The 144,179-nt window shown below is 34.8% G+C and overlaps 2 protein-coding genes and 1 long non-coding RNA gene across 3 annotated transcripts in view; 1 reads left to right on the top strand and 2 right to left on the bottom strand.

Moving 5' to 3' along the window:
• LOC140438846 (uncharacterized) overlaps window positions 1-14,389 on the top strand; it is a 14,579-nt gene extending 190 nt beyond the window's left edge. Inside the window, exons 1-2 of the long non-coding RNA XR_011950581.1 lie at window positions 1-136; window positions 14,179-14,389. The exon at window positions 1-136 is cut by the window's left edge and continues 190 nt beyond it. This is a non-coding gene — a long non-coding RNA (uncharacterized lncRNA). The remainder of the gene's footprint in view (window positions 137-14,178) is intronic.
• Window positions 14,390-39,864: 25,475 nt separating this feature from the next.
• LOC140438842 (venom carboxylesterase-6-like) lies at window positions 39,865-69,004 on the bottom strand. The gene is made up of 9 exons (XM_072528486.1): window positions 68,947-69,004; window positions 66,050-66,195; window positions 60,758-60,854; window positions 55,929-56,120; window positions 55,327-55,869; window positions 52,781-52,959; window positions 47,100-47,253; window positions 41,549-41,672; window positions 39,865-40,108 (listed from the first exon to the last, which is right to left on the bottom strand). Exons 1-9 carry the CDS (start codon window positions 68,996-68,998, stop codon window positions 39,946-39,948), a joined length of 1,650 nt encoding a protein of 549 aa, XP_072384587.1. The 5' UTR covers window positions 68,999-69,004; the 3' UTR covers window positions 39,865-39,945.
• Window positions 69,005-77,670: 8,666 nt separating this feature from the next.
• On the bottom strand, window positions 77,671-113,884 carry LOC140442939 (venom carboxylesterase-6-like). Its single transcript, XM_072533941.1, has 6 exons — window positions 113,754-113,884; window positions 113,153-113,695; window positions 108,019-108,197; window positions 99,633-99,786; window positions 84,341-84,464; window positions 77,671-77,869 (listed from the first exon to the last, which is right to left on the bottom strand). Exons 1-6 carry the CDS (start codon window positions 113,845-113,847, stop codon window positions 77,707-77,709), a joined length of 1,257 nt encoding a protein of 418 aa, XP_072390042.1. The 5' UTR covers window positions 113,848-113,884; the 3' UTR covers window positions 77,671-77,706.
• Window positions 113,885-144,179: the final 30,295 nt, after the last annotated feature.

Below are 144,179 nucleotides of genomic sequence, written 5' to 3'. Positions count from 1 at the left end.
GCAGGTGCAGATGATTGTCCTCCAGGAAATCCTCCTTGTGATCCGTTATTGTGCGCAATACCTGCTTGTTCACCCGACACCGTTCTGAAAAAGAGAGATCCCTGCGATTGTTGCGAAAGTTGCTATACGCCTAAAAGTAAGTTTTGTTGTTTTTTAATGCTATATTTTTTATGAAATCTCATTAAGGTTTTGGTTTTTATTTTGCTTACCATCATTATCATAATCTTCGTCATTAGTATCATTAGTGGTATCAAAGCCATAAATACGCGTCGACCTTTTCTAATCTGATTAGATAGTCGTTACCAATTTGCCGCACCGATATTTTTGCATTTTCTGCACCATTTTTCCAGCTTAGTATTGGACTTCCTATATTTCATTTTCTCGTAGTTATTGATAATAAATTTTATCTGAGAGGGTAGTTTTTATTCGCTCTTGACCAGTGACTGCCGCCTAATCTAACCTAATCTATATTATTTATTGCAAATGATATATCATTCCTTCTATACAGATATTTTACTATTATTTCTTATAAAGCTCGTAAAGTTTATTGCGTTTTCATATAACGCTTTCAAAGATTGCATCAAATATTCTTATCATTTTTCATTCGAAGATAAGTAAATGATTTTCATCTGCTTTAGAAATAGTCATTGTTTTTTAATCGTATATATATATATATATATATATATATATATATATATATATATGTGTGTGTGTGTGTGTGTTTTGGATGGGTTGGGGTCGATAAAAGGGGCTATTGGCTAACTATTTTTTATTTCGAGCCTTCAATTGTGTTATTTTCAAGAGCTGCTAAAAAATAAAAAATATCTTACAAAGTAGAACTAGAAAAAAAAATAATATTAACTCACCAAATTAAATTAGTTTTGTTAATAAATTGCTGCTAAACATATTAAAAAAAACTATTCTAAAAATTTTCTTATCTAATAAATTAATGTTTCTTAAATTTTGTAATATAATTTGGAAAAAAATTTTTTAACATAAAAATAATTGGATTTATAAATAAGTTAGAATACCGACCAATTACAAATAAGCCTCAATATCATAAATGCCAACTTAAAATTTTTATTCTTGACAATTATATTGCCAAAAACTAAAATTTTGTTTAAAAATTCTTAAGTCAATTAAATGATTATGGTCACTGAACAAATTCCCTTCGTTGGCTCAGTGAAGATGTTCGTTCAGTTGTAATGGAAACACCAAATAATAGTAGCAGAGTTTATTGTAGAGACGTACACTATGGGTGTAGACCCGGGATTACTTTGAGTAGAGACTGATGAAGTTGATCGTTGAAGACTATCAAGTTCGTTGAGTGAATATTGATTGAATACCTCTCTAGGCAAGAGATCTTAGTTTTATATAAACTTTAATTGGGTCAATATTTTCGCGGACCTCGCGTGACATGTGTATTTAATTTATGTAAATAGTTTAACTTTGTCAGCACTTTCGATTGATGTCCAAATTATATTATTGATAATTGACCAAATGTGTATGTAACCTAATTAACTACGTGTGTGTATTTAATAACAAATAGATTCATTCGGTCTACTGGGTGATAAAATTATACTGTCCAATTTCGGATATGAATTCTAAAGATTTGATATTGGACATACTGCGGAATCGGGCAATCTGGCCCAAGTGTCAATACTCAAAGTTTACATATAAGTATTACATAACATAGTAAAATTCAAACATGATAAATTATAAATAGTTTAAGAATAATCAACAATCTTCCAACCGTACCCTAGCTATCAATGTCCGACTCTATCTCTAGATTAAAATTAGGGCAATTGGATGAAAATGTGGAAAGTGGGATGTCAACTTGGGAAGTCGACGGTACATTGTTGTGCCGATTACTAACTAATACAGGTACTTCCTGTTCGTTAGTCTGAGTTTGTGGATTCCCTGAACGACATAGTCGTGCAACAGGACGGTACTTCCATAACGTGAGTATCCCAATTATTACCATTATAGTAATGATCCCGGTGGCCACAAAATAATGCCAATTAGATTCGTGAATCGATCGCCACTGCGTATGCGTCATTTCTTGTTCCAGACTCTCCTCCTCAAGTAACACATGACGTAGCTCTCCTCCTGGTATGTCAAGGTAGGTGTTTAGAGGCGTGTTAAACTTGCGGGGTGTCCTCGCCACCAGTTGGGCTACGGGAGTGATTGGCGACTTCAGGTAACTCGTCACTGCTCTGTCCACCCCACTGCTAGTGGGGAGTAATGTAATATTTTTCGTTTGGGCGATACATTTGGGTGAAAGCTTCAGGAATGTGACTCGTTCCAGTACTCTTTCGTTCCGATTTCCATCGCAAATAATGGATATGTGTATCGTGACTGGCGTGCTAACTAGCCAGAGGTTGGGAGTACCCATCTTACTCCATTGAGCTGTCTGTATTGTCCTGGCTACCACTGGACATGTGCTATTCTTAGATCGCTCATAAATTTCTTCAAGTATGCAGTTTGGTTGGGTATCCATGTTTCTTATAGCCGTTGGTGAGCACGCTATCTGCGCCTTTGTCAACAGTAAGCATCTTTCTCTATCTTCCGCGGTCAATTCGAAGTAGTGCTCAACACCGACCCCTCAACGTTAAGTGGTATGGCCGTGACTTTGAGCATGCTGTACTTATTTTTCCCTGTCACTATGAAGTAGCCGATGACTGTTATATATCTGTCGTCATGACTGATTTCTGTTTCTATAATGGGTTGTCGTCGTATTTCGACCCCTTGAGGCAGTATCTGCCCTGCTTTCCCTATTAATTTGGTTATTTCACCCGGTTTCACTATATCAATGAAGTGTCCGTGGTTATAGTGAAGGTTTAATATTCCCTCGTAAAATTGAGTATATTCGTTTATGAAGTCCATAACTTGTAATGCTATCGTTTGTATTCGTAACGTGCTATATTCGGTTTCTAATTTTTGTGCTTTGTCTTCTACTTCGTTAAGTCCTTTAGATATTTCTTGTAGACCTGTGATTAGTGCTTTGTTAAACTTGTTCATTTGCTTGTTTATCCTGTTCTCTGTGTGATTGATTGATGTTATTGTTTCTAACATTATCTTCGCCTGGTGCTGTGATCCCTTTATTAGCTCCTTTTGGTTATTATCTAATGCTTCAATGTTACTGTAGGCTTCGTCATTGACTCCAAATACTGAGGTTAATATTGTTCCTAATATTCCTCTTCTTTCCCTTCCTTTTATTTCTACTGTCAACCCCTCGCTTACTGACTCCGCCTTTCTTTGTCCTTCCTCTAACTTCTCTATTATATCCTTACAATTCACGATTTTTATCTCATGACACAGTTCTCGTACGCCTTGTATCATATTTCCTATTAGTTGGTGCTCTGTTCGAATTCTTCCTTTTTCGAGTAACACCTTTATTCGAAATGTTCCCCTAGTACTAGTATTTTCTTCCATCTTAGTGCTGCTGCCTTCTTCGGCTTTTCCTGTTTCTCTTCTTCCAGTCGTATTAGCTTATGTATGGGTCTTTTAGTCAGTTTCCCGTTTGCCTTTCTCACTGTTACTACTCTGGTTAATCCCTCCGTTCCAGGGTGTGTTTCTGTTACCCTTGCTAATGGCCATCTGCCTGGAGGTGTATCCTCTTCTTTAATTATAACTATTTCTTCTTCTTTTATGTTAGGGTGCGCCTTATGCCATCTATTTCTCTGTTGTAATTGGTGCAGGTATTCCTGTTTCCAAATTTTCCAGAAGTCTCTTTTTATTTTCTCCACTAATCTCCACCTCGTCGGCATCTTCAAATAAGTCGTAAGCTCTTCTTCCCGATTTGGTGATATAATTTCTCTCCCTATAAGGAAGTGAGCTGGTGTCAGGGCTATTTTCCCTTCAGGGTCTTCTGATGACCCACATAATGGTCTCGAGTTCATACATGCTTCTATTTGTGCCAGCACCGTACTCAATTCTTCATATGTTAGAACTGTTTCCCCGATGATTCTTTTCAAGTGATATTTCATTATTCGCACTGCGCGCTCTCCCATAATCCTCCGAAATGTGGTGCATATGCAGGTATGACATGCCACTGGGTACCTAGTGCCAGTAATCCTTGTTTTATCTCGTCATCTATTTTTTGATTTTCTTTTTTCAACAAATTTGCTGTTCCTACGAATGTGGTTCCGTTATCGCTGTATACGTTGTTGCACTGTCCTCTGCGTGCCGTAAATCTCTTGAACGCTGCGATGAATGCATCCGTAGACATATCGCTTACTACCTCAAGGTGTACTGCCTTCGTTGACAGACACACAAATACTGAGATGTAGCCCTTATAGCTCCTCTGTCCTCTGCCTCTCGTGGTACTTATTTTTATTGGCCCGGCATAATCTATCCCTGTGTTAGTAAAGGGATGACTCGGGTTCACTCTGTCTTTCGGTAGATCTCCCATTAATTGTTGTGCTGCTTGGCTTTTATACCTCCTGCACCTTAAACATTTTGCTAGATGATCTTTCACGGTTCTTCTGCCGTTGATTATCCAGTATTTCCTTTTTATGTACTGTAGTATTTGTTGTAATCCGCTATGTAGATTTCTTGCGTGACTATCTGTTATAAGTAACTTTGTTAATGCACTATCCTTTGGCAAAATTATCGGATGTTTTTCTCCGTACTTTAGATTCGTGTGTCTCAGTCTTCCGGTGACTCTTAGAATTCCTTGTCTATCCAGGAATGGTAGCAATGACGCTAATTTATTTTTCTTGTCTAATTGCTGTTTCTTCTCCAGCTTATTTATTTCTTGTTTGAAGTAGGCGTGCTGTGTGTGCTTTATCACCTTTAATAGCGTTTCCTCTAATTCTTGGACTGTAAGCTGACTTTGTCCATTGTCTTTCTTTTTTCTGCATTTGTCTGCAAATCTCCTACAGTATGAAAGTACTCTTCTCATTCTTTCTAAATTTGAGAATCTCTCGCATATGTCCTCCTTTATCGTTGTCGTGTGCACCGTTATTTTCGTTTTGACTTCCTCCTCATTTGTCTCTGGTATTTCTTCTGATTCCTGCGTTAAAGTTTTGCTACTAGTCAGCCAAGTTGGTCCCTTCCACCATAGCTCTGCTTCTAATAATTCTGATGCGGTACTTCCACGTGAGAGGATGTCCGCTGGATTTTCCTTTGTATCTACCTTATGCCAATTTTTCGATCCTATAACGCCTCTTATTTCCTCTACTCTGTTGGCGACGAACATTTTTGACCTTTTTGATGATCCCCTTATCCAAGCCAGGGTTATCGTTGAGTCCGACCATGCATATACCTCAATGTTTTCCCTGTTCAATGCTTGTAGGGTTTTCTTCATTAAATTTGCTAGTAGTACCGCGGCACACAGCTCGAGCCTCGGTAACGTCGTTTTCCCTTTCAATGGTGCGACTTTCGATTTTGCTATCATTAGATTCGTTTTAATTTTTGGGCCTAATACCCTTGAGTAGATTACCGCTCCATATCCTTTCATAGACGCATCTGCAAATCCATGTAGTTCTACTCTGTTTATCTTGCTTAAGTTGTTCCACCTGGGCAATGTTATTTTCTCCAGATTTACTAATTGCGCCTGGTATGTATTCCACCTGCTTTGTTGGTTGCTAGTTAATTCTTTATCCCAACTGGTCTTTTGCTCCCATAATTCCTGTATGAACATTTTCGCCTGAATTACTACAGGTGCTATCCATCCCAGTGGGTCGTATAGTTTTGCTACTTCTGACAGTACGTGTCTTTTCGTTATTTTCTTTGCCGTCGTTATCCCTATTTTGAATGTGATTATATCCTCTTTAGGTGACCAGTGTATTCCTAACGTTTTCCGTACTTCTTCTTGTTTGAATGCCTTGGAATCTACGTTCCTCATATCCTCCGGTACGTTCTCCATTATTTTTTCTTCGTTGCTCAACCATTTTCTAAGAATGAAACCTCCTTTTCTGAACAGTTGTATTAATTCCTTTTGGGCTGTTTCTGCTTCCTGCACTGTCTCAGCTCCTCCTAGTATATCGTCTACATACATGTTTTCTTTTACAATTTTCGATGCCAACGGGTACCTCGCTCCTTCGTCTTCTTGTAATTGTTGTATTGTTCTTAACGCTAAAAAGGGTGCTGCGGCCGTGCCGTATGTCACCGTCGTTACGTTATACTCTTGTATGTGGTCCTTTGTGTCCTTTCTCCACAAAATTTTTTGATATTTTTGGTCTTCTTCTGCCATTCTGATTTGTCTAAACATTTTTTCCAGATCCGCTGAGTATGCTACCTTATTGGATCTCCATCGTAATAGTATATTTGTCAAATCTTGTTGTAATTTCGGCCCTGTGTGCATAATATCATTCAGGCTTACTGCCGATGAGCTTTTGCTTGATGCATCAAACACGGCTCTTATTTTCGTTGTAGTACTGTCCTCTTTTCTCACTGGATGATGAGGTAAGTAGTACCCATCTCCCTGGTTTTCTGCTATTACCATATGACCTTGGTTTTTATAATCTTCCATGAATTGTCTGTAATTCGCTTCTAACTGTTTGTCTTTTGCAAACTTCCTTTCTAGTTGCATCAATCTGGCGAATGCTTGCTGTTTAGATTCTCCTAACTTTGCGACGTCTTCCCTAAACGGAATTTTTACTTCGTATCTCCCTTCTTCATTCCTTTTTACAGTCTGTCGATACAGTTCTTCACATTCTTGTTCTTCCACTGAGAAACTTGTGTCCTGATTTACTTCTTCTAATTCCCAGAAGTTCTTTATTTGTACGTCCATTTCTTGTCTTGATATCATACAGCATACTTCTGCTTTTATATTCTCCCTTTCTCGTGCTATTCTTGAAACTCTCCATCCTAGTTTGGTGTTTTGACTCAGGAGTCCATTACTTATTCTGTGCATCCCTTCTGTCAATATGTAACTGTATTCTTTTACTCCTAGTAGTAAGTCTATCTTCCCTACCTTGTAATATCTTGGATCTGCCAGTATTGCATTTTTCTCGTTATAGTCCGGTAGAATTATATCCTGTTCCGGTAAATTCCTTGTTATCTTCGGTAGTACTAGTGCTTCTATTTCCATCTCGAAGTCACTTTCGTAATGAGTTTCGATTATAAGTTTCATACTCCAGTTGGCTGTTTTTTCTCCTGACGAGCCTATCCCGGATATGGTCGCCTGTATGGGCTTCCTTGTTGTTCCTAGCGTCGTCGCAGCTTGTTCCGTTATAAATGCGCATTGTGACCCTCGGTCGATTAGTGCTCTCATTATGTGTGAATCTCCTTTCGCATCTCTTATGCGTACCACAGCTGTCGCTAGTAATGCTTTACCTTCCTTATGGCTTGCACAGTTTACTGAATTCAGCCCTCTTTGTTGGTCGTTGCTATTCCTAGGCCCATTGGTATCTTGTGTATTTTCTCGCCTTCCGTTATTTTGTTCTCTGGCGTTGTATGGATTATTATTTCCTCCTCTGTACCTATCAGCTTGGTACCCGTTTCTTCTATTGTTTGAATCTCTTCCATTTCTTTCTTGTGTTTGTTCTCCTTTCGTTCCATTGGAGTTTCTTTTGTTGCTTGTGTTTCCTTTTTCATAATGCAACATATGGTGGTGGTCTCCGCCACAGTGTCTGCACCTATATTGTGAATAACATTGTTTTTTTTTTATGTGCTAGGCAGTTTGTACACAATCCTTTTTCTTTTATCATCCTGTTCCGGTCTCTTACATTGAGTTCCTGAAATTCACTGCAGTTCGGTACTCCGTGATCTCCGTTGCATATCACGCAATGTGTTCTTGGTTTCCTAAGAGATCCTCCTTGCTTCTCTTGTCTTTTTTCTGACTCCAGCGTTCCAGTGTCTGAAATCTTCGCTGTAAGAATGTTTGTGTCGATTTGTACGTCGGTATCTCTCTACTGTCTCCAATGTGGTTTTCGTACAGCCTCCTAGTTTCATTGTCCCATTTCGTTATGATAATTCGGGCTATCAATGGGCTCCACGCTTCCGTGTCTGTTCCTAACCCTCCTATGGCTTCCAGACTTTCGTGGAAGGTGTCATGTAGTGATTTCAATGCTCTAGCAGAAGATTCCTTTACTTCCTGCGCTAGTAGCATCCTGTCTATTAATTTAAACAATATCATCCTTGGGTTCTCATACCTATCTTTTAGCATGTTCCAGGCCACTTCGTAGTTGGCCTCGGATATGTTTAAGTGTTGTATCATTCTGTTGGCTTCCCCTCTTACTTGAGTTTTTAGGTACTGCATTTTTTCTGCGTTTGATAACTGGTCGTTTTCATGTATTACTTTAGTAAACAGATCGTGGAAAGTTCTCCACGTTTCATATCTGCCTTTATACACAGGGATTTTTACCTGCGGCAATGTCACACCGTCCCTCCTCTGTGTGCTTTCTGGCCGTTGCATTCCTGGCCTTATTTTCTTTAAAACTTCCCTGACTTTCCTCTTTAGATGATTTATTCTCTCTACTTCTCCATTATCTGTAGCGTCTAGTTCCTCATTTACTGCTGCTTCAATCATTAGTGTATTCACCTTTTCCATGTATTCTCTTAACTCTGACTGCAATTCTTCATCCTCCTGCAAGTCTTGTTCATTTTCTGGCCGTAATAATTCCTCGATTCTTTGTTTTCTTATCTGTATCTCCTTTAGTTTCGGTGCTTTTCCTCTTTTCAGCACCCTTCCATATTCTTCCAACAGGGTTTTCCCCTCAATGTATATCTTAAATACCTGATCATAGTATTTTGTTTCAAAATATTTTTCTTTCGTTATACCCCCTTCTAGCAGCTTTTCGTGGTTATTTAAAAATTTTGCCCAATATTCTTCTAATTTTTCCTGTCTATCCCGGATGTATTGTTGATTTTTTCGAGATTGGGAATCCTTTTTTGTATTTGAAACGAGTTTCGTTATTTCTGTTCCTAATTCCGCTTGCTTAACGTATATGCTTTCCATGATTATTCTTATAAATTTTTACATTCAGCGGTAAATATATTAGACAATACGAAATGTACGTTATTTATTAAATAAGTATACCTGTACTATAACACTTTCTTTTCTATCGGAATGTGCAATTTAGCGAAATATGAGTTTGACCTTGCCTGCTGTGCTATTCTTTGTACTGAGGTAGGTCAAGATGTAATCCACACACTCTTATAATGATATATATACATATATATATTGTTATCAAAATAAATGAAATTATTTGCTACGTAATTATTTAAATTTTTCGAAATAAGGTATTTAATTGAATACGTATATATGTATGAACGTTTCTTTTTTCAAATTGTCATACAAAATTACTGTTTAGTAAGTTATAGTTGTGAATGACGTTTATTTTTTGTTTTATCAATTCTCTGTATTATTTAAATGGTATACATTCTAAAGTACATTATTATACGATTGATAGAGTGGAGATTGTTGTTCTAAATTGTTAAATTGTAATAAAAAAAAAACTTGTTAAATTGTAAGATTGTAAAAGTTGGAAGATTTTGTAATTATTCAAAAACTTACGGTTTTTTGTGTTCTTAGACGTTGAGGATCCCTCGCTTCTGGTGGGTTCTGCAATCGGTCCTGTCCTTTGGCTGCTCTGCGGCTCTAGTATGGCTCTCGGCTTTGGTACTGCTCTCGGCACTGGTATGGCTCTCGGCTTTGGTACTGCTCTCGGCTCTAGTATGGCTCTCGGCTTTGGTACTGCCTCGGCTCTAGTATGGCTCTCGGCTTTGGTACTGCTCTCGGCTCTAGTGTGGCTCTCGGCTTTGGTACTGCTCTCGGCTCTAGTATGGCTCTCGGCTTTGGTACTGCTCTCGGCTCTAGTGTGGCTCTCGGCTTTGGTACTGCTCTCGGCTCTAGTATGGCTCTCGGCTTTGGTACTGCTCTCGGCTCTAGTGTGGCTCTCGGCTTTGGTATGGCTCTCGTTCTCCCGGGTCTAGTGGTCTCTCTCTGCTACTGAGGGTGTTGCTGGCGTGGACTGTATAGGCTCTCTCAAACTTCCTTGAAGTATTCTGTTTCTCGATAGGACCATGAACAAATCCCCTTCGTTGGCTAAGTGAAGATGTTCGTTCAGTTGTAATGGAAACACCAAATAATAGTAGCAGAGTTTATTGTAGAGACGTACACTATGGGTGTAGACCCGGGATTACTTTGAGTAGAGACTGATGAAGTTGATCGTTAAAGACTATCAAGTTCGTTGAGTGAATATTGATTGAATACCTCTCTAGGCAAGAGATCTTAGTTTTATATAAACTTTAATTGGGTCAATATTTTCGCGGACCTCGCGTGACATGTGTATTTAATTTATGTAAATAGTTTAACTTTGTCAGCACTTTCGACTGATGTCCAAATTATATTATTGATAATTGACCAAATGTGTATGTAACCTAATTAACTACGTGTGTGTATTTAATAACAAATAGAATCATTCGGTCTACTGGGTGATAAAATTATACTGTCCAATTTCGGATATGAATTCTAAAGATTTGATATTGGACAGTCACCAAATAAAAAACTAATTTTATTTGGTGAGTTAATATATTTTTTTTCTAGTTCCTCTTTGTAAGATATTTTGTATTTTTTAGCAGCTCTTTAAAATAATAGTAAACACAATTGAAAGTTTGAGATAAACAATAGTTAGCCAATAGCCCCTTATATTGACTTCAACCCATCCAAAACATATTTATATATTTTTTCCAAACGAGTCACAAGTACTTCTTTTTTCTTACTCTTGGATCTATTGGAGAGTAATATCTTTCGATTTATCTCCTTCGTTGTGGAACTCACATTTGTCAAAAAAAGAGCCTAGGTGGGTAGCTCTTTTAGACAGCAGACTTAGTAAAACACAGGTTTAATTTAAATAAAAGTGTATTTAAAATAAATAAATAACACAATAAAATGATATCAATGATACAATATACAATAAAATTTAAATATTAAGGTCATAAAAATCGAAATAAAAATACGATATGTTAATACACACACAAGCTGAAGAGAAAGGAATGATAGGTTAGAGATAGACGAATAGATTAACACTCAGTCCGGCAAGGAGCAGCAAGTGGCTAATTAACAGTTAGTTACGGAATGGGTCTGTTTCAGATCAATACCTCAAGACTGGTTTGGAGCTGCCACTAGAGCAACACTCTAACAGAAGCAGTTGGCCTTCGGACTGTTGGCCTTTGGAAAACATCCAAAGGCCCGGCATAATTCCCAGCAGATCAGCATTCTGGCGATACTAGATCCTAGCTTGCGACGTACGCTAAGTTATTCCACGAACCTTGTATATTTCTTCGTCAATCCCTTTCGACAATTTGCATAGTTGAACATGACCACTCACTTATATAATAAGTATATACTGGAATAAGAATATAAGGAATAAAATATATACACACCTGTGCTGATTCTGTCATGTTGTAAACAAGAAAATCCCAATGGCAATTATTCGCAGTGTGTTTTCATTCAATTAAATTACACATTAGTGATCTGTTGTTAGTTGTTTGGTAAGTTATCTGATTTGAATGTTGAGTAACCTTGCAGTTTTAAGAACATCCAAGAAAACTACAAACTGTTTTGTAAGTATAAAGTTGCATCATTGTAGTCGTTTGCTTATAAACTTCTTTATTATTTTTGTAGTTAAGTGAGGAAGATTATATGATTTTTAAAAAGCGAAACGTATTTTTGTATACGTTGGATAATCGTAAAGAGATGGTTAATAGTCGATCTACCTACTCTAAAGCCAGCCTGTTCTTAGGCCTCCAGACCACTGTGTTCTCCCTACATTCTCTTTTTTAATAATTTATCGTAAACTCTCGAGAAAATTCCCAACACTGCTATTCCTCGTTAGTTGTCACATATTTCTTTAACTTAGACATAAGAGTGGTTTTGTGTGTTTGTAGATATTTTGTCCTTTCCTTAGTCAGTAGTCTTTCAAGTTATCGGTTCTATTCACGTAGGCTAATTTAGTAGTATTTTAGTAGCTTTAGTATTTTCTTTTTAAAGAGATTTAAGTACTTTCAAGCTTTCGGTTCTTTTACTACCTCCCAGGTAAGTGTTAATTTTGGAGCAGTTTTTCTCCCAGCATTCGTTTTTCTTTCTGGTTATTGCCCTTTATACCTCTTTTTGAGCTGTTTAGTATTCGTGTTTACTTTGATCCGTTTTACGTTCAGAAATGTGTTGTATTTATCGCGTTTAATTTTTATTTTTGATTACTTATACAGGGTTTACAATAGGGGTTTCCTTTGTACTGTCTTTTTATACTTGCTTCACACTTTTTCTGCTGCACCCTTTAGACATTCTTTTATATAGTTGTATTGATCAAACTATCAAAGTTTCCACATATGAGTTTTTCATCAAGTCGTTTTTTGTACAGTATTTTTGAGTATCTCCACCGACTTTTTCGAATAAGTATGGACACTTGTTGGGCTCTTTTATCTTTAGGTATTTAGGAGAAAAAATGATCTTATTCTTCTGGGTTATCTGAGTTCTTGTTTCTTGCCACTTCTTTTTTTGTTCTTAGTAAGTACTAAAATATCCATGTTAGCTTTCTTTGTTTCTGAAATTATGTCGGTAATTTTTTGTGAGATACCTTGAACGTTCCTTATACCACTGTTCATAATCCGTTTTTCTAGTTGGACTGATCTTCGTTTATTTAATCATTTTCGAGGTGGCGAGGTGTTGCCTCTCACTCTTGTTGCTACAGACCGATTGAAACTAATCTCTCGGCTAGTCTTTCATTTCTCCATCTCCAGTGTTCCGCCCCCTACGACTGTGAATCATGGCCCTTTCACCTGCCAGCACATGTAAAGGAACACAGCCAGTGATAACCCACAGAGCGGCAGCTGCAATGTATTAAAAGCATTTCGGACGTCAAAGAGAATCAGGATGACCTATCGATAATCAGCCCCTGTGCCGCCCGGAGCACATCGATCACCGCATTCACTGTACTTTTACCCTGGCAGAAACCATATTGTCTCGGAGACGGGCATCCTCGAATCGCAATTAACTCCTCGATACGTGCACGTAGGATTCTCTCATACAACTTTCCGATACAAGGAAGAAGGCAAATAGGATGATATTTTCCTGCCTTGAATTTAGGTAGAAGCACGAGCCTCGAGATTTTCCAGGGATCCGGAAAAGACTGCGCGGCAAGAAGAGCATTCATGTGCTCCAGCAGCCACGTGGGCTCCAAACGGTCCAGACGTAAAACCGCCTTAGGCGGGACACCATCTAGACCGGGAGCCCTGCCAGACTTAAGAGAGCTCACCGCCACAGCTAGTTCATCCAAAGTAAAGGGAAACCCACGCTCAGCCTCGACGTCTGTCCGCACACCATGCCACCGTCCTTGTGGGAACAGTTTGGTGACACAGGCGTTGAAATGCTTCATTGCGATCTTATACCCTTCACCCCTTCATCTGCGACACTGGATGGGTAACAAGTAGTACTAGTTTCCCGGGTATGAGAAACACCTGAAACCTGAAACACCTTGAAATATGAATTTTTAAAAATAAGTAATAATATTGTAATAGGTGTTGTTTCGAATATACAAAGATATTGCCAAATATAATTTAATATTATTTTTGAATACCTTGTGTCTATTTTGTACCTATCTTCAACAATTTGATCTATTATAAATCATAAATATTTTTCAATTGTGGCGAAGCAGTGGTGAACGCCACGGCTTCTTTGGGTTAGGCATTACAGTTCCGTGAAATTCCCGCCACTACATTTTGAAACAAGCAATAGAACATTTTAAAGCACTCACATTGGTAATTTTAAAGTTTATCAGAAGATTGCAAAAAAAATAATTATATATCCGATCCTACCACTAAAATTATTTAAACAATAAGATTAGATTTAAATCCTATTGTTTAAATAATCGTAGTGGCAGGTGCCTATTTCCCGAAGCTATACATAAAGTACCATACAGAAAACTTTAGACAGGAATCATTTATGACAGTACTGTATGTTTAACAAGGATGAAGTTTTAATGAGAACGACTATCATCATATTCCATTTTTCTAGAAAGGCAACACGCGATTTTGATGCTACAACATCAAAACATTAATTAATTATATTTAATTGAATAGCACTTGAACATCTGACCAGTTTTCAGTTAAGATGTTAATGATGTAAACATTTGTCATTCGTTAAACATATATATATATATATATATATATATATATATATATATATATATATATAACTGTGTAATTATTATTATTTTTTTTTTTTAGTACAAGGTGAATATTGCGGAGACCCACGATTTGCTTGTATTGATGGACTTCGTTGTAGAAATGACGTTTGTGTATAAAAATATGTCTTAAAAAAATTTTCAAAATGCAGTGAATATATTTTTTCAAATTAAGCATATTATTTTAAAAATTAATTAAACATAATTTGTATCCAACATTGTTAAAAATCAACAAGTAAATATTGAAAATTTCACTCCTTTATTAAATATCCCATTTCAAACTAACAAAAACTTTTAATTTACTAGTGGATAAATTAGAAATAAAAGTCAGGTGAAAAAAGTTTTTATCTGCACATCTCCACGGCAATATTATCAAATCTCTGCTTAAGAATTTAAACGAAACTGATCGTTTTGAAACTTTTATATTCAACGTGATGTAAAGGAAAAATATGTATCGGAAACTACAAAAAAAAAAGATAAAAATTCAATTTGGAAGCAATTAAGTCCCAAAGGCAATGTTGCGAAAGAGTTCGGAAGACCCAGTCTTATCAAAGTTCAACCAAAAATCAAAACGAAGAAAAGATAGAACATTCATGTGCAACATGAATACAAGGATGAAACAAAAAGGTGACGGAAGTGATCAAGGAGTTTAGAGAAAGCAACATCGACATACTAGTAACAACAGAAACCAAAAAGAAAGGAAATAGAACTGAAACAGTAGAAGACCATATCCACTGCTTGACCGGAGTTAATAAGGAATGTAAAGCAAAGGCAGGAGTGGGAACACTAATCAAAAATAAGTAAAAGAACAGGGTTAGAACATGGGAGCCAATCAACGAGAAGATAATTAAAATGCATATAGATATATACGGTAAAGAGACAGTGATACTCCGAGTATATGCACCAACAAACGATTCCCCGACAGTAGAAAAAAAAAATTTCACGGACCAACTTCAACACCAAATAGAGCTACTCAAGAAGAACGTGGAGATAATTATAATAGGAGACCTTAACCGCAGAACTGGAAGAAAAGAAAACGATAAAGTAGTGGGGAGATTTCGAGAAGATAAACAAAACGATAACGGAGAACATCTGATTGAATTATGTGAACTAAACAACCTAAAAATCACCAACGGATTCTTCAGACATAAAAATATTCATAAATATACATGGACGCAAGAAACACGAAAGCTGAAATCGATAATAGACTACGTAATAGTCAAACAGGATACCACAATAAAGATAAAAGGTGTGAGAGTCAGAAAAGGGGCAGAATGTGGAACTGACCATAAACTGCTGACAGCAAAAATGGGCATTAATTGGAAACATAACATGACCTCCTCTACAGAAGAACCGTTGAACACTATAAGAGAAAAACAATACAGTATAGAACTACTCCAAGAACAATCAATAAGAGAACTATACAAACAACGTCTAGACCAAAAATTAATAGAATACGGCAACATCTAAGAAATATACGAGCATATAAAGGAGAGTATAAAACAAGCAGCATTCAAAGCACTTGGAGAGAAAGAATATACAACAAATAAACAGCACTAATATGATATAAATGAACTAACAAAAAGAATAATTGAAGAAAAAAACCGTTATACAGAAAATGGCTAACTACAAAAAAGAAATAACACAACAAAATAATGAAAAATGGGACAGAATCTGCTTATATATTGAAACATATATGGGAGGTACAAGAAATGAGAAAGACCATAAAAGCAATCAAAAATAAAAAGGCACCGGGACCTGGAGGCATTTCATTTGAGCTTATAAAGTATGGCTCAAAAAAATTACACCGGGCAATAAAATGGATATTTCAGAAGGCCATAAATGGAGAACAGCTCCCAATATATTATATTTAAGAAATGAGATAGAAAACGATGCAAAAACTACAGAGGAATAAGCTTAATATCATCAATAGAAAGATTATATGGGAAGATACTGCGAGAAAAGATAGAGCAAGCTATAAAAGGCAAAATTGGGGAGGGTCAGGCAGTCTTCGTGGCAGGAAGATCATGCATAGATCACCTATACACACTAGGACAACTGTTGGAAAAGAAAAAAGCAAAAAATAGATATACATTTTGCATTTGTGGACCTGAGAAAGGCGTATAACTGTGTACCAAGGTCAGAACTATGGAAGGCAATGTACAAATTAGAAATACAGACGGAACTTTCAGAAAGCTACAAAAGCTCTGTATAAAGAAAATAAAGTGTCCATTAAAATGGGAACAAGAATCATACGAGACTTCACCACAACAAAAGGGCTCCTGCGGGCTTGTTTCACATCTCCAACCCTATTCAAAATATACTTAGACAAAGCCTTACCTAGATAGAAAATAAAATGGGAAGGCATAGGAGTACCGGTACCAAACAAACCTATATACGTTAAGCTTTGCAGACGATCAAGTAGTGTAACACAAGACCAAGAAGACCTCAGTTACATGATGAAGAAACTACAAGAAGAATATACCAAGGCTGGCCTAGATATTAACCTCGCTAAAACAGAGTACCTATCTACAAGTGAGGAAGACATAAAAAATCTACAGATTGACGACAACGTAACAATCAAAGGAAAGGATAAATTCAAAAATACTTGGTGTTTATAACCACGAAAAAGGCAACAATAGAGGAAGAAATTAAGCAAAGATTAGGACAAGAAGGAACAGCAATCCGATAACTTAACCCAGGATGGTGGATTAGACACCAAAATATAAAGATAAAAGCACAGATTTATAAAAGATTAGTGCGAAGTATTATGACATATGGGGCTGAAAATAGGATTATGAACAAGAAAAAGAGCAGTAAGATAGTAGCAACAGAGATGGAATGCCTGCGAAGATGCTGCAGAGCAACAATAATAGATAGAAGAAGTAATGACGAAATAAAACAAAGAACATCAATAGAAACAGACATACTAACATATATAGAACAAGAAAGACTAAAGTGGTATTGACATGTAAGAAGAATTAGCGACAGCAGATGGATTAAGAGAATAACCGAATGGAGCCCCATAGGAAGGAAGAAAAGATAACGACCCCGAAGATCCCGGAGGAACGACGCCATGAGTAAGAAAGGCTTAAACGATGGAGAATGGGACAGCAGAGAGAGATGGAAACGGTTGAGCGAGGATAGGCAGTGAATACTGTAGAATCCCTAAATATATATAGGTTGTGTCATCAACGACAAATTTTAATATTGTAGAAATAACAATTATTTAAATGGATTGGGCATATTCCTTTATAGGCATGTGACATGGCAATGGCAAATCAAGTCAAGAAAGAACAAACAACAGAACAGCTAGACATCGACAAACTGTGGCAACACAGCGCTAATAAAAATAAGACAGAATATTTCAAACACGGATTAAAGCAGATAATCTAGAACTGAAGAACATTCGAAAGAACTTAGGACAAAAATATTAAATCCAGCAACAAAAACCATAAATATAAAGAAGAAAATTCCAAGAATATGTAAAATGGCAAAATGAAATATACAGAGGGTGTCAAGAAACTCTCCTGACAAACGAAAACCGGAGATTTTTATTTAGAAAAATAAAAGTACGATTATTTATCCTGCAGAGTTGCATCGATTACATTAATTACAAATTTCTAGTACCGTTCATAGGCGTACGTTTTGGATAGGTCAACGGGTATTTTAACTCATAACTTTTTTGTCTGTAACTTTTAAGCATTTTTGATACTATATTAATAAATTTTTAGATATTCTAATACTAAGAGGTACTCCTACTTTAAGTCTGTAGGATCTACCGTTTTCTAGAAAAATCGATTTGAAAATTTTTTAAGCAGAAAAATCTTCCTGTAGCAGTGCCTGAACCTTTGTAAAATGAAAGGATATAAATTTTTGTTGTGTAAGATATTTCTTGCGAAAGTTTTTAAAACTATTGAATACATGACAGGGAGTATTCGAACGCATATTTCTAAATTTTCCCCAAATTCCATTAAAATAACATCTTGATGTGCTGTTACATCATTATATCGCGCTGTTTCATTATTTTTTGGGAACACTGAACTTGTTTCTCTTAAGCTACGGTTTGTTAGAACAGTGCGCAGCGCACGACATACACGAGTTACAGTACAATGACCGCTACCATCCAGTAAGTTCCACCACGTGGATTCCAACACGGGGCTACCGCTTGAACATTCTGGACTAAATTGCGACGTATTGAACAGCAAGATCAGCAATTAATAAATTATAAAACACCATGTTAAAATCAATATTTTTTAGTCTGATTAATTAAAAGTCTGATTTAAAATACAGTCTGATTTAAATTATTATTGTTGTTACTAAAATCTTTGTAAGTCGAAATAAAAGTTTTAATTGTGAAGTTCAGTTTTTAAAAAAGTATTTTTCCCAAGAACATTCATAATTGGCGCAGAGTCAGTACGGAAGTGGAAGAGTCTTTATAGATCCTCGTCACTTTTAAGTGTTTGTCCACTGTTCCAAGAACCAGCCTCAGGGAAACCGTCTGCAGAGTTCACCCGAGGGAATTAGAGAATTAGAATTTAGAAGAAGCCTTCAGGAGCAAAGAAATGCACATCGGCATCGTCTTTATCCTGTAAGCGATTTTATTATTACTTAGAATTAAGAAGATTAGATTTTGAAAGAATTTTTAATAAATCAGACTCCTCTGAGTCCTTAGATTGAATCAGAGCTAAATTAGAAGATAAATAAAACAAAAATTTGAATAGAATAACACAAAGATTAAAGTAATTTAAAAATATCTCCTCTAAGTCCTTAGATTGACTTTAGAGTCAGATTTAGACAAAATTGAATAGCTTAATAAATATGTACTATATAATAATAAACATAGAGATTAATAGATAGAAAATAAGTAGATTAAGATTGATATATTTATATATTGATTATTGAAAATTACGATACCGATTTGACTATTGACTATATATTATATTGAAATTTTTTAAAATATGGCAGTTCCACAATTTGACGTTAAAAATTTATGCATTCTTCCAAATTTTGACGGAAATCCAAATGAATTACATGAATTTATTAAAGTTTCTACAATACTTCTAAACCATTATTATGACAGACTTAATGCAGCTAGTATACAAAACAAATTTTTGCTTCATGGTATTATCAGTAAATTAACAGGTAGAGCCAAAGAAGTTATATCTGTATATGGATGCGAAACTTGGGATGAAATAAAAAACGCATTAATTCAGAATTTTGGAGACCAGAGAGACGAAAATTCGCTTACAAGGGATCTAGTAAATTTAAGACAAGGCTCAACAGAATCTATTATGCATTTTTACGAAAAAATCATGGGACTTTTAAGCTGTATTAATAATTACCTAGAATTACATACCATAAATGCCGATATTAAAAGGAGCAAACAAGAATTTTTCCGTCAACAAGCTCTTACAACATTCTTAGCAGGCCTACGAGAACCAATGGGCTCTGTTATCAGAGCAATGAGACCAGGAAGTTTAGCCACGGCAATACAATACGTACAAGAAGAAAATAATGTTCGATATCTTCAAAAAAATCAAATAAGTCAACCTTCAACATCAGGAAGAAGCGAAAATTATCAAGAACGCCGACCTCAGAGATAGCAGATGCCTGTACAAATCCAGAAACCATTGTACCAGCAGACAAATTTTGCACCTCCACGATGGCAGAAACCAATGAGACAATTCTATCCGCAGAATCAGTTTCAGCAACCACATCGGCAACAAAACTTCGATCAATTTAGACAAAATTTAAACCCTCCAGCATTCAGGACCCAGAACCAGTCAAATGTATGGGCACCCAAACCCGGACAGTCAAAGCAGTCTAGACCAACACCTATGAGTGGAATATCAGAAACCACAACCAGAGGCCGTCAAAATTTTACACCAAATTACCGAGCACAGCCAAAATTCACCGTAGAAGAACTTTACAATATACAATGCCATGGAGATGAACAAGAAGAGAATGCCAACTACAATGATTACTACGAACCTGAATACGACAATTTTCTACAAGATACATATGAAAATCAACCAATCGAATACAAAGAAAACGTAAATTTTCGAGAGGACCCACCAGAAGCAATCGGAACGTAATTGAACTTCATTCATTTCCCGACAAGAAGGAGCTACCCTACATCGAAATTTCTAAGCCTTCTTTATGACTTTTAATCGATACAGGATCTACAAAGTCATTTCTTAATCCAGAAATAGCTTCTTCATATTTTCCAAGTTACATAAAACATGAACCCTTTGTCGTCACATCAATTTTTCAAAACTATTCTCAAAAATATTGTGCCGAAATTCCTTCATTCTCAGAATTTAATTCTGACAGCAAAATGAAATTTTACCTCTTTAAGTTTCACAAAACTTTCGATGGTCTTATTGGCCTCGACAATCTAAAACTCTTCGAAGCCCAATTAAACTTCCCTAAATCGCTTCTAGTTACAAAAGATTCTACAATCCCCATTAAATATTACGAAACAAATAAAACACAATTTTATTCCATTCATTTGGAAGCAAATTCTATTAGCCAAGTGAAAATTCCTGTCAAAGAAGAAAAAGGAACCATCATTATTCCTACCCAAAAAGTACAAGGCGTCGTAGTACGAGAAGCCCTTACTAACGCCGAGAACCAACTCGCCTGGACCGAAATTGCCAACTTCACGTCAGAACCCATTCATCTTTCTCTTATGGAACCACTCGAAATCAATAAAATAGACATTCAAGATTTCCATATATATTCCATAGAAACAACCTCCGGATCAGACTACAGACAAGATATCGACGACTTAATTAAAACCGAACATCTTAACGAAGAAGAAGAGGAACAAGTTCGCCACCTATGCCGAAAATTCTCCGATATATTTCACCAACCAGACACTCCTCTCAGCTTTACTAACGAAGTTAAACACCACATCAGAACCAAGGATGAAGAGCCTGTATATACGAAATCATACCGGTATCCGTATGTGCACAAGGAAGAAGTAAAGAAACAAATCTCTTCAATGTTAGAGCAAGGGATCATTCGACCAAGTCAATCGCCATGGTCCTCGCCTATTTGGGTCGTGGCAAAGAAACCAGATTCATCCGGTAAAATAAAGTGGAGAATAGTAGTAGATTATAGAAAGGTCAACGAGAAGACAATTGACGACCGATACAGAATTCCTCACATTAGCGATATTTTGGACAAATTGGGAAGATGTCAATATTTTACGACCCTCGACTTAGCAAGCGGATTTCACCAAATCGAGATGGCTGAAGAAGACATTCCCAAAACAGCATTTAATGTGGAAAATGGACACTATGAATATTTAAGAATGCCTTTTGGACTTAAAAACGCTCCGTCCACGTTCCAACGTATGATGGACAACGTATTGAAGGGACTTCAAGGAGAAATATGCCTCGTCTATATGGACGACGTAATAGTATATTCAACATCACTACAGGAACACATAGTAAATCTCACAAAAGTATTTCAACGATTAAGAGAAGCCCGACTAAAAATCCAAGTTGACAAATGCGAATTCTTAAAGAAGCAAGTTAATTTTCTAGGACACGTAGTCACACAAGAAGGCATAAAACCGAATCCAGCGAAAATTGAAGCAATAGAAAAATACCCAATACCGAAAACAGCAAAAGAAATAAGAGGATTTCTTGGACTACTGGGATATTACAGAAAGTTTATTCGAGACTTCGCAAAAATCACGAAACCTCTAACAAGATGCCTGAAAAAAGATGCAAAGATCGAACATACACCCGAATTCGTAGAATGCTTTGAAACGTGCAGGAAATTATTAATGAATGAGCCATTATTGCAATATCCAGATTTTTCCAAACCGTTTAACCTCACAACAGATGCCAGTAACTTCGCTATCGGTGCAGTACTTTCCCAAGGACCAGTTGGCAGTGATAAACCAATTGCCTTTGCTTCCAGGACACTAAATGAAACCGAAACCAAGTACTCTACAATAGAAAAGGAAATGTTAGCAATGGTGTGGGCAACTAAGTATTTTCGACCTTACCTATTTGGAATAAAATTTAAAATACTTTCAGACCACCGTCCTTTGCAATATCTATTCTCCCTAAAGGAACCCAACTCCAAACTAGTACGTTGGAGATTAAAATTAGAAGAATTTGACTACGAAGTAATTTACAAAAAAGGCAAAGCTAATACAAATGCGGACGCACTGTCTCGAATCGAAATACACACAAAGGAAACTAAGGACATCGATTCACAAATTAAGGAAGTCTTTGATGATTTAGTAGACATGGAAGACGATGGATGGTCAACGACTAATAATCCAGATGCAGATCGAATAATCGACGAGATTGTAGAAGAAAAAGCAACAGAATTAATTCCAGAAAACATCCCAGAAGATACTGTTGAAAACGAAGATCAAAACATCCCAGAAGGCACTGTCGAAAACGAAGATCAAAACATAGACGAAGACGGAAATGAAACCATACATACAGCAGTAGAAAACCCAATTCTTGGTATACCTATTTCGGAAAAACCACTTAACTTCTACAATAACCAAATTATAGTCAGAATCGTCAACTACAATCCACGACCTCCAGCAATTATACAAACCTTTCCGAATAAAAGACGTTATCATATCCAGCTGTCGAAAGATCAGTTAAAAGCTGATACCATAAAAATTTTTAAGGAACACCTCAACCCGAAAAAGAAATATGCAATTTTATTTGAAGCAGAAGAAGAAATTTTTGCAGAAATTTGCGAAATTATCAGGAAAACTTTTAAAAACAACGCATATGACTTAGTAAAGTGCAATCTTTTATTGGAAGATGTTAACCTAGAAGAACAACAAAAAGAGATTATAAAAAACTATCATGAAGGAAAAACGAACCATAGAGGAATAGCTGAAACAGAAAGTCAAATAAGGAAACGATATTACTGGCCTAATATGAAGAAGGACATAGAAGATATCATAAACTTTTGCGATATATGTCAAGAAAATAAATACGACAGACTTCCTCCCAAACCAAAATTTATGGTTACACCAACTCCCACTAAACCACTGGAAATAGTTCACATTGATTTATTCCAGGCTGATGGACAGAAGTTTCTAACCATAATAGACGCATTTTCGAAGTATGGGCAAGCCTACCCAATAAATGGAGGAAATGCAATCAATGTACTCAACGCCCTATTGATTTTTATAACACATCATGGACTCCCAACAATGATAGTAGCCGATAATGGTACGGAATTTAAAAATGGAGTAATACAAGAATTTGTAGACTCTCATAAAATCTCAATCCACTATACAACACCAGAGAATCCGCAATCCAACGGGATGATTGAGAGATTTCATTCTACGTTAATCGAACATCTTCGAATCCTAAGGAACACCAAAGCAAAGCTCTCGATTAAAGAACAAATGCTATACGCTATAATTGGGTACAATAATTCCATACATTCAGCAACGAAGTTAAGACCCATCGACATATTAAACGGACATATCGACGCAAAAGATCCCTTTGACGTTGACATACAGAAAGTAATACTGAACAATTATATCCAAAATCATAGAGAGATAACAAAGGAATTATACAAGGAAGTAAACCAGCAAATACAAGAGAATAAAAATAAAGTCATTGAAAATAGAAATAAATCGAGACAAGACCCTATTACGTATAAACCAAGCACAAAAATCTATACACGAAAAACAGTTACCAGAAATAAATTACTTCCGCGATATTCCGCAAAACATATAAAAAGAAATAACGAAGTGACTGTAAAAACATCAAAAACTACAGTTCACAAGAAAAACATAAAACATCAACCTAAATCAAAAACTAATTCTAAACCGTCCGCACAGGATCACCCTGACGATGAGAGAAGAAGAGAAGATCAAGGACCTGAAAGACAACCCAGGATTAATTCCCCTCAACCTGGGACAAGCAAAGATTCATACTAGTACACACGATTTCACATACTTTTTCAAACTACTACCAATAAAAGAAGAATTTGACAGAATTAAAACCAGTACGACGCAAAGACCACAGCAGTTCAAAATGGACTTAGCCATTACCTTTTTCGTGTAAATTGATTGAAAATGAAAATTTATCCTTCATTTTATTGTCCTATCTTATTAATCTTAACTTATCCGTCCAAACTTATCTCATCAATCTTCCGCCCAGATACAAATTCAAAACCCCAATCCAGAGTTACATAAATTCAAGGACAACCATCCCAGAGCAACCGCTAATGCTTCCCAAAATAAGGACCATAGATATTCAAACAGCGATTAAATTCAAATCATTAAGGATTTGAATCATCAATTCTCTAAGGAAGATGAACATCTAGAGATAGTTAATCCGAAATTATGGAACCATAGCCATAACCATTTTTGGATGACTCCTTTATATATCTTTATTACAATAATCTGCCTCTATATATGTTACAGGTATAAAACAAATAACAAAAAAACCCAACTCTAGCGACGAAACTCCAGAACAGGCCAACTCAACAGTTCTGTTCGTCCCTCACAAAACTTCTTCAGGGGATGGAGTAGTTACAGTACAATGACCGCTACCATCCAGTAAGTTCCACCACGTGGATTCCAACACGGGGCTACCGCTTGAACATTCTGGACTAAATTGCGACGTATTGAACAGCAAGATCAGCAATTAATAAATTATAAAACACCATGTTAAAATCAATATTTTTTAGTCTGATTAATTAAAAGTCTGATTTAAAATACAGTCTGATTTAAATTATTATTGTTGTTACTAAAATCTTTGTAAGTCGAAATAAAAGTTTTAATTGTGAAGTTCAGTTTTTAAAAAAGTATTTTTCCCAAGAACATTCATAATTCACGTACAGCAGAATCTGTTGTACTCGACTCACGGCAGTTTCGGATGAGTCGGTTTGTTAGATTAGTTCGTATTCATTTATTCTGTCGCGCTCAAAACAATTTTAAAAATTAGTTTCACGTATGTTCTCTTAAAGATGATACGTTTAAAAAAATGAATTCTTCCAAACTTAACGCAATAACTTTATTACTCGAAGAAGGGCAGGAAGAAGAGGAGTTGATAATGTCAAATTTAAATAAAAGAAATAAAAATTTAAACGAAATTTTTTCATGTCTTAATACAGAAGGTGCTTTTAAATGAACAGTCGAAAAAAGATTGTTTCAAAACGGGGTAAAAATTTTGAGAATATTTTGGACTTTCCAGGGATTTATTTGGAACTGTCTTACAATTTGTAATACTACACTAGTCTTTCATATTCCTCGGGAGAAAATTTAGTAGACATCACTTAATTATTACAATAATAATAACTATATAAAAATACAATTTTATTTTCGCTTTGGATGTGTACGCTGTCAGCTCAGCTTAACGTTTGCGTCCAAATTAAATCGCAATTGATTCCAGCGCACACTGTCAACGTACACTGCTATCGCTCTGCAGTGCGCGCAACTAAGCAGAATCTGTTACTTAAAAATATGAGTCATATTAAAAACCTGTAAACATCTTGTTTATTCACGTATATGTTTTAGATTTTACGAGATCCTTCGATTAGCTGGCAGAAATTTACCTGAGACGGAACTTTCCAGAAACCGGTCAGACGATGACCCGGATTTACCTTCTAGTATAAATCAGAGGGATTCTCCTGAGTTCTAGGCCAGTTGTGTTTTCGTACATAATAACGGATTTTTCATTGAAGGAGTTAGTTAATATCTGAAGACCCGCGCCCGCGATTTTAATTGTAGCGTTCGTATAAAATAAATTATGTATTATTAGTGGTTAATAAACTTATATAAATTATCGTGCTTTTTAATAAATTAAAATAAGAACAATATAATAAGAACCTTTTAATAAAGACATTATAAATTAAATAAAGACATAGCAGTTAAATAAATTCACAACATAACAAACCGTTATCACAGTATATTGCTTAAAAAGAATTCTTTTTAAGCAATATACTGTGCCGTTATCATAGAGAACCATTCCTTTGATTTTGACGAACGTGCGCGGCGTTCGACTCACTGTGAGTTATGCGTCACTCACTGTTCTAACAAACCATAGCTGAAATCGGGAAATTTTTCAGCGTATCTAACTTACTGCTCGAGCATTACACCTCATTTCGCAATAAACTGAATGTGTATCATCGTATTCCTCATAAGTAAAAACCATTGTTGTTGAATTGAAATTATTGTGTTTGAATGCCACAAAGTAAAACTTAAAAGAGAAACTTCACGAACTGACAAGAATTTGACAATAAAAAACGTAGGTTATAGTTCTGTTGACAGTTCAAAGCCTTTAACTTTCATGACGAAAAACCGACAAATTTTCAAATCAATTTTTCTCGAAAACTGTATATCCTACCAACTTAAAATAACAGTACCTTTTAGTACTAGAATACCTGAAAATCTAATAATCTAGTATCAGGAATGCTTAAAAGTTACAGACAAAAAGTTATGCGTTAAAATACCCGTTGACCCACCCAAAACGGACGCCTATGAACGGTACCAGAAATTCGCAATTAATGCAATCGATTCAACTCTGGAGGATAAATAATCGTACCAGTTTTCATTTTTCTAAATAGAAGCGTTCTGGAGGTATTAAAAAAAAACTACTTACAAGGCGCCATCTTTAAAGAGCTCTAGCTCCCTTAGGAAGCATTTTCGGACTGGGTAAATAGGGTTAAATCGTCTTAAAATTATCTAAGGAATCTCCGGTTTTCGTTTGTCGGGAGAGTTTCTGGACACCCTGTATAAACAGATTATAGAAGAACGAAACAAAGAACACAAGAAATATGTGAAAATGATGCAAAGAAAAAGAAAGTAGTTATTCACATATCCACATTTTCAAGTATTGACTTTTTTATGTATATCTATGTAGTTGAATATTCTGCAACATACGGCGTACATACGTTCTTTATTTTTACGGTCATAAGCGTCTCGTATGGGAGGAGAGTTAAATATTCTTATTCCCGGCCAGGTTTTCTACTTATCCCAGTGGTTACTTTATTAATTCTAAACTCATGCCGTGATATAATCACTTAACAGCTATCCTGGTAACATCGGAAATGGTTTTCACTTTCTGTAATGCCAAATATGACTATAAATACCGAGCTTGTCTTTCACGAGCCGAAATGACTGAGAATGCACTACACAGTTTTTTTAAGAGATTTATATGGTTGTTATTCAAGCGTTGACCCAGATGACCCGCCAAGGAGTACAATAACTAACTCTTCTTGTCGGTATCTTCTCTAGACTTTATGTCTTGACGCCCACTACAGTTAAAAGTTGTCTTGTCATCAAGGTGAGTATGAAAATAAATAAATGGGTAATTTGTGTACAGAAATTTACGATTTATCATATATACGTATACACTTATACTTACGGATTTTTTGTGTACTCTATATTTATATGTAGGTTACGGGTAAAACGCGAATATCAGATGTACATATACATAGACATATACATATATATATATATATATATATATATATATATATATATATATATATATATATATATATATATATATATATATATATCTAGAATTACCCGCATAGAGTTAGAATAATCCAAGCATAGTAGTGATAAATCTACATATTTGTGAATATTTTGTTGTATTCTAGTATTATTCGGTTAATACTAGGAATATTATCCTGTTCAAATAAATAACTGTTTCTAATTTGGAGTAAAAATGAATATGATTTTTATCGCTGTTAGTTATATCATGCTCTCAATGTTTAGTTATATCTTTTTTAGAATAATTCTCTATTAAATTCTTAATAAGGAGAAGAAATTAATTACAATTTAAACGTGTGTTATTTATACCACTGCTTAAAGTGTACATAATGTACATTGAAGTGTATCCATTTTATATTGTATAGGGTACCATGCGGTCCATATGTATGGAACAAATTAATTTTTCGCGTTATTATGTACTATGTGAAACAAACCTGAAACAGTTCGATTTTTATTCTTAAATTGACAATTTACAGTATGAAAATATTATCCCTCTTTGAATTATAAGCACCCCCTCGAAAATTTTAAATAACAAAGGGGTAGTGTGGCACCTTGTTAGAAAGGGATATTAGACCTCTGTTCAGCAATATAAAGTTTTTTGAATTTGTGCAATCATAACTGAGTAAATTAATTTTTACTATTAAATTAAATGTTCAATTTGACCACCATTATTCACTTCTTAAAAATATCCGAGGCAATTTTAGAATTCGCGTACAACGTTTTGTATGACCTAGGGGGTTATTTTGTTAATTTCTTCCGTTATCCTATCTTTTAAATCAGCAATATTGCCTTGTCTATTAAAATATACTTTAGAAATAATCAGGTATTGTTCTGAAGCTATTTTCTTGTGGCATTTTAAATTAATTACTATTTAAATGGGAATAGGCCACAATTAAAGGTTAAAATACGTTTATTGACGTTTCAATTTCCACTTCGGAAATCGTTCTCAAAATATAAACATTAGTAAATTAAACAAATTTTGTTTTTTGTTACTTAGTGAAAAATTCTTCTAATAATTTAATTTTATCTGACTCATCTATATTGACAATTCAGACATACCTTATACATTTTAAAGTAGACGACTTTAAAATGATATTGCCAATATTGTTGAGTTGCGTTCCTGGGACGACTTTACTTATAAGATAGTTCATTCGATTACATGAAATCAACTTTAACTTGAGAATATCCGTCAGAAAAGATCATAACATGTAATTCGTCTTTAAAAAGACAAATATATGCCATGATGACAGTAAAATTTTTCTGTTAGTGATTCCATAGTAAATTATGAGGGAAAAACCAGGAAAAAAACCTCATAATACTATCCCGACATGGTAAGTATTTGATCGTGCATTTAGTTTACCTTCAATAAACACCAAATTCCGATTTTATATGTTTGTTATTTAAAAAACATAAATGATGTATTCTCTATATGTTACTTACTTACCAATACTGGTATTTTCCTTTTAATAACTTCCTCTTTCAATATGGGTAACCAGATCCTACTACATTCTGCCGAGGAATTCGCGACACAATTGGTCTCATTTAGCATAATTAGAGCCGCTTCTTTGATTTTTCTCTTTTTACCATCCGTTTCTTTTAGGACTATATTTGAATCATTCCATTAAACCCTATGTTCATTATCCCATGCGTGTTTACAGATTTGAGATCTATCAAAATCTCTATTTTTAATATAGGATTGATGTTCACTTATTCTAACATTTAATGGTTTTGATGTTTCACCTAAATAAAACTGATCTCATTCACAAGGTATTTTATAAATGCAATTCTTTGTCCTTTCTTGTTCATTGTTAGGTTTGGTTTTGGACAAGATAGATCTCAACGTGTTTGTTGTTTTGAATGTTGTTGAAATGTTGAATTTATTTCCTATCCTTTTAAGTTTTCTGATAATCCTTTTATGTATGGTATCGTTTTTAGAGATTAAAACATCCAGGAAAGGTAATGTGTTATTATATTCCTTTTCCATGGTAAATGTTATTGTCTCTTCTTTATCGTTTATATCATTTAAGAATGTGTCCAACAACTCTGATCCATGAGGCCATATTGAGAATACATCATCTACATATCTCCACCATACTGAGGGTTTTAAATTTTGTTTAGAAATAATATTTGTTTCAAAATCTTCCATAAATATATCGGCTAATAATGGAGATAAACTAGAGCCCATTGCTAGTTCAAAACTTTGTTTATAGAATTCATTATTTAGTTGAAAGTATGTATTATCAGTAAATAATGTTATTAACTCCATTATAGCTGATATATTTAGTCTTGTTCTAGTTGCCAATGTATCATCACTTTCTAATTTTGTCTTGACTATATTTAAAGTCTTATCTAATGGCACATTCGTAAATAAACTATTTATGTCAAAACTTACTAAAGTATTATTTGAATTAAATTCAATATTTGATAATTTATTTAAAAAATGTTGTGTATTTTTTATAAATGTGTCATTTTTATTTGCAATTGGTTTTAAAATATTTAATAAAAATTTTGATAGTTGACTACAAGGAGAATTCATGGTACTACAAATGGGTCTAAGTGGTATATTCGTTTTATGAATTTTCGGTACTCCATAAAAATGAGGGGTCTTACTGTAATGAGGTGTAATTAATCTTCTCTAATAACTGGGTAAACAATCTTTAAACTTGAATAAAGTTCTATATATTTTGTTTTCCAAAGGCTTTGTTGGATCTTTTGTTAATTTTGTATAAGGTCCGTTTATTATTAGATCTTTAATTTTGTTTTCATTTTGAATTCTTTACCACAAATTACCACAGTTGCATTCCCCTTGTCTGCTGGTAGGATGATTATGGAGTCGTCATTTTTTAAAGTTCTTATAGACTTTAGTTCCGCTTTGCTTATGTTTTGTTCAATTTTAATAGATTTTTTCAATTCAAGTTTACATATTACTCTGTATTCTTCCTTTTCATGGGTTGGTAAACATTGAGATATTTTTTCCACTGAGCTTATTATGTCTAATTTTGGAATTGATGGCTGAGTAACAGCAAAGTTTAGACCCTTTGACAGTATTAAATTCTCCGTTGCATTTAAATGTCTATTTGATAGATTGACAACTGTCGCTAAAATGTCATTATTTCTATTTAGGTTATCTAAAGTGTGTAAAGTAAAGTCGTCCCAGGAACGCAACTCAACAATATTGGCAATATCATTTTAAAGTCGTCTACTTTAAAATGTATAAGGTATGTCTGAATTGTCAATATAGATGAGTCAGATAAAATTAAATTATTAGAAGAATTTTTCACTAAGTAACAAAAAACAAAATTTGTTTAATTTACTAATGTTTGTATTTTGAGAACGATTTCCGAAGTGGAAATTAAAACGTCAATAAACGTATTTTAACCTTTAATTGTGGCTTATTCCCATTTAAATAGTAATTAAATAATCAGGTATTTTCGTATCTGTTCTGCTAAACATTAGGGAAAAAACTTTGAAGATAATAAAATATTAGTCAAAACGCCAAATAAACAATTGATATGAATCTAGTAGGCTGCTGTCATTTATGTATTTAAAGTTGCTAAAAGACGTCAGCATCATATTTGTGCGCGTATTAAGTTTAAATATGGCTCATTTGTCCAAAGAATAGACATTTTCATTATGATTGGGTGTGCTAACAAAACAAGAACTTTCGTTATACTGGACATGTAAAAAATATTGAAAAGTCAGGTAAAAATGTTAAATGTACTGATGAAAAAAGTTAGATGTACTTGTAGAGATTGAGGAAAATCCGCATAAGACAACTCGAGAGCTTGCCGCCATCAATGATGTAAATAAATCATCTATTTTGAGAGTTTTGCATAAAGAAAAATATCACCCTTACCAAGCTTAATTTGTTCAGAAGTTAAATGAAAATGATCCTGAAAGAAGGCAAGAATTTTGTGAAATGATGATGAACAGAATGAACGCAGATTTGCAGTTCCTAACAAAATAAACGGAACGTTCATTTAAACGGAACGTTTAACAAACAGAACTGTAGATATTGGAGCAGAGAAAATCCTCACGGGGTATGTGAGACTCACACGCAATACCTAAAAAAGTTAACGTTTGAGCTAATATCATTAACAATAAAAATTATTGGTCCTTATTTTTTCGAGCACAGTTGATGGTGAGGTTTATCTAGATTTTTTGATTAACTTTTTAGTGTCTACATTACGAAGATTTTTTTCTGATGTTAATCATCCAAATGAGATAGATCGATCTATTTACTACTAACAAGACTGAGGTCCACTGCATTTTGCACGTATATTTGGAAATTATTTAAACGAGGTTTTTTCTCAATAGGTGGATTGAAAGACGTGGAACGACCAAATGGCCGGCTAGATCCTCCGATTTGACTCCTCTCGATTACTTCTTATGAGGTTATTTAAAATCTAAAGTATATTTTAATAGACCAAACAGTATTGCAGTATTTAGGATAACGGGAGAAATTATTGTCACGGGTTATTGTCAAGATGTGAGTGATGATAATTTTGAACATTTACATCTTACCAAATTTTACATCTTAAAAATCAATTTTCTTAGTTATGATTGCACCAAACTTAAAAAACTTTATATTGCTGAACAGAGGACTAAAATCTCGTTCTAAAAAGATACCATACGACCCCCTTTATTATTTAAAAATTTCGAGGAGGTACTTATAAATCAAAAGGGATGCTGGAGGGGTATAATATTTTCGTACTGTAATTTGTTAATTTAAGAATAAAAATCAACCCGTTTCAGGTTTTTCACATAGTACATAATAACGCTAAAAATGAATTTATTCCATATATATGGACCAGATTATATATTTGGAAGTACCCGGATAAATCAAGAAGTTATCAATCTTCCTCGCCTTTTATTTTTTCTAGAGAATGTTTGGCTAGGACTGTTGTGTTTAATATATTGGTCTGTACACTATGTTTGTGTGCAACAACTCTTCTATGCAGGTACTGGTTTGTTTACCCAATATACGTTGAATTACAGTCTTTATAATTTATTGTATACATAACATTTGATTGATGATCTTTATCAACCTTGCGTTTAAATTTTGAAAAATATTTTCCAGACATTTTTATGTCCAACATTAATATCATACTTTGCCAACATTTTTGACATTTGTTCAGAAAATCCATTAATGTATGGTAAGAATATATAGTATTTGTTTGAGTTAGTGACATCATTATTATTATTATTGCTAGGTATGGTTTGAGTTTGTTTTGGTTTGGTATTGGAATTAGATTGATTTTTGATAATATAACTTATTTTTTTAGTTAGATGGTTGTAAAATTCCGGTGGATAATTATTTTTTTCTAAAATATCTTTACCTTTTCTCAAATTTGCCGAATGGTATTGTAGGCTAGATAGCTTAATTGCTCTGACAGTAAGACTGAATACAACATCTCTTTTATGGGCTGTGCGTGCGTTTATTATTAAAATTTAGCCTAACTTAGGATGAATACGTGACCTTCTGGTCACGCATTCATACCTAGAATTCTCATACACAGCCTAAAGTAGCAGTATTTAATTTAAATAAGAAACATACATTTCTACAAACACGTAACATTCGAATACATTTTAATCGAATGCCTTATATTAAATAACAACTTTCTTCGTGGGAAACAAAAAATAAACCGAATGATTAAAATCCATAAATAACAGCAAATAAAATCCCTCATTGTTTATTAGCTGCGTGTGAAAAGATCTCGCATGTGTTAAGAGATCACTGCGAGGATTGGATTGCGGTAGCAATGGGGAAGAAACTTCCTTCGAATTTTTTATGCAGATCCGAATTGAATTCAATGGAGAAAGCAATAAATAAACCGTCAATGAGAAATTTGTGAGACTTAATATTTCTTTAATTGTCGATATTAGGCAATTTCTTATACAGCTGGTTCAAGTAATTGGTAATTGGTATAGTGTATAAAATATTTATTTTAAATATGATAAATAAAGTAATCCTAAATTATTACAGTAATCATTAAAAGTGCCATTAAAACTAAAACCCAATCCGTAAATTAGTTTAGGAGAGTCCTTACCTGCGGTAAGAGCATGGAAATGTGAATTCTGACGCAGTGAATGGGGAGGAATATGAAAACAAACTAGCTGAAGCAATTCAGAAGATTGTTTATTTTATGAACAAGCTTAAAAATAAATATTGAAAGGTGTCTCTTCTGGTAAGAGAATCCAGATTCAAGAAATTGATCGTACCAGAATAAGAACATATTCAGTATAAATCTAATCGACATAAAAAATGTTTTTTAATTTAATTACAACATAATCAGTGTAAATTAGTACACGTTAAACGACCAGACAGGAAACCATGCTGACCAGTATGAAGCTGATTCTTCAGATTTACTGTTAAAAAATCAGTCAGTAAAGTATCCAAAATTTTAGGAATAGCAGAAAGAATTATAATGGAATCATAATTAGAAATCAATGATTTAAGAATGAAATCAATAAATAAATTGTGATGGAAAGTGACCCTCAGTCAGAGATTTATTAAAAATACGCCATAGACTACGTGTTGACCAAGACCTTTATTGGTATTAAGACACTGTAGGCATGCTAGAATGTCACAAATTTTAATAGTTAAAGAGTGAATATGGCTGTAACTGATATAGGGTCTTCGACTACACTTTCTAGACAGGAGCAAGATGGATTGTGCATACGGCTAAAGAAATTGGCAAAATCGTTGAACATGACTGTGGCTCACTAAAAACAGAATCATTCAACCTCCCTTATCCCTTCCCATTCTGATTTCCCTTGCAATTGCGTGATTGGCAATTAAGAGCAGACAAGTCAATTTTTAAGTTTTAAAGTTGAAATCCTAAATATGAAAAAGATCAATACTTAATATGGAAATTTGTCTATTTTATTTCAGCAGTGGATAAATTTTTAGGTACCTATTTTTAATAAATAAAAATGTCTCAAAAATTGACTGCCATTTTCTGTCCACCAACCACACCATTACATTAACTATTACAAAATTAATCATATTTGCTAATGCAACATGCAAATTAAACTTTATTTATATTTTTATTTCAGCATCTGCCCTCTGTTTAGATCTCTTCAGATATTTCATTATCAAGTTTCAATTTCCTTCCCCATGGCAGCGCTGGATTTGTAGTTTTTCTAAGCAGCATCTGAAAAGAAAATTAATGTACATTCATAAATTGAACAAACTAGTTTCAGATTTAGTTCATTATACTTTGCTTATTGTGAATAAATCATTATTCAAAAATTAATTAAAATTAAGCACATGAATTTCGAGTGCTGTAGTTTTAATGAATCTCGCCTGAACTGGAAAAACACTAACCCAACCATTGGTATTTATTTCTAATGACCAAATGATCAGTAATTACACTTTGATAGGTACTTAAAAAACAAAAATAACAGTGTATAAATAAAATATACGGCCAACAACAAACCTTCATCTCATATTTCTAGCTGTAGTTCTTCTAATTCTAAATTACATATAAGACACAGTTAACGATATGCTTCATCGACTGTATGTGGCCACTTAAGCCATAGTGTAAATTCCTAAATGTACCTCAAATTGATTTATGTTTACAAATTACAAACCTTTTAAAATCGTAGCTATATGTGTGTCTTCAAAAGCTTTATATTGCTTTTTCCCTAGCCAACTATATTTTCCTTTAATTGTATTGCCGATCAGCTTCTTAAGGCTTCTCCTAACAAATTCGTTTATGGTCTCCTCGCCAATTTTGGAAAGCTTTTTATCCTAAAGTAGAAATCAACATGTAACAGTAATCTAACTACCCCACAAACTTGATCATCCATGCTTAATTATTTTAACTTAAACTATATATTAAAAAACCGCCTGTGTTACAAAATCAATCAAACATTCATTTGCAAATTTTGGTTTCTTATAACTAAATGCCTATTAAACCTACAATTTTTGGATATATAAACAAATTACACAAACTACGATAAAACTCACTACTAGACCTCTTTTTTAGTGGGATTCAGTCAAAATTTTTTTGCGAAGATAAAAACACCTTTGAAATTTGAATCATATGGATCAGAGTATTTTTTTAAGACCAATGTAGAAATATTTTCCAGGGAAAACGTAAATTTAAGCTATCTGGGTGAAGCAAGAAAGGTTCTCGCATCTGATGGCAAATGAGAAAGATCAGGAACTTCTTTATAAATTTTTAATAAATCACCTAGTATTTTAAAGGACTAAAGTCAAGTTGCATAATTTATTGGAATTCTCGTTACAACCATCTTTAGACCCTTCTTCAGTTTCATTAAAGAAGAGCTTTGTAAAGGATCTAAACCAGAATGGTCGTCCACCTGGTCCATTTGGATTATTTTAGGTACTTAACATGATGTTGATAAAAAGTTTAAATCGAAAGTATTGTAATCTGAACTATTTGAACTGAAACTCTCATCAAAATGATCAGTTAGGGATTCCGAAGAAAGGTTTGAAAAAGATGGAATATGGGGAGTTATTAATATTTTCAACAATATTCTCTACTCGTAACCATCCTCTGTAACCAACCAATCGTTTTCTTTTAAACATAACTAATTTTAAGAAAAATTACACTTACCTTTTTGTAATAAAATAAAAACCAAACTCGGAAATCACCTAGCAAATGGTATCAAATGTTTAACAATATACTATAACCAAGGCAAGCATTAAAAAAGTTGCTAATTCACATAATTTGCACTGTATATTGCTTAAATAGAATTTTTTATTGCTTTTAAGCATTATTAATATTACAATTAAACTGTGGCATTTTGTTTAAATAGTATCGTCTATTAAAATAGTTAAAACACGGATTTACGCAAATATATTTATTTTATTAACCAAAGAACCGAACAAATTTTGACAATAGTCGGAATTAATCGCACCAAATTATATTTATTACTTTTTGCCACGAACTTAGTATACCAATTCAATATCTATCGCCTTCCGCTGTGTTTTTATGTCATCACTGAACTACTCGTATCGACTCTGTTCCAAGCTGATGACCATATAAGGAAATTAGTGACTCAAGCCTTATTAGGAATTGAGTACTTCTGTTGAGAACAGAACTACCAGTATTCCATCTTAAGCTTATTAGGACATTAGGAAGTTAGTTACAAGCTGATCAGCGTATTAGGATGATAGTGTGACTGCAATAGGTATGACATGACAATGACAATTGATATCATCATTTTGCCACACTTCCACACTTATTCATCTTCGAAAAGATGCATTCAAGATTCATCTTGTTGATAAAAATTATATTTTTACTTGTAGCAAACTTATATCATCGTGGTAACTAGAATAATAAAACAATTGTAACGAATTAGCTAGAAATAAAAGAGTTTTACACTTTACCTAAAAACAAAAACATGTAGATATTGGATATATTAAACTATACAATTTTTTTAATCATAATTTAACCTTTTCTCTTTTAATTATTTTATTAACGTAAAAAATCTTTTATTCTATTAAAATATTTGCTATTTGATCCCATTATTGGTAAACGTCGGACGTCCAGAAAACTTCCGAGTACGGACGTCCAGGGAACGTCCGAGTACGGACGTCCAGTAAACGTCCATATTTGGTCTACCCGAAGTACGTCCCTCTTCGTACATCCCGAGTACGTCCGTTTAACGTCCAGGGACGTCAGGACCATAACTTGACGTATATTGGACGTCCATGTCGTACGGCCGTAATATCCTCCTGGTTTTCAGGGGTTTCTGGACGTTCTACGACCGCCGCTCTCGAAGAGGATCTCGAAGGATCGAGAGTCCATCTTCGTTTCGTGGAGTTAATTGGGATTCCGGCCTCTACGCGTAGAAGCTACGCCGAGCCTCTGTGGTAGGTGAGGGGACACCGGCAATCAGAATTCTCTAACAGTTCGAGCTTTCTTACAGACAGTATTCGTACAATGACTTAATATTTGTGTTAGAATTCTGATGCGTGGTGTATGTTTCAAATTCTACAGATATGCTGGCCTTCTCACGTCGTGTAGCCGCGTTCCCTCTCCTCGATAGAGGCACGAGAATGCTGGTCGTATCGACTCATCTTACTGCCCTTCGCTTCGTGTCACTACCTTTCGCTAACAGTATTTCGTATAGTTACTATTTGCATAAGGTTTCTGGCGACGAAACGCTATCGCAGCTCGACCCTGATCGGAAAAGCAATTACAAGTCCCCGTCGTGGCTTTTATTTGCTCTTTACCGTGACAGGTCCCAAAGAACGCTGTGGTCAGTTCGACACAATTTAAAATATTTCTAAGACCAATGTCTTTTCTATTTCAAAAAGTCGTGTTCTACTGCCAGGAAGTGTTCGTAGTCGATACACCAGTTCTGGTGCTCTTGTTGATTTAGCTTCTAAATTGGATGAAGTCTTCTTGGATTTGACGTCTTCGACGATAGTAGGATATTGGTTAAATAATAAAACTCAAAGTAGCGTGATAGCACACCAGGCCAACAAGGTCTAGCGGGGCTAGTAGTATAATCTTTCGCCGGGAGGCCAATGACAGCGTCGTTGATAACGAGCGCTGTGATTGGCCGGCCACAGTAACAATTTTTGTTGTGATTGGTTACCTTGGCGACATCCAGAGGACGTCGTGTGTTACTAGGATAAAGTGAATTTAAAATGTATAGCTTCTCATTATAATTTGGGCAAAAGTAGCAAGGGTAGTATTTTTAAAATAGTATTATTTTTTCTCACAAAAAAAAGAATCGGTTTATTTTTATTATAACTCTCTTAGTTAATATTCTAGAAAATTGTACTCATTTTAGTAGTCCATTTTAATGCTTTTTTAAAGTAAGTACTCTAAATAATGTATTACTAATTTTTCCCGTCAAATTGACAGTTTTTTTTTTAATTTGAGAGTTTTTGAAATTTTTCGTTAAATACTCGAAAAAAAATCTGGTAAATAAGAAGTTGCAAGGCTCGTCAGATTGAGTTCATAAACATATGCTGTATATAAAAAACTCGATATCGAATTCACAATTCGATTAATTTTGGAATTTTTCCTATTTCAGAAGCTAACGAGTGAACACCTGGCTTCTAATACTAATAGTATTTTTAATAAAAACTTGTTAGTTTAATATAATTGTTTATCAAGTAAATATTGGTAAATTGATATCACTTAAATACTTTCGACAAATAAAATTAGGCCAGTCGTTTCTGGCCATACTTAATATGTTGGCATCCAAAATATTAAAATCAAATTATGGCATCATTACAAAAAGCTCAACCTAGCTTCGCTGCAGTAACCAAAAGCACGCAGAAAAAATCTATAACAGCAACATCATGTCCCAGTAGAACTCAAGCCATTGTTATGAACGCTATTCCAGATGTAGTGCTATTTGATTACATAAAGGCAATTGGCAAAATTGTTACCCCTAAAGAAATAACCTTTGCATCACGTATTTCTAACCAGCGTATCCATACGTCAATAACAGACACTATTATTTTAGTTGCTAAGACTCACATTGGCAAAACATCATTCTCTCCAAATCATAAAGCAGTTCCTTGGTGCAACTCTTCATGTGAAGAGGCGATTCCTCTAACCAAAAAAGCCTTAAATAAGTACCAAAAAAATAGAAGCCTTGAAAATCTAATAAATTACAAAAAATTTAAAGCCAAAGCCAAACACGTAGTTAAAAAAAGTAAAAAATCATCCTGGCAAGATTACGTATCATCCATCAACGAAAACTCCAGTCCTAGCCAACTTTGGCACAGAATACGACAAATTCAAAGTCACAAAACTAATAATAAAATTACTCGTTTAATTTCAAATGGTATAGAGATCACTTCACATAAACTTATTCCTAAAAATTTTGCCAGACATTTCGAAGAGAAGTTTACAAATAAAACTAATAATATTACTTTATCTCATCATGACTTATATTCACACAGAAATCATCTGATATCATCTGAATATAGTAGATCCCTTAATTCTCCTTTCACTATCCACGAGCTAATATCTGCCTTAGCTAATAGTAGAAACACCGCAGCTGGGCCTGATGATATTCCTTATTCATTCCTAAAGCATTTGTCTAATTATGGTCTTAATAACCTCCTTAGTTTATACATTATACACGGGATCTCAAAATCTCAATATTGAGATTCATATTATTTTTAATACTTGTTACATTGCTTTTGGTAAAAAAGACTCAATAGCATAATATTTACTTTATATTATAATTTTTAATAACTGATTACAAATCTTTAATAAAAATTCAGATTTACTACAAAATTTGACTAAATTAATTTGTACTTTCTTCTTTTATCTTCTTTTTTTGGAAGTTCTAATTCTGGAACTCAGATTTAATTAATTCAGACCAGACAGCTGTGGGATAGAAAGAAGCTGCTGTATCCATTTTAATATTGTCAAAGTTGGTAATATTCAGAAACGACAGATTGTTTCCTTTGGTTGGTAACCATTCTAAGTTCTTAGTGACAAAAGGTTTCCTGAAACAAAAAAAGCTTAAAAAGAATTTAAAAAAACACAAGATTATTTTAATGTATAATTGTGTAATAAACTTAGTAGACAAATGGGATTCAGGTCCGAAGACCTAGCTGGCCAGGGTAACCTCGTAATTCCAACCTCGTCCAAGTATTGCATACTGATCGTGGCAACGTGCGTTCGCGCGTTGTTCTGCATAAAAACGACGTTTTCTCCAAGCTTTGCCATGGTATGCATAACATGTTCTTCCAGAATCTCCGTAATGTCCCTTCGTGCAGTTAAGGACCCATTTTCGATGAAGGGTAATTCTGTGCGGAAGTCAGAAGATACACCTCCCCAACCAATGACCGAGCCTTCACCAAATGGCATTCTTGGAGCAATGCAAGCTTATGAAAATCATTCACCGGTTCTCCTCCAAACTCTTACACGTCCATCGGATCCAGTTAGGCAGAAACGGGATTCATCTGGGAATAACTCTTTGCTCCAATCATTAATTCCCTAATGCGCGTATTGTCGAGCAAAAGCTAGTCGTGCAACTCGATGCGCCAGGCAAAGTGGCGGTCCTGTAGCCATTACCCGAGAACATAGTCCAAAAAAAAGAACGAAATCTTCTCCTGACTGTTGCAACTCTAACATTGCGATTTCGTACTTCCTGTAGACGATTTCGATGCATAATCGCAGTTGAGGTCCGGTTTCGTAATGCCTGCAACACAAGAAAACGTTCATCTCGTACCGTGGTCATTCTTCTTCGTCCAGAGCCAGGTCGTCTGGATAGCAAACCCTTCTCCTGAAAGGTTTGAAGCACTCGTTGAACCATAGAAAGGCTTACGCCAACAGTTCTTGCGACTTGCCGTTGAGTGTGACCGTCTTTCACAAGCGCAACAATTTGTGCCGTTTCAACAACAGTCAAGGGTATTTTTGGCAAAAAATAAACAATAATAAACACTAATAATGGCACTAATAAACACTAATGGTGGCAATAATAAACGTTTGTTTGTTGCGTTTGAACGGAAAGTCGAAGCACAAATGAGACATTTAAAACAAGCGGCAGTTACAGGAACCGTTCATTTTGGGAAGTGTGCACTTTTCCGCGAAATCGGCACTATTGAAATTTTTTGTTGCAAAGGAAACCGCTAAGCCGACAACAATTCTCAGAAACATACATTAGTTTGTATTTGTGTTATTATTATTTACGATAAAGCTCGTTAAAAATGAAATTTCATTGATTTTCAAGGTGACCCGGATTTTATGATCGCGAGTGTATATATATATATATATATATATATATATATATATATATATATATATATATATATATATATATATATATATATATATATATATATAACAGCCTGTAATTGGAATTTCGTGAAACTTTTGTCTTATATGATAGTTCATACGTGGTGTAAATAATCTTGTTTGTTTACGACTACCATTTGACTTACCCTTTACTAATAAATGAATTTATAAAAGTATTAAATGTTTTCTTCATATGTTTGTCACTTTCGTTTAATTCATGAAATACGAAACTTCCATAAGCAAACACAGCATCCTGACAATGGCCAATACCTTAAATTTAAAAATTATTTCAAATACAATTAAAAAATATCAATTCCTTAAATTTACAGTACATTTTATTTGATAATTGAAGCGATAATATAAATTGCATATCAATGAAAAGTTATACAAATTTTCCCTTTGTTTTTTCTACTCCCAGTAGGGGTTAGGTGGCTTACGCGGGGAAAATTTTTCGATCTCGAGAGCACTTCAAGTCACTCTCTCCGCATGTGCAGTAGCTTGTATAATGTTGTAAACGTGGACTAAAGAAACCAAAAGTTTTTTTTTTTCTTTCTAAGGCAGCTTAAGTAAAAATACAGATAGAGAAAACAAAACAAAAACAAAACAAAAACAAAGCCCACAACAAAAGGGCTCCTGCAGGGTTGTTCCACATCTCCAACCCTATTCAAAATATACTTAGAGAAAGCCTTGACTACATGGAAAAGAAAATGCGAAGGCATGGGAGTACCGGTACGGAACGAATACCTATATACATTAAGTTTTGCAGACGATCAAGTAGTGATTGCACAAGACCAAGACGACCTCAGCTACATGATGAAAAAACTACAAGAAGAATATACCAAGGCTGGCCTAGATATTAACCTCGCGAAAACAGAGTACCTATCTACAAGTGAAGAAGACATAGAAGATCTACAGATTGATGACAACGTAACAATCAAAGGAAAGGATAAATTCAAATACCTGGGGTTTATAATCACGAAAAAGGCAACAACAGAGGAAGAAATTACACAAAGATTAGGACAAACAAGAACAGCAATCCGACAACTTAACTCAGTATGGTGGGATAGACACCTAAATATGAAGAAAAAAACGCAGATTTATAAAACATTAGTGCGAAGTATTATGACATATGGGGCTGAAAATTGGATCATAAACAAGAAAACCAGCAGTAAGATAGTAGCAACAGAGATGTAATGCCTGCGAAGATGCTGCAGAGTAACAAGAATGGATAGGAGAAGTAATGACGCAATAAAGCAAAGAACATCAATAGAAACAGACATACTAACATATATAGAACAAAAAAGACTAAAGTGGTATGGACATATAAGAAGAACTAGCGACAGCAGATGGATAAAGAAAATAACCGAATGGAGCCCCATAGGAAGGAGGAAAAGAGGACGACCCCGAAAATCCTGGAGGAACGAAGTAGACGACGCCATGAGTAAGAGAGGACTGAACGATGGAGAATGGAACAACAGAGAGAGATGGAAACGGTTGAGCGAGGGAAGGCAGTGAATACTGTAGAATCCCTAAATATATATATATAGAAAACAAATTCTCGACAAGTAGATTTGTGAAGATTGTGAGAGACATTTATAAGAAAGTATCAGCTAGTGTTACGATAGGTGTGGGAGGGCCTTATAAATTTCATGTGAAAGTAGGACTGTATTAGGCTCAGTGTTTAGTTCTTATTTGTTCTTATTAGTGTTAGATAAAATAACAGGGAAATACCCGGGTAACAGGGTAACATTTCCTGGTGCTTAATGTATGCTGATGATCTTGTGTTAGTAGGAAATACTGAAAGGCATTTTAAACAAAAACTAGAGTAGTGGAGACAAGCTCTCGAGGAAAAATGTTTTGACAAGCTCTTGATGACTTATACTATATATGATGATTATTGTCACAACAAATCACAAGAAAATATTGGCATATCGAAAAAGACGCTTAAAATTTATAAGCCGTAGAAGTTTGTGGTATCAGATTTAATTCAAATAATTTATAGAATAGTGGTCTTCTAAGTGATGAGTAATACCTACCTAAAATGAAGAAATCCTAATTTGGAAGAAATCGAAACGTCAAAGTTTAGTTCGTTAAAGATTTTTATTACAACCAATAATTATGGCTTAACCCTATATAAACATAATATTTAAAAACTAAAGATTTAACTTTTAGATAATGAGAGTATTGTGATTATCACCACCATCTTTAAAAATGTATACAGCAACGGCAAATTACTAGATAATTGGTTGGAATAAATATTTGTAGCTATGAAATAGCTTTATAAAAAAGCATTGAGTCTCTAAAATACATCTACTTCTGTTATTATATTTGTGAGTATACGTTTATAAAGCAAACTGTCATTATTTTTCACGCAGAATCACTCTCACTCCCTAATAGTTTGTTGCATTGTATTTACTGATACCCTACATATAAAACAAATATTTATTATTCAAAGGGACTACAAACCGACATTTTTGAACCTCTGTACCTCAGAAACTATTGATTTTTGAGTCTTGATCTCATCTGTGGGAACAACAAATGTACGCGGTATAGAGATAATAACCACTGAGATAGGAAAATGCACAATAACGTCGGTATACAAGCCACCAAACCAGCCTTTTATATTTTCACCCCCAACTAACTTCCAATCACAACCCAATCAGCTTATACTGGGAGACTTTAACAGTCACAGTTTACTCTGGGGCTATGCAAATTCGGACGCAAATGGAGACGCAGTAGAAGCATGGGCCGAAACAAGTGGCCTCACGTTAATCCATGATCCTAAGCTTCCACCATCTTTTCAGAGTAAAGTCTGGAAAAGAGGATATAACCCGGATATCTGTTTTTCAAGTAACAACCTCGAAGATTGATGTACCAAAGTAGTATATGGCCCCATACCAAAAACTCAGCATAGACCTATTGGTATAAATATCTTTCCAATTGTCAGACCACAAACTATTCCATTCAGAAGGAGATTTAACTTCAAAAAGGCAAACTGGCAAAAGTATGCAGACATGCTAGATTCTGAGCTGTTAAGTCTTGAACCAAAAGTAAAGAACTATGAAAAATTTGTAGAGGTACTCAAAAATGTGTCTAGAAAAGCTATCCCCAGAGGATGTAGACAACAATATGTTCCCGGGATGTCCAGCGAGTCCAAAGAACTGATGAGAACATACGAAACCCTCTATTCCACTGACCCTTTTAGCCAAGAAACGGTTGACTGCGGAGCAGTACTACTCCAACAGCTAAGTCAAGCCAGACAGGAAAAGTGGATTGAGACCCTGGAAAAAATGGACATGACACATAGTAGCAAAATAGCATGGAACCTTGTAAAAAAACTTAGCGGTGATCCAAAAGAACACAAACCACCTTGCAAGGTTACAGCAAACCAAGTCGCTGCTTAACTCCTTATGAATGGAAGAACTACGAACCGATATAAGAGCCCAAACACTAGAAGAAGATTGGACTCGGAGACAAACCACCTAGGTACTCCTTTTACACTAAAAGAACTCCACGACGGTATGAACAGGTTAAAAAACGGGAAAGCTGCAGGTGTGGATGATATATACAGTGAACAAATAAAACATTTAGGCCAAGGAGCAAAAAACTGGATCTTGCAATTTTATAACACGTGCTGCAAAACCTGCGAAATTCCAAAATCATGGAGGAAATCTAAAGTAATAGCCTTGCTAAAACCAGGAAAGGACCCAGAAAACCCCAGTAGCTACAGACCTATCTCGCTGTTGTTTCACTTTTTTAAACTATACGAGAGACTCATACTCGCCAGAATAGAAAAAAATGTCGACAAGCACCTCATCCCACAACAAGGAGGATTCAGACCCGGCAAATCTTGCACCGGCCAAGTCCTCGCACTAACAGAACACATTGAAGAGGGATTTGAAGAAAAACTTATAACAGGGGCTGCTTTCGTAGATTTGACAGCAGCCTATGACACAGTAAGGCACAAAACATTGCTCCACAAATTATACGACACTCTAAATGACCACCATCTGGGTAAGGTCGTATATTCCTTACTGCAAAACAGACGTTTTTTCGTTATGCTGGAGGGTAAAGTAAGTAGGTGGAGAGTTCAAAAAAATGGCCTTCCACAGGGAAGTGTTTTAGCACCGATGCTCTTCAATATATATACAAACGACCAACCTACGCCGACCCAAAACCAGGCACTTCCTCTATGCTGACGATCTTGCAATATGTGCTCAAGGAAATAGTTTTGAAGAAGTGGAGAAGAAACTCGAAACTGCATTAAAAACAATGACAGCGTACTACCTGCAGAATTCCCTGAGACCCAATTCCTCTAAAACCCAAGTCTGCGCTTTCCACCTTCGCGCAAAGGAAGCCCAGCGAAAACTCCAAATTGTGTGGAATGGTAATACATTAGAACACACAAGCCAACCTATATATCTTGGAGTAACTCTGGACCGGTCCCTCACCTACAGACAACAATGCATAAAAACGAAAGGGAAAGTAACAACTAGGAACAGCATACTCAGAAAGCTAACGGGAAGTAAATGGGGTGCACGTCCTGGCGTTTTAAGAACAACGGCACAGGCACTGTGTTTCTCAACTGCTGAATATGCGTGCCCCGTTTGGGGAAGATCTGCCCACACCAAACAAGTTGATACTGCGCTAAATGAGACATGCAGGATAGTAACGGGGTGCATGAAACCGACGCCACTCTCAAATCTATATAAAGCAGCGGGTTTTGCAGAACCCTCAACACGCAGAGGCGTTGCAGAGCACATAGAGAAAATTAAACAGATCGCGGACGAGCGGCATGCCCTATACAAAGCTCGAACACCACGAAAGCGACTAAAATCTAGGAAAAGCTTCCTTGGAACAGTGCAGGATGAACCGCCTGAGTATTTTCCTCTTCCCCAGGTTCAATGGACCGGCCAGTCCCTAGACTTTAAAACGTGGAAAACTATGAATCGGATAAGAACGGGGGTCGCTCCAGTAAAATCAAACATGGCAAAATGGGGAAAAATCGACCAAGATGATGTGAACTGTGACTGTGGAGAAACACAGAATATGGAACATCTTCTTACATGCAAAAACTGTCCTCATCGATGTACCCTCGAAGATTTGTGGCTCGCCAACAAAGATGGAACCGACGTAGCCCGATACTGGGCCGAAATTTTATGAATGACATGTCCGGACACGATAAAGTAAAGTAAGTGAGTCTTGGTGCAATAAAAACTTTTGATCGGCATGACCAAAACTACCTATTTGCAAAGTTTAAGCCAATTTAACTGAAACCACCGTTACTTAAGAAAAGTGCTAGTCTACTTTGTCTGGTAGCCAACGGTAGAGAGTTAGTTATAAGTTGTTTATCGAAAACTTAAGTATTTTTTGCAAGTTCACAGCTCACCTAATATAGCTATCACTCTTTTTAGAACTTCATTAGTTAACACAAGAGGCTAAGAAATGTTTAATAGGATGTCTTAGTCTATTAAGTAATAAGTAAAAAGTAATTTAGTAATAAATAAATAATACTTTTTTCGTTTACAATATAAATATAAGGTATATACAAAATATCTTTTAGGTCGCACTCTAGACAGGTGTACAAATTCAAACGACTCCTTTTCAAATTTACAAACTACATCTCTCATCGAGATAACTTCTGAAGTCTTAAAAAAGCTCTAAAAATGCTACTCAAGATTATGTTAAAGTACTTACCACTAATATTCTTTTGTGGACAGAAGAATGAGGCTACTTTATTGGCGCTTTGATCATAATTGAAAAAATAAACATAAACCGATTGTTTATTAGCCTTAGCTTGTAGCTTTGCGGCGATTTCGACACCAGAAATGAATAAACGGTCGCCAAACATCTAACAAATAAGAAATTTTATTATAATTAAAACAAAATATTGATCAACATTAATCTTATCTATCAAGAAAATGCAAAACTGTTAGGTTTCTAGTGAATGTTTTATCAGAAATAAAGTTTATATTGTTATGCTAGTCCAAGCTTCGTCCTTAACCCTCTTCGCTCAGTGTTGCCAACCCCAGCACAGAGCATAACTGTAGATACGCTTGAAAAAAACTGTAAAAAACTGTAAATATCAAATTAAAAAACAGTAAATCTACATCTTTATCTTTTTATTATTTTCTATTATTTAATCATAGTACTAAATAGAATATAGTAAAGGGAGGAAATTTAAAACAATAAAAATGATGTCATTATCAAAGATTTAATTAAATTTTTAAAAATGGAAAAGCTCCAAAGATACATTAAATAAAATAAAATTGGTAATATATAAAAACTATAATCCAACACTTCAAGAAAATGTGACTATAGCGATTTTTGTGAGAGCTTGCCTTGAAAATCATAACTATCAGATAGTATCACTAGCTTCTATTTCATTTTCAATTCGTAAATCTACTTGATTTTCCGTTTCATCTTGATTTTTTTTTAATCGTACATATTTTTATTGAATTCTTTTAGATAGTCCTTCATCACATTAAACTCGAAACAATTTTTAATGTCTGATTTTGTATGCAAGGTACCTTTTATTGTGGTCTTAGAAAGTTTATTTCTTAGTTTGGCTTTCATAATTCAGCTAACTTAGTCAGTACGGACTACTTGGCAAATAAATAGATGACGCTAGCATATCTTAAATAAAAAAACTGTAGATTTCGATGCCTAAACGAAAACATTCGAGAGAATTTACAAAAAACTGTAGACCTACAGTTAAAACTGTAGGGTTGGCTACAGCGCAGTTAAAGGTCAGGTAGTCGCAAACTGTTTTGAATCTTCCCCACTAGTTTGTCTACAGACGTTTCAAATGCATTCTAAATTCATTAAACCTTATCGTTACCTTTTTGTCTAAGTTTTGTGCGACAGGTCGAAGTGAACGCAGAACAATTTTCTCTCATTTATATTTTTTTTTTTTTCGAAGTAAAATGATGATACTGCAAATAATCTGAATTTAGTGAAAACATTTTTTATGAGTGGTTTAGAGCTTCAAGTTTCACTAAATATTGGAATTATTACAAAACAGCTTCAAGTTTCACTATATATTAGAATTATTATAAAACAAGTATTCTGAGTGTGCTTTAGAAGCGAAAATAAAAAGGGTTCCTAAGGGACCCTTTGCCGGTTTATGTGAAGTTTCGTCTCACTGTATTGTGTTGGTGTGTTGTGTTGTTGTGCTATTGTTTCCCAATGTTTCATCACTTATTTGTATATTTTGCTTCTGGAAATGGCAGGCAATAACAACTGGAGAAAGAAAAGTTTAATTTGTCGGTAATGACCGAAGATGAAATCCAAGAACTGATGAACTCTGTTGAAACGGATTCGTCAGAAGGTGATTATAGCAGCGATGATCCAGACATCGACCCAGATTACGAGCTGGATATGATCGCTCCAGATGACATGATTATAGAGTGTATCCGTGAAATCCGCAAGCAGGTGAAACAAGCGACTACTTAATTCAAAACGTGAACATGTCGCTAAATATCAGTGACAGAAGCACCTGCTGCAACATCAACAATGACAACGGCGGTGCAAATCGATGCTGACGAATGTGTCGAATCTTTAGAAAAGGAGGAGGCTAAAACGTCTACATCTATGAAAGCAATTCCATCTACTTCAGCCGCCGATGCCACACATGCTGCAAGTTTTAAGCCAACGAAAAACCCAGTTCGCCATTACCTATAATGGAAGATTCTAGTCCTTTGGTCACGCTGTTTATTGGTGGTTTTACTGGGAGAGGTAATAATTATATATTCATACTTTAGCAATAATGTACTATTTTTATTTTTATTTCAGCTATTCAGGATATCAAAGAAGATTCGAAACAATTTACCAAGGTAACGTGGTAAGCGATTAATGCGCTTGCATGTAAACGAAGTAGCTTTCCAAGGAGATGCACGGTTGCCATCGTCAATAAAAGAACTGAAAACACCAATAGCACTTTTCAAGTATTTCTTCATAAAAGGGATTATTGATTTAGTTGCCAATGAAACGAACGAAAAAGTTGCGTCTGTAAAAAAGTTTATGGAAATAAAGAAACACTTATCGTTTCAAGATAAAAGGCAGCGCATTCGAAAAGGTCAGCCAGGCTATGATCTACTGTTTTGCATCCGGAAATTGGCTGATAAGGTCAACAATAGTTTCGATTCGATTCCAAAGACGGATAGATTGTGTGTTGATGAGCAGATGTGTTCGACCAAACTCAAGCATCGTCTTCGTCAATTTATGGCAAATAAATGATTTTCAAGGGTACGCATATCGTTTTGAAATTTACAACGGTGCAGGCAACAATATATTTCTTCCTGGTGTACCCGATCTTGGAAGTACATTAAACGTTGTTGTACGTTTGTCCCAGACCATACCCAGCTTTTTTCATCACTTTTCATCCTTTACATCGACAATTTCTATACGTCTTTACCTTTGTTAGTTTATTTACATGCAAGAAGAATCTATAGGCTTCATCTATAGCCTCTAGTATTGATCACTTTTCTCTTTGGCTCAACAAAGAGAGTATTAAAAAAAATGTAAATTTTGCAAATTGAGAAAACTCAATGAGTGTATAGTCAAAGTCAAGCAAACGTGATCTTCATTTATGTTGTTCTAATGCCAAAAAGTGCTTTTATAATTATCACCATAACAAATAGTGTATACACATTCTTTTCCCACACACAAAAAATTCCCAACTAAATAGAATCTTGCCAGTTAGAGGGTTAATAGAACTCACTAATCGATTCGCAGAAGAATTGCAGCTGATCCGACAGTACGACAGTTCCACGGCATTCTAGAAATATTTCAAAGAAAAAAGCAGCAATGGAATAACAACGGTAATTTACTGGAAGTTAAAAAGAAAAGAAGAAATTCGTCCACCGTTTGGCAAGAAATATCAAATGTATGTTCAGTAGTTAAAACGTATTGGACTCAATGGGACTTGTTTATAATGGAATAGGGCTTGATTAAATAAATACTGAAAAATGATAATGATTCCGAGAACAGAACATAGTTGTTGATTCCAAAGAGCAGAATAGCCGACGCACTTCATCAGTTTCACAATAATCAATCAGAAAGGCATTGCGGTGAAAAATAAATCCTTCAGAGAATTCATAGTAACGAAGGAAGGGACTTTGACAGCTATCTATTTCAGTGAATCTACGATAGACTAGACATCAATAAAGCAAGAACTACAGCATATCACCCGTAATTTTATAGAATGGTAGAGCGAATAAATATGATAGTTAGAAAGTAATTGGCAAAAATGATGGATAATCACCAACGAGACTAAGACTGCTACCTTCCGTTCAGATGTCGACCTGTAGAAGATGTAGCTGGTGAAGATTATATGAACGAATTACAAAGAAGAATGAAAAACGATACGATACCCAAGCAGAAAAGGAATCTTCTAAGAAATATCAAAAAGTCTGGCTCTATAAGCCAAAAAATAGAAATGGTTGTTCTCTCGACTTGTAGCAGTTCTGGGAAGGTCGGTACCTTATTATGGAGGAGATTAACGATATTCTTCTTCTTTCAGTGCCTATTCGTTCCGAATATTGGCAATCATTCTGGCTATAATTATTTTATTGACTGATGCTTTAAATAGATTCGTTGTTGTTGTGGAGAACCATTTCCTCAGGTTCTTCAACCATGATATTCTCCTTCTCCCAATTCTTCGCTTTCCGAATACTTTACCCTGTAGGATTACCTTCAGTAATCTGTATTTAGTGCTGTTTCTCATTATATGTCCGAGATATTCCAACTTTCTCCTTTTAATGGTATACATCACCTCTCTTTCTTTGCCCACTCTTCGTAATACGGTCTCGTTGGTTATCTTGTCTGTCCATGATATCCTTAGAATTCGCCTGTATAGCCACATCTCGAAGGCTTCAAGTTTTTTCTCCATTGCTTCAGTTAGTGTCCAGGATTCAACTCCGTAATACAATATTGAGAAGATATAACATCGTAGGAGCCTTACTTTTATCTCCAGATTAAGATTGTGGCTTTTAAAGAGTTTGGCCATGTTATTGAATGCACTCCTAGCCTTTTCTATTCTACATTTTATTTCCTGTGAGTGATCCCATTGTTCAGTTACTGTTGTTCCAAGATAGTTATACTGTTTTACTCGGTCCACTGGTGTATTATTGATAAGTAGTTGAGCGTCTCTAACTTTATTTTTGCTGATGATCATAAATTTAGTTTTTGTTATATTTACTTGAAGTTCAAATCTTTCACTTACTTCATTTACTTTGTTTATCAGTTGCTGTAAACTGTTCAAACTGTCTGCAAAAATAACGGTGTCGTCTGCATAACGGATGTTGTTTAGGCGTTCTCCATTTAGAAGTATTCCATGTTCGCATTTTTCCAAGGCTTACAAAGTATACAACCTTGTCTAACGCCTAGTTAGTTATATATATAACGTATAGTATAAGTATATAACGAAAGTATTAACGATATTACCTACCGAATAAGCAAGATTCCGAGAAGCAAACCGATGATAGACAAACCCATGAGAGGCAAACCCATGAGAGGCAAACCCATGAGATGAGAGGCAAACCCATGACCAGCTTGCGCCATTCGAAAGAGACTACGACGTAGATAAAGAAGTCGAAGTAAATCAAGTCCAAAAAGGAGCTGACCGCATGTTTAATGAATTTATGGGGCATGGTAAAGCAAGGCATGGTGTAACCACTGAAGAAAAGCAAGATCTACTTACACAAGGATTGGCATACGTCTTTCGAAAGAAATTTGATCGAGTTTCAGAACTGCAATGCCAACTACCAGCGTCCGGAAAAGCTCTGAAACCTAAAGATGTATCACGTTACCTTTTCTATGTGGTAACAAAAGATACTTCCCATGAACAACCCACCTATCAAGATGTACAGGAAAGTTGGCATTGAGCGTGCAAAAATTAGCCATGCTAAAGCTAGAATGCCACCAAATGGATTAAGAGTTGTCCAAAATATGGTGGAGGAAATTTTTAAAGACACCCAACTAGGTACTAGTCTGTTGCAATTTGCAACTCATATTGCGGAGCGAAAACCATCCCATGTGACTTTTATACAACCGGGAGTTATAAAATAGGAACCAATTACTGATTGACTGTCCTTTACGACTGTTCCGACGGCGCGAGACTTCCACGGATTTCTAGAGATATTGCGAAGAATCAGTGGATCATGGGTAATTAGATTCTAGGAGTTACTCTAATAAATATATTTGAACTGTTAAATAAATATTCATTATAAATTGGTCCTATTTTAGTGTTAGTTTTAAAAGACTTTAAATAAATTAAAATAAACAGTAGCAACAACAGTTGGGAAATTTTGTGAAAATTGTATTGTAATGTATTACATTTATAAAGTATTTTATAAAAAGAATGTGTTTTTATTTACCTGCGTCATTTTATCAAAATTTTCTTCGGTTATATCATTTTCTGGTCCAAAATAGAAGTCTCTGATCTTCTTGGCAAATATTTTCCTATTTTTTTCTGGATATGTATAGTTATAGTCCAGCAATAAGTGGGCTTTCTCAACAAAATCTTTGTTTATTTCTTCTTGATTTGTACAAAAATCTGCAAATTAACCAGAAACGGTACTAATAAATTAACACGTGGAGTAATATAAAATATAACTGTTCAAGAGGTGATTAAAAGATATCTTCAAGGAAATTTACTAAAAGAAACTGAAAATAATATAAATGAAAAATATGAATAATCCATCTGCAATATGATGATGTAATTCTAATACTAGAAGTTTAAAAAATTAAGTCGAAAACTGAAAAAATTAGCCAGGCGAAAATGCTTCGAAAAACGCAGTCAAAGGATCGCATGCCCTTTAAAAGGAATATTCACTCATCCCAGCTTCATATGGTAGAGTGCAACAAATTTAAGTTTGGGAATGTGACGTAGTGTCTAACGCAGGTGGGCGGACTGTTTCTACCAGTGGCGGGCGAAAACAGATAGATTTAAAATAATTTTTCACAAGTATATCGAATTAAATTAACAATGAATTTGTTAATTTTTATTTTCATAGTTCTTAATCATTATGAATTTCATAGGCAGTTGCACTCGAAAAATAATGAGTAAAATATTAGGAGTACTTTAATAAATAACAAATTCCTCAATACTTACAATTTATTAACACTACCCCGAAGGAAGGGTTTCGATAATACAAAAAAAATAAGTAGTTTATTTTATTTAATTAAGTAATATATTTATTTGCCTAAACAAGAAGTTAGTTAGCTAGTTATGATTCCTCGCATGATTCTAAGATCTCTATTCCTGAATTTGAATCACAATCTTCATCTTCAGAAAAGCTTTCTTCGGATAAACCAGTATTAATAACAGGTTGCGTAAGTAGTCCAGCGTTGTGTCTAACAAATGTTCTTTTTCGATTTAAATGTTTTTATAATTTTGCGCGTGTACATATATTAATTAACTCCTCTTATAACACTTCTTCTGAAAATTTAATTTTTTGCTATATTTTCAACATCATTTAGGTATATTAAATGTTCTATTATGAGTTGTCACTCAACCTTTTATCAAAGCCCATATTTTTTCGATAGGGTTTAACTCCGGATAATAGGGAGGCAAGTGAAGACCTTGATGTCATAAAAATATCGTAAAAATTATTTTAGAGGATTTTTCGGCAAATTAAAATAATAATCATTGTATATTTTTGCTGAATGACCTTTAACTCGTTATTAGTTTCGTGGATAGTCGTTAATAAGCTTTTTATGAAATTTTTGTCAAAAATAGAATTTTATTTATTATGAAACTTTAAAAGTAATTATGGCTTACATTACTGTTATTGTTGCAACAATTGACTTTTTAATTATAAAGATGCACCTGATTTAAAAATTCACACGCATATTAAAGCACACAGCGTTAGGTACAAATCCAGTCTCTTCTCCAGCCTGAACAATAATTAGCCTTTTGCCCTTAGAAATTGGTTTTTCCACTTTGATCTGCCCAGTGATATGGTGCACTATGGCTGATGTGTACCTACCTATATGTCTTTCATTGGCATAAATTATGGTTCTACCTTCAGATCAAAATCAAATTAGCTGTTTTAAATATTGTAATAGTTTTGAACAAATATCATAACTTTTCATTAGAACACTTCTATTGTCTTCTGATTTTCGCATTGTCTTTGGATTTTTGCCACCTGCAGTTTGTTTGATATTATTTGAAGAGTATCTGTTCAAAATTATGATGGTTTTATTTGTTCCTATCTTTTTAGGAGCCATATTGTTGAGTAACTATTATTAATAACTAAAATAAACACATTACAGATACCCTAAATGACTTAATAATACACTAATTACTACTCCCAATATACTAAGCACTAATCTAAAAAAAATTAATAACATATCCAACACGATCAAATCAACATGTCAAACACTTTCTGCGATACGTACTTCTGAAACTACGACACTGGCAAGCAGTACACTGGTGGTTTCCATGGTAACACTACTAAACACGATTCACTACGCATCGTCGAAGTATGAGTCATATTCCCAAACTTAAGTTTGTTGCAGTTTATGCCCAGTTTTAAACTATGGAAAATCTTTTAGTGCTACTGAGTTCACTCAAAGTTCACTTTCTGACTAAAGTTGTTCATCGAGACTGTTTGTGTTTATTATTCTCTAAAATCACTACTTGAGGTTTGCAATCACTACATCAAAATGTTTTCTCAAAAAGTTCAATAGCATTTTCGTCTCTGAAGACTGAAGTTTTTTTTTTAATTTGTATAAATATACTATCCCAAAAATAAAGTTTGTATATTACTTATTTATATAAAATATAAGAATCTGTTACAGACCGAAAACTTATTACGGTCTGTAATACATAAACAAATAATGTCTGAGTATCTGGCCTTTTATTTTATTTTTGCAGCTTTTTTAATCTTTATCTAATTATTTAACAAAAGGTACTTACATGCACTGGGAAATAATCCCTCGTCTCTATTAACTGAAACCATCCATGGCAAATCCAATATTTTACCTTGTGTCAACAAACTGTAAGGATGTTCGGGCAAAAAAGGATTGTCTGCCCATGTGTCAATCACAACACCGAAAGGAGTTACGGGCAAATGAGCGTATTCCATAAAATTCTCGATTTGTTTCATTATCAGATTAGCGGGTTTTTCTTTCAGACAAGCTTTTAATGCAGATGTGGATGATGTGGGGCAGCCGACATCTGTCGCCAGTTTTTGGGCAAATATTAAAGGTTGTTCTTTTAGAAACCAAGGACTGAGAGCTGAACCGCTATTAGAAATTCCTCTATTAAAGAGGTCTTTCGACCAAGGTGATAAATAATGAAGATGAACACTTGATCCCCCTGCTGAGAATCCAGTTATGGTAATAGATTGCGGATTGCCACCAAATGAGCGTATATTGCCTTGTACCCACTTAAGGGCCATTACTTGGTCCTTCATGCCGTTGTTTCCTGGTATTTCATTGTCTTCTGTCGATAAAAATCCTAAAAACGCAAAATTTTAACATGAACTACAAAAATTGTAATAATACGAATTAGAATACCTAGTGGTCCTAATCTGTAGTTTAACGAAATAAAAATAACATTTTGATTATCCATCATAAAGGAAGCGCTTGCCATTTGACCAGATCCAGCCATTAATCCACCTCCGTGAATAAAGAAATTTACATCGTAACTTTTTTTAGGATCCGCTTTACCTGGTACGTATATATTAAGATGTAGGCAATCTTCTACTCCTGAAAAGAAGAAAATAGTCATGGCTTATACATAAATACATCTATATCATGATCATTTATATCGTACAATTTGCAAAGAAATTATGTCCTATTAGTACTAGAATAGCTATTACTCCACTCAATAAGACACAAATCTCATATCTGCACGTCACATCATATCTTGCATCCGACATCCTGTAGTGTCCACTGGGTCGGAAGCCATCCTCTACCTCTATACCTCTATATACCTGTAATCTAGAACGGCACTCTATTATGTGTTTAGTGTAGCTAGGCATTGACAGAATGTCGAATAGACCATCTTTACACTAACATAATCGAATATATCTACAAAATGCCACAGCTGGCGTAAGACTATCTGAACAAGAAACAAATAAATTCTGTATACAGCGAGGAGTACGGCAAGGAGACACTGTCTCTTCAAAGCTATTCACGACGCTTTTAGAACATACTTGTAAGAGGGCACATCTGAACGAGCATGGTACCAACATAAATGGAGAGAAGTTCAGTCATTTGAGATTCGCAGATGATATCGTCCTTATAGCCGATCGTATGGATGATGCAATAATAATGTTTGAAAAATTATATCACGTTTCCTTGGAGGTCGGACTTAAGACTAATATAAACAAGACGCAAATAATGACTATTCTGGTGCTAAATCGAAACATTACTGTTGATGGAAGGGATATTGTGCAGACTACATCGTATAAGTACCTAGGACATGAAATTCGGTTAAGCAGAGATAAGCAGACATGTGAGCTCCCAAGTCGCATAGGATTAGACTGGGCAGCGTTTGGTAAATTAAACTATGTATTTAAATCGGATCTACCCATATGCCTCAAAAGAAAAATATTTGACCCATGTATGTTACCTGTATTCAATTATGGAGCGGAAACATTAACCCTCACAAAAAAGGTAGTTCATACGATTCGCGTGACCTAGATGCCTATGGAGCGCCAGATGTTGGGTGTCTCTCTGAGAGACCAAATCCCAAACGAAGAAATACGTCGTAGAACAAAAACAACAGACGCTATCGAAAAAATCGCGTCATTAAAATGGAATTGGGCAGGACACGTCGCCAGATTATCAGACAACCGATGGACAAAACGTGTTTTAGGGTGGAGACTAAGGCAAGAAGCACTAACTAGATGGACTGGCGACCTGAAGCGTGGACCCCAATAACTGGATGTAAGCCGTACAAGACAGAGACAGATGGAAAGAGCTGAGGGAGACATATGTCCAGCAGTGGACGCATACAGGTTGATGATGATGATGATGATGTAGTCATTAATTCTGGCCTTCTGTTCGGCCCAGTTTTACAGCATCTGTAATTCATATTCTTGCATCTCTAAAATGATTTTTTTAATAAGTGTTCTTAAAAGTACCCCTCTTTAGACACATCTTTATATTTGTTTTAAATATCTTACTTCTTAGTATATGGAAACTATAGTTTGCGACTTAAAAGTCCATAGATACTAGATATTACATATTTAGAGATATATTACTGCTAGGGATTAAGTTTGTCATTTACTGAGTCTTCTTAATGTTAATTTTTAAACCTATCTCGGTTGATGCAGAGTTTGGTATACTTAACAACTCTTGGGGTTCTTTGAGACTATTTTAAATGTGCACGATATTGTCAGTGAAGCATAAGTGGTTTAACCTTATAACTTCAGCGACAAAGATTTAATTGGTTAAGTCATGTATACATATAAACGATGAAATCGCCAAGATCATTTGATCAGTAAAAAGAGTATCAGTTCAATACTGTTCGTCAGACTATTGGAATAGTTAAGAGAATATATTTTACTAATTATTTTCAACATTTATAATTTTATAACGGCGCGATAACATTAAGTTTTCTACGGTTAGTACAATTAAACCTACACCTAAGATTAATACTATTACAGGAATTAATATTAAAGTCAACAGTCTTCCGGGTTGAACTGCGTCGATTATCATTGCACCGAGCTTTCGACATCCTCTTCGATGTCTTCTTCAGGGCTTTCGAGGTCTCAGTCTCTCGAGCTCCCAGGCACTACTACACTGATTACTAAATCAATGCATAACTGGTACTGGGAATAGAGGATAAGTCATTTATACCATCGATGGTGACGTGGCTTGAGTGTAGATTGGCGTGGAGGTCAACGTGGGGATTGGTGAGGAGATTGGCGCGGGGGTTAGCGCGAACATTTCTGACAGCAGGATTTTGATTGACGGGTTGAGCAGGCGATATTTTCTTTATGAGAGGTCTCCAAGTCGAAGGTAACCGTATGCCGCCATCTCTTTTATTAAGACAATTTGGTCTTGTTTCAATTTCTATGACTTCTCGGATAATTCTTGGTTTATAGAAGCGGATGGAGGCTATGGTCCTGGAATTTTTAAAATCAATTTTGTGACCTGTATAAAGATGGTGTTGACCTAGAGTTAAAATTGTGTCAGAATTGCGAACATAAATGGAATGTTCATAAATCCTATTTTGGATTCTAGATTTGTTTGGCCTATATAGGATCGGGGGCAGTTTGCACACGGAATTTCATAAACTGCGTGTTGTTCAATTGTAATGTCTTTGATTGATCGGACTAGACATGAAAGTTTTTGTTGGGGGATCTTTATTCTTCTTGATTTTAGAATTTTGTCGATTTTGTCATTTTTTTTGACACCTTTGATGTAAGAAAGAAAAGCTTACATATGATGAGAGTCCGAGTTTTTGTGTTAGAATTGAATGGAAGATTGATGTCTGCGTATGCTACTATTCATGTCTTCTTGCATCATCGCAAAGGCGTGTTGATCTGGAGATAATCGTATTAATGGCTTAATTAATTTGTGAAGGAGGATGATACGAGTTTGCATGCAAGTAACGATTGGTATGGGTGAATTTTCGATAAACAGAGTGATAAAAACCTTCAAATTGGTTTTTCTTTATGATAACGTCGAGAATTGGTGGGGATGAACCGGTTTTCACCTCCATCGTGAACTGGATACTAGGATGTATACCATTCAGATGGGTTTGAAAAGATACCAAAGCACCCTTGCCATGAAGCTAAATGACGAATGTATCGTCAACATATCGTAGCCAACATTTGGCCTTGAACATTGATGTGGATAGTGCTCGGGTCTCGAAGTCTTCCATAAAGATATTTTCAATTACTGGATATAGTGGACAGCCCATTGGGGCACCATTTATTTGTCTGTAGAATTGATTTTGGAAGATGAAATAATAACTTTAATATAATTTGTATCTTGGAGCAGACTAAATCATGATTTGACTTTATATCAGCGCCGAGGTAAGTTTCTACCATATTGAATTTTGTTTTGAAATCAGTAGTTAAGATGTAATCTATTTGATACCTTATTATTTTACCTTGCTGTCTATCTTGAGGGGATTTTTACTTGTACAGATGCCTTTCTGGAAGTTGAAACCAATTATCTGTAATGTCGAAGTTATTCTATTTGCCGAATTCGATTAGACTCTTACCTCTTTAATTTCTCTTTCCCTGGCCAAAATTTCCGATGATGTTTTGCATTATTTTCTGTCCAACCTTTATTTTCTGTCTATTTTAGCGTTTAAGTCTCCCATAACTATTATTGTTTCGTGCTTCTTTGATACTTTTAGCTTTTCTTCTGCATCTGCATCACCAGTGGAAGAATAAACCTGGATTTTATTTATATTATACAGGTTTGGTATTCAGCTGTATTAAAATTGCTCTGTCTGACGTTGGGATGCAGTCAGTGACATACTTGCTAACATGATGTTTCATAATTATTGATACTCCGTTTCGATGCATATGGTCTTGATTTCTAGAAAAGTAAACGGCATATCCGTTTGCTATGAAATTCCCTCTACTTTGGCCATCTTGTTTTATTCGCCACAATGATAATAATATTCATTTTTTTATGCCAGAGAGTAGATTTCTTAGCTTACCACCTTCATATAAAGTTGTAACATTCCACGTAGATATTCTATACGGTTTCTTTATTTTCATCTTATGTCTAATAATATTTTGTTCACAGGGATTTCGTTGGTTAGTGAACAGAGAAGCCCTATGGTTTAATTATGTATTGCTTCCACTGTGGCATCTTGAATTCCACAGCCCATGATCGGTAACATTATTCGTTTGACTAATCCATGCCATCATGACTTTATTACTAGCGAATATAATGGAGTGGTTTCCTATTGACATTTTTGCCTAAAAGTGTCAATATTAAACTGCTCCGAAGAAAAATGTTCCACCTTAATACAGTAATGAAAACTCTGCTTCTCATTCCTATGTGCTAGTTTTGAGCCACACCTAGTATTTCATTTTCTTGGTTCCACCCACATCTCAGAGACATTCCCCTATCCGCCACTTGGGGAGGCGCCCGATGGAAGATCTAACAACCACAAACGGAATCTAATTTATTCAAATAACAATTATTAAACCATTGTTTCATCAACACATGGAATTCATATTTTCATGTCTGGTATGAATGTTAGTACTGAACTTATTATTAGTGACTCCATCTTGTGATATGTCAAACCCAGGAATTATTGGGTAATATGTTATATAGAGATAAATCGCGTCTGTTTGTTGAGAATTGTTTTTTATACTCTTTAATTTTAACATTGTTTTTAAGATCTTATTATCATCATATCTTACCAACTACAGGTCCTTGTCCGGTTAAATCTCGCTGTAGACAGGCAGATGGTTTTGTCGCATCGATTACTTCCTTCCACGGTTCCACAGGAACAGGTTCCTTAAAGTAAAAAACAACATTAGAATATCATTTTAACAAATGCATTATATCTTTGTTAAATATTTTTTAACATTAAACCACATATCGTTAAAATGGACTCTTTTTATAATATATATATATATATATATATATATATATATATATATATATATATATATATAATGTCCGATTGATTACAAGAAGGCTTTCGATAGGTAGAGTCAAGCATAAACAGATGATGGAAGTGCTGAAGAGGACAGGGATTGATGGTGAGATCTAAAAATAATAGCTAACTTGTATTGGAATCAATCAGCGGTGCTCCGAATAGAGAATATACAAATCAGGTCAAAATATTAAGAGGAGTAAGACAGGGGTGCATAATTTCACCACTGGTATTCAGTCTGTACTTGGAGCACATTTTTAAAGAGGCTCTAAAAGATATTGATGAAGGCATCTCAATAAATGGAGTCAAGCTCAATAACCTACAGTATGCAGATGATACAATAGTGTTTTCCAATACCATAGAAGGGCTGCAAAACTTAATGAACAAAATAACAGAAACAAGTAGAACATATAGACTCCATATAAACACCAGCAAAACCAAACTAATGTTCATCAGAAAGGAAAACATAACTGGAGCCAGTGGCGGCCGGTCAGGGTCGGCAGGGTCGGCAGTGCCGACCCACACCTTTATAGATATTATAGATTTTTTTAATATTTAATTTAATCAGTATTTCAATAATTAATTGTGGCAGGTAATCAGTTGATGTCATTTGTTTTTGTGAAATAAAAAATATCTGTGAGATAATGAGATAATAAAGACTAAATTGTATTCATGGTTTTTAAAAGAATTCGACCAATTCGACCAAACTAAATTTTATTCATGGTTTTTAAAAGAATTCGTCCAATCTGAGCATTAAGTGATCCCTGCGTAGACACTTTTCAAATTGATGATCCTGATACGATGATATCGGATACATCCATCCGCCTGTGAATTCTTAAAAAGGCACGTTCTGCGTTTTCGGCGAGCCGATCCCAACCTTGACGATTTACTTGTAAAAATCAACGGAATATTAGTTGATTAGCAATCAAACATACATTTCTTTCCATATGAACTTAATTACCAAGTACGGCAAAATTAAATTTGCCGATGCTTCATTTGGATTGGTGATTATTGGTAGCGAACTGTACATTGCGAGCGCGGGATGAAATGTTATTTCATATAAGAACGTAAGTAGTAAAGTGAAGTGATATTCAATGCACGAACTAGCCTTTCTTTCTGTGATTTATTTTTATTTTCTAAAGTGATACGTTACGTCTGCCGTAAATAGTTAAAGGTTAAAGGGTTTGACATATTAGAAGTGTTTTTTTTAAATTAAAGTATAAACAAATTCAGGTATATTAACCTAAAAAATGCAAGCCATGCGAGAAACTGTAAGTATTGATAAGTCTGATATTGTAAATTATATTTTACATAATGGGTTTTCATCTATTCCATACGAAGAACAAATTGTTATTAAAAATAAGGGGCGTCCTTTGCCTAAAATGTCTTGGCTTATAAATATTAGTGCGGGTAAGGGAAGTAATAGATCATTTTCAGATAATTGGTACAGCAAGTACTCATGGCTTACCGGGAGTGAAATAAAAAAACAAACTTTTCTGTTGGCCTTGCATTTTATTTTCGACAAATAGGGGCAAACATCAAAATCCGTGGTGTGAATCTGGTTACGATAATTTAAAGGAATTATTTAGGGCTTTACATAAACATGATATTTCGAAAGATCATACTTATTTACAGCCAGATTAAATTAGATTTATTTGGAAAACAAAATATCTATGTTTCATTAGATAATGCCCAACGTGAAAATGCTATTAAACATAACGAAATTGTAAAAAATAATCACGCAGTTTTACGTCGTTTAATTGATATTGTAATTTTTTTAAGTTGTCAGGAATTATCTTTTAGGGGACACGATGAATCGGAGCATTCGTTAAATAAAGGTAATTATAGAGAACTAATAAAAATGTTTAAGAAATACGATTTGGAATTTTCTAATTTACTTTCTGATTCGAAGACATTTAGCGGTGTATCTAAAACAATCCAGAATGAATTAATAAAATCAATTAGTTACATTTTGAGTAACGTTATTGAATCTGAGATTCAGGAAACCATTTGCTTTTCTAGAAGTAGATGAAACTACCGACATATCATGTCATTCACAATTATTATCAATTGTCGTTCGATACGCGTTACGTGGTAATATCTATGAGAGGTTTTTAGGTTTTACAGACGTAAGTAAAAGCCATAAGGCAGAATATATTTTTGGTGTTTTAAAGGACAGATTAAAATTTTTTGATATCAAAAATAAATTGGTAGGGCAAACTTATAACGGCGCTGCCGTGATGTCTGGTGAATTAAATGGTCTCCGGGCAAAAGTTAAAACTATTGCACCGCAAGCTTTATTTACTCACTGTCATGTGCATAGAATGAATTTAGTTTTGCAGGATATATGTAAAAAAATTAAAGAATGTCTTCTTTTTTTGCCAGTTTAAGCGGATTTGCTTCATTTTTCTCAAGCTCACCTAAACGGACTAATGTTTTAGAACGGTTTGTTTCGAAAAAAAAAAATGCCAACAGTTTGTCAGACGTGATGGAATTTTAAATCTCGGTTAGTTTTCACTGTAGCAGATTTTCGTGAACAGCTTTTGGAAGTTTTTGATTTTATTATTGAATGCGACGATTTTGAAAGTGATGATATCTCGATCCGTAAAGCAATCGGTTTGAAAAATTAAATTATTACTCTTTTAACATACTTTTAAATATTTTTAAGAAAGTGTTTACCCAAACCGATTTGATATTCAATGTTGTTCAAAATCAGTTAACTGACATTATTCATTCCAAAAATAGAATAACAAGACTGGTGCAAAATCTCAGAGATTTTCGTAATGATAGTAATTTCCAGTATATACGCAGTGAAGTTTTGGACTCGCTTGATATTTCCGAACCCCAAAAAAAAAGACAAAGGCATGACACAGAAACAGATCTCGAAAAACGAGTATATTTTGAAATTTTGGATACTATTATAATGCAAATAGATACTCGTTTTTCGAATTTTGAAGATTTGCAAATTTTTGACCTCCCTGACGATTCAAAATTTAAAAGTTACGCCAAAGAATTTCCAAGATATTTATTAGACAGGTTAATTAAAAATTATCCATCATTCTTTAATAAAATAAAATTAGAAAATGAATTAAAAGTTTTATATGCTGATCCATATATTTTCGGAAGATGGGATAAGTTACAAGATATGTATAATTTTATATACTGCAATTCATTGCAACAAATTGTTACCGAAATTAATAAATTATTGTCATTAATTCTCTCATTACCACCAACGTCTGCCTCAAATGAACGAGATTTCTCTTGCCTCAAAAGAATCAAAACGTATTGTCGAAATACCATGAAACGAGAGAGAATGTCAAGCTTGTCTCAAATGTCAATAGAAAAAAAACTATTAAAATCTCTCCAAAACTCTAATAAATTTTGCGATGACGTTATAACCCATTTTGCTACTTCCAAACAACGTAGACTAGAGTTAATTTATAAACATGTTTAGTTTCTAAATTTATAGGAAAAACAAAAAAAAAACAAAAAACAAGAAAACAAAAAATCTCCTATGATGATTTAAGTCTTTATTAGACGGTATACCTATCTGAGCAGACAAAAAATACCTTGCCGACCTTGTCTCTCAATCCACGAGCCGCCACTGACTGGAGCAAATATGTATGTGAACCAAATGAGAATTGAACGTGTCTTACAGTACAACTACTTGGGAACTATAATCAATGAGTCATGGGACAATACCCAACAGATTAAATGTCGCATCGGAAAGACAAAAAGTACATTCAACTATGAGCTATATGTTCAAGAGCCATGACCTCACCCTAGAAACAAAAATACGGCTCCTTAAATGTTGTAATGACGCAGTGCTTCTGTACGGAGTAGAAACGTGGACATTAAAGGCGAAAACTTTATCAAAACTTCAGGCTTTTGAGCTGAAGATACCATGGGCAGACAAAGTCACCAATGAAGAAGTACAACGGAGGATGAACACAACGGCGGATTTGGTCAACATCGTGAAGGGCCGTAAGCTGCAGTAATTGCGACATATAATGAGAAATCAAGGCAGATATGCGCTACTCCAAAGCAATTTGGAGGTAAAATTGAAGGAAAAAGGGCCCCAGGACGAAGAATTGTATCCTGGCTTGCTAACCGGAGAACATGGTATAGAAAGACCTTAACACAGCTATTCCGTATAGCAACCAACAAAGTCATCATAGCCAGAATGATCGCCAACGTTCGGAACGGACAGGCACCCTAAGAAGAAGAAGTCACGATTTACCACACGGTACCAAAATCTCTATTATCATATGCTATGTATTTTCTACAATGTTATATGGAGTAAAGGCCTGGACAATTTGTTTAAGATAGCTTCGAGTCCTTCGAGATGTGGTATTACAGACGTATCTTAAGAATTTTATGGGTGGGTCGTAGGACTAATTATAAGGTCCTACGTAGTGTGGACAAGGAATGCAAGAGCACAATCAAAGAGCGTAATTTAGAATATCTTAAAATTAACAGAGATATGACTTGGTGCAATTCATTCTTCAAGGCAAGGAGTTTGGAAAGAGTTAGGAAGAAGAAATTTGGCTTCAAAACCTTAGAACAAATCTACAGTCTGACTATTTCCAATAGCTGCAAGCAAAGTTAGGATATCCATAATGACCGCCAAACATCCGGGACGGATAGGCACCGTTAGAGGAAGAATCAATATATAGTTATTTTAAATCAAAATCCTAACAATCTGATAAATCTTAATGGATTTTTAATAAAGAATGCAATTAAATTAAATTAGTCTTAGATAAGGAATAGGAAAAGTATTTACAATGTATTGTAGTAAGATTATTAGTTCATTAATCCACTGAACTTGCTTTTCAATATTAAATAGCCACATTTTTTTAACTTTAGTTTTATTATAAGAAAAATAATTCAAATACTTCAAATGATCATAATAATCAAAATAATCAAAATAATTCAGAAATATTCACAAATACTTATAACCTATAGAAGAACTTCTAAAGTATGCATAAAAATGAATGTAGAGATATTTAATGAATGTGTCTTACTTATTTTCGAAGTTATTTACGTGACTTACCTCAAAACGAAGTTTGTCAATGGGTGGTTTCGCATATGGTATACCTTCGAAGGAGCTGTACGTGAATCCTTCGTACGATTTTTTATAAACGCCTCGTATGCGACCCAATGGGGTTTCCACTTCGGGTCCATCAGTAGCAGCATTTGCTATTAAACAAATTCATTATCTTAAAATAATACTACCAAAATGTACTATCGAGAATAAAAAATGGGCAGTCATGTATATTTTAATATTTTGTATTTGTGTCATATTTAGGATGCTTATTATCTAAAGCAGCATCTGTAAATCAAAACAAGCCAGACACAACACCTTCTTAAAAATCAGTCAATTTCTGACTACCCGAAAAATTACGGAAGAATTTTTGAGCAGTACTAAACGCTCGGGTTTCAAAACTCTTACTGGTGTGGTAATGAAATAAAAAATGTTAATGAACATAAGAGAAAACATTATCAACATTTAACTTTAAGAAAAAAAGGAACACAATCTAGCATATGAATAAGTAAAAATAATATTTAATTAATAAAAGCTCTAAAAGCGTGATCTAGGGTATGAGTATAGACTCAAAGAATGGGATAAGCATAAAAACAGCAGAAAGACCAGGGCCTCCAAATAAGGATTATACGTTTATAGCTGACAACCTCGCCTTCTCCTTCTTCTTCTTTTTTATGTAGACATGACTTTGTCTACATCGTTTTCGTGGTCTTCCTACTGATCGTCTTCCTATTGGGGAACCGTCGCTTGGCGTCTTTACTACTCTACTACTATTTGTTGTCATTCGGCCTATATGATCATTCCATTCTACTCTTCTATTTCTTACCCAGTAGTGTTTTTATATCTGCTGTTTCTAACATCCTTTTTGTCCTCTCTGTTTCAGGTCGTGTTTCTGCCGTGTTATATTATTGGTCTGATGACTGTTTGGTAAATTCTGTCTTTCACTTCTTCGCCGATATTTTTATTTCTCAATATTGTTTCATTCAGGCATCCTGCGGCTCTGTTTGCTCTATTCACTTGATCTTCCACTTTAGTTTTGAGCTTTCCGTAGCTAGATAATGTGATGCATAGATATTTAAACTCCATCACTTGTTTTATTATCTGAGCTTCCAGCTCCAATTTACATCTTAGTAAATTTGCTGTTGTAACCATGCATTTTGTCTTTTTGGGGAAATTAATATGTTAAATTTTCTGGAGGTTATATTAAATTTATGCAGCATACGTTGTAAATCGTCTTAACCTTGAGAGAGCAGTATTGCGTCGTCTGCATAGCAGATTATTTTAAGTTGTTTTTCTCCCATTTAGTATCCTTTTTTAGTTCTTACTTTTTTTAATATTTCATCCATAATCAGGTGGAACAATAGAGGACTCAAAGAATCTTCCTGTCTTATCCAAATGCTAGCTTCAATAGGTTCGGTTAGTTCTTCTTTTACTTTTACTTTTATTGTGTTGTTTTGGTAAATATTTTAGATCATTTTGATTATTCTTAGAGGTATCTCTCTTGCATACAATAAGTGGATAACGTCCTTTAATTTGACCCGATCAAATTCCTTCTTATGGTCTACGAAACATAGATTTGCCGGTTTGTTGTAAATGATTTTTTTTTTCTCGAACGGGAAACGCCATCGTAATTGTTTTAATAGATTTTGGCGCATTATTCAAAAGCCACAAGGTGAGTGCATGTACCATGTGGAAATTTTTATTCTGACCCCACATTAATCCGAAAACAATCTTGATGTTTAATATCTGGGTCAAAATCAGTCTTTTCTAGAAATTCAGTCAACGTGAAACTTATTTCTACCAAACCTCATCCTGCTTCATGCTCACGCCATGTATAAAAAACAGGAGCTTTTTGTTAAAATATATGTCACACGAAATGCATAAAAAGACAGTTTTTGAGCATAGAATCGAAAAAGAGAAGAAAGTGTAGCAGCAAAAGCTTTAAAAAATACTGGCCGAGATACTGACAAAAATAATTCATGTTTTCTGTGCAAGGTTCGGACAATTAAAAATAATTACCAAACATGTAATAGCTGGAAGAAAAGAATTCATCGACGATGTGTTCCGAAAAAATATAACGTACATGTTCCTGAAGAAGATGGTGAGGATTTATTCATGTGTCACATGTGCTATACTGAGGAAAGCGATGATGGTGTTATTTCCTAAATAAAAAGTGAAGAAAACGTCGCAATGTATAATGAAAAAGAATTTGACCAAAGAATGTGTAAAAAATTTAAAAAAATATGAAGTGAATAGGATATCGAAACAGATTATCATACAGAATCCAATCTCAAAATATGTGAGGAGCCGAAAAAAATAGAAAGCAATAAAGATTCCTCCGATCAAGAATCAAGATTCCAAGAAATTGGAAATAAGAAAGATAATGAAATAAACGCTCAGAAAAAAATGACGGCAATTTGTGCGAACTATTTAATCTGTACCAAAATGAAATGAAAAAATATAAGTGATTTATAGTAGGTAGATTTAATAGAAGTTTTTAAATAGTGATGTTAGCTTTTTATTTGTTTTTAATCATTATTTTAACAGTGTCCAATAACTGAAAATTTTGAGTCCAATAGTTGAATTTTTTGTCCAATAACTAATTTTTTGGAACCGTTCAGGTCTTTTCAAATTTTATAAAAAAAAATGTTATATTAGAAATATTTAAAACACGTTTAACTTAAAATATCATATATGTATACCATGATCTGGCATAGCAAAATAATATCCGTTGAAAATTAAACCAGCGACAGTGTCTTGAAATTGACAAAAAGCTTAACTGTCCAATAACTGATATGTTAACCCTATAAATATTTCGCTTTCCGCTTTATACGCAATATGCAATATGTAATATATACCTAGGTATGACTAAAATAACAAAAGAAAATTTCTTAAAGCTAAATTACCTTTTAAAAACGCCAACAAAAGAAAAACTACCGTTCCGTTTTTAAGTCCCATATTAAAATCAACTATAGACATAAGTATAAAAGTCTGCATTAATTTGACTTTGTTTATATACTTTTTTAATAATGTCATAAACATTTGTAAAATATATTCAATTTGTAGTAATAACCTATTATTTAATACATAATGAATTAGCTTCTAATAAATTGATACATCTATTAATTGCTTGGGCGTTCTTGTAATTTAGCAGGATCGGCATATACTGAGAAGAATTTCAAATATATAATTCTGATTACACAGAATTTACACAGTTTTTCTTGAAAGAGAGATAAGGAATGCATATGTTAACATGTAAAGTCATGTTTACTATTATAAAAATATATTTTTGAATTTAAATGAGCATATGAATGTATCTAAAATCGATTCTTTACTATGAAATCGCTTTGATTTGGCTTATAAATACTATCTGAAATAGCCCTGTGTAGCATGCAGCAGTAGTCTAATAGTAGTCAATTTCCAAAGATTCAAAACATTCTATACGAAAGTTCATCAACAGAAAACAATTCAAGGCAACTACAAACCAATGCAAATTAGACCAACTAAAAGCAAACAGTTCTCCCCTTCTCCACTTATTCAGTTGAAGACTATAAAAGTTTAAATTTTTATGCCAAAAATAGATCGAGCCAGCTCAGAGAGCAGTCCAGTTTATAGGTTTTCAGGTTTTTAAGTTAAAGAAGCGGTCCCTACAGCGCAGGTTCAGAAGTTTACCGTAGGTGAACACAAGCTCTGAACGCTTGGGACGCGAAGACGCGAGGAAAACCAACGCACAAGCGAAAAAGCGAGAGGAAAAAGGGTGTAATTTTTTCACACCTACGCAAGACGTTGCTGTTGTTGTTTGGCCTCCAGTGATGGGGGTTGACTGACTCAGGCTGTCCTGAACTTGATTTTTTCAAGAAAAGAACTTCCTACACCCTGTAACGGCTCTATGCTCCGGGGAGGAGTTTACAACGGGGGACAGACAGCACACACAAAGAGTAAAGTATAGTCTGACGACCCTCCATCCTTTACATTGCACAGCGTATAGGAAAACAGGTGTCTTCTTGTCCATTCTAAATTAAACTATGCCCCGTTCGATCCGTTCAATAAGGTCAAACAAACTTATACCGGTAGAATTTCCTGATCCCCCTCATACACACACACCAAACATGAATATAGTACCCAATGACATTACAGGCTTTCCACCACTCACAAACACTCCATCCACCTCCATCAATGAACGCATAGACACTCAACAGACACCACATCACCCATACTCACCTTAAATATACCTGATGATACCACAACCCCTAAAGTGAACACTTATACCAACTCCTTTGTTTCCGACCTAATTAACACACTTCCAGTCGACCAGAAAGACCAGTTGATCGCTGCTTTGCAGCTGTCTCGTGCCTCTGTCATATCTCCTATCCATATTACACCTTTCACCACCACACAAGCTTCCACCGCACAACTTACAAATCACTAAAATCCACCATATATACAAACCAACATCCAAATACTCACACTAAAACATAAATATCGTATGCAACTCCTATTCACTCTTCTAAACCTCAGCCTCTTCTTTCTTCCTCCATCCCCTCAACCTGTGCAAATCAACCCTCATCTCCCAAATCCTTCGACTTCACCATCTCCCATATCCCTCTGGAGAAGTCCGTTCAACGTGACTTGCTTAAAATAATCAACACCCGCGAACTCTTCCTTAACCAAATTGCTTCCATCAAAGTCATCCCCATACAAATCGCTTACCTTACCACCATACATCCAATAAACCACGTAAGGCTTTAAAAAAAGTTCCGTGACACCTTAAAATTACACATACAAAACATGTATTGGGCCGGTGATTGAATATAAAGTAAATCTTTATGCAATGTTCAATCACTGCCTTACACAACAACTGCTGAAATTGGAACGGGGAGTCCTGCGTGAAGTAAACTACAAAGGCACTACTACCCCTTTGCCCTCATAAATCAACTGTCGAATATCCAGCCCATCAATGAGTGGATTTCCTCTCTGAGCAGGAGTTATACAATCAGAACCATCCATGTCCAAAACTTCAGAGCCGAAAATATCATTAAAACCAACTGCTGTTCTTTTGGCAATGTATTCAACAGACACCCCAAAAGCAAACTCTCATTCCTACAGACTAAATTGCCGACTTTTGTCAGCAATGAACTTCCTGATGAATAAATACATTGATATCTTGGCGACTCCACTTTATTTTCGCCGTAACTAATAAATAGCTTACTTCGAGCTTTGCTAGGGACAGGAAGGGATCGATTCTCTGTAGTTTCTCGATTCCATTGCACAATTATACCTGTCTATTGTGAGCTTATAGCCACAGCTGCCCTCTCCGCGATTTATACATTTATTAATTAAATTTATTCATAATACATAACTATATAATTTTTACTAATAAATTTCTGAAAAGGACCGTTTTAGCTCAAAATCTTTCACCTCTGACCACTCTGAACACCACCTCCTCCGCAAGACTACAGCCACCGACGCGTACCACCAGTGAGCACAACTGAGCGACGCATGCCGACACCAAACAAAAACAAACCACGTCCTGTAAAGGTGTCCCACCTAAAACAGGACAACCAAATCAGCCATAAAGAATACAACCAACAGAAAAAGAACAACCAGACAACGACGGAAGCCAAAAATAGATCACTTGAGAAAGTCACTCTGTGGAAATAGCTGTAGTGATAATAAATTAAAATAAATTTTGTTGAAGTTTTGAAGGCAAAACTTTTCAGTGTTTTGTTGTTACATACTTTCAAATTTTAAGCACAAGTAATTGCAGCTGATTATAAAGTGTAACATTTAAGGAAAGACGACGTGGCCTGGTAGACGACAAATATCCTAGTTGAAAAAGTTTTAAGAACAGCCGAAGATAGAAATGAATTTGCAACGGTTATAGCCAAGATGGTTCATTTGCAAAAAGAATATTTAAAAAAATAATTTGATTAAACATACTTTTTTGAACATTTTGAGTCCGGTTCTTATTTTGATAATCACTGATTGCATATTTCAATTAAATTTTCTGTTTTTTATAATATTACCTATTAAACTACATATCCTTTTTTCGTAAACAATAACTTATAGTGCCTGAGAGTGTAATTACATTATTTGTAAGTACCCGTTTAGATTAAAGTAAGCATTACCTGCTACTTCGCTATAATTTATAATTTTGCTATTTTAAGCAATACAGTGTATCCAGGAAATGCGTATACATACAAATTAATATCCGATGCTATCCATGTTAATGGAATATATTAATTACTCGGGAATTCTTAACAACCATAAACTATAGAAAAATATCCTACCTAGGTCACATTCTTCGAGTGAACCACTATCGTATCCTACAACTAATACTAGGCATACCCCAGTCAATGAAAAAAGTTGTTTTCCTATTAAACGTTTGATATAAATTTCAGCGAAAATTGGTTCAAATAAAAGTAGTAGATCATAAAAAGTTCTGTAATTTTGAGAGTATACAAATTAAAATACATAAACAACTGACCGAGATAATTGCATATACACTACCGAGCATAAAATTAGGGTCACCCCGTAATTTAAATTTATTTTAGAAATTATTATTTTGTTCTAACTATTTTCGGTTGTAACATAGTTTACTAATGGATTTCTTGAAAAATTGTTGTCGTTGTTGTTTCGACAAGCCTTTGAAATAAAAAGGGCCCCTTAGCCTAATTCCTAAAAACCGTTATCAGCACAGTTTTTGTTTCTATGTAACCTACAAAAATTAAATAAATCGATAAATTATTAAATAATAAAATTGAAATTATTTGTTTTAAATTCAATACTTGCTTGTCTCTCTCGCCCTTTAAGTACACGAATTGATCGGTTATATGATTTTCACACAAATCCTGGTTTCGTCTGAAAATAGCACATTTTGAAAAATTTCCAATGTTCCAGTTTTGGTATTAAAGACACCAACTTATTGTTTCAACTGAAACAATTACACCTGTACCTTCAAAAGCTGCTTTTGGAGTTGCGGGTGAGAAAGTTTTGGGTCTCTTCCAGCTACTTGGATATTAAAACGATCGTGGAAAGTCGTTGTTACTTTCTAAGGACTTTATCTTTATCTATTCTTAAGCGTTTCTATCTCCTGATACCTAGCATGGAGTTTCAACACAATGACCTGTGTTACAGCTACCACTGCAGCTATGTCCCTCTTGAGATATTCCTTGCTCCACAAGACCAATAATCTAATGTACTTAATTCTAAGCGAAAGTTAGTTTATTTATTTTGGTTCAATTTACAACTAAAACAAATAATTTATACCATACCGGGCTGTGTTATCTGATTGTTTTATTGGTTTATTTATTTTCAATAAAAACCTTATTCTTTGCAACAATAATAAGTTTTTTCAAAAGAAATAAATATTGATTTGAAATACGTGGTGATTCCATATAAGTTTGGTTGTGTGTAGTTTTTAATGATACTGACAAATCAATTCTTTCTTCTAGTATAATAATTTTAAAGCTGTTTCAGTCCGTTTTATTGTTGACTAACACAGGGTTGTGAGCCAATACGTAGGCTTTCCTGTTGAGACTTCTTCACCCTTATTCTCATTTATCGCTTTGAGCAATTCTTTACCCTTTGTTGTTAGAAGTCTTAAACCCCATTATGTGTGTTTCGCATTAAAATCTCCTCCCATGAAGAATCAATAACCCGCGAATTCAAAAGGTGTGGTATATATTTCAGCTTTGATGTTGTGTGTTGGAGGACTATATAGACCAATAACTGCAAGGTCATAGTTTTTGGTCCTAACGTTTACCACCGTTGCCTGAATATCTTGTAGTTGAAACTATGTAGTTATGCATATTTCGACGAGCTACGCAGATTAAAAAAAAGAGGCTTCTAGCTGCAATGGAAGCAGAGATAATGACAATTTTTCCTACATGTTGCAATTTGAAGTTCCGATCTCGAAAAAAAAACGAAGCTGAAACAGTTATCCCCTCCACTTTCCTATGTCGATCTTTCGAAAGTACCTTCGTTTCCAAGGGCTGTAAGTTTCGAAAAATTGGATGAATTTTATAGCTATAAGTTTCTATATAAAGTTTACGTTTTCATTCAAAATTTGTGCAAATTTTATTTTTTAATTTTACTTCTTAAAAAATAGTCCCTAACTTCCTTCCTATTGGTCATAGAAGGTTTTTTTTAATGTGAGTTTTTACCAGCTATCCAATGGTTGTACGTACAAGTCTGTAGCTTGAAAAATATAGAAGTTTTTACAATTGTTTATAAGTAAAAAAACATACCCCTTTTTCAAACGTTTTTTTTTTGTAAATAATTTCGATGAAAACGCAATATGCATTTAACTTCTGAGATAGTTTCAGTCCTAAAGAATCCTATGAAATTTGTTATATGTGTCTAGCATTATTAATAGAGCAAGTTCAATAGTTTAATTATTTAGCCTCAGGGATAAATAAATTAAATAACTTTTAAACTATTTGGCCGATCGGGGGTAAATTTAGCACAAATTTAAAAAACGGCAATTCCTCGATGTTCAAATGTATTAATAACATTTTATTTTGTTAATTAAAAAATTAATAAAATTTATAAATTAGTACAAAAAACTGCTTTTTTGCAAATATCTCCGTACATTATTTATCAATTTTAATTTAAAAAACGGGAAAATAAAGATATTCTTAATATAAAAAAATGATATAAATATTGTTTATGTAAAATGTAAGGGAAAAACGTAAAAATGTAAAGGGGATAAATTATTGTTTAAAAAAAACGCAAGGTAAAAATACGAGTGCTTTTTTACCTATTCGTCATCTAGGAACCCCCACCTATGTCTTAAAAGCTTCAGATATCTGCGAAAAATTGTTCGACCTTTTTTTTAACCAGACTGGGCTAAAAGACATAATTGCATTGTTAGAGCAACATTTAATATATAGTTTGTTGTCAAAAAATTATTTATAGCTATGGTGTCATATTATGGTCAAAGTGTAGATTATTACAACAATTTATAATTATAAATTCCTATCGTGTTTAGGTTTAAAGCTGTCGAAATTGGGCAATGTTTATAATAGTAGTTTTTATGTTTACATCTTACTCTGAGAAAAGACCACAAGAATCAGGATCCTCAACATTTTCTACGCTCACAGTGATGTGCATATATGTATTAGCAAACAAAAATTCTTAGAAAATGAAAAAGAGTCTAAACTAAAATCGGTATCATCGTAAACTAGGCCAGGAATTGACGGATTTTTGATCAGAATTCTTTTTATATGCATGGATTTCTTGAAATTTTGACAGTAGGTAGAAAATATCAAAGTTTAAAATTTACTTTCTGCCAATATGTGCTTTTCCTATGCTGGTGGTTACCATCACAACTCGTGGGTGGAAAAAGTTAATCAAAAAAACTATGTTAATCGCTAGAATAGTAATTATAAGACAAAAACTTGCTTTAGTCAAATAAAGTGACAATTTACTTAATTTATATACACATTACATTCTGGAGTCGATCGGATAGTCAAGCGGGCTGGGCGGCTGGCTTCTCCTTCGCTTCACTGCGAGAGATGTCAGTTCAATCCCCAGCTCGGTGTACAGAAAACAAAAAGGCTAACGCAGCAGTTTAAAATTCTAAATGAATCTGCGGCTTAGTCTAGAATATGCTGGTATCTGATCGGCCTATGGTGGAGCAGTACGGCAAGAGATAAGGGCTTGCGGCTTGGTGATACTCCTTCATAGATCCCTACCGGAAGGCGTGTGCCGCCTAAATACCGGGTATATATATATATATATATATATATATATATATATATATATATATATATATATATATATATATATATATACATTCTGGAAGCGTAACTTATTTAGAAGGATTAGTTTTTAAAAAATCCAAGTTTAAAGTAAAAACACTATTTTCGGAATTTCCCAAAAAATCCGATGTTTTTCAAAATAACTCAACAACTAAATGAGATGTAGGAAAAATGGGTTGAGTTTACCGAAAGTACAAGCTGAATATAGCCGCAAATGTCAACCATGAAATAAAATATTTCGGTTTGGCAGTTTTAGAATGTTTATATAATGCATATTTTGTATGCTTCAAATATAAAGAGAGAAAGCTTTTAAAAAGTAAATTTTGATTATACCATTTTATGAATTTTGCGATTTTTAATTTATATGAAACAATAACGAGTAAATATTTGTCTCTTTCGAGATTAATTGCAAACATCTGTTGCAATCTGGCAACTCTGCTGATTTGACGATTGCCAAATATATCCCCTAATCTATCAAAGGGTAATTACCAAAAAAAATTTCTAATAATTAACTGCAATTAATCTCCAAAGAAACAAATATTTACTCATTCTTGTTTTATATCAATCAAAAATTGCAGAATTTATAACATAATATAAACAAAATGTACTTTTCTAAAGTTTTATCTTTTTATAAAAAAAAACACAGAAGTTAAAACACTTCACACTTGTATTGTGGTATAAAAAACATAGTTAAAACTTTATAAAAAGTGTCGTCAAAATTTAAGTACTAGCATAGCGTTTTCGATCTGAACAGATCATCCTCAGTGCCTTGTGTAATTGTAGCTAACAATAAAGTTATATGTGAGACCTCCTATATGGGTTTACATCATTCCAAATGTTACATTTTGATTATGTTGTGACTCTAGGTCGATGACAATCTACCATATATGTAATGGCGAAAATTCAATTATGACCCTCATGGAGGCGGTTGGGGTAGTCGACATCACTCCTGTTATGATTAAGCATGGTAGTCGTTGAAATTTATTCAGCTTCTCTTTGGTGATCTTTTGTTGTCATTTACACGCCTATAATAGTACGTCATACGTAATCATTGGTCTGACTATAAATCTTATATAGTAATCACATCTCTCTGGATTTCAAACCCTACATGTTTTTCTACGTATCCTCGACATGTCCAAAGGGAAAGCTTTGCTTTGTTGATTACCAAATGGGCGTTCCATATAAACTTATCTAGAATTAATTAAAGACTAAAGTGGTATGGACATGTAAGAAGAACTGGCGACAGCAGATGGATAAAGGGAATAACCGAATGGAGCCTCATAGGAAGGAGAAAAAGAGGACGACACCGAAGAGGCCTAAACGAAGGAGAATGGGACAACAGAGAGAAATGGAAACGATTGAGCGAGGAAAGGCAGTGAAGACTGTAGAATCCTTGAATGTATAGAGAATCTATCTAATATAGAGAATAGTAGAATCCTTTGACAGTTTCTCTATGACACGAATCTTAGATGTAGACGTAGATGTTTCTTACACCAAACGATGCAGCATAATATATGATTTTGAGTAGATGTATGTACATGTATATCTAAGTTTTTGTGCAATGGCGTTTGGCTCATTATTGCACCCACCCCTTTAATTGTATTTTAGCATAGAATATGCTATGTAACATAATAATAAAATAATATGCTATTATTATAATACAAATAATCCAGGTATAACTTTTTAGAGTGTCCTTTTATTGTATATTATTTATTTTTAATAGTTTATATCACAAAAATATAACTAGACTTAGTAAAAAAGGCTGTAGTTAGCATAATATTCGCTTTATATTATTATCTTTAAGAACTGATTAAATATATTTAATAACAATCACCTATAAAACGAAATTATTGCATTGTAATTATATTTGTATTTTCTTTATTTTGTATTCTTTTGGAGATTCTAATTCTGGAATTCAGATTTAATTAATTCAGACCAGACATCTGTGGGATACAAAGAAGCTGCTGTATCCATTTTAATATTGTCAAAGTTGGTAATATTCAGAAACGACAGAATTCTTCCTTTGGTTGGTAACCATTCTAAGTTCTCAGCGACAAAAGGTTTCCTGGAATAAAAAAATGCTTAAAAACCATTTTAATAAACAAAGATTACTTTCATGTTTAATTTGATGTCACGTAAATAAATTTAATATACTAAATGATAAACAGATAAGCAAAACTATTAATTATACTTATTATAAGTTTAGCTATAGTTAATTGAATTTGTTTAACTAAAAGACAAAAAAAGAAGGTGATTAAGGTCGTCTAGTTTAAATCATGTTTTTCTATATTATTGTTACGAACATACATTCGACGTGGCCCGTATAACGGTTGCATCGCGAGATGACGAGATGCTTCCAGATAATTCAAGCGCGGGAGAGATCGACCCGTCAAGCAGGTGAGTTAGAGGTGGGCTACTCCAGAGTGTTCTAGTGCATGATAACTTTGATATATAAGCAGACCTTCTATGAGTTAAGTTCAGTTGATAAGCTATTTTTGTGCTGTAAACTTATAAATAAATATATTTATATAAATTTGAACCGCTCGTTTTATTTAATCTCGCTACATTATTTTTTGACATTTATTTGTAACTCTCTCCTCATGTTATACACTAAATATTGTCACTTTATAACTTTTGTTAACCGTTAACTAAAAGCAAACCAATTTTCCTTATTCGAAATTTCACTCCCTCATTGAATTCTCACGTGAATTGGACTGGAAACTGTTTTTCTTCCTTTTTGTACCAGTTTCAATTCGCCTTGCTGGGCCCCTCCGCGGATGTTATAATTTTCGCGAACACTCACACCGCACATTTATGAAACTTTTTCCACAGTAGTAGTCAAGCTGTCACCATTGTTTAAGTTTAGATGATAGTTCAGTACATTTAACACCACGTTTTACTTGCACACTAAGGGTCATACCCTAGAATAACAGAGACACATAGAAGCGACATAGCGGTCCAAAAGCGTGTACCATTTTTGTATACGCATGCCCGATTCTGGTTGTATTACTGTCAAAAACACGTGCTTATTCTTTAATTCTGGTTGTTTTCGATAGTCCGTAGGCGTCTATGGTAAATACTCGACACAACAAGTGCATTTGTTCATTTATATAATTTATTTATAGTTAAAAGGTTATAGTTATAGTTTATAGTTAAATATATAAGTTTATAGTTATTGTTTATAGTTAAAAGTTTAATTTATATTTAAAATGGCTGGATATATTTGTGCGATTCGCGGATGTTCATCTGTGACAGGAAAAAGAATAAGTTTATTTAGATTTCCTAAGAATAATAACAGGTAATTACTATTGCTTTGTAATTATTATTAGTTATTACTAATTACATAATAGTTTTACATAGGTTTGACTTTCGAACAGTAAGCCGACGCCGACGTGTCTGTCCGAGCTATAAAAAAATAAACTTTGGTCTGCCAAGGGATACCTAGTTCAAACTGAAAACATTAAATTTGGTGACAGTGCTATTTCTTTTATTGAAAGACGCAAGTCTCCGAAGGCTCAGGTCAAAAAATCAACAGATGGTGGCCAAATGTCGGCGCGCTCGAAGACAACAATACGAATATAGTATTTTTAAGAAATAAAAATATATAGAGGGTTTTATACACGGGAATATTTGATTTAAGAGCGTAGGCGCAAAATTTGGGGCAAATATTTTTTAAATGTATTCATTTTTTTCGAATCCTGAAAAAACTAATAAGTATTTTTGAAAAATTTAAACGCAGAATGAAAGACCACATTATTACTGAGGGCCAAAAGTCTCCGAAAACTTTTATAATGTTGATTTTAATAAGTTACAGGGGTGAAAAAAAAAAGAAAATTTAGTGTGATTTTTAATTTCAAATATCTCATTTAAAAAAACTTTTTGTTTATTCTAAGGGACTTTCGGCCCTCGGTAATAATGTAATCTTTCATTCTGTGTTTAAATTTTACAAAAATATTTGTTAGTTTTCTCACGATTCCAAAAAAATGTTAAAAAGCATTGGCCTGAAATTTTGCGTCTACGCTCTTAAACGAAACAAAGAAATTACTAAAATGCTCAAACTAAAAATTATTGGAAACATAATTAGACCGATAATTGGGAAAATCTTAAAATTCCAACAGAACAAGACTTCAAAATTGCAAAAACATGGTTGCAAATAAACAAACTTACATTAAATTATGAAAAAACTAAATAGGTACTCATCTACTTTTTGCTATATACAAAAGTTGTCTGCCAATTTTTAATTCGTTAAATATAAATAAAAAAGATCAAATATATGGATCGAAATACATAAAATATTTAGGAGTTTTAAATGGGAATTACAAATAAAAAATATTAAAACTTTATTTGTTGTATATCTCAATATTTAGTGACACTTTTGTGACTTCATCAGGAGAAAACTGAAAATTTATTAAGATTAGATATTGACAAAAGTTAAATATTTCATTACTTACAATATACTTAGAATATACTAATACCATAGAATAACAGTGCTAATACTCTTATAATTGTAAGTAATAAAGTATTATTTATAAATACAGAAAAAGTTCTTTGTTTAAAATTTGTTCTGTTAAAAATTTGTAGTGCCAAAGTGTGGATAGAAACTGTCTTAAAATTTGTTTTAAAAAAATTTCATTGTGTAACTCTTTAAGGACGGGACACGTCAAAAGACGTTTTAGCGTAACTTCCGCGACAGCCGGGTGGCATCAGTAAATTACCTTTTGTAAATAAAAAATAATTACACCATTAAGAATGTCAACAAAAGTCGGCCCTGCAGGTAACTATTTAGTGCAATATTTCATATTTATTGAAAGTCAACATAAATGCTCAATTTGATTTAAGAGCGTAGGCGCAAAATTTCGGGCCAATTCTTTTTAAATGCAATCATTTTTTTTTTTCGAATCCTGAGAAAACTAACAAATATTTTTGAAAAATTTAAATACAAAATGAAAGATTACATTATTACCGAGGGCCGAAAGTCCCTTAGAATAAACAAAAAGTTTTTTTGAATGAGATATTTTAAATTAAAAATCACACTAAATTTTCTCTTTTTTTTTTTCACCCCTGTAACTTATTAAAATAAACATTATAGAAGTTTTCAGGGACTTTCGGCCCTCAGTAATAATGTAGTCTTTCACTCTGCGTTTAAATTTTTCAAAAATACTTATTAGTTTTTTCAGGATTCGGAAAAAGTGAATGCATTTAAAAAACATTGGCCCGAAATTTTGCGCCTACGCTCGAAGAATTTATATTGTGTGATATGCCCACTGACTATTAATTTTCTGGTTGTTAGCTGTCATTGGCGGCTTGGCCACGTAACTTCAAAGGACTGTCGCTTCTCTGTGTTGGGTTGTTCTCTGGTCATACCATGTTTGAAATTCACGACAGATACTGGCAACGGCTCCATGATGTAGCTACTTTCATCCGCTTGCGAAAATAAAATAGAACTGAGCTTTCATAGTTTTTGCCAAAAAGTTTTTAGTGTAATGGCCAGTGCCCAAATCGACAAAGAAACATGTTTGCTTTGCGTGGACAATAATTAAAACTGATTCGCTGCTCCTAATGACTTTATAATGATCTGTATTTCCCAAAGAATGTGTTTACAATATAAGCTATTGACAATTGATAAACATAGATAAACTATCTACAATGAGTTTTTAATATATTTTACTTTTTTTATAGTATTTTTCTTCATGTTATTGTTTAGTTCGACTATGTAACTCTCTTATTTATACATCGATGATTGAATTATGCTTTAGTTGAAACAATAATGATAGTCTTTAATAAAATCGAAGGCAATTGTTGTGTGCGCGTATATTCCAGTACTAAGATTCTTAAATCCGGTCCTGATGCGCCGCTCGGGGTAAACCGTCAACCTGGTCGGCCGTTCTTCCGTACGAAATACATTGCCTATCTACCTGCACTGCATTATAACTTTGGCTTGTACTATTAGAGCATAGTAACACGTAACACGCAGTTCGAATATCGCAATGGAATGGAGAGTATAGAGGATTTATTCAGCTTGTTTGCTGAAAAGTTTCGAACTTGGATTTGAGGTTCGAATCGGTTTGTAAATGCCCCTTTGTCCGCTTCTTGTCGATCGACGATGATAGGTATAATAAAAGTTGAAGTTGTGGAGTAAAAGTGTTGATTTATTGACAGCTACTGGTAATTACACAATATGATGTTCGTTAGGTAACTACTTATGATTGACTCTTGTAGACTGCGCTCACATGAGCTCAAATCCCCAATTTATAATCTCACAAATAATTCATACCTCAGCATAGAGGTTATTGATTCCGATCATACCATACCAACAAACTTTACTTACCTTACAATTTAATCTACGCCTTAATTGCGACACTTCAATTAGAAAATATATTATTCGGCAATTTATTTAGTTGTAGGTAAATGAACTAATTATTAAAATATTATACGATATGGTTTTACAATGTCACTTATACACGGTGAAACTATAATAGTTTAAGAAGTTAATAATAATGTGAGATTACAAATTAGGGGGTTAATTTGTGATTGAACATTTGCAGTGACGTGAGCAGTGACGAAAAGCAGTTTGGCAAGGCGCTGAACAGAGCAAAGGACAATCAACTCGGGACTATTTTAAAACAAAATCAATTAGACGAGCGAGATCTAAAACTAATGAACAAAGAAAACTCACGTTATAATAGAAATGTTATAAACTGACCTCATAAAAATAGATAACACACGATCAAGCAACATAAAGATTTAAAAGAGGAGTACGGCAAGGGTGCATTCTCTCTCCATTACTATTTAACTTATACTCGGAACTCATTATACAAGAGGCAGAGGTCAACGAAACAGCTGGAGTTGTAGTAAACAAAATTTCCATTAATAACTTGAGGTATGCGGATGACACCATGGTAATGGCAGAAAATATTAAAGATTTGCAGATGATAGCTCAAAAAGTTTTTACGGTAAGTTTACATGATGGCTTGAATATGAACTTGGATAGAATGAAGATTCGAATCTTTACCAACAAGCCAAATAATAATGTTCAATTAATTATTGACGGCCAAAATATCGAACGTGTGCATAAATATAAATATCTTGGAACTTAAATAAATGAGAATAATGATGTTCTGGAAATTTTATTGGCAATATTCAGCTGAAATTAAAAGAAAAACATACATAGGATATATCTTTGTTTAATAGCGAGCACATACGCACCGAGTGTGACGCAGTAATGATAGCCGAAAAGTGTCAACGAAAGCGACCGGCAATGCGGCAATCAACACACAGACATTCTGAATTTTATGTATTTGTATAATTTACTTGTTGTATAGTGTAAATTAAAATATACAATCGACCTATGTATAAATAAATATGTTTCACAGTCCACTAAATATTTTCTTGCGCATAAAGTCTGATCCTTCAGACGGATTAAAATCACCGACATATAAGTGATTTAAAATAGCATTATTAGCAGATAAATATTGTGTTTTGTGATCAATAGCTAAAAGCTAGCAAAATATTCGCTGAAAACATCTTTGATCTGGCTTTATTAGAACCATGCGGTACATTTTTTCAATATCACTGAAGATACTTGATGTTTGCAAAAATGAATTAGAATAAAAATAAGATCATTTTGTATTTTAGGTCCCACGATCTGGAGATTGTTAATAGAAATGCCATTATCATTTGAGGCAGGTTCATCAAAGACTACTCTTAGTTTAGAAGTAGAATTATTTTCATTTAAGACCTGCTGATTTTTGAGGTTCGATTTTAAACATGTGTTCTAATTCCTCATAGTTTTGCATAAAATTGTCATATAAGGTTTTGAGTTGAGTATTTGATAATAGTCTGCGCTCTAATGTATAAAATCTTTTTAATGCTATCACCAAGTAATAAAGAAGGATCACCTCTGAATGGAATGTTTACTACAAATCTACCTTCCCAAAAACTCATTCATTCCTATAAACTTTAAGAAAAAGGTATATAACACATGCATGCTACAAGCCTGTAACTACGAGTTGGAGACCGTAGATCCCTTACCAAAAAATCTTCTAAAACCCTAGAAACAGCGTAAAGGGTACTGAAACAAAACAGTGGATTAGATTGGCACAATATAGAAAAAGGTGAAAGGAATTGGGAGAGATATATCTATCTATCAGGAGAAATCCCTGCATCTCTTCCTAATGAGCCGGGATTATCGACCACGTGAAGTAAATGACCACTTGGAAGGTCGTCGATATACCCGGCCCATTATCAAGAGATGCAGGGACTGCTAAGCGTCAGTTTTCTCTATCGCCCTGAGGGAAAGGGCCTTTATTACAGGGCTCAGTCTATTTGTATTATATGTCTACGAGCATACCTGTAAGTAGATCATAAAAGAGCCGAATTCAACTATAAAAAAATGTTAATTTATGTAAAAGTGGACTATTTAATAGTAATTTCGTTGAACTTGCCACTCTTCTTAGGCATACATTGTTATATATAAATACAAATCGGCCGACAAGTCAATATAATCATGTTTGTTTACGACTACTATTTTACTTACCCTTTACTAATAAAAGAATTCATAAAATTATTAAATATTTTCTTCATATATTTGTCACTTTCGTTTAATTCATGAAATATGAAACATCCATATGCAAACACAGTATCCTGACAATGGGCAATACCTTAAATTTAAAATTGTGATAATTATTATAATTAAAAATAAAAATTCCTTAAACTTAAAACAAGCTGATCAACGAAACTGAGAAAAGGAACTTAATGGAGCCTACTGAAAAAATATTCTAGGACAAAAGCTAGCAAAAAATGTATTACAGTCTTCTACTCGCTACACAAATATACCGTTATAAATTTCAGAAAATTTGTCTCATAGTAATTAATGGTGTTCTGAGTAGGTACTGCACTGTCTGATATGCCTACAATGGGAGCTACATGCAGATCCTATATTTTTATTCCTTTTATTTATGTTATACAATACGCTAGTTACAACAAAAACATGCCTTGTCCTTCCAGCTGAACGTCGCCAGAAATCCATTTCGGTTATGTTAAGTATTTTCTTTTTTTTTTTTTTTTATTTTTTTTTTTTTATTAACATTTAAGATTTTTACAATCTGTTTTGCAGTGAAAACAATAAGTAAAATTTTTTGTCTTTACATGACAGAAAGATGTAAGGTCCAGTGACCAAATCATCACGACACAAATTGGCTTTTTACCGGTAGGATGCGCACATACACTGATACGCGAGCACTAAAAGCGGCACTGATCACAATGGCTGGGTGCTGTTGAAGGCGTAACTCCCACTGCTGTAGGCTCTGTCAGGATAGGTGAGGTAGGTCCAAGGGGTCATGTTGCTTCAATCTCTTCGCTTGTTGGTTGTTGAGAAGATTGTGTGCCAGGGTATTAGGATGCACCCGCAACCTGTTTTGATATTGTTCAGAAGTTTTTTTGCACACTTCAGAGACTGTTAGTACCTGAAGATCTCTATGTATTGCATCATTCTGGATATACCAAGGTGCATTAGCGATTGTTCTCAGAGTTTTGGATTGGAATCTTTGTATTATCATAATATTAGATTTGCTAGCTGAACCCCAGAGCTGTGAGCCATATGTCCAAATGGGTTTTATTATTGTATTGTATATCAGCAGCTTGTTGTCAATCGATAGGTGAGAGTTTATTCCCAACATCCAGTAAAGTTTTCTGTATAAAATTCCCAATTGAAGCCTTTTCGTCCATATATGTTTGGTCCAAGTTAGACGTTTGTCAAGGTGAATACCTAAGTATTTTACGTCATGCTTTTGGGGCAAAGGATGTCCATTGAGGTTAACTTGTGGACATGTACCTCTTCTTAGAGTGAATGTAATTTGTGTAGATTTTGAGGGGTTTACTCTAATTCTCCAGAGTTTAAGCCATTCATTTGTTTTGTTCAGATGTAGTTGCAGTCTCTCTGATGCTATTATTGGGTTGCTATGAGAGGCCAAGAAAGCAGTATCATCTGCGAATGTTGCAAGCGTTAGGTTATTGCTTATTGGCAAGTCAGTCGTATATATCAGGTACAGAATCGGTCCGAGCACACTACCCTGAGGTACACCAGATAGGATGGGGTAGAGTTTTGTATAGGCTTCACTATATTTTACCAGATATCTCCTTTCTGTAAGGTATGATTGGAGCAGTTTAAAGTAAGGGTAAGGTAAATTTTTCTTTAATTTGTACAGAAGTCCTGTATGCCACACCTTGTCAAAAGCTTGAGAGGCGTCTAAAAAGGCTGCAGTACAATATTGCTTGTTCTCGAGACTACTTCTTATTGTTGTGTATAGTCTGTGAACTTGTTCTATTGTACCATGTTGGTTACGAAAACCGAATTGATGGTCAGGTATGAGACACTTTTCGTCCAATATTGGTTTGATTTTTCGTAGTAGAAGTTTTTCGAAGACCTTAGAGATGACTGGGAGTAGACTAATCGGTCGGTATGAGTTGACATCTTTTGGATCTTTACCAGGTTTTTGAATGAGTATAATCTGTGCCACTTTCCATTGCAGAGGGAAGTAATGCAGACTAAGCATAGCATTGAAGATCATAGTGATTATTCTGTAACAGTCATTGGTTAGTTCCTGGAGGATCTTACCCGTTATGAGGTCGAGTCCCGGAGCCTTATTGGGTTGTATCTCATTCTTTATTATCTGTTTTACTTCTTTAATATTAAACTTGGTGATTGTTAGATCCATTTGGTATGGAGCCTCAAGAAAAGAATTAAATGGTTCTTCTTGTTCTAATGGTACTACTCTGTTAAATGGACTAAATACTGTAGAAAGATGTTCAGCGAATGTCTCAGATTTTTCTGTGTCTGTTCTTGCCCATTTATCTTTGACATTTTTTAGAGGAGGTATGGCGTCTTGTGGACCTTTTACCTTTCTCGTCGCCTTCCATAGAGAATAATTGGTGTCTTTGGACGGAGTCAAATTTTCTAAGTAAGTTTGGATACCCCTGTTTTTCTCTTCTTTTAATAGATTTTTAAGTTTTCTGGTAATTCTGTTTAAATTTTGTTTGTCAATAGGAGCGTGTGTGTTTTGCCACTTTTTCCTAAGTTTTCTTTTCTCATCGATCAGGTTTTTTGCACTTTGCGAACAGTTTATGCTTTCCTTCCATGTTGTTTGTTCAGGAGTAGAAATCCAACCTGCCTTTTGTATGGAGGTAGTAAGTTGTTGTACCGCATTTTCAATTTGTAATTCTGTTTTAAGTGGCAAGTTCGTTGGTATTTGTTCTGCTAGTGCGCTTCGGAATATTTTCCAATTTGTTTGATTATTGGTTAGGACTGGAGGCTTATTTCTGAGTATGATTTTGGAGTCTAGGTCAATTAGAATGGGAGAATGATCTGAAGAGAGGTCCCAGCATGATTCTATTGCTAAATAGTTAAGAGAGATACCTTTAATCACACAGCAGTCTAAGAGATCTGGTGTTTTATTTGGATCTGTAGGCCAATAAGTTGGTTCTTCTGTAGATATGTGTTGTAGGTTGTTTCCTGTTATTGACTTCAGTAGTTGTCTACCCCTTGTTGTAATTACCCTAGAGCCCCAGTGATGATGTTTACAGTTAAAGTCTCCTCCTGCTATGAATTTGTGTCCAAGAGAACTGAAATAGGTGCTAAAGTTGTTTTCGTTGATTGGTTGACCAGGAGGACAGTAGACCGCAGATAAGGTAAGGTTGCCTAGCCAGTCTTCAATGACAATGCTAGTTGATTGCAGGTACTTTTCACTGAGCTTATTTAACTCATGGTGTTTTATATTAGATTTGATAATAATAGCTGTGCCACCGTGTGCCTTGTCATTTGGATGTTTTGTGTAGTGGACAATGTATTTTGGAATTTTGATATAAGTAAGTGATAAGTATTTTCTCTGTTGTATTTTTTATTTGCTACAATTCCGCTCGGTATGAAACTATGCTTTTAATTGTGGTGATGTAAATTCTTCTTTTGGTGTCCTTGGATAATATTTGGTCCCATAGAATACTATTTAGTTGTTAGCTCTTCTGCCCTGAACATTCATGTGTATTATTTTTGACTAATGTACCGTTGTTTGTAATTTGCAAACCATATTTTTCACATTGTTTAATTAACTGTCCATCTTCTAGCTACTTTCTCCAAATTCACTTCTAAAAACCAGTCTTTATGTTCATGTATAAGTTTTTGTGTCATATATTCAAGATCATCATGTTCTTGTACCAACACTCGTTAGGTATATTTTAAAAAGTCTGAGAGACAGGCAGCAGTCTTGCTTTAACGTTTTTGTAACTGTGAAGAATATGAGAAATCTGTGAGATGTTAATTTTTAATTGCTTTAATTATTTCAATATTTATATTGGTTTCTTTAAGTACCTTACACAGTTTTTGGTGCAGAACACACAGAGAAAATGAACTTGATTAAATTCTGTCTCCTTGTTAACTACTTTAGTTGCACAGAAAAGTGGTCTGTCGTATGTCTAAAGCGTGTCTGTTCTTCAGCATCTATATTTTTATACTCCCCTTCAACCATATTTTTAAGGATCTTTCCATATAATCTGCTAATTGAGTTAAACAACCGAGATACCCTGGTAGTTATCTCAGTCATTGCTGCTGCCTTTGTTATGGATTGTCGAAATTATACATAGTTTCCATTCTTCAGATACCGGTTCTCTTCTAGCAATTCTCAGAGGCGATCCTGCCGTTATCATATTTCTGCTTTTGACTATTTTGAGATACTATGCTCTGTTTATAAAAGCTCCTTGAAATACTCATCCCACTTCTGTGCTCTTATTGGTAATATTACTTCTTGTTTAATATTGCATCAAAATGTTTTAATTAGTTTCTAGACTATTTTCAAACGAAATGGTCTAGAAACTAATTAAACCATTTCCAAACGAAACCAAGAACGACCGGTTTCGCATACTACAGTCTGCTATGCATCTTCAGGTTTAACGGTACCAGGTAAATTAAATGATGCCGGTACAAGAATTATTATTTAGTGATTTGGAAAACATAGTTCAATCTCTTGCCAGTTCCTCTTCTAGTAAGTGATGTAGTACCACTAAGTGCTCCCCTTTTTTGAAATTAATGTCTGTTTTGTCTTTTTGATTGTGTTCTGTTAGTCCCTAAGTGTCTTTCTTTGATTGTCCGTTATGTTATAATTTTAATATATTTGACATCACAATTTTCTGCCAAAACAAAAACCAACATCATTTTATCACAATTTGATAATTAAAAGTTGGAGTAATTGCACACCCACAAATTATACATCTACCTTCATTCATTGTCGTATAACTACCCTTTTAATAAATAATTCAATAAATAACACACATTTCTAAAATATACCTATGGAATAAATGTAAATAAAACAAAAAGAGAAATCAAACGATTTCTACTTAGCGAAACCGAATTCAAATCTTAACCACTGTGTTTCCTAAAATTTGCGAAACAAACAGCTGGATAAATTACTCGGCAAGGGAATCTAAAATTGCATTCCACAAGCCGTTTATCTTAGTCAAAATTCGTAGTGAATTCAGTTTCTCGTACTTCCAACGAAGTAAATAACAAAACAAAATGACGGTATTAGATTTTTGTTTTGATACAGTGCAGCAACAACCGCTGATACGTATTTCGACCTTCTTAGGTCTCTTCAGAACAGTATAGTTACTGCTCTGAACCAAAACAAAAATCTCTCCCGTCCTAGACAATAGTTATTAAAATAACTATATACATATATATATATATATATATATATATATATATATATATATATATATATATATATATACCGTTCTGAAGAGACCTCTTCTTCTTCTTAAAGTGCCTATCCGTTCCGGATGTTGGCGATCATCACGGCTATCTTTACTTTATTTATTGCAGCGCGGAACAGTTCAGTGGTAGTCGTGTTATACCACTTTCGTAAATTTTGGAGCCAGGAAATGCGTCTTCTTCCCGGTCCCCTCTTACCATTTACTTTCCCTTGGAGAATCAGCTGGAGAAGGCCGTAACGTTCTGGATTTCTCATTACATGTCCTAGATATTCCAACTTTTTAGTTTTGACGGTCATGAGAATTTCACATTCTTTCCCCATTCTACGCAGGACCTCCACATTAGTAACTCTGTCAACCCAGGATACACGTAAGATGCGCCTATAACACCACATTTCGAAAGCTTCGAGCCGATTCATAGATGCAACAGTCAGTGTCCATGCTTCCATTCCGTAGAGCAGAACTGTGAATATGTAGCAGTTCAATAGACGGCATTTTGTTTTTAATGATATGTCTCGACTGTTGAAAATGGTTCTCATTCTAACGAATGCTGCTTTTGCTTTTATTATTCGCTGTTTAATTTCTGTTGAGTGGTCCCATTGGCTATTTAAATTGGTGCCTAGATATGTATATTGCTCGACTCTTTCGATATTCTGTTGGTTGATTGTAAGTTGAGCGTTTAGTATTGGTTTTTTACTAATTGTCATAAATTTGGTTTTCTTTATGTTAAGAGCTAGTCCGTATCTGTTGCTGACTTCTGTTATGCGATTTGTTAATATCTGTAAGTCATTCAGATTATCGGCAAAAACTATAGTGTTATCTGCATATCTAATGTTATTCAACCATTCACCGTTTATTAGCATTCCTTTCGCACAACCGTCTAAAGCTTCCTTAAATACCCATTCAGAATAAATGTTGAACAACAATGGAGACAAAATACAGCCCTGTCGTACTCCACGTTCTATTGCAATTTTATCAGTTAACTGGTCTTCTATTTTAATTTTGGCCGTTTGATTGTAGTAAATGTTTCTGATAATTCTAAGATCTTTGTTGTCAATTCCAATTTCTTGCATTAGAGTCATTAATTTGTCATGTTTTACTCTGTCAAATGCCTTCTGGTAATCTATAAAGCATACGTATATGTCACAATTCACATCCCTGCATCTCTGAAATAGCACCTGTACAGCAAAAAGGGCCTCCCGTGTTCCCAGAGCATCACGAAATCCGAATTGTGTTCTTGTTAGTTGTTCCTCACATTTTGTATATATTCTTTTGTGAATGACCTTTAGAAATGTTTTAAGTAAATGGCTCATAAGGCTTATAATTCTATAGTCTTTGCACTTTCTCGCATTGGGTTTTTTTGGAAGATTTATAAAAGTTGACACTAACCACTCTTGGGGAACCACGCCTGTATCATATATACTGTTAAATATATTTGTCAACCATTTTATGCCATCATAGTCCATAAGTTTTAAGAATTCTGAGTGAAAATTATCAGGGCCTACTGCTTTACCATCTTTGGTGCTTTTGATGGCATATTTTACTTCTTCGACTGTAAATGCTGGTCCAGATTCGCAATTGGTGTTTGTTGTAATACCAGTGTTACTTCGTATATCTTCAAAAGTTTTTTCTACGTATTTAATCCAAATATCTCTTTTATGCTCTATTTCCAGTACTATGTTTCCCTGATTATCTGTCAGGAATCCAGTGTTCTTGTATTTATATAAGCCTGCCGCTTCTTTAATCTTTTTATGGAGGTTAAATGAATCATGTTTTTGTTGTAATGACTCTATCTCTGTACACTTCGAGCTAAACCAATTTTCTTTTGCTATTTTAATAGCCCTTTTTATTTCGTTATTTATGTTGTTGTAGTAATTCTTATTATCTTTAGCGTTTCTTCTGTCTTCCATCATACATAGAATCTCCTCCGTCATCCATTCCTTTTTATTTGTTCTTTCAGGTTTTAAGTATTTCTCTGTTATTTCTTGACTTACTTTGTGCAAATTTTCTAGTTCTACATCTGTGTTATCTGTTTCTATATGCCCCCTTGGTTTTTCTGTACGAGCCCACGTTTTTTCTTTTAGGCGTTTTTGTACCTTTTCCTTTACTGTTTTATTTTTCAGTTGGTTAATATCGTACTTCATAATTTTTGGTCTTTGAACTTTCTTTAAACTAAGTTTCATTTTGGCGATAAGTGGATTGTGGTCCGAATTTATGTCGGATCCCGGGTACGCCTTAACAGATGTTATAGAGTTTCTAAATCGTTTGTTAATAAGAATATAGTCTATTTGATTTCGTACTGTGTGATCTGGAGTATCCTGGGGAGATTTCCACGTATATAGTCGTCTTGGAGGAAGATCATAAAAGGTGTTTGTCACTACGAGCTGTTCTTCAGTTGCAAATTCAATCAAACGGTCTCCGCGTTCATTACGTTCCCCTAGACCAAAGGATCCCACTAAATTTCCACTTTGTCCTTTGCCAACTTTGGCATTAAAGTCTCCCATTATTAGTGTTATTTCGTTTTTCCGAATCCTTTTGACAATATTAGTAAGGTCATTGTAAAATTCTTCTATGATTTCTTCTGGGGCGTCCGCTGTAGGAGCGTATACTTGAATAATGTTTGTTTTTATGGGAGTTGTGTTTAGCTGAACTAAGAGCATCCTTTCTGATAAAGGTACGAAGTGACTGACACAGTTGGCGATTTTATTATTCATAATTAGGCCCACTCCATTTATATGTTCGTTCTTAAGATTTCCTGAGTAGAATATTTTGTGATCTTTGATAACTCGGTATCCCGTATTTGTCCAGCGCATTTCGCTTATTCCCATAATATTAATCGAGAGTCTTTCCATTTCTTGAATGGCATTGTAGATTTTTCCCGCCTCGTACATTGTTCTAACGTTCCATGTACCTATCTTTATGGCTGTTCGCAATACTCTTAGAGATCCATCATCTAGAATGTAGTTTGGTTCGTGAGGATTTCTCTTGATAACGACCTGGAAGGCCTCACGGTTTGAGCTAGATTTACCTTCCCTGCCGGATCTTGAATTCCGATTTTCATGATCAGTAGTCGGAATCTTAAAGTTTTTTATCACCATGATAATTGTACTAGAGATACTTACAAGAAGTCTTTAATGCAGTGGTTTCTCCTTGCCTTCTGCATCCTTATGCCGTTCACTAAAAGTCTTAGTTCCTCCGCCTTTGAAGCCGATTTCTCAAACTCCAGGACAAAAGAGTGCCCTAAGATCGCAGTATCACAGCCGCTTAACTCATAATGTGAGTGTCGCCTGTGAGTATCTGGAATTAAGCCTACAGGATTTTTTACTTCCCACAGCCTTAATCCAGTAATGACATTACTGCTGCCTAATATCATATCCTCAGTTGATCCGCGGGTACTTATTTGGCAATGCCTTATTCGTACCTGTCCTGTATATCTGCAGGAACTTTCCCTATCAGCCATATGGGACGTGCCGTGTCGAGGTTGAGGATATCCCCCGCCCAGTCTGTCTTCCGTGAAGTACAGAAGAGCCCATACTCAGTTCGGAGCTCCTCCTCCACGAAAGCGGAGACCGGCCACAGCGGTGAAGAGACCTAAGAAGGTCGAAATACGTATCAGCGGTTGTTGCTGCACTGTATCAAAACAAAAATCTAATACCGTCATTCTGTTTTGTTATTTACTTCGTTGGAAGTACGAGAAACTGAATTCACTACGAATTTTGACTAGGATGAACGGCTTGTGGAATGCAATTTTAGATTCCCTTGCCGAGTAATTTATCCAGCTGTTTGTTTCGCAAATTTTAGGAAACACAGTGGTTAAGATTTGAATTCGGTTTCGCTAAGTAGAAATCGTTTGATTTCTCTTTTTGTTTTTAGATGGCGTAGTTACGTCCGTATATAGTTATTTTAATAACTATTTTTTAGAACGGGAGAGATTTTTGTTTTGGTTCAGAGCAGTAACTATACCGTTCTGAAGAGACCTAAGAAGGTCGAAATACGTATCAGCGGTTGTTGCTGCACTGTATCAAAACAAAAATCTAATACCGTCATTCTGTTTTGTTATTTACTTCGTTGGAAGTACGAGAAACTGAATTCACTACGAATTTTGACTAGGATGAACGGCTTGTGGAATGCAATTTTAGATTCCCTTGCCGAGTAATTTATCCAGCTGTTTGTTTCGCAAATTTTAGGAAACACAGTGGTTAAGATTTGAATTCGGTTTCGCTAAGTAGAAATCGTTTGATTTCTCTTTTTGTTTTTAGATGGCGTAGTTACGTCCGTATATAGTTATTTTAATAACTATTTTTTAGAACGGGAGAGATTTTTGTTTTGGTTCAGAGCAGTAACTATACCGTTCTGAAGAGACCTAAGAAGGTCGAAATACGTATCAGCGGTTGTTGCTGCACTGTATCAAAACAAAAATCTAATACCGTCATTCTGTTTTGTTATTTACTTCGTTGGAAGTACGAGAAACTGAATTCACTACGAATTTTGACTAGGATGAACGGCTTGTGGAATGCAATTTTAGATTCCCTTGCCGAGTAATTTATCCAGCTGTTTGTTTCGCAAATTTTAGGAAACACAGTGGTTAAGATTTGAATTCGGTTTGGCTAAGTAGAAATCGTTTGATTTCTCTTTTTGTTTTTAGATGGCGTAGTTACGTCCGTATATAGTTATTTTAATAACTATTGTCTAGGACGGGAGAGATTTTTGTTTTGGTTCAGAGCAGTAACTATACCGTTCTGAAGAGACCTAAGAAGGTCGAAATACGTATCAGCGGTTGTTGCTGCACTGTATCAAAACAAAAATCTAATACCGTCATTCTGTTTTGTTATTTACTTCGTTGGAAGTACGAGAAACTGAATTCACTACGAATTTTGACTAGGATGAACGGCTTGTGGAATGCAATTTTAGATTCCCTTGCCGAGTAATTTATCCAGCTGTTTGTTTCGCAAATTTTAGGAAACACAGTGGTTATGATTTGAATTCGGTTTCGCTAAGTAGAAATCGTTTGATTTCTCTTTTTGTTTTTAGATGGCGTAGTTACGTCCGTATATAGTTATTTTAATAACTATTGTCTAGGACGGGAGAGATTTTTGTTTTGGTTCAGAGCAGTAACTATACCGTTCTGAAGAGACCTAAGAAGGTCGAAATACGTATCAGCGGTTGTTGCTGCACTGTATCAAAACAAAAATCTAATACCGTCATTCTGTTTTGTTATTTACTTCGTTGGAAGTACGAGAAACTAAATTCACTAGGAATTTTGACTAGGATGAACGGCTTGTGGAATGCAATTTTAGATTCCCTTGCCGCGTAATTTATCCAGCTGTTTGTTTCGCAAATTTTAGGAAACACAGTGGTTAAGATTTGAATTCGGTTTCGCTAAGTAGAAATCGTTTGATTTCTCTTTTTGTTTTTAGATGGCGTAGTTACGTCCGTATATAGTTATTTTAATAACTATTGTCTAGGACGGGAGAGATTTTTGTTTTGGTTCAGAGCAGTAACTATACCGTTCTGAAGAGACCTAAGAAGGTCGAAATACGTATCAGCGGTTGTTGCTGCACTGTATCAAAACAAAAATCTAATACCGTCATTCTGTTTTGTTATTTACTTCGTTGGAAGTACGAGAAACTAAATTCACTAGGAATTTTGACTAGGATGAACGGCTTGTGGAATGCAATTTTAGATTCCCTTGCCGCGTAATTTATCCAGCTGTTTGTTTCGCAAATTTTAGGAAACACAGTGGTTAAGATTTGAATTCGGTTTCGCTAAGTAGAAATCGTTTGATTTCTCTTTTTGTTTTTAGATGGCGTAGTTACGTCCGTATATAGTTATTTTAATAACTATTGTCTAGGACGGGAGAGATTTTTGTTTTGGTTCAGAGCAATAACTATACCGATCTGAAGAGACCTAAGAAGGTCGAAATACGTATCAGCGGTTGTTGCTGCACTGTATCAAAACAAAAATCTAATACCGTCATTCTGTTTTGTTATTTACTTCGTTGGAAGTACGAGAAACTAAATTCACCACGAATTTTGACTAGGATGAACGGCTTGTGGAATGCAATTTTAGATTCCCTTGCCGAGTAATTTATCCAGCTGTTTGTTTCGCAAATTTTAGGAAACACAGTGGTTAAGATTTGAATTCGGTTTCGCTAAGTAGAAATCGTTTGATTTCTCTTTTTGTTTTTAGATGGCGTAGTTACGTCCGTATATAGTTATTTTAATAACTATTGTCTAGGACGGGAGAGATTTTTGTTTTGGTTCAGAGCAGTAACTATACCGTTCTGAAGAGACCTAAGAAGGTCGAAATACGTATCAGCGGTTGTTGCTGCACTGTATCAAAACAAAAATCTAATACCGTCATTCTGTTTTGTTATTTACTTCGTTGGAAGTACGAGAAACTAAATTCACTAGGAATTTTGACTAGGATGAACAGCTTGTGGAATGCAATTTTAGATTCCCTTGCCGCGTAATTTATCCAGCTGTTTGTTTCGCAAATTTTAGGAAACACAGTGGTTAAGATTTGAATTCGGTTTCGCTAAGTAGAAATCGTTTGATTTCTCTTTTTGTTTTTAGATGGCGTAGTTACGTCCGTATATAGTTATTTTAATAACTATTGTCTAGGACGGGAGAGATTTTTGTTTTGGTTCAGAGCAATAACTATACCGATCTGAAGAGACCTAAGAAGGTCGAAATACGTATCAGCGGTTGTTGCTGCACTGTATCAAAACAAAAATCTAATACCGTCATTCTGTTTTGTTATTTACTTCGTTGGAAGTACGAGAAACTAAATTCACCACGAATTTTGACTAGGATGAACGGCTTGTGGAATGCAATTTTAGATTCCCTTGCCGAGTAATTTATCCAGCTGTTTGTTTCGCAAATTTTAGGAAACACAGTGGTTAAGATTTGAATTCGGTTTCGCTAAGTAGAAATCGTTTGATTTCTCTTTTTGTTTTTAGATGGCGTAGTTACGTCCGTATATAGTTATTTTAATAACTATTGTCTAGGACGGGAGAGATTTTTGTTTTGGTTCAGAGCAGTAACTATACCGTTCTGAAGAGACCTAAGAAGGTCGAAATACGTATCAGCGGTTGTTGCTGCACTGTATCAAAACAAAAATCTAATACCGTCATTCTGTTTTGTTATTTACTTCGTTGGAAGTACGAGAAACTGAATTCACTACGAATTTTGACTAGGATGAACGGCTTGTGGAATGCAATTTTAGATTCCCTTGCCGAGTAATTTATCCAGCTGTTTGTTTCGCAAATTTTAGGAAACACAGTGGTTAAGATTTGAATTCGGTTTCGCTAAGTAGAAATCGTTTGATTTCTCTTTTTGTTTTTAGATGGCGTAGTTACGTCCGTATATAGTTATTTTAATAACTATTGTCTAGGACGGGAGAGATTTTTGTTTTGGTTCAGAGCAGTAACTATACCGTTCTGAAGAGACCTAAGAAGGTCGAAATACGTATCAGCGGTTGTTGCTGCACTGTATCAAAACAAAAATCTAATACCGTCATTCTGAAATGTAAATAACTTTTAAATAATTTAAATAATATAAAACATCACTTTCTTTTAACAAACAACTACGCAATATCTACTACCTATTTCATTTGTTAATATCTCTCCCCTCAAGAACTTCCCCGCTAAGTATCAAACAGTTGCAATAAAACCGATGATCACCCATCACCAGCAATCCAGGATAGTTTGAACTATGTTTTCCAAATCACTAATTAATAATTCTTGTACCGGCATTATTTAATTTACCTGGTACCGTTAGACCTGAAGATGCATAGCAAACTGTAGTATGCGAAACCGGTCGTTTTGGTAGTAAAATTAAATTGATTGTGAGTAAGTCTTATTTTATTTTTTTACCTATTTGAAATGGACTCACACAAGCAACACATTCATGATTCTCTTCCTCTCTTTTACTGGCAAATCTTTCTTTGTGTTCTGGTCTGTGCTTTTTTATATTCTACTTTATCTTTGTCTTTCTGAGAACTTGGGATTGGTTGGTTTTTTGTCCTCTTCTTTTGAATGCTCTTTTCTATTTTGTCATCCCAGCAATATAATTTTGCTCTGGTGTGCCTTTTTTCGTATTGTCCCAAAGCTTCTTTTGCTGATTCATGGATGCGTAATTTAATCAATTTATAGTATTCTTTAACATTGTTGAAATCTTTGAAATCACTATCTTTGAGTTGATTGTTGTTTCTAGATTTGTATAGTAGTTACACAATTGGTCGATGCTTTGTAAATTGTACCTCTTTTTTTTCTGTTTTTTATATTTTTTTCTCTTTCTCTTTTGCTTCATCGGTGTAACCTCTTCTTCCGGAAAATGGTATTTGGATCATAGGGTAAAATAATCACTGCCACAACATGCTCTTCTAAAAACTTTAATATCTTGGAATTTGAGGTTTATTTTTTGCCTTAATATCCATATATAATATATTATTGACTTTAGACTTCGTAAAAAAATCAGTTAAAAATGTTTAATTCGTTTTGTTCACAAACTGTAGTTAGTCTCTTCCTGTTATCATTGGTGGTATTTTGGCAAAAAAAACTACTACGTTGTACCTCTGTTTCTTTCCAGTTTGACTATTTAAATCCCCTAATATTATTAGTTCTCTTTACTACATTTAAAACCAAGATAAGTTCAAGTTCACAGCCATCGATGGGTGTGTCGTGACGTCGCAGCTTAATATTGGTTATAAATTAATTTCTAACCAATGACAATCTGCTACGTCCCGACACGCCCATTGATGGGTCTGTGAACTAGAGCTGATCTTGGTTTTGAATGTAGTATAGTATTTTCTCTCTTTGTTATTTCTTTATTAAGTGTTCAAAGAATTCTGCTTTGTCATGTAAAGTGAATCGTTAAAAACCGTTACTTTATAGCCGTATAAATTTAGATTTATTTTGATAATTCGTTAGTTTCAAGATCATAATATATTTCCCTAGATTTCTTTTGATTAAGATATATACTCCCTGTTCCGCTCTTTTTCTTTTTGAGACTCCGCTATATAAATGGTCATATCTTCCTAAGTTCTCGGATCAGTGTCCTTCCTTTTTGATTTCAATGATATCTGCACTAAGTTTTATTCCTTATACATAACCTCATTCAGTTTACGAGATAATTCTTGTACATTCCATATGTATAAATTTATTATCCTTTTTATCATTTTTTTTTTATTTCCGCATATCCATCTTATTCCGATACAGTTTCAACATATCTAGTATTGTGCAGTTAGCCTAATCACTGAACCCCCAACTTGGAGGACCAAGATTTGATTTCAGAGTGTTCCTCTCTTAGGTAGGCCAATTTCTCTACATCTTAGAAGTCCTACCTCTTCCACATTAATCCATAATCCACATTTCCAGTTAATCTGGTTTTATATTACGCCAATACGCTTCATCTTTCGCCGAGTTCGACGTTTCAAAAGTTTTTGTCTCATCCGCCTTAATCACGATTGTGGTATTCGTCTGTAACTATAAACAAGGGGCCCTTAAAGGGTTATATTCTCTCAGCCGGGCCAGTTGAACCCTGGTTTTTATAGAGATGTTACTCCTCAATCAGTCCCCTTTTTTCCGACCTTGTGTTTAGCTACATCGGGTATAAAGCTACTCAGATTACCCAAAACTCTCAATAGACAAAACTGTAACTTAATATTCAAGTAAAATATCGTAAGCAACTCAGCAACTCAGTAGACTCTTTGAAAGAAAGGTGATAATGTAAACTATCCACTGCAATGTAATCTCCTCCTTTGGATTAAATATGATTCTTTGACTAAAAGTAACAAGAATAAGACGTACGTTTTTGCATACACCAAACAAAACCGTAGACAATGTAGTTAAGATTATAATAATAAATAATTATTTGAAAAAACTGCCAAGAAAGGGAAGCTTTTTTAAATGCTGCATTATATAACTCATCCAGTTATATAATTCAGCGCTAAGAATTAGTGGTTTGCTTCAACGGTATAAAAGAGTCAAAATGCCAATTATTTTAAAATAACCTTATTAGCTCTAAAAAATACTCCCAAATTAAAATTCAATAATATTTTAACGTACTTACCACTAATTTTCTTTTGTGGGCAGAAAAAATCAGCTAATTTATTAGTACTTTGATCATAATTGAAGAAATATACATAAACTGATTCTGTATTAGCTTTAGCTTGTAGCTTTGCGGCGATTTCAATACCAGACTTGAATAAACGATCACCAAACATCTAACAAATATAAAAAAAATTTATAATTAAGCAATAAATAATAAGAAAGAGAAGAACAAATATAAAATAACAAAGATAAACGAAGACTTCTACAAAACTTTGTACAGCTCGCAAAGCCAGCTTAATGAATCAACAATGGAGAACGACAAAAGACAAATAAAAAACGTGGGATCAGTCACTACCAAATATATAGGGATTTGAAATAGAAAAAGCTTTAAAAAAGCTAAAAAATAATAAAGCTCCAGGACACGACGGTATAATTGCCTAGCTCTTGAAAACAAGTAAGACAGTAACAATCCCTATAACAGAGCTATTTAATATATGTCTCCATAATAGCAAAATCTCTAAAGACTGGAACGAGAGTCTAGTAATACTCTTACAAAAAAAAAGAAGCAGATATAACCTTTAGAATTATAGACCTACATCGTTGCCTACAATCACTTTACTTACAAAATGGATAATTACCAACCGGTTGAAGAGGCAAGCTTTAGCAAAGGATATAGTACATCAGACCATCTTATCACAATGAGAATACTGATAGAGAAAGTAAACGAGTAACAACTACCCGTATTTCTTGCTTTCTTACACTATGAAAAGGCATTTGATAGTATCGAGATGTGGGCCATAAAACAAGCTATTAATAATTATAGAATAGATTCAAGATATAGGCAATTAATACATAATATATGTGAAAACGCAACTATGATAGTACAACTAAACGAATATACAAATCCCATTCCCATTAAGAGAGGAGTTTGACAAGGCGGCGTAATATTGCCAAAGGTTTTTAATCTAGCCAGAGAAGATGTCTTCAAAACTACAAAACAAATTGGTCAACATATGGCATCAACGTTAATAGCAACAAATTATACCACCTCAGATTTGCTGACGATATCGTGATTATAGCGAGCACATTCGATGAATGAGGAACTTACAGGTAGCTCCCAATACATTGGCCTATAAATCATTATCATCAACTTGTATGCGTCCTTTGCTGAACATAGGTCTACCTCAGCTCTTTACATCTGTCTCTGTCTTGTGCGGCCTGCATCCAATTATTGCTAACACCCTTCAGGTCGTCAGTTCATCCAGTCGGTGGGTGTCCTCTGCTCCGTATTGCTTCTTGTCTTGGTCTCCACTTGACAATAAGTTTTGTCCATCGGTATTCTGATAATCTGGCGACGTATCCTGACCAATTCCATTTTGTTGTTTTTGTTCTACGACGTATTTCTTCGTTTGGGATTCAGTCTCTCAGAGAGACATCCTGGCGCTCTATAGCCCTCTGAGTCAAGCGAATCTTAGTAACTACCTTTTTTGTGAGTATTAATGTTTCCACTTCATAAGTGAGTACAGGTAACACACATTGGTCAAAGATTTTTCTTTTGAGTGATATGGGTGGATCCGATTTAAATACATAGTTTAATTTACCAACCGCTGCCCAGGCTAATCCTATGCGACGTGGGATCTCACATATCGGGTTATCTCTGCTCAACCGAATTTCATGTCCTAAGTACTTATACGATGTAGTCTGCACAATATCCCTTCCATCAACAACAATATTTCGATTTAGCACCAGATTATTCATTATTTGCGTGTTGTTCATATCAATCTTTAGTTCGACCTCCAAGGAAGCGTGATATAGTTTTTCAAACATTATTATTGCAGCACCCATACGATCAGCTATAGGGACGATATCATCTGCTAATCTTAAATGACTGAGCTTCTCTCCATTTATGTTGATAGCATGCTCGTTAAGATGTGCCTTCTTACAAGTATGTTCTAAAAGCGTCGTGAATAGCTTTGGAGAGATGGTGTCCCCTTGCCGTACTCCTCGCTGTATACAGAATTTATTTGTTTCCTGTGCAGATAGTCTTACGCTATTCGGCATTCTGTCAATGCTTATAACATTTTCTGATTGCTTATGGTATTGAATGCTTTCTTGTAGTCGATAAATATCAGTGCCAATCGTCTGTTGTATTCTACACACTTCCCTATCAGGTTCTTTATCAATAGTAAGTGGTCGTTAGTGCTGTATTTCGATCTAAATTCAGCTTGTTTTCTAGGCTGATAAAAGTCTAATTTAGCGTCCAGTCTTTTTTGATAATTTTTGTGAAAAGTTTATATATGTGTGAAAAAAAAACTGATAGGACGGTAGTTTTTTTGGATCTGTTATGTCTTCTTGCTTGTGTAATAAAATAATGACTGCATTGTTCCATTGAGAAGAAGTTTTTCCTTGGTAAATGCATTCGGAGAAAAGCTGGGCCAAAGCCTGGATAATTTTATTTTTACCTGCTTCGATCACTACTCCATCATTGCCAGGGGATTTGTCATTTTTCATTGCTAAAAGTGTGGTTTTGATTTCGTATGGAGTAATTTCTGGCATTTATTCTAATCCCTGGTTTGTGATTTTGGGCAGGGGCTGATCTTGTCTTTCGTTGCTGCTCTCATACATTTCGCGATAAAAAGATTCGACAACCTCAAGAATTTTGGTTCTATCAGTAGTAATGTTTCCATCTTTGTGTTTTATTTTGTACATATTTTTGTTGCCTATGTTGTTCGTATCTCGCCTCAAAACTTTTAAACTTTTGTTTTCTTGAATTATTTTGAATATGTCAAAAGCAAAAACAATGACATACACAGACGACCCTAGACATATAACTATAAATGGCAGTGAGATAGAACAAGTCCACGAATATATCTGCCTAGAAGAAATTCGGATACTTGACAACTAGAACTAAAGTGCGAAAATCAGTAGAAGTGCAAGACTGGGTTGGACAGGTTTTGGATAACTAAGTTGGCTACTTAAGAACCGCAAAATATCTCGATACTTAAGGAACAAAGTGTTTAACCAGTGCATTCTTCTCTTTCGATCATAGCATATGGATGTCAAACCTGGATCCTAACCAAGCCAAATATGAATAAACTAAAGTCGAGGATATCACAACAAACATTGCTAAACATAAATGAAGTTTTGCAGGACACACTGCTAGACAAAAAGACCAAAAGGAACAAGGTTGTAATGCCACAATACAACATTTGAGACCATACGTTACAAAGGTAGACGACCAAGAGGAAGACCACAGATGAGATAGGAAGATGACATCGAAATAATCGCAGGAACAAATTGGAAGTACGTTGCTTAGGATAGAAAACGATGTAACGAGTTGGAAGATACCTATGTTTAAAAATGGAAGATAGAAGGCTAAAAAGAAAGCAATATATTAATCAATATTATTTATATTAACTGGAATTGTATAGTAAAATTGATAGCATTTTAGTGTATTTTTATCAGAAATTAAGTTTCAAAGTCAACAAATAAATGTCTCTAGTTTAGAATAAAGATCACTGTGGGATAAAAGGGAATAAAGAAGTTGATCAAAAAGCTAACAAATGAAGTAGAACAGGAGAGTATTTAAGGTGTAAATGTTCTCACATTGAAATTGCTTGCCACATATAGCCCATAATACTAACAGGATAGAAAGAAGTACATGGAAATAGTCAAAAAGGACAATTTTATAAAAATATCTCGAGCTTCCTCGTTAAGCTTCGTTCTCATTAAGATAATCTTCATCAAGAATATTGAGAAGTCAGCAGTTTTTCACCGTATTGTTCAGATTAAAGTTTAACCATATTTTGACTCCCCCCCCCCTCAAGATTACCCGAACCGAATTAAAAGGGAAAAAGACACCCTACACCCTGCCTGAGGAGGAGAAACTCCGTTAAATACGGAAACTCTTTCCTCAGGTGGAGGATAGGCGTAAAAGGGTTTCATAGATGCGGAACCTTTTACTGAGTTGGAACTCAGCGAGGCTGTTGGACTGATGAAGATCCGAGAGGTACCTGGCATAGATGGAGTCATGGCGGAGACATGTAAGACTCGCCGCACTAACATACCTGCAGGTTTTCCTGAGATTGCTAAACAAACTGCTTGAACAACAGCAGTTTCCAACAATGTTGAAAGAAGCTAAGGTTGTCCTTATCCCGAAAGGTACAGGTGAAGAGGAAGAGGTACGATTTCGGCCAATTTGCCTTCTTAGTTCGATAACTAAATTGTACTTCTTCTTCTTAAGGTGCCATGCATTTCTGCGTAGGCGTCCACCGTACATCGTCTTGTCAGGTGAGATGTTAAATATTCTGGATTAAATAATTCTGTTTTTAGCAGCATTGCGAAGCATTTCATAGCTGTGGATTCCTGTCCATTGTCGAATATTACGCAGCCATGACATTTTTTTACGTCCGAGACCTCTCCTACCCTCTATTTTCCCTTCGAGTATCAGTTGCTGAAAAGTGTATCGTTCTCCTCGTTTAATGTGCCCCAAGTATGCAGTCTTCTTACTTTTTACATAATTAAAAAGTTCCCTATCCTGTAAGCCCGCTCTTCTGAGTACTTCCTCATTTCTGACCCTGTCCGTCCATGATATTCTGAGCATTCGACGCAGGCACCACATTTCGAACACTTCAAGTTTGTTAATGGAACTGGCCTTTAACGTCCATGCTTCCATTCCGTACAGGAGAATAGGCCACACGTAACACTTAAGCATCTTGTATCGGAGGTTGAAGTCCAATTTGCGATCAGTCAGAAACTTACGAAGCCTCAGAAAAGCATTTCTGGCTTGTTCAACTCTGCTCTTTATTTCATTCTCGGGGTCCCAACCCTCATTCAGCAAACATCCCAAGTATTTGAATTGCCTGACTTGTTCGATTTCTTCTCCAGAGACATATATCTTTGCGTTGGGGTAATCATTTCTACTTATAATCATTGATTTTGTCTTCTTGATATTTATTTTCAAACCCCGAGCTTCACTTGCAAGAGTTAGATCATTCAAAAGGCACTGAAGATCTTCGATGTTATCTGCCACTATGGCTGTATCATCGGCATACCTGATGTTATTAATAAATATGCCGTTAACTTTAATACCCTTATTAGAGTCTTCCACTGCTTCTGCGAAGGCTTTTTCTACGTATAAATTGAACAGCATTGGAGACAGTATACAACCTTGCCTTACTCCTTTTTTAATGGAGAAATCTTCTGTTTCGTTGGAATTTTGAAGACGTACTGTTGCTGTCTGATTCCAATACAGATTGGCAATGATTCTTATATCCTTTGCATCCAATCCCAACTCTTGTAGGTATTTTATCATCAATTCATGTTTTACATTATCGAATGCTTTCTCGTAATCGATGAAACAGATAAAAACATCCTTTCTTTGATCTAAACAATTCTGTATCAATGTTTGCATACTAAAGATCGCCTCTCTCGTGCCAAGTCCATTTTTGAAACCAAACTGACTCCATCCACTGACCTCTTCACATTTCTTAAACAATCTAGTGTGAAGTATTCTCAGGAAAAGTTTCAAAAAGTGACTCATTAGGCTTATTGGTCGGTGGTCCTTGCAGAAGTTCGCACGTGGTGTTTTTGGTAGGGCGATAAATGTAGATCGAAGCCAATCTTTTGGAATCTGGCCCGTATCGTAGATGTCGTTAAAGAGCTTGACAATAATGTCTAGGTTTTCTTCATTAAGTAACTTGATTGTTTCTGTGTACATATCATCTGGTCCTGGGGTTTTGTTACTTTTTAATAGTTTGATAGCGTGTACAATTTCAGCTTTCAAAATACTTGGGCCATACAAATGGTCTCCCAGTTGTGGTGGTTTTTGTGTTGTGTCATCATTGAACAAATTGGCTGTGTACATTTTCCAAGTATTAAGTATATCGCCAGGGTCCGTTATTAATTCATTTTGGTCATTATGTATACCAGTGACTTGTTTTTTCTTGAAGACACCAGCAATTTCCTTAATTTTCTTGTGAAGATTGAAGCTGTCGCCGAGTTTATATAGGCTTTCAGCCTCGGCGCAAAGTGTAGTCATACAGGTCTCCTTCGCCGCTATAATTTCTTTACGAATTTGACTGTGTATATTTCGGTACCCTACTTCGTCCTGCCTGATCTTACACTGCCTGCGTTGTTCCATCATCTCTAATATTTCTTCTGTCATCCACTTATTCTTGGTAGTTGTTTTACTCTCGAGTAGAAAAGTGTTGTTCAACTCATCAAATGATTCTTTTATGGTGGTCCATGACTTTTCAACATCATTCTCAGTTGCCATATTAGAGAACCTATTGTTTATTTCCTCTGTGTATGCTTCATTTGTTTCATTGTTTTTGAGTTTTCTAATGTTTACTGATGCCTTCTGGTGTTTTCTTTTAGCTGTAGCGAGCCTCAGTTTGATATTTGCTACCAAGGGATTGTGGTCGGATCCTATGTCTGCTCCAGGTAATGCAGATACCTTAGTAATAGCATTCCTGTACCTTCTATTAATTGTCACATAATCTATTTGGTTCCTTATTGTACTAAATTGTACTAATAGCTTGTAAAAGGCCGCCTTGGGCGAGAGCTAGAAGAAAAGCATGCGCTGAGCGATCGGCAATATGGTTTTAGGGCCAAAAGGTCTACCATAGATGCTCTCACAGAAGTAACCTCTTTAGTTACGCAGGATACAAAGAGATGGGTGGCTCTCATCCTGTTTGACGTGAAGAATGCCTTTAATATTGCATCATGGGAAAAAATCATGTCCAGGCTGAGAGAATTGGGCGTTAGTGAGTACCTGGTCAATGTAATTGACAGATAATTAACTGACAGGTCCATAAGAGAAAAAGATACCAGCATCAGTTTGTCGCAGGGTGTTTCTGTGAAATGTCCTGTACGACGGGGTGTTGAGGCTACAGATGCCAAGGGAAAGCACTCTTGTAGCTTCTGCCGATGATCTCACACTGGTTGCGAAGGTGAGTCAGAAAAGGGACATGGCTAATGCGGCTAACACACCCCTGCGTCGCATTAGTAGGTGGATCAGAGAGAACGATCTACAGCTAGCGCCTCAGAAAACTAAGGTGTTAGTTCTTAAAGGGAGCCGGGAAAAATCCTCTCTTCACTTTATAGTGGAAAGTGTGGAAGTTGCACCAGTTAAATCTACTACGTATCTGGTAGTCTGGTTGTCAGAAGGACTAAGGTTCGGAGTACACATCCAAAAAACGGTAGAGAAGGCAAACCGAAATCTGGAGGCGTTGATACGGCTGATGCCAAACATTGGAGGCCCAGGTAGCACCAAAACAAAGGTGTTAAATGGAGTATTCTAGTCGGTGGTAACCTACGCTGCCCCGTGTGGTGTAGCGTACTAAACACTGCAAAATACGCTAAGCTGATGGAGACTTCGCAAAGGCGAATGCTCCTCAGGGTTTCTATCGCATATAGGACAGTTTTAAATGAGGCTCTAGATGTCATTGGAGCGGTGATACCGATCGTTTTGTTGTGCAAAGAGCGAGCGAGGGTGTATGCGAGGAAGAAAGTTCAGGAAAATAGGAAAGTAGGAAACTAGACTACTTCCTGATGCGGTTTCTGACCGGACATGGTAGCTTTGGCACCTTCACAAATAGAATAGGCAAATCTGCTTCGGCAGGCTGTACTGTTTGTGGGGTACCGGACGCTCCCGCGCACATTTTTAACTGCCAGAGATGGGCAAATGAGAGGAGAGATTTCGAGAGGTGAATGGGTTTCGGGCTGGATGAAAGAAACTTAAACATAATGTTGAGAGGACAGAATGAATGGAGAGAAGTACACTGTCTGAGTTCTGGGGTAATAAAGAAAAAGGAGCAGTGGGGCAGAGAAAGAAATTGAGCCAGGGATCTGAAATTTATGGTTAATATTATTTATTAGTTTATGGCCTAACGTCTGAAACATTTTCTGATTTACGGTAATAGGTATGGTTATTTATAAATTTTTAGTTTTTTAATTTAGTTGTTCATTGAGTGCCACGACCACCCCTCTGGAAAGGTGGTTAAGGTTTTAGCCGGAACAGTTAATCCGGCACTACCCTGGGGTCTTTTGGCCTAGTATCCTACTCGGTCAAAAGATGTCAGGGTGTCTTGTTCCGTGACGTAGATGTCCAAAAAAGATTTTCCCCACGTTGCCTGTCAGAATTCAATGGATACCTTCTTAGGCTCTTACTGGAATCTGGCAATACGGCAATTGAAAAAAAAAATAAAAAAGTATAAATTTCAAATTAAGTTTAAATGAGTCTTCAAATTGTACATACAGAGAAGAAAGTACATGATATTGAACTGTTCTAAAATAAATTTCTACGTGTTTATATGGTTTAACAGTGACAGTGGGGAAATTATATAAAAATTGTATTGTATTACATTTATAAAGTATTTTAGAAAAATAATATTTTCACTTACCTGCGTCAGTTTATCAAAATTTTCTTCGCTAATATTAGTTTCTTGTTCAAAATAAAAGTCTTTGATTTTCTTGGCAAATATGTTTCTATCTTTTTCTGGTAATGTATAGTTATAGTCTAGCAATAAGTGGGCTTTCTCAAAAAAATCTCTGTTTACTGCTTCCTGATTTGTACAAAAATCTACAAATTGACCAGAAACGGAACGAGTTAAAATAGCACATGTATGTAGAAAGGGAGATGTATAATATTTATAAACTGTAAAGAAAGTAATTAGAAGATATCGTCGGGTTACAAGCAAAATACACTAAGTCAGTTTTTATCATTTTTGACTTAAGTACATATTGATATTGCAATTTGTTTAGTTTATGTACTAGCAGCAAAATCCACGTAGTATTTTCTTATCTTTGACAACACAAAACAAGAAAATTCTACATTTACTAAGCCTTTAACAACGATTTTTTGTTCAGGCAAAATCCATGAGTGACTTAGTGGATTTTTCTGAAGGCAATTATTTGAGATAGTGGATTTTACTGGATAAATTTGGTTTTAAAATTCCCGTTAAAAGGGATTTAGTGCAAGTTTTAGCTTGCAAAATATTTCTTTCTCGCTTTATATGTGATGATTGATGAATCAGTTGTATCCCAGACGTTAAAACAAAACTTCTTTATGAAACGTATTGACAAAATATTTGCCAACGTTAAAAAATTTGAGCCTCTTCTTATAGTGCCATGCGCATATAGTGCGTTGGCGAATTATCTTAAGGCCAGACGTCTGTCTTTTGCGGCATGCAAAAGATTGCCAGTGTTATTTATGCCTGTGCAGTTCTTTATGTTTTGTAGCCACGACATTTGTTTGCGACCTACTCCTCTCTTGTCTTCAATCTTTCCCTGGATGATTATCTGAGGGATTGCGTATTTTTTTCCTCTCAGAATATGGCCGAGGTATCCAATTTTTCGTACCTTGATCAAATTAAGTAGTTCTCTCTTAGTATTTGCCTTTCTTAATACTTCCTCGTTTCTCACCCTATCTGTCCATAGTATGCAAAACATTCTTCGCAACGTCCACATTTCGAAGGCCTCCAACTTATTAATGGAAGGTACTCTTAACGTCCAAAAAATTTTAAGTATGGTGAGTCAAATAGTTTATTACTGTTAGTTTAGATTTGCTTACAAAAGTTTATTCTAAGGTTAGTAAAATAAATTATTTCATTTTAGAAATACTTCAAATATTACCATCAAATGATAATGGAAATGAAAATTAAAAAACTTTTGCAACTTTAACATATGTAGATCCTGGATCACTTGTCAACACTACAAAAGGTAAACTATTTTTTTTTAATTTATTATATTTGTTAATTAAATTCAATTGTGTTTTAGATATACATCACAATTATTTATCAATTCTTTACATATCACGAGTAGAAATGTCGTCCCAATTGGACGAAGAAACAGCGAATGTGTAAGACTCCGATATCCTACTAAAATCAGAGCACACTTTATAACAATACCCAAGGTATAGGAGGCGTAGGCTTTTTGGTACATAAGGGAATTGAGAACTTGAGAACAGCATTCAAATAATCCACTGTTATGCACCAACTTCTTCTGCAGATGATGAAGAGGTAGAACAACTTTATGAAGAAATTACCAGAGCCAGAAACTTAGAGAAAACATCTTCTTCTTCTTCTTCGTCTAGCCATTCACGTCCACATCTGAACATAAGCCTCTTCAAATCTTCCTTTTCATTGTTTTTTATTGTACGCTACTTGTAGCCAATTTTTCCCGGCAGTCCTTTTCAGATCATCTGTCCATCTCATAGGAGGTCTGCCTCTGGGTCTTTTGTGTTGGTATGGTCTCCAGGTTAAAATTGATCTGTGCCATTTGTTTAGATCGCTCCTAGCTACATGTCCAGCGTATTCCCATTTCAACTTTAATGATTTTTGCACCACATCGGTGACTTTGGTTTTCTGTCTTATCCATGTGTTTGTTTTCTTGTCCTTAAGTGATATACCTAGCATTGCTCTTTCCATCGCGTGTTGAGTGACTCTAAGTATATTCATATTCTTTTTTGTGATTGTCCATGTTTGTGCCGCATAAGTTAATATCGGAATAATGCAGAGAAAACATATTACGTAATAATTATGGGAGATTTCAACTCAAAAATAGGAAAGAACGAAAATAACAACGACAACGAATATATTGGAAATTTTGGACTGGGAAGTAGAAATCACAGAGGAGATATGCTCGCAAATTTCCTCAGCAAAGAAAAACTATTCTGCTTAAACACATTCTACAAGAAAAAGATGACTTTATACTCTCTAACGTAAAAAACAATGCTACAGATGTTCCTGTATTAAATTCTGTCAACACTGGTAGTAATCATCGATTAGTTAGGGTGCCAATAAAATTAAATACGAAATATGATAAAAGAAAATTATTAACATAGGATAAATTACCAAACATAGAAGCACTCGAAATGAATCAAGAGTAATATCAAAGTGAACTAAAAAAGAGACTAGGACCTCTACCAGTATTCAACACGAAAGATATAAATGAAATAACACAAAAATTAACGAATGACATAACATCAACTGCAAAAAAGATCTGTGGTAAAAATAAAAATCCGAGAAAAACGAAATTGAAACAAACAGCACTGGATTTAATGGAAGGAAGAAGAAGAACATCGATAGAATCACCAGAGTATAAGGCTATCAACAATAAAGTTAAAAAGAGCATAAGGTCAGACTTGCGAGCATATCAAATAGATAGATCTTTATTTAAATAGAAAAAAAAAATCGGTTGCCTGTAAAGTCGGTTTTACGGGCGAAGATTTTACGTGACAACGTCTTTTTCTCGGTAGAATATTTATTGATATGAATATTATTAAATTGCACAATAGGAACAAGGAATTGAATGAAAATAAGAATTGCATTACCGATTTATTAGGTATTTTATATATTATTTATATTTTATATATTATATTTTTATATATTATTTTATATATTATTTATTTTATATTATATTATTGATCTTATTATTTTCTACAAAATTTATTTGAAAATTTTTTAGATATATCAATTAGTTGCGGAGATATCGATCATTGAAGTTATTGTTTGCTACCAGTATTTTATATATTTATTTTTTTCAGTTATAAAAAATTACTATTTCCAATTGTGTCTACCAAGTATGGTCACATGTATTTGCCTACATATTAAATAATAATAAGTACAGATAATGTTATGTGACGTTCACTTCTGATTATATATATTTTAATATTTTTAATTTTAAAGAATCAATTTGAAAATCAAAACACTTATTCAGATCGAAGGTTCAAATTTTTGCTAAATAAATTTGAAATTAATTAAAATTTGTAAATGTAAATGGTAAAGTTGAAAATTAAAACATTTACTAAAATTGGAATTTGAAATTCTTGCTAAACACAGTTAAATTCTAACTCCGCGCGTGGTGATTGGTCGGTTTAGTTTGTTTGTTTGGTCGCCCTGTTTTGACAGGTTAGAAGTTATAATTTGTTATTTTAAATGTTTGACTAGCAATACGCGCTGTTTCTTCTCAATCGACTGAATTACGATTGATTGCAGAGTGATTTAAACTAATAATTTACTTAACACTATCAACATTTGTCAATAGTATGACATAACCTATAAACTCAGTTTCTCAACTTTTGTGTCAATCTAACAATTAATCAATCAATCATAGTTTACGACAATGAAATATTAGTGTACAATTATTTACCTTTATTGTTGTAGTTGTTGTAAATGACGAATCTAAGCACTCCACATTTTCACTACAGACACAGCTGACGATACTTTCAACGATTTTCAACTTTAGCGATTCAACGCACCTAATTCTCTAGTGCCGCGCGCAGCTTACCGATCATGTTTGAGTGGGAGAGAGACGCAAGGCATTCGCCGGTCCGGCGGGCCTCTCTCTCGTTCGGCGACTCACTGTAACAGACGTGAGCGGGCGTTACACTTTTTCTTAAATGACTCCGAGCCACAACCTAATTTAAGACGTTGTCACGTTAAAAGCCTAATATACATACAATATAAAGAAAGTACACTATAAATTTTTGATATACTGTTTAAGTAACATTTTGAAATTATTGAGACTAGTACATTTTTCTACAGATGTAGTTAACTAATTAAATTTAAGGAAGCTTTTAAAAAAGAGCGAATTCATCGTACTTTTATACCTACATAGTTCTAGGTACATATATGTCATCTAAACCTCGGGTATTATAAGAATGAATACTTTTGTTGAAAGAAATGAATTGTTGCAAATATTTAGGTGATAAGCCATTTACTATTTTGAAGACCAAAATCATGATGAAATAAAACAGTCTATTTTCAACAGAGAACCAATTTAGAGTATTTAATATCGTCCCAATTGGGGTACGGCGATTTTTTTTAAGAATTATTCTCATTCCACGGTTCTGTAATTTTTGTAGCATGTTAAGTTTGTTAAGGTTAAATAAATATAAGATTGATGAGTAATAGTCAAAATGAGGTTGAATAATTGTTTTATATACTGTTATTTTTGACTTCATTGACAACTTTTGAGATGTTCTACTCAGAAATTTTTTTTTTGATATTTTTTTATGAACGTATTCGAGGTGACTCTCAAAATTTAGGGTATTGTCAAGTTGGAATCCCAAATATTTAACTGTTGTGACAATTTCAATTTTTTCATTATTAATATTTAAATTTATGATTTCAGAATCAAGCAAGCTATATTTATGTTTGGTTGTAAAAACCATTGCCTTTGTTTTTTTCAAACAAAACAAATATTGCAAACTATCGAAAACAATAGAAATATGAGAGTAGGCAGACCACAGAAAAGGCGAGCAGATGATATCAAACAAGTCGCGGGCAAGCAGTGGATGAGAATTGCCAAGAGTAGAAATCAATGGAAGCAAATGGAAGAGGTCTATGTCCAGCAGTAGACGAATACAGGCTGAAGAAGAAGATGCAATTATATAATTTAAATTTTGCAAATTAATGTTTTTTAATCAAATTGTAAATTACTCCCTAAGTGATTGCAGAACGTCGCTGAAAGACATAACCATTCACGCGAAGAAGGAGAACATTATTATTATTAATAACTAAAAATGGCACTTACATCCACTAGGAAATAATCCCTCATCTCTATTAACTGAAACAATCCATGGCAAATCCAATACTTTACTATTAGCCAACAAACTGTAAGGATGTTCGGGCAAAAAAGGATTGTTTGCCCATGTATCAATTACAACACTGAAAGGGGATATGGGCAAATGAACGTATTCCATAAAATTCTCAATTTGTTCTATTAATAGCTTCGCAGGTTTTTCTTTCAGACAAGCTTTTAATGCTAATGTGGGTGATGTGGGACATCCGACATCTGCAGCCAGTTTTTGGGCAAATATTAAAGGTTTTTCTTTAATAAACCAAGGACTGATAGCTGAGCCGCTATTAGAAATTCCTCTTTTAAAGAGATCTTTCGACCAAGGTGATAAATAATGAAGATGAACACTTGATCCCCCTGATGAGAATCCAGTTATGGTAATGGATTGTGGATTTCCACCAAATGATCGGATATTGTCTCGTATCCACCTAAGGGCCATTACTTGGTCCTTCATACCGTTGTTTCCCGGTACTTCGTTATCTTCTGTTGATAAAAATCCTAAAAGTACAAAGTTATTAAATGAGATACAAAAATTTAAAAATATTAAAAACAGTACCTAGTGGCCCTAATCTGTAATTTATTGAAACAAAAATTACATTTTCAATATCCATCATAAAGGAAGCGTTTGCAAATTGACCAGAGCCAACCATTAATGCACCTCCGTGAATGAAGAAGTTTACATCGTAACTGTTTTTAGGATCCACTACGCCTGGTATGTATATATTAAGATATAAGCAATCTTCTGCTCCTAAAAAATGCAAAATACAAAGGTATGTATATATATATATATATATATATATATATATATATATATATATATATATATATATATATATATATATAGATATTGCAGAAATTCATTAAACTTGATGGGAGGAAATGAAAATATCGAAAAGGAAAATTATACCGGCGAAAAAAAACGGGGATATGGAGAAACGGCTTTATGGTGAAAAGGGAAATGAGGCATAAAGATATGAAATTTAAACTCATTAGTAAAATAATGTCATACATAAGAGTCAACAGTAAACCGAACAAGTTGTCCATAATTAATGTCTATGCACCCACAGAAAACAGTGATGACTTGACAAAACAACAGTCCTATGAAACACTAGTAGAAAACTCCGAGAAAATCCCAGGAGAATATACTAATCATTATAGGATATTTCAACGTCCAAATGGACAAAGAAAGTTGCTTCAGAGAGGTTGCAGGTGAAAACTCAATACATAACACAACAAACAAGAATGGAGAAAGACTATGTAACTTAGCAGCGGATTTAAACATGGACATAAATAGCACGAGATATAAACACAAAGACATACACAAAATAACATGGATGAGACCAGAAAGTTTGGAAGAAATCAAAGACCATGACATAGACATAGACCATGTGCTGATTAAAAAGACACACAAACAATCAATAAATGATGTTAGATCTCACATAGGTCAATATCGATAATATGCTAGTGATTACAAAATGTAAAGTAAAACAACGAACAATGAAAGACGAAAAGCTCAGAGAAGATATGACGTAGATAAATTGAAAGTAAAAAGAAGATTTGTAAAAGAAGGAAATGCGGAGATGTAGTTCAAAGAACAACAAATTGAGGAATAATGGAAAAAAATCAAACAAGGAATAAACAAATCAGCAGAGAAAGTGTTTGGCAAAATCAAAAATGAAAGAAGAAATAATTGGAAAAATCAAACAAGGAATAAACAAATCAGCAGAGAAAGTGTTTGGCAAAATCAAAAATGAAAGAAGAAATAATTGGTTTGACGATGAGTGCAAATTAGCAGTGAAAGAAAAGAGTAAGATCAAACGTAAAAGACAAAAAAAAAATGTTAAAATCGAAAAAAAAATAAAAAAGTTGAAGAAATTATGAACGAGATAGAAACAGAAAATAAAGCACACAACTTAAAACCATACCAAACTTAACCAAAAACGGACAGTTAATAAAATTAGCCGAAAATACGAGGCATGTTTTCTAAGTAGGTAAGTACCGTTTTGCGATTCCGCCGCTGCAGCGCTACGGTCGGCGTTCCGCACATGAGTGCTGGTTACCTACATCTCTTGTCTACGCACTGACGCCATTACAGTCTGATTCTTCATTGTATACTTGTTTACTCCAGTGTTTAAGATGCCTCCAACAATCGTGAGTCACGCTGATTGTGAAGTACGGGCTGTTATACGATTTCTTAGTGCTAAAGGCGTAAAACCGATCGATATTCATCGTAAGATCGTTGAAGTTTACGGGCAGAACATTATGAGTGATGAAATGGTAAGGAAATGGGTGAGAGCATTTAAAGATGGCCGCACAAATGTGCATGATGAAGAACGGAGTGGGCGTCCTTCGGTCGTTAATGAAAATTTGGTGCAGAAAGTGGACGAAAAGGTGAGAGAAAACAGATGCTTTACAATTTCATCGTTGTCCGACTGCTTTCCTCAGTATTCTCGTAGTTTTTTGTATCGTATTGTTACCGAGAACTTGAATTACCGGAAATTGTGTTCACGTTGGGTTTAAAAAATGTTGACGGATTTGCACAAAACCCAACGTTTAGGCAGTGCATTGACTTTCCTTGAGCGGTACCACAGTGAAGGTGAAGATTTTTTAGACCAAATTGTTACTGGTGTAGAAACGTGAGTGGCCTACGTCACACCAGAATCGAAACAACAATCCATGGAATGGCGACATTCATCATCACCCAAAAGAGTGAAGTTTAAGCAAACAATTTCTGCCCGGAAAATCATGTGCACAGTTTTTTGGGACAGAAAAGAAGTATTGCTAGTGGAGTTTCTGCCTCGTAATGAGACAATCAATGCAGCGTCTTATTGTGAGACATGAAAAATCTGCGTCGTGCAATCCAGAACAAAAGACGTGGCAAGTTGAGTAAGGGTATCGTTTTGCTGCATGACAATGCACGTCCACATGTGGCTAATCAGACCAAAGATCTCATCAAATCATTTAAATGAGAAACTCTAGATCATCGTCCATACAGTCCTGATTTGGCGCCCAGCGACTTCCATTTGTTCCAGCACTTGAAGAAACACCTGGGCGGTCAGCGTCTTCAAGACGATAACGAAGTCAAAACATTTGTGATGCAGTGGTTAACAAATCAGGCGGCAGAATTTTATCAGGAGAGTATTCAAAAACTGGTGCCACGTTATAACAAGTGCCTCAATATTCACGGAAATTATGTAGAAAACTAGATTAAGGTACAGGCTTTCATGTAAAAATAAAATTATTGCCATATCTTTGCACGTCTTTTTTTAATTCCAAAACGGTACTTACTTAAAAAACACGCCTCGTACAAGCAGAAAAATGGCAACAGCGGTTCGAAGAAATATATCAAGAAACAGATAGAGAAGAAGCCATGATGAAGATGTGATGAATGACTATGATGTAAAGTGTAAAGCACACCATTAAATTTTGTTCTTGTATTTTAGTTTAATAATCCCTACATCTAGAAAGAAACGTCAGTTTGGAACGTTTTTTTTTTCGCTGTGTCTAGGTACACGTTAACTTGTACGCAAATCAAAAAGTTAGATATTTGTATTGCTGTGACAGTATTTTTGGTACACGCTAATTTTCCGATTTTTTGGTGTGTTTTAGCATTTGTTTGATGGACAAATATTTGTAATTAAGGGAAGTGTAGCAGAACTATTGAGATGTCTCAAAATTATTGTAATAAAGCAATGTGTACCTTTATAAAAATATATATTTACAGTGGGCGATCAAATTATTAGAGCCAGAACATAAAATTTTACTTTTTGTTTATAAATGGTATTTTATTAAGATATTAAATATATTTTTGTGCTTAAGTCTATTTTATTGTGATTTAGAACCTTATTAAGTTTACAAATATTAAAAAAGAAATGAGTAAATACATGAAAACACTTAAAATTAAACCGTAAGTCTAATACTTGGTAATGTCACCCTTTGCAGCAATAGCTGCCTGGAACCTTCTTGGCATACTTTCTATGCATTTCTGGTAATTTTGTTAAATTCTTCCACTACTGTGCTATATTTACCCGCTTAATTAATTTACGCTTTGTAGCTATAATTTCATTAGAAATTTCTTTCTTCATATGCTTCCAAATATTTTCTATTGGATTCCGATCTGGCGAATTGCCAAGAGCACCTTTATCTGGTTGTCAGCAAGTAATTTTGTAAGTTTTTGCCTTGTGACGAGACTTCGAGTCATGCATAAACGTGAATCTATAATTCGGGAACCACTCCTGGACTTGGAGAAGCATTTTGCTTGCAGTACTTTTAAGTACTGGTCCTGTCGCATTGTTCCTTCGATAATGTAGAATCTACTAGTTCCTTTACTGTTTATGATAGACCACACTATGATGCTTATGGGGTGCTTTACCGTCCATACAATAAAATCCGCGTTGTATTTTCCCCCAGGTCTTCTCCTCATAAATTCAATTCTATTCATGAGGATCTGCACGGTAGATTCGTCCAAAAAACAAACCTGGAATATTATTAATATTTTAGAATCGTGGACAAATTGATCAACTGTAAACTACATAAAAGAAAAACAATGTTAAGTAATGTTATTTACCTGATTTCAATCATCAATGGTCCAATGTTTATGATCTTTAGCCCATTGAAGCCTTTTTTCTTCATAGCTGGTGTAGCGACTTTTTTGCAGGAAGACAGGTTGAAAACCCCAGATGCTTTATTCGCCGACCAGCTGCCATTGGTAAAATATTGATGCCAGACTCCTGCATCATTTTCGTTAAAATCTTTCGAGGTTGTTTTCTGTTTGCAAAGAGAATATCTCGAATTTTTCGTTTATCTCGTGGTCTTTTATTTATTTTTTTTTTTTTTTTTCCACCACATTTCGTTAAATTTTTTCTCTATACGGTCCACAGCTGCCCTTGAAACTTTTAAAATTGATGCTATTTTTTTGTTGGAGTAATTAGTGTTCAATAAAAAGTTTATATTTCGACCATTTTGCTTGGTGAGATGTGTTTGGCTTTTCCCTTACCAGATGTTCTGGTACCACTGGTGTAACGAACATGCAGTGTTTTCTAAATTCACAAAAAATAGTAAACGACTGTTAGAATATCACTAGAGAGCAATGGGAGCTATTTATTATAACTCTAAACATCAAGAATACAAAATAATATGCACATGAGTTACAAGCTTGGATGGATAGCACTGACAAACAATGGCATCTGGGTCACGTATTGCTACGCCCACTGTGGTGCCACTTTTGCCAAACTATTTATTGTACCTTTATAAAGTGTACCAAGATAGTCAAATGGAAACAAATTTATTAATATATTATACAGCTCAATTATGTACCCTTTTTGTAAAAAAATAATTTTACTAGCTGGCTCTAATCAGGAGCAAGATCTGAAAACACTTAAGATTACCAACTGGAAGAACAAAGCAAGGAACAGAACAGAATGACGGAAAATCCTAGAACAAGTCAGGACCCAGAAAGGGTTGTCGAGCTACTGATGATGATGATGAGGTGGCTCTAATAATTTGATCACCCACTGTAGGTTAGCAAAATAAACATTTAGTTGACTTAACAGGACATGTACAAAATACTGTTAAAATAATTTTTGTATGTAAGATAACTAATATTTTCAAAGCTGAGAAACTCCTCCCGCTAATAACTCCAACTAGTTGATGAGGTTAATAAAGAAAAAAAAAAGCTCAGAAAATTATTCTTTTCTTCGTTTTCGCTTTAATCCAATAACGGTTTGATCGGCACCTTTAGGTCTTCCTTTTATTTTAATTTTGGGCGGTAATACTTATTTCACCTATAACTAAAATAAATAAATTAATTTATAGCGATTACAAATAAAATGTATCTACGAAAATCTTACTGTTGATTTTTTGCGACTTTTTAGGAAAAATTTGCTTTGTAGTTTTTTGTTACATTTTGTTACTAAAACGAATTCCCCTTCGTTAGGTAGATACTAAAATTTCATTAACATCTAGAAAAGAAGAAATACTGTTGATTGTATAAGTTTATTTTAACAATAATTCCAAATAATCAACAAACCAGTTATCTTTGAGTCCAAGATGTCTTTTGGTGTAGTTAGTTAACCATGTCCATTTACAGATAAAATATCCTTGTTACTTTCTTCTTCCATTAAATCTATGAATTCAACTTTTACATGAGGCATTTCGTCAGTTACTAAAATCTCATTGACATCAGCTAGAAAAGAAAAATAATGTTACTTGTGTAAGTTTATATAATTTTAAAGGTCAACAAACCAGTTATATTTGAGTCTAAGATGTCTTTTGGCTTAGCTGGTTGAAAATTTCCATTTACAGATAAAATGTCACAAAAATCATTTGGATCTTCATTATTTGTAATGTTCTGATCTGTATTTTCGTCAGTACTACTAGGAATTACATTTATGGCTACTTCATGACCTTATCTCCAAACAGTCTCTATGGCTTTCAGTATCTTCATTTTGTAACTGAACGAACTATCGGAAGATAGACTAGCTAAATTTGCCAGCGAATTTGTCATAAAAAGAGCCTTTTTTCTCTTTTGGTTTACAGTCTGTACACTAGCAGAACCAGTCTGTGTCACAAAAAACGGTTGCAGAGAAATGTTCTCGCTTGTAGAGGTAACTACATAAAATACATTGAGTAGATCCGGAGATATAGAAAATTTTATTAGTTTGAAACGCACCACTCACTGTACTTAACAGCGTACACGCGGCACAAGTTAACGTGTACTAAAAATACAGTCACAGTCATCAATCAGCCAATCGCGTCCACTGCTGGACATAGTTTCCTCACTTCTTTCCAGTGTTCTCTACACTGGGCCGCTTGTAGCCAGTTTCCCGCTACACTTTATATCATCGGTCCATCTAGTCGGTGGCCGTCCTCGCCTTCTTTTATAGTTTCTGGGCCTCCATTGAATAATACGTCTTGTCCACCGCCCATCTTGTGTTCTGGCTAAGTGCCCTGCCCAGTTCCACTTAAGCGTCGTCGTTCTTTCGATGAAGTCTTGAACTCCTGATCTTTACCTGATTTGTTGGTTTGTTATGTGGTCTTGAAGGCTCACCTTCAGCATTGTACGTTCCATGGCTCGTTGTGTAACTCTGAGTTTATTCGCAGATTTTTGCGTGAGTGTTAAAGTCTCTGCTCTATAAGTTTGTACAGGCAAAACACATTGATCATAAACCTTTCGCTTGAGATACATGGGAATTGAACTTTTTAGAATATGGCTTAATTTGCCAAATGCTGCCCATGGTAGGCATATTCGCCTCTGTATTTCATGTGTTTGATTGTCTCTGCTTATTTTGATATCGTGTCCCAGATATTTGTAAGTGTCTGTTTGTTGTATGGTATTATTGGCTTTAGTTATATTTCCACTCATTACGAGATTTGTCATCAGTTTAGTTTTCTCAAAGCTCATCTTTAATCCTGCTCTTTCAGACAGACTTTTAAGTGAATATATCATAGAAACTGTATCCTGTAAGTTAAATGCGATTAATACAACATCATCTGCAAACCTTAGATGATTTAATCTTTCTCCATCTATATTGATGCCCATATCTTGCCATTGAGTGTTCTTAAATATTGACTCTAAAGCTGCCGTGAACAATTTTGGTGAAATATTGTCTCCTTGTCTAACTCCTCGACCTAAGCTGAATTTTTCTGTGTCTTCGTGTAGTTGTATACTTGATGTAGCGTTCTCGTAGATGTTTTTGATTAGTGTCGTGTACCTGTAATATATTCGGCTTTGATTTAGGGGTTCCAATACTGTTTTAAACCCTACAAAATCAAAAGCCTTCTCGTAATCGACAAATGCAAGAACCAGTGGTATGTTGTACTCGACACTTTTCAGTTAAGATCTTTATGGTATGCAAATGGTCATTTGTGTCATATCCTGCCCTAAAGCCTGCCTGTTCCTTGGGCTGATAGAAATCAAGTTTAGGTGTTAGTCTCTTTGTTAAGATTTTAAAAAAAAAGTTGTACATATGTGTCAAGAGGCTGATGGGTCTATAATTTTCCAATTTAGTAATATCGCCTTTTTGTGTAACAAGACTATCACTGCATTATTTCAGTCTTTTTTAATCGTACCCGTTTCTTTTCATTATCTTTAAACCTTTGTTCTCTTCTACTGCTTGAGTAATTACATCAGTATTATATCTTCTTGTCAGAGAAAATATAATGAGATCTGACAAGAGAAGATATGTACAGTCACAGTGCATGCTCAATAATGACGTCACTGGCTTGATGTAGTTTTTCTCGCGTGTATCTAACTTTTTGATCTGCGTACAAGTTAGCGTGTACCTAGACAGAGCATTTTTTTTCATAAATACTAATTTCATCAATATTCTTAAAACTAAGTACATATTATTATCACAAATTACCAATGACAGGTCCCAGTCCTTTAAGATCTCGTTGTGGACAGGCAGATGATTTTGTCGCATAGATCATTTTCTTCCACGGTTCGACAGGAACAGGTTCCTTAAAATAACAAGCAATATGAGAAAATTATTTTTAACAAATATATTAATCGGTAAGATAGTTTCGAAACAAATTCAGATTTCTGCTTTAATCTGAACCTTCTAAAAATGCAAGGTATAACAGACGTTGATAAAGATGTTAATAGAGACATGGGGAATCTAAAATTTGCATTCCACGACATGTCTATCAACTAAGCAGAAATCCTTAACGAATTTGTTTCTTGTACTCATACAGAGTAGATCCGAATAAAATGAAAAAGACAGCAAAGATTTGATTTCACGTACAAAGCGTCTATGTATCTGTTGATACGTATATTTCGACTTAATAAGTCTCATCAGAACAGTTATTCATAGGCGTTCTCAACGTGAAAAATAATCTTTTCTGTCTTTTAAGAAGCAACAATAAAATGGCTTCGTTATGGACGCAATAGCGACATCTCATAGAAAAATCGGTGAGATAGTTTCGAAACAAATTCAGATTTCTGCTTTAATCTGAACCTTCTATACCTTGTATTTTAAGAATTTGTTTCGAAACTATCTTAGCGATTTTTCTTTCAGATGTCGCTATTGCGTCCATAACGAAGCCATTTTATTGTTGCTTCTTAAAAGACAGAAAAGATTATTTTTCACGTTAAGAACGGCTATGAATAACTGTTCTGATGAGACTTAATTAAGTCGAAATACGTATCAACAGATACATAGACGCTTTGTACGTGAAATCAAATCTTTGCTATCTTTTTCATTTCAAAATATATTAAACTTTAACTTCGTTAAATAAAAATTTTAACTAAATGTGGAAAAGTAGAAACACACAGTTCAAAGGTTCCCGCAAATTTTTAAGGATTTAAGCAGTTCTAAACAAAAAATTTCGATAGATTTTGTTTATAGCCAGACTATATTCAAGAATATATATTGACGTTTACGAGTATATTACTAGAATGATAAGTTACAAATTACTAGAATGAGTTATTTTCGGTTAAGCATAGTTAAATATTATGAGCGCAAATAGCGGGGATAAGCTCTCCAAAAAAATGAATCAGAGTATAATATAGACACATCAAATTCAGAACTTCTCCTGTAAAAGAAATAATAGTATATTATTAAACTATCACTCCATCTACACAGATACGTACTATTTATATTTGTTTCTGAAACAAATTTAAATGTTAATACACTCATTGTGTAGCGTCCAAATTCGGTTTTTTCTATAGTTTATTTTCAAAGACTCATTCAGTATTTAGAGGTCCTCTCATAATATATATTTCGATTGAGCTGTTTTGGTTTTCATTTTAGTAAATATATGTCATTCGGTAAAAACATCTCATACAGTATATTACATAAAATGCCATAATCAGCAAGTTTCTTGCAGTTATTTAGAATTTGGACAATCCTTAATATGCGGAGCCGGAGTTTTTACCTTGTTTAAGCTTCTGCTTCTTCAAGGGAGGGATACTCCTTTTTTTTTCTAGGAGTAGTGGCGGGGAGAAACGTGTTGAGAGATGTTCGTGTGGAGAAGTAGTGGACTGCTAAGGAGCAGGGGGGTCAGAAGGTGGTGTGCCTGTGTAGGCGATGTTTCTGAAGCGCACAAGAGGAATTTGGGTGAGCTTTGCCAAGCATGCCAAGGAGGTACTTACAGGGGTTACCAGCCATACAATGGAACGGCTCTTAATCAGCGTTTCTGGTGTGCAGTGTTAGCTGCGATATTTTATGGGGGTCGATTCAAGAATTTCAAAATACTCATCAGAAAGTTCTTGTCCAGTGTTGTGTAGAAGTTTGTCTGGAGGGAAATGAACTTTTCTTTGAGGAGGCCTGGTGAGTATTTGCCCTCGGCGATTGCATGGAGTCTTTAGTATTTTGAACTCTATTGTTCGAGCCGGCAATGGTTCTAAGTACATACCTCCTGCTGAGGGATAGGATTCTGTCCTTAATTGGTATTATGTTGGCCAGTATGTATATGTGCGCTGATGGGTAATGCCAGCTCACCCTCATACAGGATCTAAGGATTTTTCGTTCGGTCGCTATGATGGTGCTGATTTCATATGGTTTGAGAGAGGCGTAGATGCATGCCCTGTATTCAATGATGTGTCTGACAAATGTCTTGTAGGTGTGCAATAGTATTTTAGATGCCGTTCCGCCCCATTTGCCGGATAGCAATGCCAGGAGGTTAAACCTCTTTCTCACCCTATCAAGGGTATTTTGAATGTCAGTTTTCTAGTTGAGAGTTCTAGTAAAATAAACTTCTAAGTAGAAAACCAAGTTTCTGAGAATAAGGTCTTCTCCTGGCAGAGTTATTCGGCTGCGGACCTCGCGGCAATTTAACGATTTGAAGAGAATTAATTAGGTTTTTGGAGGATTTATGGTCACTCTCCATTTATTACACCACCTAATGACTTTGTCCAAAAAATTTTGGGCCCTTTCGAATACGGACAATTGTCCACGCTCTCTGTGTGGTCCTGATATGAGGAGAACAGTGTCATCAGCTTACAGGAGCAGGGACTCCGATCTATGCTATGGGCGGGGTATGTCACTGTTGTAGACTGTGTATAATATTGGTGCAAGTATTGAGCCCTGGGGTACTCCAGCCTGTGGAATAAAGGGGGTGGATAGATGGTCAGCTACTTTGATACTTATCGTCCGATTAGAGAGATAGGAATTAATTAGTTTAACGAAAGGAGTGAGCAGTCCAGCAAGGTGGAGTTTTTCGATCAGGCCTTTGTGTCAGACTTGATCGAATGCCTTCTGGACGTCTAGGAATATGCCTATGACGTGGTTCCTTTCATTAAGAGATTGTGAATTGAAGGTTGTTGCTTCAACCAATGCATTTTGTGTGGAGTGTTCAGCCCTGAATCCGAATTGGTATTCTGGGATGGCTAGGTGAGCGTCTAGGAATTCTACGAGTCTTTTCTTAAGGATTCTCTCGTAGATTCTACCTAGGGTGCTTAGTAGAGAAATAGGTCCGTACGATTCGGGGTTGGTACGGTTTTTCCCTTGTTTAGGAATCATGACTATGCTGGCCACTTTCCACGTAATTAGAAAGTAGCCCAGCATTAGAGATGCATTGATTATATTGGTGAGCAACGGGATAATATTCTCTGATTTTTGAGGCACCTTCTGTGGATGCCATCAGGGCCAGGAGATATGTTTTTTCCAGTATTACACATCTGCCTGACGGTGTCCTCAGTCACAGGGGCATCATGGGATGGAGATGTGGTCCATCATGTGCCTGAGGGTAGTAGAATATATCTTCCACTCGCAGTTCGGCGTCTCTTTTGGATCTTTCGCTGAAGTTAGGGTTGTTGGGGGAAACGAGGGCGGCCTGTAGTGTGTTTTTGAAGGCTTCGGCCTTATCTTGTGGATTGTTGAGGATGATGTTATTAACTTTGACATGAGATTGTGGCTGACATTTTTGTTTCGTTAGGACTTTAAGTTTATTCCAGAATACAGCGCCATGTCGGTAGTCAAGGTCGGATGTGACACGCATCCACTTTTTTTGTTTCAGCCTGTTCAATTCCAACCTTATAACCGCCGAGAGCCTGTTGTACTATGTAATATGTAATATGCGGAGGCTGCTATAAATTACTTGTACAGTCTACTCGATAGTGAAATGGAATTTCTGGATTGAAAATAGTAGAAGCTGTTACGCAAGTAGTGGCAATAGGGTAAATAAAATTGTACTACCTGATTTACCCCCAGATGTTGTTCAAACCCTAGAAGCGACTAACTATACAAAACATATACGGAGTCAGGAAACTGATTACATTTTTAGTGAACAGATTGACTTTCATGAAACTCTGAAAAGTTGTTTACAGCTTTCAAAACACGAGAGAAAAATTTATCGTACAGAGAAACCTTATTTTTTGAAGATTTATGGGGAAGAAACTCTACTAATATTTGTAGATCAGACAAATTTGTATGCTTTACAAAATTTAAAACGAAGAAATAATAAAAATCAAGGACCAGGGCATCCGATGTTTTTTATAAATATTTCGATAGATGAAATTAAAGCTCTCATTGGCGTCGATTATGATGGTAATTCAAAATACTAAACCACATTACCACACCACAACCGTATGACAGCGCATATGATCTTTGTTCATTTCTGGCAGAGGACTAATATATGATCACTTGGACGAATCTATAATATATGCTCTTGAAACCAATACAACGAGGTTATAAAGTTTGGTGTTTGGCTGATTCTCTAACTGTATATATTTATAAATTTGACATGGACACAGTAAAATCAGAGAAGCACAGATCCTGTACACAGAAGAAGACCAAACTTATAGTTTAGGTGAAAAGATTGTTCTCAGTCTGACTTCTTCTTTGACGAATAAAAATTTTCTAGTGTCAAACCGAATATGTATGTTCGTTATGCAAGGTACCTTTGTCAAGTCATCCTTGTTTTAGTTTTCGTGGAAAGTAAATTATTTCTCTAAATGTTAGAATGTTCTCTGTATAAAAATATTTTAAGGGTTTGAGCAGTGGGAAAAATATTTTCCACCTCAGTTCTAAAAACGTACCTTCCAATTTAACTTTTGGTAAGAATATTTATCGTAGTAAATGTATTTGGTTTATGCCCATAAAAGGGTTAACAGAGTTTTATCATCAAAAAAATACTTCATAAATACACTCAGATGCAAAAAAATGCAACGGAGAAAATTTTGGTCAAATTCAACGTATTTCAGTATTTTTATTTTTAGCCTCATTTCTATAATCTTTTTAGGACACTGTGTAAAAATTTATAAATTTTAATTTAGCATAGTGAGTTTTTTACTAAAATTTTGTATTTGACTTATTATGCGGAGTTAATCAAAAGGTGGTTTTTTATCCTAACTTTTAAACATCCTGTGGAATAATTCCGTTAGCGGATTTTCGTAAAACCTGTCTTCGTAAAACCTTCGGTTGCAACCATGTCTTCTTAGTATTATGTTTTTTGTTTCATGTGAAAATATGGATTGGTTAATTTTTAGGAGCGAAATGACTTTGCCCCCCACAATTTACGACTTATTTCTTATTATTATCATTCTCTTTTGTATTCATTTGTAATACGTCGAGGGGGGCTATGGTGACTGTATCAAAGAAATGTCATATCGACATCCCAGAAGCACTATATTTAAATAATAGTGGCGCACCCAGAATTTGTCTTAGGGGGGGGTTTTGAAATTTTTTTATGCTACCTCCATTTTGAGTCCCTAAAAATTGGGTTTTAGTTTAATTTAAAGTACTAAAGATAGCAGTGCCAAAGATTCAGGTATCTATTATCCTGCCTACCAACTAAAACCACCCTCTCTTACTTGTGCGCTGTTGACGGTCGCACGTACCATACCCCGAAAGTGGGGTGGCCACTGTAAGGCTGAAGGCATTTTTGGAACAGTCCCTTCTTATATCTAGATCTTACCTATTGTTCTGAAGCTATTTTCTTGTGTCATTTTAAAATAATAACTATTTTAATGGGAATAAGCCACAATTGAAGGTTAAAATAAGGTTATTGACGTTTGACATTAATCCAACTTGTAAATACAATACATTTTGAAGTCGGCTATCGCCGTATTCGCCGTATATCGTTGTGAGGTTTTTGGGGCCAACGTTCGTCAGGCATTCTCAATAGATGTCCAAACAATTTTGAACCTCTTCTTTCTATTCTGTCAATGACCGTTTCTGTAACATTCATATTGTTTCTTAGAGATTCGTTGGTCTTCCTTTCCTGCCTTGATGTTCTAGCACTTCTTCTCAAATAATCCATTTTAACTACCAGCAATCTTCTCTTCAGGTCTGCATTAATTGTCCATACTTCAGAGCCATAACAAATTATTGATTCAAAAATGGTTTCCCTATTCTTTTTTTGTTCCTTTTGGAAATGTTGTGATCCCACCATAAGGAGTTCAGACATCCTACAATTTTACGTCCCTGATTAATTCGTGTTTAATTTCGGTTTCTTCCAAGCCGTTCATAGCAATGAGTGGACCTAAATATTTAAATTTTTCCACTTGTTTGATTTCCACGTCCTTGTCTATCAACACTTCAAACCTTGCTTTTGAATTGATAAATAAGTAAATATTCTGTTTTCTTCATGCTGACTTGTAACCCCCATTTTAAAAATTCTCTCTATAGACGCTTTATCATAAATTCTAGATCATAAGAATCTTGAGCTAGGATGACTTGGTCATCCGCAAAGTTCAGGGAGAACAGTACGTCATTTCCTATGGGGATTCCCATTCCTTGGCAGTGGTTTTTCCAATTTTGGAGGGCTGCCACAATATATAAATTAAACAGTAAGGGTGACATACTGCATCCTTATTTTAGTCCTTTAGTTACTTTTATTGGCTCTGATGGTATATATCCGATTTTTAGGTAAGTAGTGTTATCCCTGTATACTTCTGTGATTATTCCTAAAAGGAATGCACTAATGTCGAGTTGTTGTTAAGATTGCCACAATTTAAGTCTTGGAACTGTATTATACGCCTTTTCTACGTCGATTAAGGCTAGATGTACTTCGGTACCAACCGCTATTCTTTTTTCTATTAATTGTTGGAGTATAAACAAGTTATCAGTGCAAGATCAAATATCAAAGATTCAAACGTCACTAAACTTATTTTAACTTTCAATTGCGACTTATTCCCATTAAAATAGTAATTAGATCTTATCTCTGTCGTTAGCCCGGTTAGTGTTTCTCTTCTTCTTCTTTTTTTTAATGACTGCTCGGATGTAATTGTGAACACTATTCCATCCCTCCGTATTTCCCGTCATCTTCACGATCATCTCTTTTACAGTCACAGGGTTCATACCTATTTCTTTATACATTATGTTTCTCTCCACTGTACATCTATTAGACTCCAGCATTGTGTGAGTAACAATGTCGGAATATTCGCAGTATAGGAATTTATCTGTATCTGTCTTTCTGAACCTATGAAGATACGCCCTAAAACAGACAATCTACCCAGTCCCTTAGGCTCGGGATCAGCATCTTTGTCCACTGAGCGACATATTCCTTGTTGTTCCACTCTTCTTGCCATCTTTCCTCCCTTTCTTCTTTTTTTTTATAGCTGTTGTCAACTGCTTTTTTCTCCCATAGAGATGTCTCTTTCCTACTGCTAACACATGAAGAGGAACACAACCAGTGATAGTCCACAAGGCCGCCGCAGATACAGTCCTGTAGGCGCATGCTACTCGCAACAGACTCGTTCTATCTACTTTTTCATAAGCCTAATATTAGGTATCTATACTTAAATATAATGAAAAATATTATTAATTATTGTGTATTTATACAATAATTATTGTGTTCTACATATTTAAAGTGGTAATTTAATTATTCAATCAGCGTTTTGGATTTATTGTATTGTGTGTGAAAGACACGTTACATTTTCCTACTATTCTTTATATATTGTTTACTTTATATGCCCTGGGGGGGGTTTTAACCCCCAAACCCCCCCCCTGGGTGCGCCACAGTAATAATAATTAAAAGCAACGACATGATCTTGGTTTTAATGAACAATAACAAAATATAAAAAAAAACAACTTAAATGTAACTTAACCTAAGTACGCAAATAACAAAGAAAAACTACTAAAAAATAACTTAATACTTTGTATTGCCTCCATTAGTCTCTATAACTGCCTGTACACGTAGGCTCATGCAGTCTATGAGGTTGCGAATATCATCTTACTGGATTTTTGCCATTGCCCTTCTAGGGCCAAGCGAAGTTCGTTAATCGAGGCTGGTGCGACTTCGCGACCTCAAATATTTCTACCAAGCATGTCCCAAACGTACTCTATTAGGTTCAGATCTAGCGAACACGCTGGCCAGTTCATTTTATTAATACCAACTTCTAAATATTGCGTGACACACATTGCAGAATGGGGTGGCGCATTATCTTGCATTAATAGAAAATCATCGCCGATATATTGAGAAAAGGCTACTAGGTAATCCGCTAAAATTTCCTCAATATACCGGTTTGCAGTTAACGAACCCTCAATAAATACCAATTCAGTGTGCTTTCGGGATATTCCTGCCCATACCATCACCGAACTCCCTCCATGGCTAACGCGTGGACTGAAAGCGCACTCCACAAATCTCTCTCCAGTTCGACACCATACTCGTTCTCTCCCATCTGAGGAGTGAAGACAGTATCTCGACTCATCCGTAAAAAGAACATTACTCCATTGTCCTAAATTCCAATGTGAATGTTCCCTGGAAAATTGTAGTCTAGACACTCTGTGTCGTGGAAGTAATTTGGGCCAATTGCTGGTCTGCAACTTTGCAAACCAAATTCATGTAATCTTCGACGAAATGTAAATACACTTACATTATTGCCTCGAACCTCTTGAAGCTGATTTCTTGTTTGCACCGCTATTAAATGACGATCCCGCAAAGCGTTGACTCGTATAAAATGATCATCTAAAGCGATAATTTTGTTCCAGTTCATATAAAACGTTCCACTACCCTTTGAATGGTAGAGCGATGAGTGTGTAGTACTCTAGCCACATATTCATAATTTCGCCCATCTTCAACCAGAGCAACGGCTTTCGCACAATCTTCGACACTAAGAACCATGATCAATCATAGGTAAACAAAATGTAAGTGCCAATATGACATAATAATAACAGTCACCAAAGCCATCTCGTTGTATAACAAAATAATCATAATTAAAAGTCCTAAATTGTGGGTGGCAAATAGTTAGCTCTAAAAAATGAAACAAGGCATATTTTGACATGATGAAACAAAAAACACAATGCTTAGGAGACATGGTTGCAACCCAAAAATAAGGTTTTACGAAAATTCGCAAACGGAATTATAAACGTTTTAATCAACCCCGTACAATAAGTCAAATATAAAATTTTATTAAAAAACTTATTCTTCTTCTTCCTTTGCTCTATCCGTTTCGGACGTTGGCTATTAAAAAACTTACTATACCAAATTAAAATTTTTACACAGTGTGCTAAAAAAATCATCAAAATAGGGCTAAAAATAAAAAAATTGAAATACTTTGAATTTGACAAAAATGTTCACCGTTGCGTTTTTTTGCATCTGAGTGTATTAATAATAGGTAGGTAGGTAGATGTAGGTGGAAAATTTTAGGGAATGTTTAGTCTGTGGCTTACCTCAAAACGAAGTTCATTAACTGGTGGTTTCGCATAAGGTATACCCTCAAAGGAGCTATACGTGTGTCCTTCGTATGACTTTTTATAAACACCTCGTATGCGACCCAATGGGGTCAGTACTTCAGGTCCATTAGCAGCGCCATTTACTAATAAACAAATTTATTAAAGCTGGTTTTAAAAGAATTTTTTTAACATTACAGAATTAAAAAAGGCAATTATGTAAATTCCAGTATTTTGAACTATCTAATATGTAGCCAAGAATAGATCATACACAGATCAGAACAGGTCATAAACATCTTAAAAATAAGGCAATATCTCACCGGAAATCTTGGTTTGATTCTAAAACTTCACGTGATAAAAATAACGTATACATATTCATACTGTACGACATGGAAGTTTTATGTTGACAATCAGCTCACTACTTACATAGGGAGCTTTGAAATATGGGTATTTCGATTGTTAAAAATAAATAAGCTTTAAGGCTAGAAACTTCAATAATTTGAAAATATTTTATTAGATTTGTCCTTTATGTTTTGTTCTAAATAAAATGTAGCAACAAAAATGGTCGTGAAGTAGTGACATATTGTTTGCAGCTGAACATGACTTAATCGTGCTAAACACATTTTACACACTACCACCTAGATGCCTGTATACGTAGAAATAAATCATCTAGAGACAACGGAGAAGACGTTATTATATATATACAAGGATTTCCACAGTTTTCACTGTATTCCTTCACTCAACCGTTTTCTCCAATTTTTCCTGTTTAGCCAGTCCCCTTCCTGTAGGTTTCTTCTACTCATTGCTTCGTCCACCTCATCTCTGAAAGATCTTCGGGGTCTGCCTCTCTTTCTTCTTCCTATCGGGCTCCACTCTGTTATTCTATTTATCCACCGATTTTGGTCTGCTCTTCTGACATGTCCGTACCATTTTAATCTCTTCTGTTCGATGTAGTCTATTATGTCGGAGTTCATTCCCATTCTCCTCTTAATCTCCATGTTATTTATTCTGTCTCTTCTTGTTACTCTGCAGCTTCTCCTTAGGAATTCCATCTCTGTTGCTCTTATTTTGTTTTTGGTTTTCTTATTTATTGTCCAATTTTCACACCCATAAGTGAGGATACTTCTTGCCATGGTATTATATATTTTTTTCTTTGTTTTCATACTGATGTTCTTATCCCATAGTACCGGGTTCAATTTTCGTAAACAGTCTCTTGTTTGTCCTAGTCTATTTTTTATATCTTCCTCCGTTGTTCCTTTGTTTGATATTATGAAGCCTAAATAATTATACTTGTCTGTTCCTTTGATTTGTTTACCTTCGTCTATTTCCAGCTGTTTTATTTCTGTATTCTCCGTTGTTAGGTATTCAGTTTTCTTTAGGTTTATTTCCATCCCATTCTTTGTATATTCCTGCTCCAGTTTTCTCATCATAAAACTGAGGTCATCCTCGTCTTGTGCGATCACTATTTGGTCGTCGGCAAAACTTAGCGTATATAGATATTCGTTCCTTACTGGTATACCCATTCCTTCGCACTTTCTTTTCCATGGTTTCAGGGTTTTTTCCAGGAATATTTTGAACAGGGTAGGGGATGTGGAGCAACCCTGTAGTAGTCCCTATGTCGTCTTAAATGGCCTGCATATTCTATTGCCCGTTTTGATAGCTACTTCGTTATTCTTGTAGAGTGCTTTTACCGCGTTTATTAATCTTCGTGGAACTTCGATGTCTTCCATTGCTTCCCATAGCTTGGTTCTAGGTATTGAGTCATATGCCTTCTTAAGATCAACAAAAGCCAGATGGACGGATCTATTTTTGGCCATTCTTTTTTCTATTAGTTGTTCGACCGTGTAAATGTGATCTAAGCATGCTTTCCCCGCTGTGAAACCTGCCTGGTCTTCTCCGATTTTATCTTGTATATATAAGACGTTATTATAATAAACCAAATAGACCAAATACTTATTAACAAAAGATATCGAAATAGTTTCAACAGTGTTAAAATCTACCCAGGCCCTGATATTCAATCTGAGAAATGAGAAAACTGAAATATACTGAATTAAAAGAAATAGTCAGCAAAACAATCAATAGAAAATTCAAAGAAATCGATAATACAACGGAAAACACAGAAGAGAAGAAAGAATCCCTTAATAAAAGGATAGACGACATTAAAGACAATTTTATGAAAAACGAAGAAGGTAAGAATAAGACATGGATGCCAACAGAGTTTTTGCAGCTGATGGAAAAAAGAAGGAAAAACTTTATGTATAAACGTTACAACGAGATATACAGCGAAAGATCAGATAAGCCAAACAGAAAGAACTGGAGAAAAAAAAAAGTAAATACGACGACTTCAACGTGCATAAAAAGGTAAGAGAAATTACAGACAAATGTAAAAACAGATGAGTAAGTAAACTTGTTAATGATAATGGAGAGGTAATCGTGGACAAAGAGAGTATTGATAATACCTGGAAAAATTACATACAAAATTTATTTTTTGATGAGAGGAAGAACCAGTCCCCAATACCTACGGAAACAGGACCACCTATACTAGTGGCAGAAATAAGAGCAGCCATAATATCACTAAAAGAAGGCAGAGCTCCAGGACCAGAAGGAGTGCAGTCTGAATTTCTTAAACTTCTTGATGATGAATCTTTAAGTATATATTATGTAAAATCTTCAATAATATCTACGACACAGACAATATTCCAAGAGATTGGCTAGCTTTAGAATTTATTACGTTATCAAAGAAACAGGGAGCGAAAAAGTGCGGAGAATACAGGCTAATAAGTCTAGTAAGCCATACACTAAAATTTTTTCTTAAAATTATACATCGCAGATTATACAAGCTATACGAAGAGAGAATACAAGACACACAGTTTGATTTGATGAAAGGCTTAGGTAGTCTACAGGTATTATTCCAAATATGCAGAGATATAACTTGCGATATCTACACCTGCTTTCTGGACTACCAAAAAGCATTTGACACAATTCAACACCGAAAAATGATGGATGTTCTAACAAAAGCCCAAATAGATGATAAAGACCGACATATAATACAAAATTTATACTGGAACCAATAAGCCACAATAAGAACAAATTTTGGAGATGAACCGACGGAACCTATCCAGATTCTGCGAGGCGCTGGACAAGGATGTACACTTTCACCTATATTATTCAACCTATATTCAGAGGAAATATTTAGTGAAGCCTTAGAAAAATGCGAACATGGAATCCGTTTAAATGGAGAACGCCTAAACAACATCCGCCATGCAGATGACACCGTTATTTTTGCAGACAGTTTAAACAGTTTACAGCAACTAATAAACAAAGTAAATGAAGTAAGTGAAAGATTTGGACTACAACTAAACATATCAAAAACTAAATTTATGGTCATCAGTAAAAATTAAATTAGAGACATTCCACTGCTTATCAAGAATACACCAGTGGACCGATTAAAACAGTTTACCTATCTTAGAACAATAGTAAACGAATAATGGGATCACTCACATGAAGTAAAATGTAGAATAGAGAAGGCTAGGAGTGAGCTAGAGATAAAAGTAAGGCTCCCACGATGTTATGTCTTCTCGATATTATACTACGGAATTGAATCCTGGACACTCACTGAAGCGATGGAGAAAAAACTTGAAACCTTCGAGATATGGCTATACAAAAGAATCCTACGGATATCATGGACGGACAAGATAACCAACGAGACTGTACTAAGCAGAATGGGGAAAGAAAGAGAAATTATGTATACGATTAAAACGAGTAAGTTAGAATATCTCGGACACATAATGAGAAGAACGATTCAGTCAAAAGGGACAGACTATACTATATATTGGCAGAATTAGCAATACCACATAAGCTGATTAGACTCATTAAAGCCACAATGGATGAAACTCAGGCATGTGTACGAATACAAAACAACCGGACAGACTTTTTCAAAATCTCGCAGGGACTAAAGCAGGGAGATGGGCTGGCACCAACATTGTTTAACCTGGCACTGGAGTATGCGGTTAGGCAAATGCAAACTGGACGAGAAAACCTACTGACCAATAAAACGGTTCAACTGGCTGCCTACGCCGATGATATTAATATTATGAGTAGAACATCAACAGGAGCACAGGAAGCATACGCAGAGCTAAAAACACAAACGAAAAGGCTAGGTCTGGAAATTAACACAGAAAAAACAAAAATAATGGTACAGACGAGAAGAAATATAATCCCACAAAACATTATGCATGAAGATGACATTGAAACGGTTGGAAAGTTTACATACCTGGGAGTAGAAATATATGCCGATGGAGCAGAGGATGGAGAAATACGAAAAAGGATAACGCAGGCAAACAAAGCTTATTTTGCCCTCTCCCATATATTTCGGTCTAAAAGTGTCCACCGAAATACAAAGATGAGAATCTATAAAACTTTAATTCGGCCAATAGCATGTTATGGCAGCGAAGCATGGGTCCTGAAAGAAACATCCAAAAACAAACTCGATACATTCGAAAGAAAAGTACTGAGGAGAATACTAGGACCTGTGAGGGAAAACGGAATCTTCAGAATTCGATATAACAACGAGCTCTATCAACTGTATAAGGAAACACCCCTGTCAGACTTCATTAGAATACAAAGATTGCAATGGGCCGGACATGTGATACGAATGGGAGAGGATAGGCTACCAAAACGAGCACTGAACGCCAGATTGCACGGAAAGAGACCAGTTGGAAAGCCAAGAAAGCGCTGGGAAGACACAGTAAGCAGCGACGCACAAGCACTTTTAGGAGTCCGTGTATGGAGAAGAGCAGCCACAGACAGACAAGGGTGGAGGCAAAAAATAAAGGAGGCCAAGGCTCATTTTGGGCTGTAGTGCCGTAGAAGAAGAAGATAATGAGAAGCGGCACTAAATACAGATTACTAAAGATAATCCTTCAAGGCAAAGTATTCAGAAAGCTGGGAATTGGGAGAATATCACGATTAAAAAACCTGAGGAAATGGTTCTCCACAACAACAACTAATCTATTATATAAAGCATCAGTTAAAAAAATAATTATAGCCAGAGTGATCGCCAATATTCAAAACAAATAAGCACTAAAAGAAGAAGAAGTTTACGTTTATTTTTTATTTCGGCCCTTCTGCACTATCTAAATTATATTTAGTGGACAGCTTTTTATCAATGTTCAATATCATTTTTTTATTTAAATTAACGTGCATGTGACATATATATGGTCATTACGAGTTACAGTTTACAGTTTACATGGTAATATAATATTTAGTAATAATATAGTTAACATTTAACATAAAAAAAATTTTAACATTTATATTTTGTTTAACAGTTGATTTTTGTCGAGGAATTTGATTACCTTGTCGATTTAGTTTTGGTGTGTGCTGTTTAGGACCTCTTTGAAGATAGTACTGATACCGAGCTGTTGGCGTGTTTTGATATAAAAAGGGCATTCGATAAGTAAAATATATTATGTCTGATTCGGAGAGTCGTATTACAGTGCTGACATTTTGGGTGTGAAAATGATGTCACCAGATAACCGATCTGTTGTGATAGTAGTATAGGAAAAAGACACAATATATCTTTCTCCTATACAACTCCCCGAAATATTAAAAAAATATTAAATATTTTTAGATTTAAAAATTAATACTAAAAAAATGAAATTATTTATTTCATTAAAGAATCTCGCTCTATATGACATTGTACATGAAATGAAAAAAATTGAAGAAAATAGAGAAAAATAGTAAAAAATATGCATTGACATACAAAAATTGTTAAAAATAAACAAATAAATCGCTTTGTGCTCTTTAGGGTATATAATAGTATGACTATAATAATCTATCGACTTATCAGTTTAATGAGTCACACGCTCAAATTTTTTTATGAAAGTATTGCATTGTCGTATATATAAACTTTGCGAGGGGATACCTGGTGATAGCAGTTTGGTTTCCGAAACGATATGGATACTTGGGAGGCTTTTAATACTCTTACAAAAGAGCATTGAGTTTAAGAAAAATATGTACGTATGTTTTATAGATTTCGAAAAAGCCTTTGATAGAGCACCACATACCCTACTATTTTAATGCTTGGATTCAGTTGGTCTGAACACGTGTGACATTAGATTGCTCAAAAATCTTTACTATAATCATACCGCTTGTAATAAGGTGAATCAAGAGGTTCCAGTTAAAGTTTCTATTAAGTGTGGTATCACACAGGGATGTGTTATGTCACCGTTATTGTTTAATGCCTACACTGAACCAGTTTTTGAGATAGCGTTAAATAATCGTCGCGAAGGTGTTAAAAAATCGGTGGTGAAATTATTAATAATAGCAGATACGCAGATGACACCGCCATAATGGCAGAGAGCCTAGAAGACCTGCAAACTCTGTTAAACGCTGTATACAACGAATACACTGAAAAAGGCTTAACAATTAACGCAAAGAAAACAAAATGGATGGTTGTTGGAAAAATTAATATCAAAGACTCAATACTAAAAACAAAATGCTCGAAATGGTGGAACACTTTAGATATCTGGATAGTTTGATTGACAGCAGGGTTAAAAGTGACGAGAAAATTTTGACCAGAATGGAAATTGCACGAGAAAACTTTATTAACTGGCGTTTTGTATTGTGCTATAGAAGTGCTACATCTGGTCCGTGTTCTATGGATGTGAAACCTGGACAACAAAAATAAAAAATCCTAATAAATGAGAAGCGTTCGAGTTGTGGTGTTACCGTCGCATGCTCAGAATCCCGTGGACAGCACACAAATCTAATGAACGTAGGCTAGAGACCATGCACAAAGAGCGAGAATTGATCAACACCATCAAAATAATAAGGGTCCAATATTTCGCCCATATAATGAGAGTACCGAAATATCGCTTTCTTCCGTTGATCATCCAGGGCAAAATCGAAGCAAAACGCTGGGTCGGAACAAAAAAACTGTCCTAGCTGCATAATATTAGACAATGGACAGGACTAACGGTCGATGAATTGATATATCTAGCTGCCGAACGAGAAACATTTCATCAGCTTGTTAATACGACGATAGCCAACGCTTGAAAATATGCACGGCACACAAAGAAGAAGATAATAAAAATTAGATAATTTTCTAAAATACCTTTCAACGCCAACAATAGAAAAACTACCAAACCACTTTTGAGTCCCATATTAAAATCACTAAAATAGAACTGCACATAAAAATGGGTACAAAAGCCTTCATCCAGTTATTTTTCGTTTATATAGAATTTCTCTAAAATGCCAATACATTTTTAAAATATATTTAATGCTGTAGTAATAACCCGTTATTTAATACATACATCACTTACCTCCTAATAAAATGTTACACGAAATAATTGTATAGGCGTTTTTATTATTTAGCAGGATCGGCAGATACTTGAGAAGAATTTCTAAGATCAATAATTTATTCTGATCGTTTATTTTATTAATTAATATTTACGATATATCATCATCAACTAGCCCAAAAGACTAGAGTAGGCTTTTCCCAAAATTGTCTACCTATTTCAATCTTAAGATTCTTGTATTCAATTTGTGGTGATTCGCTTTATATCATCCGTCCATCTAGTCGCTGATTGTCCTCTGTTTCGATATGCCTCTTGTCTTGGTCGCCATTCCAGAATCTTTCTGGTTCATCTATCATCTGTGAATCTGGCAACATGTCCGGCTCAAGCCCATTTAGCCACGGCTATTTTTTCAACTGAATCCGTAACTCATGTTCTTCTTATTTCTAGATTTGGTACCTTATCTTTAATGGCAATACCTAACATTGATCTTTCCATAGCGTGTTGTGTAACTCTTATTTTATTTATTGTTCCTTTTGTTAGAGTTACAGTTACTGCACCATATGTAAGCACCGGTAAAACACATTTGTTAAAATACTTTCTTTTTAAACAAACTGGAATATTAGACTTTTAAATGTTGTTCAATATATCAAAGGCAACCCGTGTAAGGCCTATCATTCTTTGTATTTCAGTTGTCCGATTATCTCGGCCTAACCGAATCTCATGCCCTAGATATTTGTAAGCTATTACTTGGTCGATGCTATGGCTGTTAATCTGAATTTTATCGCTGACTACAAGGTTGGTTAATAAGTTTTTGTCTTTGAGGTGTTATTTTTAAAACTAATCTTTTTTTATGCTTCATAGAGCGTTTCTTGCATTTTAGCTTTATCAACTCTATCGGATATCATAACGATATCATTTACAAATTTAAGGGGGTTCAGATCCTCTCCATTTATATTAATTCCCATATTATCCTCTTATATCATTCGCTGGAACATATATTCGAGTACAGCTGTAAACAATTTCGGGGAGATACCGACATACAGTACCACGCTGTCTTATTCCACGTTCCATTCGGAACTTTTTGGTATCTTCATGAAGTCGGACACAAGCTGTACCAGTTTCGTAGATACTCTTAATCATGGTAATATATCGGTAGTTGATGTGGTAGTCAGCCAATGCTCAAAACATTTTATGATGATCTATAGTATCAAACACCTTTTCATAGCCTACGAATATAAGAAAGATAGGCTTGTTGTATTCTTAGACTAGAGAACCAAGGATTTTCCTGTAACATTCGGTAATACAGGTATCTTACAACTGCTTTTGATAAATTTGGGATAACCTTACATAATAAATAAAATATGCAAAAGATTAAACGTAATTTTTTACTTATAAACAATGTAAGATCGCTCCTTGATTTTAAATACTGAAGGTGAAGACCGGTAAATTATATGGGAAAGTGACACAATTTTACTGAAAAAGCATAGAAAATCTTTTAAAATGGGGGTTTATAAAGTTATTTTTGTTAATTTGTTACTTAATAATTGCAAAAATATCTTCAAAAGTTGATTTTTGGAAAATTGTTAATATCTTTTCTAAAAACGCACAAAAAAACTTTAGTTTGGCTTGAGAATAAGGACAATATCACAAATATGCAGCTTTTAAAATAGAAGTTTTATTTAAGTTATTGCAATTTTGAAAGCCTTATTATATCAAATTAAATCATAATATGTAAAAAATGTTATGTTAAATATAGTAAAAAAGGTTTGCAAAAGTACTGTGATTTTAAGCTTATAAACAATTAAAATAACGTAGCCGCAATAACATGTAGGAAGTTATTTTTTCTTTTTTTTTTTTGTATTCGGCATTTTGGTATTTTTACAGGAATTCCAAAAGAAAACATAACATCCTACGACCCTTAAAACCCGAATTAGTCCTTTTTTCAGAAATTGACTTGGACGTTGTTTACAAACAATACTACTATTACTTGTCGGTTTATAACGTTCTCCGCCGTTTTCCGACTTCCAATCGCCACTTAGACCGGTTGTTCCATAGATCTTCTTCTATGGCCCTCTCTCTCAGTTCTGTATTTATTCCTTCGCTCCAACTTTTTCTTGGTCTACCTCGTTTTCTCTTTCCTTCTGGTTGCCACTTTAGTATTTCTTTTGGCATTCGTTGTTCGTCCATTCTTTTTTTGTGTCCGAACCAGATAAGTTGTTTTGTTGTTAGGTCATTTGTGATTGTTCGTTTGATTCCCATTATTTCTCTAATGCGTTCGTTGGTAATCCTTTCTCTTCTAGATCTTCCTGCGGCTCTTCTCCAAAAATCCATTTCCGTCGCTTTCAGCGTTAACAGTGTTCTTTCTTTCAGTGACCATACCTCACAGCTGTATAAAGTGATACTTTTTACTATAGTCTCATATATCCTCTTTTTATTTTCTTTGCTGATGGACTGGTCCCATAAAATGGTGTTTAACATTGTGATGGCTTTTCTCCCTGACGTATTTCTCTCTCTTATGGCTTTGTCTAATGTTCCATCTTGTGAAATAGTGATACCTAGGTATTTATAGTCACAACAGTGCTTTATCGTAGTGTTATCGTCTAATATGAGATCTTTTTGTTCTGCTCCAATGCACAGGTATTCGGTTTTCTTTTTATTTACTTCTAGACCCCTTATATCATACTCTTCAATTAATTTTCGTGCCATATAGTTTAAATCGTCATAATCTTGAGCCATTATTACTTGATCGTCTGCAAAGTTAAGCGTATATACCATAGTATTGGTGAGCGGTATCCCCATTGTCCTGCATTTTTGTTTCCATCTTTTTAAAGCACTTTCGAGATATATTTTAAATAAAGTGGGAGACAAGCAATATCCTTGCTTTAATACTTTTGATGTTGTAAATCCTGTTGTTATTTGTGTCCCTGCTTTTATCTTTGTTATTGGTTGGTTGTATAGCACTTTGACGGCTTTTATTAATTCTATATTAATATTCGTGCTTTCCATTGATTGCCACAGCTTCTTCAGTAGATCGCTGTCGTAGGCTTTCCGTAGGTCGACGAACAACATATGAATCTCTTGATTCCTTGCCATCTTTTTTTCTATTATCTGGGTTAAGGCGAAAATGTGGTCAATAGTGGATCGACCCGTACGAAATCCTGCTTGTTCTTCTGCTTCATAATCTAAGTATTCTCTCTCGATTCGGTTCTTTAACACCTTTACATATATTCGACTCTTAGATCCGGTTACAGCTATTCCTCGGTAATTTTCACAATTATTTCGTATTTTCTCGTTTGAAATTCTCGTAATAATTATATTTTTTATTGATTGCAGATGGTACGTAACTACAAAAAGAAAACCACCCGGTAGTCGTGGTCTACCGATGTTATGAAGCAAGCTGTAGATGCGGTTATCAGTAGACAAATTGGATATGTGGCTTGTGGCTGCGTCTAATCGGTTTGGTGTCCTATCATCAACGCTGGAGCGATATGCTGGAGCCAAACTGAATCCGAAGATAGCGCAGAAGAAGAAGATACGGCCTGCTTGTATTGCCATGATTACTACTCTAAGTCCAATGAAGGCTGGTGTTCTTGTAGTATTTGTAAGAAATGGGCACATCTATACTATAATTCCACTATTTGTGGAAAAAAGACGTATGAAAATCAAGTGGTGTACACTCACTTTTATTTGAACGTTAATTCTATTATATTTTTTAAATATTATTTGTTTGAAATAGGTCACAATAAAATTTTATTTACAGGTTTTTACTGACGTTTCGATTTCTATGTCGAAAGACCGTTTTCAAAAATATACACGATAGTTACATTTATTTTATTTGTTTATTATTATATATTTATATAATATTATTTATATAATCTTATATTATTTATTTTCTTTTTTTTTCTAACTTTAAAAACGGTCTCTGGAATAGAGATCGAAACGTCAGTAAATTAACCATGTAAATAGATAGATTGTGGCTTATTTTCAAAATTCTCCCTAAAAATACAGAATTCCACAAGCAAAAAGCTATAAAAAATCAATATATCTATCATTTATATATTTGAAAATGGTCTCTTTATAGAGATCGAAACGTCAGTAAATTAAACATGTGAATATATTTTGTGGCTTATTCCCTACATTCCCTAAAAATACAAAATGCCATAAGCAAAAAACTATAATTGATGCATTCGACCGTTACTTGATGGAAATTCATTTTATGTAACAATAAAACACTGAAAACTTTGTTTTCAAAACTTCCACAAAATTTAATATGAAATTTTATCACTACAGCTGTTTCGGCAGAGTGCCTTTCTCAAGTGATCTATTTTTGGTATGCATTTACACTTTATAGTCTTTAACGAAACCACTTTATAGTCTTTAACCAACTTGAGACAAACAGTTCTCCCCTCCTCAACCTATTTGGTTAAAGACTATAATGTGTAAATGCATACCAAAAATAGATCACTTGAGAAAGGTACTCTGCGGAAACAGCTGCAGTGATAAGATTTTATAATACATTTTGTGAAAGTTTCGAAAACAAAGTTTTCAGTGTTTTATTGCTTCAGAATCTTTCACTTTCTTTATGGATAATGATTAAACGTCGTCCCTTTCCTGGTGGAGCTTTTAATCCTGTAAAGCAGCCTTCTAGAAATGCTTCACGTTTACCTTTGACATTTAAATCTTGTCAATCTTTTCCAACTGTATGACCTTTGTTAATCCAGGTTTCATCCAAATAATATGTTTTCCGTGCAATGCTGCGAAGTGTGCGTATTTCTTTAAAATATTTTCTTCTCCACACAATAATTTCTTTTTTTTTAACACACTTTTTCTGTTTTTAAATATCCAAAGTTCATTTCGCGCATAGTTCTGATTAATACTCTACGAGATATCTTGGGTAAAAAGTAATTGTTTTCGGGCCCTTGAGAAATTTTTTCAGTGTTGGAATTTTACTCCGAAAATAAAATGTCTTGTCTCGTCATCCAAAACAATTATTTTTCTACCTCTCGTTTTACGTGTTACTTGCTTTTTATTTTCCGATGTATTTTTAGGCACATGATAAATACAGCTAATAGATACTTTTGTTAAACTGCTACAAATATCGACCGCTTGGCTAATATTTGATGCCATTTTTCTGCATCATGCAATTCAATTCCTTTATATCGTATCACTACCTTCTCTTCTGACGTTAACATTTTGCTGTCTTCTCTTGGAACAACTCGATTATTCGTCCATTATATTTTAATAATCACAGAATATAATTAAAAATTTACTATAAAACGACAAACTCCAATAACACTAGGATTATCACCACAAACTTCAACCGCAAAAAATATAATCACAAAAGGCAACAGAAGCACTCCCGCCAGCACCGCCTATGTAAATAAACGTTTCTTTCTTCGGCAGGTGCGGTGGTATTACCGTTACGATGCTTTACAAATTCCCAAGTTGCCAAGTTTTTGAAACGGAATGGGAATGAAATGTAACATATCAATTTTTATTTTATAAACTTCATTATCATCATATAACGGGGGTCCTACGGCGATTGCCGCTTCCCGCATTTCAGCCTCCATCTTTTCCTATCTCTCCAATCTCCCTCTTCTAAGCCTATAGATTGCATTGTTTTTGTAATTTCTCTTCTCCAGGAATTTGGTGGTCTTCCCCTTTTCCTTCTTTCTGGCGGAACATACATAAAGGCTTTCATTTTATAAACTTAAGTATGTAATAAAAGTGAACATGTAAATAAAATTTATTTCAATACAATTTTGTGCTCAATTTTTACTATTGAAAAAACTAATTTTTTTGGAATTTTTATGTCGGTAATAATCGCTGCGTCGAAGAATTCAGGTTTGTATGACTATAACTGCTACTTGTGAACAAGAATCGGCTATACTGTTCGGCATCTTGTGGTTACGTCTGCTATAGAGAAGCACAAATAACAAACTGTTAATTATACATTCTATGATTTCTGATGAGAAAACGTAAATTAAACGGCTAGTTTTCGGGGGCGGCTAAGTACACTTAAATTTAAGGACATTCGGCGTTTAAACGATAAATTCACTCTTCCAAATAGTGGAATTTTACTATAGCATATGCTGGTTTAGATAGTGACGATGATGAAAGCGTTCTCGT

This window comes from Diabrotica undecimpunctata, chromosome 1 (assembly GCF_040954645.1).
Source record: "Diabrotica undecimpunctata isolate CICGRU chromosome 1, icDiaUnde3, whole genome shotgun sequence".
NCBI lineage: Eukaryota > Metazoa > Arthropoda > Insecta > Coleoptera > Chrysomelidae > Diabrotica > Diabrotica undecimpunctata.
This window is presented reverse-complemented; position numbering and strand designations above follow the sequence as displayed.

Excerpts from the sequence above, each read along its gene's own strand:
- LOC140438842 (XM_072528486.1), bottom strand. The coding sequence starts at position 68,998 with ATGGGACTTAAAAACGGAACGGTAGTTTTTCTTTTGTTGGCGTTTTTA. Across the intron at positions 66,196-68,946 it reads TTTGTTGGCGTTTTTAAAAG|CAAATGCTGCTACTGATGGA; the intron begins GTAATTTAGCTT and ends TTTGTTTAATAG. Across the intron at positions 60,855-66,049 it reads TTGACAAACTTCGTTTTGAG|GAACCTGTTCCTGTGGAACC; the intron begins GTAAGTCACGTA and ends TTTTACTTTAAG.
- LOC140442939 (XM_072533941.1), bottom strand. The coding sequence starts at position 113,847 with ATGGTTGGCTCTGGTCAATTTGCAAACGCTTCCTTTATGATGGATATT. Across the intron at positions 99,787-108,018 it reads ATTTTGATAAACTGACGCAG|ATGTTTGGTGATCGTTTATT; the intron begins GTAAGTGAAAAT and ends TATATTTGTTAG. Across the intron at positions 77,870-84,340 it reads AATTCTTTTATTAGTAAAGG|GAAACCTTTTGTCGCTGAGA; the intron begins GTAAGTAAAATA and ends TTTTTATTCCAG.